Below are 141,847 nucleotides of genomic sequence, written 5' to 3'. Positions count from 1 at the left end.
TCTTGTTGCTGAGCATGGGCTCTAGACATGCGGGCTTCAGTAGTTGCGGCACGTGGGCTCAGTAGTTGTGGCTCGAGGGCTCTAGAGCGCAGGCTCAGTAGTTGTGGTGCACGGGCTTAGTTGCTCCGCGGCGTGTGGGATCTTCCCGGACCCGGGCTCGAACCCGTGTCCCCGGCATTGGCAGGCAGATTCTTAACCACTGCGCCACTAGGGAAGTCCCCTCCTTTTCTTGAAGATGTGAATTGTCTTAGCCAAAACTGTTAAGCCAAAATGGGATCATAGCATTTTCTCTTTCTCCTCCATGCATAAGGTAAAATTAAAATAAAAGGACTGTGGTAGATACTTTTAGCGCTCACCATTTTTTCCAGCTCTCTTCCTCTTCCTGACTACAGTCCCCAGGCACGTTCTACAGGTGGGCAGGGCTGTGTGACCGTTCTGGCCAATGGGCTGCAACTAGAGGTGACGGGCGTCACTTGCCGGCTGATGTCTTTAAGAGCTAGCACGTGTCTCTTTGTGCTCTTTTCCAGCCATGCGGACTAAGGATGCTGTGGGTCCAGGTGCAGCAACAGGAGAACAGTGTCCATCTGTCTAGATCTGCACTATCCAATAAGATAGCCACTAGCCACAGTTGCCATGAATTTGAATGTGTTTAAATAAAGTAAAATAAAAATTCAGTTCCTCAGTCACATCCACCACCTTTCAAGCTCTCGAAAGCACTATGTGGCATGTGCCCAGTGGCCATGGTGTTAGAGCAGATACAGAAAAATTCCATCACCACAGAAAATTCTATTGGACAGTACTTCTCTAGGCCACTGAATGGGTGCAGGGAGGACAGTTGCCCTGGAGAAGGCTTTGCATGTGTTGCATTAATCCATTGAGATTTGGGTTTGGTTTTGTGTATTTCCACTGAAGCATAACCCAGCCTAGCCTGACCCACCAGATTTCTTGCTTAAACAAAGGATTTGAGAGTCTTATGTCATCTACTTCCTTTTTTTTTTTTTGTGGTACGCGGGCCTCTCACTGTTGTGGCCTCTCCCGTTGCGGAGCACAGGATCCGGACGCGCAGGCTCAGCGGCCATGGCTCACGGGCCCAGCCGCTCCGTGGCACGTGGGATCCTCCCGGACCGGGGCACGAACCCGTGTCCCCTGCATCGGCGGGCGGACTCTCAACCACTGCGCCACCAGGGAAGCCCTGTCATTTAAATTATCAAATGGTGGCATAATGTGACTTGGCTAAACCAAATGGAGAGCTGAAGATAACACCATGCAGACTCCAGCGGGGTTAAGATCAAGCTCCATCGAGGCGTAGTTGCTCACCAGCCTCTCTCTGTGGTCTGTCTCCACCTACCCGGTTTAGATCTAAACCTCCAAAGAATAGTTTTACTACGAGAACTGTCAGAATCATTAGAAATGAAGACGTGTGGGGTCTTTGTTTCTTGTCGCTATTATTGATGGCTGTCATGGGAGTTTTCCCAGATGTCACTGGGAATGGACCCATGGAGTACAGGCACAGTCTCATGGGTCATCAGCATTTGTCTTAGGGGAGAAACAATTTCTGTCCTCGCAGAACGAGCGGCTCAAGGTTTGAGAGTTCATCGGGTTAGAATTGTATTATATTTGAGGTAAGTGTGGCCTTCATGACCATCAAAAGCATTAAGAGTTCCTCAATTCTGAGGGAATCTAACGGTCTTCATGTGACCTTCTGCCAGGAAGGTTATAAAAAAAATCATTGCTGTTGACCCAGCTGTTCCACTCCTAGGTGTATGCCCAAAGGAACTGAAAACTGGTGTTCAAACAAAAACTTGTACACGAACGTTCATAAAGGCACTATTCACAGTAGCTAAAAAGTAGAAACAACCTAAATGCCCATCAACTGATGAAATGATAAACAAAATGTGGTCTATCCATTCAGTGGAATATTATTCAGCCATAAAAAGGAATGAAGTTCTGATGCCAGCTACATCATCATGACATGGATGAACCTTGAAAACATTATGCCGAGTGAAAGAAGCCGGACACATAAGACCACATATTGTATGAATCCATTTTAACAGGGAAATCTATAGAAACAGAAAGTAGATTAGTGGTTGCTCGGGGCTGGGGATTGGAGGGGTGCTAAAGCATGCGGGGGTTTCTCTCTGAGGTAATGAAATGTTCTGAAGTTGACTGTGGTGATGGTTGCAAATATCTGTGAAAATACTAAAGAACATTGTATACTTTAAATGGGTAAATTGCATGGTATGTAATATCTCGGTAAAGCTATTTTTAAAGAAAAAAGTATTTCTGAGGCTGTGATTTTTTCTAATTTTCAGACACTTATCCTCTTATGTTTTGCCCAATGACTGGTCTCTTCCAGCTGTGGTTTCTTAGACGTCTCCAACTTAGAAACCTTCGAGATGGGACTTTTGCTTCCAGGTGCTTCTTTGTAGTGTCTAGTGGATTTCCTCACCTCACCCAGGCCACCCAACGGCCTGGCTCAGAGAGGGTGAACTGAGGCATAACCAGGCATGGTTCATTTGCTACAGTATTTTCCACAGTTTTTGTAGGAGAACTGTTAGAGCTCCCGATTTGTCAGCCCACAATGAAGGTGAGAGCCGTTAGAACAAAAATACCATCCTCCTGTTTGGGGCACCTTTTATAAATATTCTAGTGGATTTTATACAGACTAAATTTTGTTCGTATGTCCTAATGATTTGAATCAACTTTTCAGGATATGCAGATGCATGTAAGATATAATGGCCCTCAGTGAAAGGACTTCTGAAAGAACCTATTTTAAATTTTGAAACCTTTACTTATTAATACCCGCCAGGACGTACCCTTTACAAAATGGATCCTAAAGTTAGTTTTTAAAACCTCAGTGACTCGCACACATCTTCAGGCTCCGTAACTGTAACCAGCTGGGATAACGTCGAGATGGAGTTCTTAAAACATGAACTAACTGTGGTTTGTGCAAAAGTGGCCGGTCGCCCCTAACGCTTAGTCTTGTCACATGAAATACCAGGAAGTGGGCCCTTGAGACCTCCAGGCACTTCCCAGTGTTCTCAACACTGGCAGAACAAGGCATCTTGAGACCCAGGCTCAGACCTGAGCCCCGTTACTTCTGCCTCATTCCATTGGCCAAAGCAAGTCATGTGATCAAACCCAAAGTTAGGAGGTGAGGACGCACAGCTCATCTCTAGTGTGAGGACGGTAAAGGGGGTAAGGCATACACGCGAGGAGGGTATAAATACAGGGCCCCAAAACACAATCTATGACACCACCCAGCACCTTTTTTCCAATCACTGCCAGCTTTCTCCTGAACACAGCAACCGGGGACCCACTTCACCCTGGAGGACTCACACCAGTGATGGTTACACGCAACTCCAGGTGGCATCCAGAGACCACCGTAACCTTGGCTCTGGGGACCACTGAAAGTTCAACCCTGAAGTTAGTTACAGCTCTGTACATATCAAATCACTCATTTCCTGGACTGGAGACCAGGGGGAGGAGGTTCCAGGGTAAAATGGACACACGCAGACACAGGCACGTTTTGTTAACTTCATCAACATTTATTGAGCTGTGAACCGTTGCAATCACTGCTGAAATGTGAGACTCACCCATTCTGATCCGCTCTCAGCTTCCCCTTGAAAAGGAAGCCTGGAGCAGGACCGCCCCAAACACCAGAGGGTAGAAGGAAGACATGGTGGGGTGCAGGGAGATGAGGGACGGGGCGGGGGGAGGAAGAAGCAGGACCAGCGTGCAAAGTTAGACTCCTGGGGACACACGCACACTCCCACACACGCAGGCAAAGACCAGGGGTGTCCATCTCTACCCCAACCGGCAGCCGTGAGAACATCAGGGAAGGACCAGGCGTCCACGAGACATTTCAGTCCTTCCTGTCATGAAGCGTCTGCCGAGAGGGGCTGGGCCAAGGTCACTGGACTGCACAGAGAGAAGGGGGAGAGGGGGCTTCAGACTACAGGGAGAGAGGCCAGATTAAAGCGAGTCACTTCACTGACTTTAATCTCTAAGCTTTCGCTGTAATAAACTGCAACCATGAGTAAAACAGCTCTGCTGAGCTCTGTGAGTCCTTCAAGAGAATCGCTGAGCTTGACGGTGGTCTCGAGACTCCTGAAACTGCCCTCAAAAACCATGCGAACAAGAATCATTCTTCCCCCTTTCTTTTCTTACATAAATCCCATTTTTGCTTATTTTAGATGAAATCACCCATTGGTGGACTCCTCTGGAATCCAAGCAAACCTTGTGCTGATTTAAGCAAATGCCTTGAGTTACTGACAGTCTGGAGGCGGCAAATGGTGTGCTTATGCAAGGGATGTGCCGTTTGTCTTTAGGAGTTCAAACCCCACAAAGGTGGCACCCCCCCCCCACAGCAACAGCCCACACATCGCCAGCTCATGCAGCTTTGGAATTATGAAATTCTTGATTTTCTTTTTTTAATCTGGGGAGACTCACTTCTTTTCAGACCTGCACAGGAGGCAAGACATTCATATTTTTGTACTGCTTTAATTCAAATTTGCGGGTCCAAATTCCCACTGAAAGCAACCTCGCTCTGCTCTAGTGAGGACGATAAGAAATGGAACTTGAGTTCAAAGCGTTTGAGAACCAGGCTCCTGGTGCAAAGCATGCTGGGGGCAGGTACCTGGGTCCACAGTATCCTGGCACAGGACACTCAGTGCTAGCACACCGTGGGGTGGGAACTGGCACTCAAGCCTAGAGGGGGGCAGAAAGTGCTTCTAGGCTCTCAAAAGCCAGGAGCCAGAGCTTGGTTATGGCCTAGGTTAGTAACCAGGGCCCAGTTCCAGGACAGGTTGGGTTTGGGGCTCATCTAGAACGTACAGGCTTGAAAATTGAAAAGCAGGCTCAGAAAGTGCTGAAAAGCAGTTGTATGGTCCAGAGAACAACATGGAAACCGCTACTTGTTCTGGTATTGGGCTGGACACTAGTGCTCGGGTCTGGAGCACGTTAGGAACAGGAGTCGTCAATTGTCGTCTAGGCGCCGGGTCCCCCTCACCTCTGCCCTCAGGGCCCATTAGGCCTGAGCCAAAGCGGCTTTGATGGCAGCCACCAGCTTCAGAAACTTGCTCTCCGTGTCCACATAGCCATCGCCTCCCTGGAGAAGGGAGGAAGAGGCGAGGGATGAGCTGGGACCAAGATGCCAACCCCAGTCCCCAAACCCCACTAGCCCCAAATGGGGCAGAATGGACAGACAGACATACCTTCTTGGAGTGAACCAACTTCCCCGCTACCAACACTTCAAAGAAACCGGTGACCTGGGGCGTCCCCTCGCCGCACTGGGGAGAGGGAGAGGTGTTGGCAGGGCTGAGATGCCCTCTTGGGGACACCCGCCGTTGCCCAAGGAATGGAGAATGGGGGCGAAGGGTGGGGCTGACCCACACCACCCCCACTGCCATCCAGGGCTGAAGGACGGACATGACCCATGTTTGACTCCTTCCCCATCCCCAGGACCCACGATGTCCAGGCGTCCAGGAAACTCATCTTCTAACTTCTTCTTAAGCTGAAGATACTGCAAAAGGGGGTGGGAGGTCACAACAGGGGTCCACAGGAGCCACGCCAGCTAGCCCCCCTCCCCCATCTTCCAGGGGTGCCTCTTGGGACCACTCTGCTTACCTTGGACTTGTAGCCTCAAGCGCCACTGGTGGGAGAGTGTCCAAGAGAGTGGGTCCCGGGAGAGAGAGGGAGACGGTGGGGATCCAGGGAGAGGCAGGAGCAGAGATGGAGGGAAATGGGGGGGGGGCAGGAAGAGATGAAGAGGGACACAGATGACAAAACCAAGCAAGACACAGACACCCTCAAGAGAGAGGAGAGACACACCCGAGTGTTGGGGGGCAGCACACAGATGGGGAGGCAGGGGCACAGGAAGGAGAGAGCCACCCACGCGAGGAAATTCAAACAAGGGGTGACAAGGAGAGGCCACAGCATGAGGCAGAGCAGAGGCGGAGGCAATGGAGAGAACTGGGTTAGGACAACTGCTGAAATAACAGCTCCACCCCCGCCCGTCCAAGGGAAACCATTATTCCTGGATCCCCAAGGCCCTGCCAGGCCCGAGGATGAAATTTAAACGCCTCCCCAACCCCCCACGGGAGGCTAATTTGGAACTGGAGTCTGGTGCACAGGCCCCCCCACCCCCACCCCGGGCCTCAAAATTTCACTTCACCCCCTGCGTGACCGAGCGGCCAGGGACACCACTAATGCTGTGACAGATCTGAGCCTTTCATAACCCCCTCTGGACATCTCACAGACATGACAGCCAGTGGACCCAGATTCGGGTAATCTGTGATCTGCAGCCTGAACCTCGAGCTACCGACCTGCCACTGCCCCACTCCCAGCCTCAGTTTCCTCACCTGTAAAATGGAGCTAGATACACACCCTCCCCCACCCCCACTCAAGGGGTTTCCGGGAAAGGAAATTCACTTAACATGTATTTATTCAGCGCCTACAGGCCAGCATGCCTGTGCATGCCAGCACGGTCCTAGGGGCCAGGGCGATCAAGAAGCCTACAGGACAGAACATTCCCTGCCGACCTGGCACTTTTTCACTCTGAACGGAACAATCAGATCAAATGTTTAACACCCAACACACAGTATTCCATCCGCGGTAACGTTAAGATCACTCCCTCTACAGACGGGAAAAGCGAGGTCAGAAAAAGACTAGGGTTAGCAGCGAAAGGCATCCACTGTATGCATTCAAGTCCTTGCCAAACGCACGCCGGAAACTTCTCGAACCTTCTTGACTCTGGCCGGCCCCACCCCACGACTGTTCCAGGTACTGGGGGAGGGGAAACCGAGGCGCTGACGGAACCTCCTCTCCCATTACACACTGACCCCCACCTGCTCCCCACACTGAGTCCCGGAATCGGGGGGGTTAAAACAACACACACGTGTCGCAGTTCTACCTTTTGTGACCTGAGACATCTAGAATGTTACAAACTGGGGGCGGGGAGGGCAGAGAAATCAACGCCCTCTGTTTCCCAGTGGAAGGATCCCCATGGGTCCTGCCCCCGACGTCCCCAGCGCCCAGCTCCGCTAGGACAGGGCGGGGCCCGGGCGGGATTCGAAGAGGGGACCTCCGGCCCTCGTGCTCACCAATAAACGACTCGAACGGGAAGAGCCATGATTCCGGACCGGAGCATCCGCTTCAGTCCGAACACCCGATCAGCACTCCGGCGAGAAAAGGCGAGGTGGGAGCCCCGAGGCGGAGCATGCGCAGAGAGGCCTGGTACTGGGCGTTCCACAGAGCGGACCAACGCCGCGGGGGGGGGATGAGGGGAGAAAGGCCCCACAGCGGGGACGAAGGGGGCTCTACGGCCCACCACCACCCTGAGGGCCCCGACGCAAATCTCCCTCCTCTCGCCCTGTGAGGCCAGGGATCATACCGGCAGTGGGAGTCCCGGGAGAAGCCTTTGCGCGCCCCCTCCCGGATCTCCCCCTCCGGCCTGGAATGGTATGGCCTCGCGGGGCGGGGGTTCAGGGCCAACTGCTACTAGGAGTAAACGGAAGTACAAGCGAAGGTGGTGGTTTTGCCGCGAGGACCTGGGGGGCGGGGGCGGGGCCGGGGGGAGGCCGAGGGCGGCAGCGAGGCCGAGAGGGCTGAGTCCGAAAGGATTTGGGGTACTCAGGGCAGCCCCTGAAGCTGGGGTTTCCAGTGAGCGCTCCAGGGCCCCCGCTGCCTTATTAAAGCCTGGCATCCGCACCCGGGCGCCCTGATCAGCTTGGCAACCCCCCCTTTTGCGCCTTCCAGTCCTCTCTGTGGCAAGAGAGTGCTGGAAGCTGGAAGCTGGCAGCTGAGTTAAAGGCTTAGGGCGCGATGCCTTTCTCTGAGACTCAGTTTCCTCCTCCGGAAGATGGGTATAATCGCCTTCAGAGAATATTTACCCATCTAACAAATACGTACTGGGTACCTACCTGCAGTCATACGTTCTGAAGATACAGCAGTGAAAAAATAGACAAAGTCCCTGCTCTTAGCTCTGCCCGAGGTCTTCCCACCGCAGCTTCTGTCTTTGATCTGCTGGTTCTCACCTGCTGTGACCCTGACGTCTTGGGGCACTTGGCAGACATGGTTCAAGTTCCACCCCACCTCTTTTGCTGGCTGTGTGTCCTCTGATCTCAGTGGCCTTGGGAAGATACAATGAGCCTCTGATGTAGAGCAGATAACATGTGGCTGGGCTAGTCAGTGTCCCATAAATAGAGGTCTTTTTCAGGCTTCCAGGGTCCTCAGAACAAAAACCCAAGCCTTGGGAGTTCCCTGGTGGCCTAGTGGTTAGGATTCCGGGCTTTCACTACTGTGGCCGGGGTTCAGTCCCTGGTGGGGGAACTGAAATCTTGCAAGCTGCCCAGCTTGGCCAAGAAAACAAGCAAAAGAACCCCAAGCCTTAGCATGCTCTGCCCCTGACTGGTCCCATTGTTCCCTTCTTGCCCCTCTCTTAGTGCCTTAGCCACGTGGAATCAGGGACCTCACCCAATCACCTGCCTCTGGGACTTTACACATGCTCTTTCTACCCCGTCCTACTGCCTGACCCTGTTCATCCTCCAGAAATCAGCTCCAGCATATCGTAGGGAAAATTTTGTGTCGTGATAAACTATACCTTCTCCATATTACATCTGTATTAGTTTGCTAGGGCTGTCATCACAAAACACCACAAACTGAGTGGCTTAAACCCCAGAAATTTATTTCACGGTTCTAGAGGCCAGGAGGCAGAGATCAAGGTGTCAGCAGGGTTAGTTCCCTCTAAAGTCTGTGAGAACCTAGCTTCTGGTGTTTCACTGGCAACCTTTGGTGTTCCTTGGCTCCTAAGAGCACCACCCAACATCTGCCTTCAACTCCACGTGGCACTCTCCCTGTGTGCATGTCTGTGTCCAAATTTCCCTATTTACTTTATTTTCTTATTTTATCTTTATTTTATTTTATTTATTGGCCATGCCACGTCGCATATGGGATCTTAGTTCCCTGACCAGGGATCGAACCCATGCCCCCTCCAGGGGAAGTGCGGAGTCTTACCACCAGGGAATTGCCAGGACCCAGTCATTTTAGATTAGGGCCCACCCTAGGCCAGTATGACCTCATCTTAAGTAATTGCATCTGTAACAACCTTGTTTCCAAATAAGGTCACGTTATGAGGTACTGGGGTTAGGACTTCACGTATGAATCCTGGTGGGACATAATTCAGCCTGTAACAAGCCATTCAGAGTTATCTGATTCTGTGGGGTTCTGTTTTGCAACTCCATAAATTGTAGATAAGTGACATTACAAAATAATTCTTCTGTACAGGCGTGCAAATGAATTCTGTCTGGTGGAGGGACAACCCTCTCTCCCTTAGTCTGTTTGGGCTGCTATAACAAAATACTACAGTTTATAGCTTATACACAACGGAAATTTATTGCTCCCAGCTCTGGAGGCTTCAAAGTCCAAGATCAAGATGCCAGCATGGTTGAGTGAGGGCCTTCTTCCTGGTTCATAGCTGCCACCTTCTCGCTGTGTCCTCACCTGATGGAAGAGGCAGGGGATGTCTCTGGAGTCTCTTTTATAAGGGCACTAACCTCATTCACGAGAGCTCCACTCTCATGACCTGAGCACCTCCCAAAGGCCCCACCTCCTAATACCATCATCTTCGGGGGAACGCAAACATTCAGACCATAAGACCCCCCCAAATGTTTTGCCTCTATTTGCATTTTTGTTTCAATGTTCCTGATCTATAAATGCATCTGTTTGTTGATTTTCCTTTGAACCAGTTATAACACCTGTGTTAAGTGAAATCTTTAACATATTTTCGCTTTTAGATCTGTATGAGTCATGATTTTCCCTTTTTTCCCCAAAATTATCTTCTAACAATGCGGTCCTCAAGGAAGGCCACCCAAACCCCGCAGGCTGGCCAGGGTCCGCGTGGGGCTCCCCCATCACTGCCCCAACCACTCTGGTTGTCCCAGGTCTGACGTTTTCTCAGCACACCCAGCAAGTGGCTGGGCACAGGGCAGATGCTCAGAGGCTGTTTTGTTGACTGAACAAAACTGACTGGCCCCCCTTCTGCCACTGAGAACAAAGAGGTCTCTGTTGCCCAGGAGTGGAGGAGGCTGGAGGCAGTAGTCATGCTTCTGGGGTTGGGAATGCATCCCTTGCTCACTCTCTCTCTCTCACACACACACACACAAATGGTAACACACAGCTCTCCCCCTTACCTGGCTATACAATTGCACATCCAGACAAACCACAGCCCGGCCAGAGACACAACGCAACAGCACAAACCTCTATTCTGCTACACAATGACACAAAAACACACCAGGCTCTCCCTATACAACAGCCCAGCCCCTACCCAGCCAGGGTCACAACAACTATACCTCCAAATGCGCAACTCACGCACTATGGCTGCCGCCTCTACCCGGCCACGTGATAGAACACACAACTGTACCCTGGACAATAACACAACACACATGTATCCGGACAGAGACACAACAGCTCACCCAGAGATCCCGCTCACTGGGACACACAATTGTATACAGAGCACACACTGCTGAATTTGGCCACGGACATTGATACACAACCGCACAGCTGCACACAGAGACATGATCAGTAATGCCCACGGACACACACACACACACACACACACACACACACAACATTAACCTACCAATAACCCAGACAGACTCTCACTTGGATGCATCTGGGCATGAACACCATTGCACAACCACACACCACCCCAGGGACACACCCAGGCAGAGACACTGCAGCCCAATCACACAGCACATGCAGGCTCCCACTCACAGCCTCACAGTGACCCACGCCCAGGCTCGGGCACACGCAGTAAACAGACATGGTCCCTGCCTCCTGGGGCTCATGTTACGGTCAGGGAGACGGACACGGGAAATCATAAATAAATAAGGATTCCTATTTATTTACAGCATAGTGAGTGCTGGGAAGAAAAATAAAGCCAGGAAGGATGGCAGGGAGTGCTGGGCTGGGGAGTTTTGTAAATAGATCAGGGAAGGCAGCTCTGTTATTAAATACACAATGAAACAAAAGCTTCCTTCGGGCCTAAATGGCAGGAAATGTGTTATCCCATTTTACAGATGGGCAAACTGAGTTACTTGGATGAGGTCACACCAGGCACAGAGCATGGTTATGACCCCTCTGTCTGGCTGTGGAGCCTGTGCTCTGAACCACCTTCCTGTCGGCAAGACGGAGAAAAGGGGGGTGGGCAGGTGGGGTGGGCCAGGTGGGATGGGGAGTTGTCAGGGACCCTGAAAGCTCCAAGGGGTGAAGGAGGCCTGGACTTCCGAGAAGCCAGGAGGTCCAGCCTCTGCCCCACCCCTGCCCCAGGGAAGACGCTGCCCGAGACTCTGTGTCTAATCTGGTGGCCCTGGAGAGTGACCTGGAACCCCATCATGCTTTCAATGTCTTCAACACCTTGATGCAGGTAAGGCTAGCGGCGGGGCACCCCATCTGACTGTCGTTCTACACGGGGCCAGGGCCTCCCTGAGGCTGTTGGCTCCTCCTTGTGCGCCCCACCCCCACCCCAGGGACGACCACTGAGCCCTCCGCAGACCGGGCCTGTCTGGGGAGGACCCTGACTCCACCATTCATGGGACCAGCACGTGCAGAGGCCCCCGCCTGAGAGAGAGCCTGGAGCGTGTCCTGAAGCACTGACCTGACCTTGTCACTCCTCTCTGTGGGCCCCCCAGTGCCCTCTAGACAGGTCCAAACTGTTTAGTACTATTCACTCTTTCATTCATTCATTCAACAAACATTCACCGAGACCCTGATATATGTTGTCCCCAGACAGAGAAGACCCAGAGTGGGCGGGGCTAAGTTTGGAGGCATCCAAAGGGGGCATCTGACTAGCCTGGGAGGAGGTCAGGGAGGGCTTCCTGGAGGAGGGGACTTTGAGTTGATGAGGAGGAGGGAACTTGGCAGCAGGAAGAGCAGGTCCAAGGCCTCTGTCACCGGCGCCCACCTTCAGCTTCTCCAGATCTCCCACACCGAGACCAAGCAGGGTGCCGTGCTGCACCCCACCTGCATCTTCGCCAACAGCCCCAAGGTGCTGCACACGCAGGAGCAGGAGGCCGGGGCGGTGACGAACCGAGGTACCGTGAGCCCAGGCGGGGGTTGGGGGAAGCCCTACATCGGGGACGTGAGGAACAGGACAGTGACCTCAGGGTGCCCTTCGCCGTCTGGGGTTACCTCCTCGCTCCTCCCCACACTCTGCCTTCTCTGGGACTGCTGACGTGGGACCTGCAGGTCCCAAGAGCCAGACCTGGATGGGTGGCCTTGGCAAGTCCACCCCTTGCTGAGCCTCGCCCTCCCCATGAGGTGCTGGCTGCCCTGAGCCCCGAGCCCATCCCAAGGCCTGAGGTTTTAGCAATTAGAAGCAGCGCCTGCCGATAGACCCGTCGCGGGAGCCCCGTGAACTTCAGGGCTTGGTCCTACCTGGGGGGCTCCCTCAGCTTTTCACAAAGCTGCTCTGTACCTTCATGCACATACGTCTTTGCACGGCCACCTGCTTTCCTCTGTCTTGTAGATACCTAGGTGTAGAAGCCCTGGATCAGAGGGTGGGTGTATGGTTAACTTTTCAAGAAACTGCCGAACTGTTGTCCACAGTGGTTGTAACAGTTCATATTCCCACCAGCAGGGGCGCCAGAGTTCCAGTTGCTCCATCCTCATCCTCGCCAGCACTTGGGAGAATCAGTCTTTTTTTAAATTTATTTTAATTTATTATTTTTTTTGCGGTACGCGGGCCTCTCACTGTTGTGGCCTCTCCCGTTGCAGAGCAACAGGCTCCGGACGCGCAGGCCCAGCGGCCATGGCTCACGGGCGCAGCCGCTCCGCGGCATGTGGGATCCTCCTGGACCGGGGCACAAACCCGCGTCCCCTGCATCGGCAGGCGGACTCTCAACCACTGCGCCACCAGGGAAGCCCTAATGAAGTCTTTTCATGCCCTTATTTCCCAGTCCTATGTCTTCTCTGATGAAGTGTCTATTTCCTCAGATCTTTCGCCCATTTTTTATTGAGTTGTCTTCTTCTTATTACATTGTAAGAGCTCTTTATATATTCTAGATATGTCTTTTGTCAGATATCTGTTTTGCAAATGTTTTCCCAGTCTGTGGCTTGCCTTTTCCTTTCTGCAACTGTGTCTTTTGAAGAGCAAGACTTTCATTTTGATGAGTCCAGTGTATTTTTTCCTTTAATTATACTTCATGATTTTGGGTGTCACTAAAATTTCTTCCTCTATTTTCTTAGAGAAGTTGAAGGGTTTTATATCTTCTTTTAGAGCTTATGCTTTTTTTTTTTTTTCTTATCTGGCTTCTCATCTTGTTCAAATCCATCACTGCCACTTGGCCTCTTGGAGAGATAAAGATTCAAGCTGCAGGCATCAAGGGGGTGAGGGAGCTAGAGTGTCAGAAGCAGTTACTATAGCAGTCTTGGGTCTGCTAGCCTTAGAAAAGTCTGCATGCAAGGTTGGCCCTCGCCTAGCATTGGGGAAATTGGCTGATAAACATTTTCCTCCACGGATATGAAACTTTCCTAAAGATAAGAATGCTCAGTCTGCCTAGACTGTACGAAACAACATGGTTTATGTTGCTGATGTCTGCTTGCTTTCTGGAAGTCTGGAATTTGGGTACATGCTGGGTAGAGGGTACCTACGTGAATAGCCTCCCCAAAACGCTTGGGTCCTGAGTCTCTAATGGACTTCTTCTCTTTTTTTAAAAATATTTATTTAGTTGCACCGAGTCTTAGTTGCGGCACATGGGCTCCTTAGTTGTGGCATGCGAACTCTTTGTTGCGGCATGCATGTGGGATCTAATTCCCCAACCAGGGATAGAACCTGGGCCCCCTGCATTGGGAGCGCAGAGTGCTATCCGCTGTGCCACCAGGGAAGTCCCTCTAATGGGCTTCTCTGTGCAGAAACGTTGCATACACATTGCCGCATTTTCATTGCTGGGGAAACGTGCTCAGGATGAGCCCTCATGGGAGGGAGTGAACATAAGGAATCTTGCACGCGGATTTCTCCAGACTCTCCCATTATGATCTGCTGCGTGTCCTACTATGTCACTATAATAAATCAACTCTAGGGAGTTCCCTGGTGGCCTAGCAGTTAGGATTCCCGGCTTTCTCTGCTGTGGCCCGGGTTCAATCCCTGTCGGGGAACTGAGATCCCGCAAACCGCATGGCGCGGCCAAAAGAAATCAATCCATCAACTCTATATGGACTCCTCTAGGACCTTCTAGCAAATCCCTGAACACGGGGCTGGTTTGGGGACTCTGACACAACTGGTAACCCTGGTCAGACCCAGAGGGAGGAGGGTACGCAAAAGAAAAAGTCTAAAACACAAACCACGCCACGTTGTTCGCTGTCCCATTGTGTGTGGGCTTGAGGGGGCTGCCAGGAATCGCTTTATGAAATTTCTACTCTACTGCACTAGGTACGGAGAGAATGGGCATTTTTCATGGATTTGGGATATAATTAATGCAAATTCCAAATGCATACTTCCACTCCTGAATGCCAGGTTTTTACATCCAACTGCCTACTTGCCACCGACAATTGGGCGTCTAACGGGCACCAGCAACCTGAGGTCCTGATTCGCCCACCCCACCTCTGGGCCCCTCCTTCTCCGGTCTTCCCCATCTCGAAATGGCAACTCCAGACCAGGCAAAAAAAAACCTTGGAGTCCATTGGCTTCTTTCTTTGTAGATCAGTCAGTGATGGTGGATTTACTTTCACAATGTATCCCGGATGTACCCACCCCTCTGCACCTCCACCTGCGGGCGCTGTTGGAGACCCTACCACCTCCGGGAAGGACTCAGGGAGCTCCTGCCCTGCCCTACTTTCCCTCACAGTCTGTTCCCTATGCGGCCGCCAGGGGGCGCCGGTCCCCACCAGCGTCTGCTCACTCCCGGCTTCATCACCCAAAGTCACTGTGGACCACAGGCCCAGATGTTCTGACCCCCTCTTTACCTCTCTGATCTTATGCCCTCCTCACTACGCTCCAACTACTCTGGCCTCCTTGCTCTTCCCGGAACAAAACTGACACGCCTCTTCAGTGGTTTTTGGGGTTTTGTGGAGTTTTTTCCCTTTTTAAAAATTGAGGTTAAATTCACATCACATAAAATTAACCATCTTAGAATGTACGATTCAGTGGCATTTGGTACATTCACAGAGTACATCCTGTATTTTTAAAAAATGGTCTTGTGATCATTTCTTATAGGAAATGGTGGCGATGGGAGATGGGAGTTGTGTGTGTTTTAATTGTGGTAAAATACACCTAATCTAACACTTAACATTAGAAGCATTTGGTACACTCACAGTGTTGTGCAACCGGCACCTCTATCTAGTTCCAAGACATTTTCATCACCCCAAAAGGAGGCCTGTATCCATTAAGCAGTCACTGCCCACTCCCCCCCTCCCCCCAGCCACTGGAAACCACTAATTTACCTTCTGTCTCTATGGATTTGCCTGTTCTGGACATTTCGTGTCAATGGAATCATACAATACGTGATTTTTTTTTTTTGATGTGGACCATTTTTAAAGTCTTTATTGAATTTGTTACAATATTGTTTCTGCTTTATGCTTTTTTTTTTTTTTTTTTGTGGCCGCGAGGCATGTGGGATCATAGCTCCTTGACCAGGGAATGAACCTTCACCCTTTCACTGGAAGGCGAAGTCTTAACCACTGGACCTCCAGGGAAGTCCCTACATGGTCTTCTGTGTCTGACTTAGCATAACTTTTTCGAGGTTCGTCTGCATTTTAGCATGTATCCACCTCAGAGATTTTGGGTTTTGTTTGTTTGTTTGTTTTATCTTTTTATTTATTTAGCTGCGTTGGGTCTTAGTGGCGGCACGCAGGATCTTTGTTGCAGCGCGTGAGCTTCTCTGTAGTTGTGGTGCATGGGATCCAGAGCGCGCAGGCTCAGTACTTGCCGCACGCAGGCTTAGTTGCCCCACGGCATGTGGGGTCTTAGTTCCCCAACATTGGAAGGCGGATTCTTAACAACTGGCCCACCAGGGAAGTCCCCACCTCAGAGATTTTGCATTTACTGTTTCCACTGCCTAGAACACTTTTCCTTCAGACAGTCACAGGGCTATTTCCTTAATTCCTTCAGATCTTTGCTCGAATGTCATTTCTTCCCTGACACCCTCTTTAAAATTGCAACACCTCCTCCAGCCCTCTGTACCCCCTTTTCTCATGGCACTTACGCCCTTGACATTCTATGTATCTTACTTTAGTTTTTTGTTGTTTTTTTTTTAAGCTGTTAGCCGTCTCCTCCGCCTAGAATGTGCACTCCGTGTTTTTCTGTTTTTTCTTCCCTCCTGGTATGTGTCCAGCATCTAAAGTGGTGAGTGGCACATGGCAAGCACTTAGTAAATACTTGTCAGATAAACGTATCTTTAAGAAAATATTTAGTAAGATTATTAGAGAGTCTCTTATATTAATGGATAAAATTGAATGGTATAAAAAATGTAAGAATCCGCCTGCCAATGAAGGAGACACGGGTTCGAGCCCTGGTCCGGGAAGATCCCACATGACACGTGGCAACTAAGCCCGTGAGCCACAACTACTGAGCCTGCCTCTCTAGAGCCCACAAGCCACAACTACTGAGCCCACGCGCCGCATCTACTGAAGCCCGTGCGCTCTAGAGCCCGTGCTCTGCAACAAGAGAAGCCACCGCAATGAGAAGCCCGTGCACCGCAACGAAGAGTAGCCCCCTCTCACTGCAACTAGAGAAAGCCCGCGCGCAGCAACAAAGACCCAACACAGCCAAAAATAATAAATAAATTTATTATTTTTTTAATGTCTGTGAAACAGGAATGCAAACTAGGTCATTTGTTAACACCAGGAGAATTCTTATCTGACTCTCCCTGTGATAATTCTTATCTCTTTCTAGGCGAGTACCAGGCGCTTAGAATTCAGGCAAGTTGGAGGGGGGAGAGTGGGGGCAGGGGGTTCACTTCCTTGCAGACTGGACCTTGGCTGATCAGAAGCCAATTTACATCCTTAAAGGGAAAGGGCATATTTCCAATTTTAAATGTTGTAAAGTAGGGCTTATAGGCTCTTCTTCCGCTGGAGGCAGATTTGTCCAAAGTCCCACCGAGTTTTCATCAGGCCTCTTTCATTCACATGGGGCATACTGAGCCACCGACACAGGTGCAAACGGTAGGAGGCAGGAATTTCCTCGTGTGACATATTCTGGTGAATATGGTACCCAAAGGAACTAGGGCAAGTATTTTGGTGCGGGCTACACTGAGGAATACGGTACCTGCAGAAGCCTCGGAACTTTCCGTGGTGCTGGTGACAGGAGTGTTTATTCAAATGTCACCTCCTAGGCGAGGCCTTCCCTGACCATCCTCTTTTTTTTTTTTTTTTTTTTTTTGCGGTACGCGGGCCTCTCACTGCTGTGGCCTCTCCCGTTGCGGAGCACAGGCTCCGGACGCGCAGGCTCAGCGGCCATGGCTCACGGGCGCAGCCGCTCCGCGGCATGTGGGATCTTCCTGGACCGGGGCACGAACCCGCGTCCCCTGCATCGGCAGGCGGACTCTCAACCACTGCGCCACCAGGGAAGCCCCATCCTCTTTTTTTAAATTACCTTTTTAACACAGTATAGTGCACAAATATTAAAGTTACAGCTCAGGGTTTCCCTGGATCCCACATGCCGCGGAGCGACTGGGTCCGTGAGCCATGGCCGCTGAGCCTGCGCGTCCGGAGCCTGTGCTCCGCAATGGGAGAGGCCACAGCAGTGAGAGGCCCGCGTACCGCAAAAAACCAAACAAAACAAACAAAAAACACTAAAAAAAAAAAAAAAGTTACAGCTCAGTGTAATTTTCACATGTATAACACCATTTAACCACCTCCCATATCAAGATATAGGTCATTTCCGGTTCCCCAGGAAGTTTTCTCATGCATCTTCCCTGTCAGTTACCCAACAAGGGTCACCACAATCCTCTCTCACCATACATACGTGAGTTTGGCCTGTTCTAGAACTTCGTATAAATGAAACCATACAGCATGCACTCTTTTTTTCTGTTGTTGTTTTGTTTTGTTTGTTTTCATTTATTTAGTTTTTTACATCTTTATTGGAGTATAATTGCTTTACAATGGTGTGCTAGTTTCTGCTTTATAACAAAGTGTATCAGTTATACATATGTTCCCATATCTCTTCCCTCTTGCATCTCCCTCCCACCCTCCCTATCCCACCCCTCTAGGTGGTCACAAAGCACCGAGCTGATCTCCCTGTGTTATGCGGCTGCTTCCCACTAGCTATCTATTTTACGTTTGGTAGTGTATATATTTCCATGCCACTCTCTTGCTTTGTCACAGCTTACCCTTCCCCCTCCCCATATCCTCAAGTCCATTCTCTAGTAGGTCTGTGTCTTTATTCCTGTCTTACCCCTAGGTTCTTCATGACATTTTTTTTCTTAAATTCCATATATATGTGTTAGCATGCGGTATTTGTCTTTCTCCTTCTGACTTACTTCACTCTGTATGAAAGACTCTAGGTCCATCCACCTCATTACAAATAGCTCAATTTCGTTTCTTTTTATGGCTGAGTAATATTCCATTGTATATATGTGCCACATCTTCTTATCCATTCATCCGATGATGGACACTTAGGTTGTTTCCATCTCTTGGCTATTGTAAATAGAGCTGCAATGAACATTGTGGTACATGACTCTTTTTGAATTATGGTTTTCTCAGGATATATGCCCAGTAGTGGGATTTTGCTGGGTCATATGGTAGTTCTATTTGTAGTTTTTTAAGGAACCTCCATACTGTTCTCCATAGTGGCTGTACCAATTCACATTCCCACCAGCAGTGCAAGAGGGTTCCCCTTTCTCCACACCCTCTCCAGCATTTATTGTTTCTAGATTTTTTGATGATGGCCATTCTGACTGGTGTGAGGTGATATCTCATTGTAGTTTTGATTTGCATTTCTCTAATGATTAATGATGTTGAGCATTCTTTCATGTGTTTGTTGGCAGTCTGTATATCTTCTTTGGAGAAATGTCTATTTAGGTCTTCTGCCCATTTTTGGATTGGGTTGTTTGTTTTTTTGTTATTGAGCTGCATGAGCTGCTTGTAAATTTTGGAGATTAATTCTTTGTCAGTTGCTTCATTTGCAGTATTTTCTCCCATTCTGAGGGTTGTCTCTTGGTCTTGTTTATGGTTTCCTTTGCTGTGCAAAAGCTTTGAAGTTTCATTAGGTCCCATTTGTTTATTTTTGGTTTTATTTCCATTTCTCTGGGAGGTGGGTCAGAAAGGATCTTGCTGTGATTTGTGTCATAGAGTGTTCTGCCTATGTTTTCCTCTAAGAGTTTGATAGTTTCTGGCCTTACATTTAGGTCTTTAATCCATTTTGAGCTTATTTTTGTGTATAGTGTTAGGGAGTGATCTAATCTTATACTTTTACATGTACCTGTCCAGTTTTCCCAGCACCACTTATTGAAGAGGCTGTCCTTTCTCCACTGTACATTCCTGCCTCCTTTATCAAAGATAAGGTGACCATATGTGCGTGGGTTTATCTCTGGGCTTTCTATCCTGTTCCATTGATCTATCTTTCTGTTTTTGTGCCAGTACCATACTGTCTTGATTACTGTAGCTTTGTAGTAAAGTCTGAAGTCAGGGAGCCTGATTCCTCCAGCTCCGTTTTTCGTTCTCAAGATTGCTTTGGCTATTCGGGGTCTTTTGTGTTTCCATACAAATTGTGAAATTTTCTGTTTTAGTTCTGTGAAAAATGCCAGTGGTAGTTTGATAGGGATTGCATTGAATCTGTAGATTGCTTTGGGTAGTAGAATCACTTTCACAATGTTGATTCTTCCAATCCAAGAACATGGTATATCTCTCCATCTATTTGTATCATCTTTAATTTCTTTCATCAGTATCTTATAATTTTCTGCATACAGGTCTTTTGTCTCCTTAGGTAGGTTTATTCCTAGATATTTTATTCTTTTTGTTGCAATGGTAAATGGGAGTGTTTTCTTGATTTCACTTTCAGATTTTTCATCATTAGTGTATAGGAATGCCAGAAATTTCTGTGCATTAATTTTGTATCCTGCTACTTTACCAAATTCATTGATTAGCTCTAGTAGTTTTCTGGTAGCATCTTTAGGATTCTCTATGTATAGTATCATGTCATCTGCAAACAGTGACAGCTTTACTTCTTCTTTTCCGATTTGGATTCCTTTTATTTCCTTTTCTTCTCTGATTGCTGTGGCTAAAACTTCCAAAACTATGTTGAATAAGAGTGGTGAGAGTGGGCAACCTTGTCTTGTTCCTGATCTTAGTAGAAATGCTTTCAGTTTTTCACCATTGAGGATGATGTTGGCTGTGGGTTTGTCATATATGGCCTTTATTATGTTGAGGAAAGTTCCCTCTATGCCTACTTTCTGCAGGATTTTTATCATAAATGGGTGTTGAATTTTGTTGAAAGCTTTCTCTGCATCTATTGAGATGATCATATGGTTTTTCTCCTTAAATTTGTTAATATGGTGTATCACGTTGATTGATTTGCATATATTGAAGAATCCTTGCATTCCTGGAATAAACCCCACTTGATCATGGTGTATGATCCTTTTAAGGTGCTGTTGGATTCTGTTTGCTAGTATTTTGTTGAGGATTTTTGCATCTATGTTCATCAGTGATATTGGCCTGTAGTTTTCTTTCTTTGTGACATCCTTGTCTGGTTTTGGTATCAGGGTGATGGTGGCCTCGTAGAATGAGTTTGGGAGTGTTCCTCCCTCTGCTATATTTTGGAAGAGTTTGAGAAGGATAGGTGTTAGCTCTTCTCTAAATGTTTGATAGAATTCGCCTGTGAAGCCATCTGGTCCTGGGCTTTTGTTTGTTGGAAGATTTTTAATCACAGTTTCAATTTCAGTGCTTGTGATTGGTCTGTTCATATTTTCTATTTCTTCCTGATTCAGCCTTGGCAGGTTGTGCATTTCTAAGAATTTGTCCATTTCTTCCAGGTTGTCCATTTTATTGGCATAGAGTTGTTTGTAGTAATCTCTCATGATCTTTTGTATTTCTGCAGTGTCAGTTGTTACTTCTCCTTTTTCATTTCTAATTCTATTGATTTGAGACTTCTCCCTTTTTTTCTTTTTTTTTCCCCCTTTTTTTCTTGATGAGTCTGGCTAATGGTTTATCAATTTTGTTTATCTTCTCAAAGAACCAGCTTTTAGTTTTATTGATCTTTGCTATCGTTTCCTTCATTTCTTTTTCATTTATTTCTGATCTGATCTTTACGATTTCTTTCCTTCTGCTAACTTTGGGGGTTTTTTGTTCTTCTTTCTCTAATTGCTTTGGGTGCATGGTTAGGTTGTTTATTCGAGATGTTTCCTGTTTCTTAAGGTAGGATTGTATTGCTATAAACTTCCCTCTTAGAACTGCTTTTGCTGCATCCCATAGTTTTTGGGTCGTCGTGTCTCCATTGTCATTTGTTTCTAGGTATTTTTTGATTTCCTCTTTGATTTCTTCAGTGATCACTTCGTTATTAAGTAGTGTATTGTTTAGCCTCCATGTGTTTGTGTTTTTTACAGATCTTTTCCTGTAATTGATATCTAGTCTCATAGCGTTGTGGTCGGAAAAGATACTTGATACAATCTCAATTTTATTAAATTTACCAAGGCTTGATTTGTGACCCAAGATATGATCTATCCTGGAGAATGTTCCATGAGCACTTGAGAAAAATGTGTATTCTATTTTTTTTGGATGGAATGTCCTATAAATATCAATTAAGTCCATCTTGTTTAATGTATCATTTAAAGCTTGTGTTTCCTTATTTATTTTCATTTTGGATGATCTGTCCATTGGTGAAAGTGGGGTGTTGAAGTCCCCTACTATGAATGTGTTACTGTCGATCTCCCCTTTTATGGCTGTTAGTATTTGCCTTATGTATTGAGGTGCTCCTATGTTGGGTGCATAAATATTTACAATTGTTATACCTTCTTCTTGGATTGATCCCTTGATCATTATGTAGTGTCCTTCTTTGTCTCTTCTAATAGTCTTTATTTTAAAGTCTATTTTGTCTGATATGAGAATTGCTACTCCAGCTTTCTTTTGGTTTCCATTTGCATGGAATATCTTTTTCCATCCCCTCACTTTCAGTCTGTACGTGTCTCTAGGTCTGAAGTGGGTCTCTTGTAGACAGCATATATATGGGTCTTATTTTTGTATCCATTCAGCCAGTCTGTGTCTTTTGGTGGGAGCATTTAATTCATTTACATTTAAGGTAATTATCAATATGTATGTTCCTATTCCCATTTTCTTAATTGTTTTGGGTTTGTTATTGTAGGTCTTTTCCTTCTCTTGTGTTTCTTGCCTAGAGGAAGTCCTTTAGCATTTGTTGTAAAGCTGGTTTGGTGGTGCTGAACTCTCTCAGCTTTTGCTTGTCTGTAAAGGTTTTAATTTCTCCATCAAATCTGAATGAGATCCTTGCTGGGTAGAGTAATCTTGGTTGTAGGTTTTTCTCCTTCATCACTTTAAATATGTCCTACCAGTCCCTTTTGGCTTGCAGAGTTTCTGCTGAAAGATGAGCTGTTAACCTTATGGGGATTCCCTTGTGTGTTATTTGTTGTTTTTCCCTTGCTGCTTTTAATATGTTTTCTTTGTATTTAATTCTTGACAGTTTGATTAATATGTGTCTCGGCGTGTTTCTCCTTGGATTTACCCTGTATGGGATTCTCTGTGCTTCCTGGACTTGATTAACTATTTCCTTTCCCATATTAGGGAAGTTTTCAACTATAATCTCTTCAAATATTTTCTCAGTCCCTTTCTTTTTCTCTTCTTCTTCTGGAACCCCTATAATTCGAATGTTGGTGCATTTAATGTTGTCCCAGAGGTCTCTGAGACTGTCCTCAGTTCTTTTCATTCTTTTTTCTTTATTCTGCTCTGCAGTAGTTATGTCCACTATTTTATCTTCCAGGTCACTGATCCGTTCTTCTGCCTCAGTTATTCTGCTATTGATCCCTTCTAGAGTATTTTAAATTTCATTTATTGTGTTGTTCATCGTTGCTTGTTTCCTCTTTAGTTCTTCTAGGTCCTTGTTAAATGTTTCTTGCATTTTCTCTATTCTATTTCCAAGATTTTGGATCATCTTTACTATCATTATTCTGAATTCTTTTTCAGGTAGACTGCCTATTTCCTCTTCATTTGTTAGGTCTGGTGGGTTTTTATCTTGCTCCTTCATCTGCTGTGTGTTTTTCTGTCTTCTCATTTTGCTTATCTTACTGTGTTTGGGGTCCCCTTTCGCAGGCTGCAGGTTCTTAGTTCCCGTTGTTATTGGTGTCTGCCCCCAGTGGTTAAGGTTGGTTCAGTGGGTTGTGTAGGCTTCCTGGTGGAGGGGACTGGTGCCTGTGTTCTGGTGGATGAAGCTGGATCTTGTCTTTCTGGTGGGCAGGTCCACATCTGGTGGTGTGTTTTGGGGTGTCTGTGGCCTTATTATGATTTTAGGCAGCCCCTCTGCTAATGGACGGGTTGTGTTCCTGTCTTGCTAGTTGTTTGGCCTAGGGTGTCCAGCACTGTAGCTTGCTGGTCGTTGAGTGAAGCTGGGTGCTGGTGTTGAGATGGAGATCTCTGGGAGATTTTTGCCATTTGATATTACGTGGAGCTGGGAGGTCTCTTGTGGACCAGTGTCCTGAAGTTGGCTCTCCCACCTCAGAGGCTCAGCACTGACTCCTGGCTGCAGCACCTAGAGCCTTTTATCCACACGGCTGGCACAAGGTGGCCATCCCTGGTTTCACATCAACATGATCTCAGGCACAAACCTCCTTGTTTTTCCATTTTGTCTTTAAGTTACCTGTTGAAACAACCGGCCCGCCGTCTGCAGGACTGTCGCGGCTTCGGCCGCCGGGGCCCCTCCAGAGCCGGTAGCCTCAGTGAGGCCGCCCTCCCCTCGGGCTCCGGGGCAGTTCCCTGATGGCGGAGGGAAGAGACCCCGAGCCGGGAGTTCCAGCTCTGCGGAAACGCGGGCTCCGTTCAGCATGCACTCTTTATGTTTGGTTGCATGGATAAATGGATGGACCAATGGACAGATAAGTGGATGGAAATGGATGGATTGATAGATGGATAGATGGATCCAGTGATGGATGGATGGGCTGAAATGATGCCTGCCAGCCCCTAGGGGTTCTGGGTAAGGTCTCTGCCTGGCAAATGGGGAAGGTACAGGACAGGTGGGAAAGGGGAGTAGTCAGAGGTGAGGCCTGACACGCCTTGCCTACAGCAAAGTGACAAGAACCTTTGAGTAACTGTCTCCGCCCCTCCTGCCCTCGCCCCCACCGGGATCTACACACGCCCTTCATGGCAGGATCCCTGTCTCTCCTATGGTCCCTCTGGCCCTCGCCCTTCCATCACCTCTCCATGTCGAGGACCTCTGCCGACCCCCGCCTCCGATCTGCTCCACCCATTCAGAAAGCGTTGCCCCTCGCCTGGGGGGTGGGGTCTAGCTTTTATCCCGCCTGCTGCAATGTGGTCCTTGGCGGGGTCTTGAGTAAGGGTGAGGGGGAGTTAGGGTCGCCTGGGAACCTCCAGGCCAGCCGGTTCCGGGTGTGGGCTTTCGGCGCCCCCCTGGCGGCCACCGTCTCTCCAGCATCTCTACTCGCTAGGGTCTAGAACTTCCGAGATCCTGCATCTGACGGTCCGCACCCGACACTCTGGGAGAGGGGCACGTTAATGTTCACGTAGGACCACGCGCGGCGCCACAAGACCGCTCCAGGTATGGTCACCAGGGGCGTCTCTGCCCTGGATCCCCAGGACAGTTCTCAGCGATCCATCCCGGACCCGACCTCCTGGCCAACCCTCCTCCCTGCTGGGGCACGTCCAGCCTCGTGGGAGTGGTTCCTCTGCAGTCCAGATTCCCTCCCACCTCTCTGGCCGCTTTTGCTGGGTCCCTTTTGCGGATCCCCGCCCGCTTCCACGCCTCCCTCTCCCATCCCCCTCTCTCCTCTCCTCCTGCTTTTGTTTACTTAGCTCCCACTGCCTCAAATGCCACCAATACCCACTTGCTGACCGCCCCAGTCTCTCCCCGACCGGGCCTCTGAACTCCTGGGTCCGGCCACTTCCGCCACTTTGCCTTTTACAAGCCTGATAGGCAACTCAGGCTTGATCTGGTCAAAATTCAATACGAATTTCTCTGCCCCAAACCCCCTTTTACTTGAGTTGTCCCCATCTCAGTTATCCAGCTTTTTACTATTCCCCCTCCATTCGTTCAGTTCTCACTCATTCTCTGTCTCCCTCTGCCTCTCCTCACCAGCCAGGAACGGGTTAGTGCTTTACTTCCTGCAACCTGTGTTCCCCAAACCATCTATGTCCCATCTCCTCATCGAGCATCCCGCTCCATCCAAATGTTCCACCCAGAATATCCTCGGTGTCATCCTTGGTCTCTCAGCCAATCTGGGCGTGCAACCTCTCAGCCAATCTGGGCGTTCCACCTTCAAAATGGATCCAGAATCTGACTGCTTCTCCCCTCCACTGATTCCACCCTAGTCCAGCACCGTCATCTCCCACCTGGACTACTGCAGCTGCTTTCTCGCTTCATCTCTTGCCCCCAACAGTCTGTTCCCCAACCACGGCCAGAGGGACTCTCTCTCCTCACATGGTCTGAATGGCACTGCATGATGTCGTCTCAGGTTGCATCACGGGCCTCACATCCCACAGTCTCTCTTTGGTTCACTTGGTTGCAGGCGCCCAGGTCTCTTTGCCCTTCCTGAGGCTCCCAACCCCAGGGTCTTTGCACTGGCTGTTCTCTCCACCTGGAAACAATTTTTCCTGTCATATCTTCATTGCTGCCTCCCTTGTTTTATTCCAGTCTCTGCTCAAATGTCAATTACTAGGAGAGGACTCGGTATTTTGGAGTTAGTACCTGGGTTGGTAAGTGGGGGTGGGGACAAATGCAAGAGCTCTTTCAAAGGGAGAATGGACAAGACCCGGGTAGAATCTCAAATCTGGACAAGTCACTTCCCTTGTCTGTGCTTCAGATTCCTCAATGGTAAAGAAAAAATGAGGTGGGGGGAGCACAATAACGCCTGTCACACTGGGACCAGAACAAGGACATGGGACAGAGACAGCCTTCTAATTATGGAACAATTATAAATTGTTTAAATGACATTATCATTAAAGGAAAGGGAGGAATCCATGATGTTGCCAGGCTTTTGGCCTGGGGGACTTAATGTGTCACTCTAGAGTTTGGGTCACAGGAGGATTTTAGACCATAGGTCAATTCCCCCACTCCCCCCGCCATGAACTTGTGGGGCAGGTGAGCACAAAGGGTTGGAGGTGTCCTCAGCCATCTGTCTATCTGTGCTCCTGCCTCATTCATGGAAGGCTGGGCTCTCTAAGTGGAATGGACAAAGTTCTGCCTGGCCCCTGACTCTTAGCAACTGTGTGGTCTTGGGTAAGCCCCTTGCCCTCTCTGGGTCCACATCTCTTTGGATGGCAAATGAACACAGCAAAAACGTCACAGAAATGGTTTAGTTTCTTGCAGACCTCGGAAAGCTCTTAGAATTTTAAAAATTACTTTCCTGAGCGTAAAAACAATGCATCTTGGGCAGGGATTAGAGCCTAACTAGAAACCACTCCAGGTGTTTTAAACAGGAAGGGATTTAATACAGGGAATCAGGTGCTTACAAAACCAGGGGAGTCTGGGGCAGCAGGCTCTAGGCTGGGCCCTAGGCTGGGCTCTAGGGATAATGCCCAGGATGGCTGCACAGAACCCACCTGCTTCCAGGGAACCTCTGGGCTTCAAGAACGCTCGGTACTGGCTGTGACCCTGGGGTCACTTCTGCCGTCCATGTCTCTGGAGGGACTCTAACCGCTGGGGCCTGTTCTACACCTAGAATCCAGCTGCAAGGGCGTCTGGGAAATGCAGTTGCTGCCTCCAGCCCCTGCTGTAAGGAGGGTGGATGGAGGTTGGCAAAGCCCACCCAGGGTTTGCCCCAGTGAAGTGGAGAAGATACATAAAAGCAAATTTAAGAAGGAAGATACAAATCTAGCATCATTCACCATCCGAGCGTAGTCCCTGGTAACCCTGGTGTACATCTTCCGAAATGCCTTTCTCTGCCTATGTTTATTTACATTTTTAAACTAGTTAGAGTCATAATTCTTTCCCCATTTAACAGTTCTCTGAGACAGACCATAAGTATTTCCGCCGATCATTAAAAATTCCTCCCCGTCCCCCCAAAAAATATTCTCCCCAAAGCTGTTTTTTTCCTTAAATGGTGATGAAATATCCATTGTGTAGACGTCTCACTTATAAAAACCCATTTCCCACTGTCTATATTTGGACTGTTTCTGTTTCTAATCTTCCAAACAGCACATCAAGGCATCTATGTCCACATTTTGAATTCCTATTTTTAAAAAAGTTTGGAAAAGCTGGAAAAAGGCTGAAGATGGAAAAAGCATCCCCTGGAATCCCCCACCCAAGAGACTCTGGGCACAGGGTTAGTTCAATGAACCCCAGCATGGATGGGGGCAGATCCTGTTTGCTTTATTCCACAAAAGAGCAGAACATAAACACATTCCAGTTATTACACGTGCTTCCGACCCCTGGGTTAGTAGCCGCAGAGGCCTCCCTCCCCCGAGTGGCCAGGCCCAGTCCACGGCCATTACCACGCTTCCTTCCATTCTACACAGCACTCTGACCGACCTGCCTCTGCATTATGCTTTTCCCCAAGTTTCCGGCCATTTCCTTCAGGCATGTTCCCAAGAGTGCAATCAGTGGGTCAAAAGAGCATGTGTGAGGAGTCTTTGGCACAGATTGCAAGTTTCCACACTTTTTTTTTTCCCATTTTTGTTTTTCCCTAACATTGTAATACACTCATCTAGGGCTTACTCTGTGCCAGGACCCTGTCCTGAGCACTTCTGTGTGCAGAATCCACCCCCGGAATAACCCAATGAAGTAGGCACTATCATTATGTCCATTTTGCAGATGGGGACTCTGGGGCACAGAGAGGTAAAGTAACCTTCACGAGGTCACACAGCTAGTAATGTAACGGAGCTGGGATTTGAAATCAAGACTCTAGCTCCCAAGTCCACGCTCTTAACCACAATTTAAGGCTGCTGCCTACAGATGGCCTCCATCCTTTAAATAACCAACTCTAGCTCCCTCTGCAGTATAGATGCACTATCATTTATTCAGGCATCACTCAACTGGTGGGTAATCACTTTTTTTTAATACCACAATTGGGAAGATTCAGGTTTTGTGGTGTCTGAAGCTTTTACAATTTGGGGGACCCACTACAGGAGAAATTGTAAGTTACAAGTTCGAAAGGAGGTGTAGGACCTTGGAAGGAATCAGTGCAAGTTAATTGACTTTGAACCTTAAGCCTCCATCAGCATCACGCTAAATCCCAATGTGCTTTTTCCCAATAATTATTAGCAAGATTTTCAAACAGTAAAGGCAAGCGAGTTTTCCTGGGAGCACCCACATGCACCAGCACCCAGATTCTACCGTTAACATTTCCCTGAACTTGTTTGTTCGTTCATCCCCTTTATTTTATGCATTTCAAAAAGAAGTTGCCGACATCAGGGCACCACTGCAGCTTGCAAATCTTTACCTAGAGTTCAGCATTTTTAATTTTTTTCTTTTAATGTAAAAATCAGAAGTGAAATATAATTGACATGCAGGGAAACCCACACACCTGTCTTTGCTGCTACCCCGTGTTTTTTGCACACAGGGGAACAGACGCATTTCCCCAGGACATTAAACAGTGAGAACTTCCTGAGGACACTGCCTAATGCCCCGGCTGGCAGAATCTGCCCTCGGGTAGCTGGGACCACTCCATCCCCCGGGTATCCCAGCATTTGACAGATGCTCTGCTGGCCATCTCTGGACATTAAGAGTTTCCTCCCTTTTTCCAGCAGCTTCCTTCAGACTCCCTTTCCAGGATGAAGTTACTGGGTCAAAGGCTGGGGCTTAAGGCTTTAGCAGACACTAAATGGCTTCCATTTGTACCTCAACTTACCATCCTCTGCCCCCTCCCCTATACACACATGCACACTGCAGTTTTCTTGTCTGTACAACAGTCCTTTTTAAGATGGGAGAGGGGGAGGAACAGCAGGAACAGTCCCTTAAATTGTGATGTGGGGGGAAGGAGGAGGCTCTGACGTTAGTCTCTCCCTTCAGCCATTTGTTTTATAAATTGCCTGCTCCATTTTTATAAACATCTTGTCCTGGAGCAACCTGCCTAAAGGCCATGATAAAAAATAGATGAAGACTAACAGAAAACTAAAAGCAGTGGACACTCCTGACAAGATACCATGCACAAAGTCAAAGGAAGAGCCTGGAAGAAATGTCTGTGACATGTATGACAGTCTTCGGATCCATAATAAATAAAGAGCTACTATAAACAAACAAGAAAACAGCCCAGGAGGAAAATGGTCCAAAGGTTTGAACCAGCATGGAAAAAAACCACCAGTGATCATATGAAAAGGTGCTCAACCTTATTGGTAACCATGCACGATAAAATAAAAATAGTGAGACCATACCGTAGTAAAGCTATGAGCAAACAAGGGGTGGGGGGGCTCCTGTAAGCAGAGAGCATTTTGGCTGGATCCAAATGACCTTTTAGATACACTTTCCCTGTAGCCCAGAGATTCACTTGCAGGTACTTGTCCTACAGACACATGTGAAATGGCACAGGTACACAGGTATCCCCTCCAGCTTCACCAGGAGCAATATGGGCGTGGGTGAGTGGAATCACAGCACGGTCGTACAGTGGAATTCTCTGCAGCTGTGAAAAAGAATGAGGATGCACCCTAAACAGACATAAATTCCTCAACATGCACTAAATGGCAAGTTACAGAACCACATATGGTATGATCCTATCCCAGACACAGAAAAATTAAAACACTTCTATTTTCCAATGTATACGTATGTAATTTAACAGACTCACACGTGGAACATGACGGAACCCTTCAGAGCAAACTGCAGAGCCGGCTACCTCTGCAGAGGATTAGAATGGAGGGCAGGGCTTCCCTGGTGGCGCAGTGGTTAAGAATCCACCTGCCAATGCGGGGGACACGGGTTCGAGCCCTGGTCCAGGAAGATCCCACATGCCACAGAGCTACTAAGCCCATGCGCCACAACTACTGAGCCTGTGCTCTAGAGCCCGCGAGCCACAACTACTGAAGCTCGCACGCCTAGAGCTCGTGCTCCACAACAAAGAGCAGCCCCTGCTCAACGCAACTAGAGAAAGCCCACACGTGGCAACGAAGACCCAACGCAGCCAAAAATAAATAAATAAATTTATATTAGAAAACAAAACAAAAACCCAAACACCTCTCTCCCCTCTCTCTGCCCTGGGTCTCTCCTTCCTCCTGTAACACTGAGGAGCCTCAGTTTCCCCTTCTATAGAAGGGGGTGGGGAAAAGAGGGCAAAGGTCAAGGGTGATGTCGCGTTTGTTTGGCGGGTGTATGAACCGCGTCAATGACTTACAGCGGGACCAGTCCTTTATTACTTGCAGAATAAGTGTTAAAAGTCCTTTATAGTGGGGGGGGGGAATCAACCTTTCATGGACTCCAGTTTCCTCACCTTTAAAAAGGGGATAGGGACAGGGGACTTCCCTGGTGGCCCAGTGGTTAAGACTCTGCGCTTCCACTGCAGGGGGCGCAGGTTCAATCCCCGGTCAGGTAACAGATGCCACATGCCACATGGTGTGGCATAAGAAAAAGGGGGCGGGGCGGGGATAGGTAATTCCAGCCCTCCTAAACCGGCTGTCAGGGCTTGAATAGAAAGGATAGGCGGGCAGCGAACGTCAGCTACTGCTCTAAACAATGTGACATGCCTGTAGTCAAGGTGCCTGCGGTCAAGGTCCGCCTCCCTCGTCACTGCAGTGCAATGGGCCACCTCCCCCCACCAGAAACCCAAGTGCAGCCCTCCCCTCTCCCACACCCAACAGCAGCTGGCCCGTCCCCTCCGCCTACTTCTGTAAGACGCTGCTCGCTCCCGGGATGGCTGCCCCTGCCTCTGCCGGATAAGCCCTCTGCCACGCCCTGGCTTCCCACCAGCCTTTGGTGGAGACGAAGGTCCTGGTACCCACATCCCTGTGTGCTAGAGGGGAACAGGCAGAGCTGCCCTCAGGAGGGAGACAAGTCACACGCGAGGCCTGAGGTGTTGGTCAGAAGGTGCTTTATTGAAGGGCGGGGGCTCCAACATCTCGTGGCAGCTACAACCTGGGGACAGAGGGGAGGCTGAGGGTGGATGGGGGGGGCCACATCCTCCTCCACGTGACACCCCCTCTTCCGGTTTGGGCCCTTCCATTTCCCCTCGGGGACCCTCCCTGGCCTGACTCTGGGGTCAGGTGGCTCTGGCAGTCTGACCCTGTCCCAGGCCTGGCCGAGGGAGCATCGCTCCATCACTGGCTACAGCAACCGGGTCTGGGAGGGGCCCCGGGACCACTGGAGACCACTGGGGAGAAGGGGAGCGCCACTCACTGGATCTCGCGGAACGCCCGCTTCTCCACCAGCTTCACTTTGTACTTGCGCTTGAACCTGGGGGAGGGAGAAGAGAGCAGTCGGCGACCTCAAGCCCATCCGGCGCCCATCCGGTGGGGGAAGGTTCCCGATGCCCGCCCCACATGGCAGGCCCCGGCTCTCACTTGGCTCGCTCCCGAGGCTCGATCATGTTTCTTCTCTGGAAGCTCTTGAACCGGTCACGGAGGATGTTGCCCTCAGGCTGCGAGACACGGACAGGGAGACCTCAGCCGGTGCTAGGCAGAAACCCCAGGGCCCTGACCGCTCCACAGGGTCCAGTGGAGGGGGGGAGTCCGCCCCGCAGTCCCCCCATTAGCCAAGGCCCCGAGTCTGGCCTCACGTACACCAGGGGCTCAGCCTGGCCCTGAGCTCATGGGGTGATAGGTACTGACCCATGGGCCGGCCCTGAGCTGGGCTTGGAGGAAGCAACACGAAGGAGGCTGGAGAAGGGGGAATGGGTGTGGCCGGCAGGGGAGCGCAGGGGCAGAGGTGGGGTCAGAAGAAGGGTGCACGGTCGGCCCACTACAAGTACAGCTGGCTGGAGCCCCAAGGCGCGTCAGACCACACAGGGTCTGTGGCTGTGTGAGCTGGGCTTCTTCCCGGGGGCACTGGGGAGCCACAGCAGGCTCCGAGTGGGGGAGGAACAGGGTCTATTTTGAGCTTTAGAAAGACCCCTCTGGGACTGAAGACGCTGAGAGTGGGGCCCGCAGACCAGGGGCTACAATGGGACCTGGCCAGGAGGAACAGTCTTCTGAGGGCCCCAGGTTCCAACTATCCATCACTCGGCCCCTCACCCCCAGGGACCCCGTGCCCTCAGCCCCCAGGCATCAGCCCAACCAGCCCAGCCTGGGGGCAGCCATGATGTCGCCCATAGTCCCTGGGGGACACGGGGAGCAAGGATGGGTATCATCACCAGGCACGGGTGTCTCCCCTACAGCCCCCCAACCCCCCAGCCAGACAAGTACCTTCAGGGTCCTGAGTGAGTCAGACAGCTCCGAGCTGAGCTGCACGTCAATGTCGGGGTCCTGATACCTGGGGAATGCGGGGCGTCCGGTGGGGGGGGGGGATGAGGTGAGCCTGGCCCAGGACACAGGACCAAAGACCCCTCTTGGGAACAAGAGGCCGGGCAGTGGGGTTGAGAACACGGAACTCTGGGGGAAAGAGATGGTCTCCCCGGAGAGGCCCAGGCTGAGCAAAGATAGGAAGGCGCCAGATAGGGGATTTGGACCCCTCCCAGACTCCCAGGGAGCCCCCAGCCCAGGCCTCACTTGAGCCGCCCCAGCCGGCGGGGTCTGTCCGCCTCTGCCAGCCGCTGTGCCTGCCGCCGCTCCCGCTGTCGAGCCAGCTCCGCCAGCCGCTGCGCCACCTGCGCCTTGATCCCGCGCAGCCTGAAGACCTCCTGGTGCCGAAGCCGGGCGGCCCGCACCGCAGCCTGCTGCACCCTCTGCGGAGACGGGCAAGGTCAGGGGCCAGGTCGAACACCACCTCGCCCCGGGGGGGCCTTTCCTCCACCTGCTCCCAGGTCACAGCAGCTGTTTCTCCACAGCGCTTGCTTTCCTTTTTTAAAAATTTTATTTATTTGTTTTTGGCTGCATTGGGTCTTCACTGCCGTGCCTGGGCTTTCTCTAGTTGCCGCAAGTGGGGGCTACTCTTCACTGCAGTGTGTGGGCTTCTCGTGGTGGCTTCTCTTGTTGCAGAGTACGGGCTCAAGGCACGTGGGCTTCATTAGTTGTGGCACGCGGGCTCAGTAGTTGTGGCTCACGGGCTCTAGAGCACAGGCTCAGTAGTTGTGGCGCACGGGCTTAGTTGCTCTGTGGTATGTGGGATCTTCCCGGACCAGGGCTCGAACCCGTGTCCCCTGCACTGGCAGGCGGATTCTTAACTACTGCGCCACCAGGGAAGCCCAGTGCTTGTTTTGTGAACTGACCTTCCTTATCCGTTTTTCTCTGTCTGTGGTTCATAAACCCTCCCCAGCCCCCACCCCCGAACATCATCACCAGGGCAGCAGGGCCTGACCTGGCGTGTTCCCCGCTGCATCCTCTGAGCCCAGAGAGGCATCTGGAGGATGCCAGGAACCAGGTCTCAGCTGACAAAGGAGCTTCAAGGATCCCAAACAGCCCCAAAAAAGCAGGCTGCAGGCAGGAGAAACCAGGCTGTGGGACTGGGCAGAGCAGACTGGAGCCCAGGGTGCTCACCAGCATCCGGGCAGCCTTCTCCCGCCGCCGCTGCTGCTCCGTCTTCTTCTCCGCGGAGGCCGGGCGGATGGCTGTGGGAGAGGCCTCTGCTCCCGTGGCCTGGTCTCCTCCAACCTCGGGACCCTCGTCCTGGCCCTTGCCGGGCTCCCCTTCCCCATCCGACTCCTCCAGCAGCCCCTGGCACATCTCCTGGAAGGCAGACTCCTGGGGAGAGGGAGCAGGTCAGGCGCAAGGCAGGGAGCGGGCGGGAAGGGTGGGCAAGTGGGCCTGGGCTCACCTGGGTGGCGGCCTGCTCCGAGGCCGGCGGGGCCAGCTGCCGCTCCAGCTTCTCTGCTGCCTTCTGCCGCAGCAGCTCCACCTCATGAGCCGCCCGGAGCAGGGTCTGGGAGGGGGCGGGGATGCAGGTGAGGACCCAGGCCCTGGAGGCCTCTCCTGGGAGTTACAGACCCGGCCCTCTTACCTCCCACCTGCACCTCCACCCCAGGGCTCAGCCCACCCCCCTCGATGGCCCAGGCGCCCCCTCCTCTCCCTGGCCTCCCTGCACCGGCCAAAGGGGGCTTCTAATCCCTAATCTCACATCTGCTCTGCCCGTCCTCTTAAAGGACAGTCTGGTCTCTACACACTGCAGGGTTCCACTTCTAGGAAGTGCCCTGAACAGGCACACACACACAGACAGGAAGAAGTGGTGGCTGCCCGAGACCAGGGGAAATGGGGAACTGGGGGGTGACGGCTGATGGGCATTAGCTTTCTTTCTGGGGTGATGAAAATGTTCTAAATTTGACTGTAGTGATGGCCACACAACTCTGCATATACTAAACACCACTGAATTGTGTCCTGTAGGTGGGTGAATCACATGCATGAAAATTATATCCTGATAAAGCGATTATATTAAAAAAGAGAGAAAAAGAAAACGACAACATCTCCCCATGAGCGGCAGCCTCCTCTGCCTGTGGCCGACCTCATCCTCTCAACGTTTCGCGCGGCGCTGTTTGTTCCATAGATGCTGTTCCCCGGGAGAGGGACACGGCCCCCTGCCCCGGGTCAGCTAAGAGTCTGTCTCACGGGGAACAACGCTCAACAGCATTCACAGGAGCACCTGCGTCTACTCAGTGACCTCGATTTCTCTCCAGGAACCTGAGCTCCCAGAGGGCGGGGGTTTGTCCCCTCTCTGTTCGTGACACCTGTACCCGACAGATGTCTGTGAGATAAACACTGACTCTTGCCACCAGCTTTTCCTGTTGCTAAACTACCTTCACCCTTGCACAAAGCTTACTAGGTCACACGTTTTGTTGCCAACAGTTGAACGTCTTTTTTTTTTTTTTTTTTTTTTTTTAGCTGAAAGCCTTTTGCATTTATGTCCCACAGAGTTCCTGAAACGTGCCACAGTCTCACCCATCTCTGGGCCTTTGCACATGCTGTTCCCTCCGACTGGAACACCCCCATTCCTTCCTCTCTTACCATAACAAACTGCCCCCAGTCTCAGCTCTGATGCCCCATTCTCCAGCAAGCCCTCCCTGACTCCCAAGGCTGGGTCTGATGCCCCCCCGTGCCCTTCCATCCCAGCCCTGCCCACTCTGGGTCATCACTGTGCGGGAACAGGTCTGTCTCCCCGACTGGACCACGAGCCCTGGGAGGGCATGCTGACCAAATGGCCAAGCAGCGAGTGAGAGGCCTGGCGGGGCAGCGTACCTGGTGGTCCTCAAAGGTCGGGTTGTAGGAAGCTCCCGCGGGCATCACCTCCACGGCAGGCGCCTTGGAGGGCTTGGTGTGGAGACGCTGCGGCCGCTGGAGGAGGACAAGACCAAGGCAGGCTAAGGCCCGGGAGCGCCATGACTCAAGCTCCCACAAGTGCTGGGACCCGGGCCCGGGAGGCGGCAGAGGCCTCAGCACGGCGCACGGCCTTCAAGCTGGGAGGTGCCTGCGGCAGCTGGAACAATGGACAGCTGGTACCGCAGGCGCGGCAACCCCAGGACGAGCACGCAGGGACTCCGCTTGTCTTTCCTGAGTAGGGTTCCTGTCGCCAGAGCGGTGGGGAGGGGTGACACTTGCAAAACCGTATGGTACGGTCATCAGACCATCACTGAGATCGGCAGCTGTGCCTGGCAGAGGGGATGAGGTTCTATGTCTGTCAGTGCAGGACACCGCAGACAAGGGCTGACAGACACTTAAGAGTGTAGCCCTGCGCCCCCGGGAGCTTGGGAGAAACGCAGGGCCACGGGCTCACCTGAAACCAGCTAACCAGAACCTGCACTTTAACAAACCCCCAGGGGACCCGAGTGCACGCTCAGCTCTGAGCAGCATCTCCCTGTCTGGACTTGCCACGTCCCTGCTCGGCTGGCCTCCACCCCAGCAAAGGCTCCCCGTCTACAGCAGAAGCCTGGGGGTCGCCCCTGACGCCCCCTGCCCCTCCCCACAGCCAACTGCCCGCCAGGCTGGGTGCTTCTGCCCGAGGACTTGCCTTGGGTCACCCCCTTCACCCCCGCGCTGGGGTGCCCGGCCCCACCTGTCCCACCTCCTCAGAGCGTCCCACAATCCCACCGCTCCCGTGTGCAAAAGCACTTAGGATAAAAGCCCACAGCCCCAAGTGGGCTCCCGCAGCCTTCTCCCACCCCCGACCAGCGGGCCTCCGCACCCTACAGCCGCGCCCTCGCTGGAGGCTCCGCCCCCCCATCTCTGCAGGCTCACTCACTACACCAGGTCTCCTGCCCCTTAGTACCATCTTACTTTCCAGTGAAGGTTTCCCTCATCTCCCTGAAGCACGTCCCAGTGAAGGTTTCCCTCATCTCCCTGAAGCACGTCCCACCGACCTGCCACCACTCTGCTCTGTGCCCTGGAGGCGGCACTGCCTGCCTAGCTCCGGCAAGTGGGCTCCCGGTCACAGGACGGTCGGGCTCTGACGCTGAGGCTCTACGGCCTGAACGCTCCCCAACCCCGCGCTCTGACCCCTATCCCCCAGGACGCCCTTCTGACGAATTCTCACCTTCACACCTTTCTTCTTGGTCTGCTCCAGGAAAAAAGAGTCCTGGTGCTCCAATGGCCGGTCCAGAGGGTCTGCAGAGGCAGCAGGGGCGGCTGCTGGGGGAACATCGGGACCCCGAGGGGCTCCCTCCCAGCCCTCCTCCCTTAAGATGGCACCGAAGCACTGACTGCAAGATGGCCCGGGAAGGACTGACTCTCAGACCCCAGAGGGCTTCGAACGCCAAGCAAAAGAGCATGTGGACGGGGTCCAGAAAGCAGAGGAGACCCCAGGCGGAGGGGCAGGAGCCGGCCCACTTGCAAAAGGGGAGCACGAGCAGGAAAACGGTGCCACTTCAAGACTCCTGACTCTGCCAAAGACCCTCAAAGCGCCCCCCGCAGGGCACCCCCCCTTAGACACGGCGCGCCGCAGCTGGGACACTCACTGTCTTTGACCCAAAGGTCGTAGAAGGGCCGCTCAACCATGTCCTGTGGCCCCGGCTTGGCTTTGGCCACAGGAGGGTGGAGGAGCCGGGCCTGAGCCCTGCGCACCTCCCGGGGCAACTCGCCCTGCTCTGCCAGCCTCTCCCATAGCTGCTCCTTCCGCTTGAGCTTCCTGGCGTTGGGGACCTGGTGGGCGCGGATGCTGGGCCGGGGAGAAGCGGCACAGGCGCAGCGGGTGAGGCGGGCTCCCCCTGCCCCGGCCAGGCATCCCAGCACCTCCTCCCTCCACAGGGGGCCTCCTCACTCGATCCAGCAGCTTCAGAGACCACTGCCCCACGTCTGCCCCCAGCCCAGGCCTCTCTCCTGAGCCCCAGACCTAACAACACAACAGCCGCTGGGGCCCTTGCCCTGGATGTCTCCCAGGGACCTCACACACCATTTCACAACCAACCTCAGCATCGCTCCACTGTCCGCCCCATCAGCCATCCACGCCCCACCCCCACTTCAGGGGTCAGTCACTAAGCCCTGCCTAACCCATCCCCTGGCCATGGCTGCCCACCCAGCCCTCCCTTCCATCCCCAGAGCCCTCGGCCACGTCCAGGCCCATCCTCGCCTGCCCAGCCACAGCACCCTGGCCCCAGCCTCACTGCCTCCAATCCGCTCTCCAAAGCGCAAATCCGACCCCATCCTCCCCTCCAGTGCCCTTCACCTATCACCCTCCCTCCCCAGAATTCCTTTAGGGTCAGGAAGTGAACAGGGCCTGCACAGAAGGGCGTGAGGCCAGAACCAAAGGGGAAGGAGGGTCTGGGGCTGGTGGGACACTCACTCTTTGGGTGCAGGGACCTTGGACGTGTTCTCTAGAATGAGGTCGATCCGAAGGGGTTTCTTGAGAAGCAGCGACCTCTTCTGACCTTTGGTCCTCTTCTTGTTCGGCTCTGGGGGTGGAAGAAAGGAAAGAATTAAGGCCTCAGGCCTCCTCACTACCCAAGACCAACTTCCCACTCCCCTCATTCCGGCTCCCCTGGAGACCTGCATCCCAGTACAGACCTGGAGGGCCCAGGCTGACCCCAGGCTCCCACCTGAGGAAAGAGGCCCCCGCAAGGGCAGGGCCCAGGGTGCCCAAGCTGTGACTCCCCACACCACACCCATTTCCTGGGCCAGCTGGAGGCAGCCCTGTGCTGGGGACACAGAGGAGTCAGACCCACAGCCCTGCAGACAAGGGGCTTCCAGAGGCAACAGGGAAGAGGCCACAGAACCACTAACGCTAACAAGGAAGAAAGCAGGTGGTCAGGTGACATGAGGCCCAGGGAGCTGGACTCAGGACCCAAGACAGCAGATTCTCAGCACAACAGAATTTTCTGCTTTTACTTCTAAAGCCTAATAGTAAAAAGGACTCTAGAATAAAACATACTAGGATGGAATCCGCATCCTTCCATTTGCTAAGGAACCTCATGAAAGTGACTTTCCTCCTCTGTGCTGCCAAAATGAGGTTTAATGCCTACCTCACAGGATCAGGCAGAGATGTGCTGGGCTGACCAAAAACGTCGTTCGGGGTTTGCCATAACATCTTACGGAAAAACCCAAACAAACTTTTTGGCCAACCCAATAATTGCAGCTGACCACTGAACAACATGGGTTTGAACTGCGAGTCCACTTATACCAAGGTTTGTTTCAACAGCAAATACTGCAGGAACACACGATCTGCAGTTAGTTGAATCCACAGATGTGGAACCAAGGTACAGAGGGCCGACTACAAATTACACGTGGATTTTCGACCCCATGGAATGTCAGCACCCCTGACCCCTGCATCGTTCAAGGGTCCGCTGTGTTTCGACTCCACAGCACAGTGATCACCCGTGAAAGCGCGCAATCGCTATTATCCTTCTGCTTTTTTTTTTTTTTTAAATCTAAAGCAGAATCTGTAACTACTTCCTCACCTGTTCACCAGGGCAGCTCCCTGCCTTTACTCTTCTGTTCACAGAGCATATCTCCTCACTCCTGTGAAAGTCGACCTCTTTAATACCCCTTCCTTACCTGCTCACTCAAAGACCGCTCTCCCCCAAGAGGTCCTTTCACTTCCCTTAGACCAGACCCCTTGACTGATCTCATACGTGCTCATCAAGGCCATCCTGCTGCTACAGCAGCCTGACGTTTTGCTCATTAAAGCTATCGGCTTTCCCGTTCAAACGGACCCCTCAGCTTTTCTAGCCCCTCTTTAAAACAGGTCGCTTATCCTTCATCTGTTTCTCCAGGTATTGACAGTTAACCTTATTACTCACTAAAGCAAACCCTAACTTGCTTCTCCTCCACTTGTTTTAGAAGGTCCCGACCTGCATTTTGGCAAATTAAAGCAAGCGGGTCAAGACGGGTCTCTTATTCAAGTTGATCCTTTTGTTCTCATTAAAGGAAAAACAGGTACGATTCCTTACAGCAAGTCCCTGACTTGGTTTTCTGCAAATTAACGGAGACCTCCTGATTTATGATTATCTACTCAACAAGGCAGACCCCGACTGGATTCTCTGGGCATTGAGACGTCTCTGAAACCTCAGAAGAAAATGTGAGTTCTTTAGGTTAGTCCCTAACTTGCTTTCTGTTCATTCCAGGTCCTCTTGTTTATATAGTAAATACCTTTTTTTTGGCAGGCGTTTTCCACCCAAGCCACGTCATTAACACAGATCCTTTTACAGGCTGAGGGAGCCTCAATAAGGACTAATCATCGCCATACACCCGCCACAAAAACCCTTTCTCACCTTTTTTCTTGGAGCCAGTGTCCACGAAGAAGAGTTTTTCATCGGGGGCCTCTGATATCAAGCCACTGGAAGATAGAAATTCAGAATGTCAGCCATACACGTTGGAGAGAGGAGCACGAAGCTAAGAAAGGAACACGTTTAACCTCTCCGGGCTCAGCTTTCCTGTTATGCTCATTCAAGTACAAGCTTCCCGCCTGGGACCCCTCCAGGCCAGAGCTCCTCCCTCCAGTTTGCAGAATTTACTACGTAAAACGCACTCAACTAGGCTGGGTGCGTGGTACGTACTGATATCAGAAAAGTGTTTGTGGTTTACCTAGATTCTAATTTAACTGGGCGTCTTGTACCCGGTGACCCTATCAAGTCCCACAGGCCGTCACCCGGAGTTCCCAGTCTAACCCCTCGGCTTCCCCAGCGGTGCCAGACAGGGGCTCCCAGGCCCCCGGAAGTCCCCCCAGGCAGCTCGGCCTCGCACCCCGCCACAGAGAACTTGGCCCACCTGTCCGCAGTCCCGCCCCACTCACCCGCTCGTGCGCTCCTGCAGCCGCACGTCCTCCAGGAACTGATCGACCTCCAATCCCAGCGGCTCCTGAGCGAGCCGCCGCCAGCCCCGCTTCTTATTTCTTGGGCCTCGCCGCCGCCGCCTCAGCGCCGGGTCCACCGAAGTGGGCCGCAGCCCCAGGAAGCCGGAATTGGCCTCGCCTTTCGAGCACTGCCCACCACCACCACCACCACTTCCCACCGCCATCTTGTTAAAAGAAGAACTTTTTCTCTGGCGCCCGGAAATCCGGTTTGGGGCATGCGCGCGCCGAAATCCCGCCCCTTCCCGTGACCTACTTCCGGCGTCCGCCATCTTGGTAGGGTGGCTGGAGACGCAAAGGGGCGGGGAGGCTAGTATCTTGGTAAAGGATAAATGGCTCCTCCCTCTTCTGCAGATTCCGGTTCCCCCCAAGTTGTAGGTTTGGGGCTCTAGCCCTAGGCAAAATACCTTTCTTGGCCGCCTAGGAATTCTTTTAAAATCTGAGTATCATTTTTAATTTGTTGTATTTTTTAAAAATCTAGTTTTCTTAAAAAAGAAAAGTTATACCCGTCAGTGACAGATTCGGCACACAAGACTTTCCAATCTCAGAACGTTTGACCTGTCGATGTTCCAACCCTAGAATCTTGGAATTCAGAGTTTTCGGAATGTCGAGGTTGGCAGCACAGAACATTTACGTGCGAGAAATGTTAGAAACATACATTATTAGAACCCTAGAAGCACAGGCTCAGAATCATTAATCTTGGGTAAGCTACATAGTTGTGCCTCAGTTGCTTCATCCGTAAAATGGGGGCGATAATGGTTCATCTGCCTCATAGGTTATTCTGGAGATTAAACAAAGTAATATGTACAAAACCCTTAAGATTGTGCCGGGATCTAAATGTTAACTATTGTTATTACCTCGCCCCCGAGACTTTATCTTAGAACCAATTAATCTATGCTGTTTACAAACAAGGAAAGGAGCTCAGATGCCCTTGGGCCCTGGCAACCATCCGTAGGGATCCAGAGCCTCATAAGGCCGTTCTCCACTCGAAAAGAAAAAAGGCACAGAGAAGGAAGGCGCCACGCGGGGGGTTACACAGCGGAACTCGGCCTGGGGAAGGTGACAGGCCCGGGATTTGGCCCTGGAGACCTGATCACCCACCACCTGGGGCAGGGGGTTCAGCGACCGGCCAGCCTAGCTCTCGTGTGTCCACCAGGGGGCGCCAGGAGCCGCGCCACCGGGCGCGCGTGGGCGGGGAGGGCGCGAGGCCAGAGTGTCCCGGGGGCCGTGGGTGTGGCCTCGGGTGTGAGTCGGCGAGACCACGAGCGGGGTCCCCCCTGGGCGTGAGCGAGCGCGTGCGCACACTTTGGTGGTCCTAATGGGCAGCATCACCTCCTACACCTCCGGGAGCCCGCTTGTCCTCGGTGTTTCGTGTCAGAAGCTATGTACCCAGGTTGTGTGGGTGGACGTCGGCGGGCAGGGAGGAGGACGGGGGCACCTTGTAACCAAGTTGGCACACACACACATACACACAACCCCACGGCCCAGGGCTTGGTTCCCAGGCCCCCGCGGCAGGAGGTTTGAGGGAGGGATGTCCCGGAGGGAGGGCCTCAGAGTAACTTTTCTTCGGAAAATATGTCGGTCTGGTCCCCAGCCCAGGCCTGAGTCATCAGGCTCCCGCAGCATTGAGTCACGGCCTCCACCTCTGCCCCTGAGAGCTTGGAGGGTACCCCCCTGAAGTTCTGCCCAGGGCTCTCCTTCCCCAGAGGGTTTGGTGGGGAGAGCGATCCCCACCTCTAATCCGTCCCAAGACAGCCTGACTCCCATAGGGAAAGAAGCCACGGCTTTATTTGCACTGTGGGAACGCTATTACGTTCACAATCCCCTCCCAGGCACGGGGTGAGGGGTGATGGGCGTGGGAATCCCAGCAAACACCTTGGAGGGGGCATCGTCCCCATCTGTTTCGCGCTTCCCCATCTTTTCCGTGTGGTCCCCCACCAGGGTCAAGCACTAATACGTAGTGAAGGCAGGAAAAGGTGTGTGTGTAGGGGGGGTGAGAGTTCCCTTTAGGGGAGGGAAGGGAGGGTTGTAGCACCAAGAGCCCCTCCCCCCACGACGTCCCTGAAAAGGGGACTAAAATAACATCCTGGGGCCTATCTGGCAGGGGCTCCACTTAAATATGGACTGATGGTGGGCCGAGAGGCTGTGCCCCAGCAGTCTAAAATTCGGACCACCAGCTGTGGGGAGCCTGAGGTGGGGGGAGCAGGCTGGGCTTTCAATCCAGGGCAGGTGAGTGGAGGACAGAAAGGCCTCAGAGTGGACGCCTTCTGGGAGAAGCAGGGATGGAAGGCAGTTTTTGGTCTGCAGAGGATCCTTCTTAAAGAAAGGGGAGCGGCAGGAACTGGGGGGAGGGGCTGAGGGGTCCAGCTGAGGAAGTAGGAGGTGTGTCTCCCCCCTGAGCCCCCAGTGGTGCCAAGACCTGAGGACACCATGGGGTGGAGGGTCCCCGCCTGTCTGGGCAAGAGGAAGCAGGGCAAGGAAATGACTCTGTTAGTCATTTCAACCAAGTGGCCGCTCACTTATGAGGGGTCCTGCTCAGAATCACGGATCAGACGGGTTAGGCCTGGGGGTGTGTCTCTGTGTGTTTGAGTGATTCTGTAGGTGGTCTCTCCTGAGAATGTCAGCTCCATGAGGGCATATAGAGGTGTCTGTTTTGCTCTCTGCTGTAATCCCCAGTCCCTAGAAGGAGCCCTGAACATAGTAGGTGCTCAAACAAATTTTTGAATGAATGATGCATGGATGGATGCTTCTGTGTGTGTGTGTGTGTGTGTGTGTGTGTATGTGTGTGTGTGTGTATTAGTGTCGGAATGATGTGCTAAGTGTACGTGAGGGTAGAGGTGTGAAGGGTGGGCAGAGAAGCCTTGCCCCTCCCCTGGTCCCCACTGTCTGGCAGTGGGGGGCAGAGGGACCCCCATCCTTGCAGCTGGGAGAGTGGGCAGGCAGGGTGCACGTGGGCCAGGGTGGGAATGTGCGTGCAGCCATCCGGAGCTGGGGAGCCACAGCAGGGCAAGAGGGAGGAAGGACCGGCAGGCAGCGGCTGGCTCACTCAGCGGAGCCCTTGTGGCGCCGCTTGGAAGGTGGCACCAGGCGGCGGGGCAGGTTGGTGGGCAGCCCGTGGCCCTCGAGCTTGGCCTCGATGAGGTGGCTGGCCAGGGCGAACTCCTCGTCGTCCAGCATGCCATCTCGGTCAACATCGCTCAGCTTCCAGATGCGGCCCAGCACAGAGTTGGGGAGCTTGGTACCCACCATCCAGGTCTTGGCCTTGGTGCCGCTCAGCTTGCCATCGGACGGCGCCAGGTTGTAGAAGATCTCATCATATTTGGACTTGTCCTTGGTCACCACCCACTCAGCCTCATCATCCGAGCCCTCCTCGCCGTCCTCCAGGGCCTCGTCAGGCCCCCGCTCTATGAAGGGGCCCATGTGGGTGCCCTCGAAAGCGCCCCCCTGCACGCCCACATCCGTGCTTTCCAGCTCCTCCTGCCGGAGCAGGGGCATGAGCTTGGCGATGTTGTGGGTCAGCATCTCATCCAGCGCCTCCAGCAGCTTCGGCTTCAACGAGTGGAACTTGGTGAAGTCGTGAGCCATCAGCAACTCCTGTGGGGAGGGGAACACAGAGAAGTCAGGGGGCACCATCCCGAAGCCCCCCAACCCCGTGCTGGCTCCGGGCAGCTCTTGACAGAGAGGTGCAGAAGTATTTGATTATCTGAACACCCCAATCCACTTGGGTACCCACCACTCAGAAGAGACTTGGGCAGCAAGGTCCCACGGTGCCCCCCACCCCACCCAGTGCCGGGCATGACCCCAGAATCCCTGGACAGTAGGGAGAGCAGGGGCCTTTCACCAGCTGGTAGAGAAGGATTTCAACATTTTGACATCAGCCACGGCTTTACCAGAGCACACCCATCAGCCCTCAGTCCTGCCCACCCTCTACGGTACCCAGCTGCCCAGTCAGCATCCCCACCATTATGCAAGTTGAGAAAATGCAATTCCTGCCACCCTGCTGGCTCTGTTACCCCACCACACAGAAAGGGATAAGCGGCTTGCTCCATATTTGGAGGTTAGGTTTGGGATGGACAGGTCATCAGGAGATCCTGGGACTACCCCCCACCCCCGGGGCAAGAAGTCATCTGGTACTAGAGCCGCTGCAGGGCTGGGTTTGTGGTCACGCTGCTTCTCACACGTGCAGCTGTTAAAGCGATTGCCCCAGAAGAGTTGCAGCAAAGACCAATCCATATCGCAGCACCACATTAATTTCCAGAGCCAAGGCAGAGAGCTCCACTGATCATGACCATAAAGAGATGGGGGTGTGATTAATGGTGATGAGTAGGGAGGACTCCAGGGCCAGGCTGCCCAGGTTCCAGCCCAGCTCTGCCACTTGGGAGCTGTGTGTCCTCAGTCAAGTGACTTGACCTCTCTGGTTTCCCTGTCAGCTTCCAGCTGTGTAAAACAGGTTGAGAACTAGCACTCCCGTCACTGGGAGGTGGGAAAGGCGAAATGAATTCATCTGGATGAAGTGCTCAATAAATGTCAGTGTAATATTCACAGCTGCTCTTTATCTAGCTCAGCGGCTCTCAACCAGGGATGACGGTGTCCCCCAGGGGACAGTGGGCAATATCTGGAGACATTTTTTTTTTTTTTCTTTTTTGCGGTACGCGGGCCTCTCACTGTTGTGGCCTCTCCCGTTGCGGAGCACAGGCTCCGGACGCACAGGCTCAGCGGCCATGGCTCACGGGCCCAGCCGCTCCACGGCATGTGGAATCTTCCCGGACCGGGGCACGAACCCGTGTCCCCTGCATCGGCAGGCGGACTGTTAACCACTGCGCCACCAGGGAAGCCCCTGGAGACATTTTTGATTGTCACAACTCGGGGGTGCTACTGGCATCTAGTGAACAGAGGCCAGGGATACTGCTAAACAGCCTGCAATGCACAGGACACCCCCTACAAGGAAGAATTATCTGGGCCCAAATGTCAGGAGTGTGGAGGCTGAGAAACCTTGATTCGGCCCAAACTCTGTGCCAGACACTGTCTAAGGACGTCGCGAACACTGGCCAATTAAGCATCCAAGGTAGATACTATCAGGATGCCGATTTTCCAGCTGAAGAAACTGAGGCTCAGAAAAGTTAAGTGACTTGACCAGGTTCACAGAGCTAGTCAGTGACCAAGGGGAAATTCACTCTATTATAATTGTTCAGTATTGAACTAGAAATATCTAAGACCTAAAGGTCACAGGCTTTCAGTATCAGCCTAACACAACCTCAAAACAGAGCCTGGGCCAGGGGCGCTAGTCCTTGCCTCCATGCCTGAGCCTGGACCTCTGTCCCCACGTCCATTTGTCACTCCTGCCCTGCCCACCACCTGCGGCTCTTCATTTACCCCACACTGCCACACCCAGACTCAGTGCTTCCCCCAACACTGGTTAATCCTAGGCCTGGACATGTGAGGAGCCTCCGGTTATCCCCTAATATCCATCTTCCTTTCTTCCTCAGTATGAAATCCCTGAACGTTACCTGGGTATCTGGCCACCTAGAGAAAAGACTACACTTCCCAGCTTCCCTTGCAGCAGCTGTGTCCATGTGACTAAGTTCTAGCCAATTGGATGTCAGCACGAGTTGCACGTGCAACTCTAGAATTGCCCTGTTCAATGCAGTAGCCACATGTGGTTATTTAAATTTAAATTAGTTAAAACTAAAACCTAAACTTTCAGTTTTAATGTGGCTAATGGCTACCACATTGGACAGCATGGCATAGAAAGTCACCATAGAAAGTACTATTGGACAGCACTGTTCTAGTAAGTGTTTTTAAAGAGAGAGACTGTACCATTAGCTTCCCCTCCCGCACCGCTCCTCCCCCTCTTCTTTCTGGCTGGAATGCAGACACAATGGCTGGGGTTTCCACAGCCATTTTGTACCATGACGGGGTTCTTGGGACTGGAGGCCAGACTTGGAGGAGAATTAAGACAGAAGGAGACTGGGTCCCTGGCTCTGTAAAGCACCAAACCAGCCCTGGACCATATTCCAGGACATTTATGAAGGAGAGAAATAAACTTCTATCCTAACGAAGCCACAGTTGCTTTGGGTTTGCTGTTCACTCCCTTAATTCACAAAACCACGCTCCCACAGAATCATTTGCGGGAAGTGCTTTCAGGAACCTGCCATCCATCCCTCTAATTTTCAAGGTCCCATCCCGGAGCCCACGGAAGCCAACCTTCCCATCACATCACCCCTGATGCCTTGCTCCTGGGCGGCCTCCCACCTGCATCTTCTGGCAGTCCGGGAAGTCGCCGGGAGATATGTGATGCTCCAGCTGAATCTTGGCAAAGATGACGGGCAACTTGAGGATCAGCTGCTTCTTCTTGTTCTCCTTCCCAAACACAGAGGGCATCTCCTTCTTCAGGTAGCTGATGATGTAGGTGTGAACCTGGGGGGAGGAGAGTTCTCACCTAAGCCTGCCTCACGGTCACCTGCGGGGCTCGTTAAAACATGGGTTGCCCGGAGTTTCTGATTCACTAGGTCTGGGGTGGGGCCTGAGAATGTGCATTTCTAACAATTACAGGTGAGCTGCTGCTGCCGTGGGTACAAGGGCTTCCCATCTCTTCTAGGTACTCTCAGCCCCTCCCGTGGCATAAACATCCCTCCATGTCCACTGCCAAATCTACATACCAGCCCTGCCCTCTCCCTGGAGCTCAAGACTCAGAGCTGATTGCCTTGTCAACATTCCTGGACAGCTCCGTCTTAGGACGCCCGCAATGGAATTCAGGTCCAGCTCCCAGAGCTGTACCACTCTCAGCTGTGCCCATCTCGGGAGACAAACGGCACCTCCACCTCTCCCTACCCAGTGGAGCCCAGAAGGCTGGAAATCATTCCTGATTTGATTCTCTCTCCTCACTGGCCACATCTATTTCATCAGCGAGCCCTTTTAACTCCTAAATCTCTCTTCTCCTTTTCCATTTCTCTGCACCTCAGTTGCTGCACCCCCAATCCCAGCAATCCCATCTTTTGCCTGGGGGGACACACCAGTCACCCCACTGGACTCCTGGCTTTTCCTCTGGCCCCTCCAGCCCCTCCAATCCTTCCCCCATGAAGTAGCAGCTGGAGGGTCATTTTTGTTTTGTTTTGTTTTGCTTTTTTAAGGAACAAGTGCGGCACCATGAGACACTGCTACTATGTATCAATTTGTTTCTTATCCAAGTGCAAAATTCCTCCCACAGCTGATAAGGCCCTACTGCAGCAATTCTCAAAGCGTGGCCCGGGGGTCCCCGAGACCCTTTCAGGGGTTTTCAGACTCAAAACTATTTTCATAAGAATATTAAGGTGTTGTGTGTCTTTTTACTCTCATTTCCTCCCCAGTGGACAGTCGAGTTTTTAAAGGCTAAAAGATATCGCAATTGACTGCAGAAACAGATGCGCAAATCCAGAGGTCTCCTCTGAAGCCAGACATTAAGGAGATTTGCAAACATGTAAAACAGGGCCACTGTCCTCCCTAAGTTGGGTTTATTTGGGGGTTTGGAAAACAGTTAATTTTCATACAACATCTGTTACTTAGGTTAACAGGTAGTAGACTTTTTCTTGCTATTTTAAATGATCTTACAATGTTAATTATTATCAATATCTATTCATTAGTATACTTCGACATGATCAAAATGTATAGGTAACATATATAATAAGTGTTACTTATTAATAAGGATATAAGTATTGTTTGGGAATTCCCTGGCGGTACAGTGGTTAGGACTCTGTGCTCTCACTGCTGAGGGCACAGGTCTGATCCCTGGTCGGGGAACTAAGATCTCACAAGCCACGCGGCACGGCCGAAAAAAAAAATTATATAAGTATTGTTGGTTAATTAATATTATGAGAGAAATAAATATGAAACGTTTTCTCAGTATTAACTTACTGGGTTTTTTTGTTTTTTGTTTTTTGTTTTGGATGTAACGCGAAGCTTGTGGGATCTTAGTTCCCCGATAAGGGGTTGAATCCAGGCCATGGCAGTGAAAGTGCTGAGTCCTAGTCACTGGACCGCCAGGGAATACCCTCAGTTTTAACTTCTAATATGGTTAATATAGAAAGATTTAATCCGTGTACATACAAACTCTTGGGGGGCCTCAATAATTTTTAAGAGTGTAATGAAGGCCTGAAACTGCTCTACACGACTTGGCTCCTCCCACTTCATGCAACTTTATCTCCCTCCATCTGCTCCAGCTTCCTCACCTGCTGTCCTTTTTTTAATCAGCATGCCAACCACTTTCCTACCTCAGGGCCTTTGCACGTGCTACTCCCCACCTGGAACTCTGCCCTAGTCTCCCAACAACTGGCTCCTTCAGCTTCCTTTTGATGTCACCTCCTCACAGAGGCCATCCTATGGGAAGCAGGTGCCGCAAGCACCACCATCCAATTCCTTTCTACCTTTACTTTTATTGTTTCATTCACAGCACTTATCACAATTCATCATTATTTCATTTATCTGTGAGTTTACTTATTCTGTCTCCTTCCATCAGAATGTGAGCTTCAGGAGGGCTGGGACCTTGTCTGTTCGCTCTGTCCCCAGCGTCGGTACAGTGTGCAGAGAAAAGACTCAAGAAATATTTGTGGAATAAACCAATGAACTTGAGAACCTTTGAGCCACGATCTCATAAGTTATCGAAAAGCAAACAAGGAGGGGACTTCCCTGGTGGTCCAGGGGCTGAGACTCTGCACTCCCAGGGCAGGGTGCCCGGGTTCGATCCCTGGTCAGGGAACTAGATCCCACATGCTGCAACTAAAAGATCCCGCGCGCCGCAACTGAAGATCCCGCACGCCGCAATGAAGACCCGCCGCAGCCAAATAAATAAATAAATATTTTTATTAAAAAAAGAAAGGAGAGAAAAAAAAAGAGCATTCATATGTCCTATTTTTAATAAGAAGCTCAATAATTAAATGGATAGGCTTAAATAAAAATAGAATATATCTCGAAAAAGACACAAGAAACTACTCACGGGGGCTGCCTGCAAGGAAGAGGACCTGAGAGCCATTGGGGTCAGAGGTGGGAGGGGGCACGTTTGACAGAACATGAGTGCTTTCCCATGAGATGGTCTTAAATGTTCAATTAAAAGCACTCGTTAAAAAGTCCTTTTAGTGAAGAACCTAGATGCAGGACAGGAATAAAGACGCAGATATGAAGATGTAGGACTTGAGGACACGGGGAGGGGGAAAGGGTAAGCTGGGATGAAGTGAGACAGTGGCATGGACATATATACACTACCAAATGTAAAATAGAGAGCTAGTGGGGAGCGGCTGCATCGCACAGGGAGATCAGCTCGGTGCTGTGTGACCACCTAGAGGGGTGGGATAGGGAGGGTGGGAGGGAGACGCAAGAAGGATGAGATATGGGAACATATGTATATGTATAGCTGATTCACTTTGTTATAAAGCATAAACTAGCACGCCATTGTAAAGCAATTATACTCCAATAAAGATGTTAAAAAAAAAAGTCCTTTTAATGAGTCATAGGTTTAGAATGCTAAACATTTTGGTGGCACCTTGGCTGGCTCTGAATCCTCATCTCCCATCTCCACCACCCTGGGCTCCTTGTTCAAGCACGTCCCGGCCTCAGGGCCTTTGCGCTTGCTGTTCCCTCTGCCTGGGTATGGTCTCCCCCAGATCTCCACTCTGCTCACCCCTTCCCCTCCTTCAGGCCTCTGCTCAAATATCGCCTACTCCAGGAGACCCTCCCCAGTGACCCTAAAATAGCCTCCCACCATTCTCTCTGCTTCATTTTTCTTCATAATCCTTATTACATACAATATAATATTAGAGATTAATTTGTTTAACAACCACTTCCCAATTAAAAAGCAATTCTACAAGAAAAGAAACTTTATCTGGTTTTGTTCCCTGCTCTATCCCCAGGACCTAGAACAGTGCAGGAGCACATTGTAGGTGCTCAATAATTGTTTGTTGAATTAATGCTATCGAGTCACCTCAGCGAGCTCGGTATGAAGGTTCACGGCATCCTGGTCTCCTTAGAATCAGAACCTCCCAAGACCCTGGCCTCAAGTGTCACAGCACAGTGAAATTGCCCTTTCTAGCAGCGGCTACCACTTCAACCAAAGGGCAGAGCCAGAGGACTCATCCACATCGGACACTGGGACAGACAGGGAGACTGAGGCACAGAGGGGTAGTTACCAAGAGTGCGGAAAGGCCTTGTACTGTTGGGGGAGAGCATATGGGGAGGTAAACGGTGTGCTGTTGGACCAAGTGTGGCAGAATCACACGTGGGGGATGAGCGGGTGACACGGGGCAGGGGAGAAGCAACAAGGCTTGGTCATTGTAGACCCTGTGTCTTGATTGGCACTGGGGAGCCATAGATGGATTTGCAGGAGGAAGGGGAAGGAGTGGTCTGCAGGTCTGAGAAGGCCAATCAGGGCAGGGGTGTGGCCAGGCCGGTGGGTGGGGCCTGCGAGAGCGGGCCAACGGGGAGAGGGGACAGGGCCTAAGGGCGGCTCCTCGGGAACCCAGAAGACAGGAGGAGGCCAGGCACTAATGGCTTTTCCAGAGAGGAAGCCGCGGAAGGTGCCAGGAAGAGATAACGTGGGTGGGCGGGGTGGGCCGGGGCGCGGGTCCCGGACTCCGGGGTTTGTCTGGGTTTCCGGAGCCACCTCCTGCGTGGCGGGGGCACCAGGTGTCCGGCCCCACCCCACCCCTGGGTCCCACGGACCCTGGGCTCCCCCTCCCGCTGCTGTCTGCTTCCCCGAGGGACCTGGGGGACCGGGGTCCGTAGGGGAAGAGGGTGACCCAGGGGGAGACTGAGGGACGGAGGACTGAGAGAGGGAGAATGGAGAAAGAGAGAGAGAAAAGAGAATGAATGAGGGAAGAGAAGAGGAAAAAAAGAGAGACAATAAGGGAGAGAGAGAAACTGAGAAAGAGGTAGAAATGAGATGTAGAGAGAGACACACACAGAGAGACAGAAAGACAGACGGAAACAGTCCAGGGCCTGGGCAGAGGACGAGAGAAAGGTGGATTCTGGAGCCCTCAGGAGCCGACCACACTGGGCGGCTCCCTCCCAAGGAGGATTCCTGGGGTGGCGGTGGGGCTCTGACTCACCCCCTCTCTGCAGCTCCTTAAACCAACACCTCAGGCTCCTCCATCCCCCATAACCTTCCAGGCCTCCCTGCCTGCCCAGCTTCCTGCCCCACCTCCACCCTGGCAGGCAGCCTCCCCTGTGAATGTTCCATTCGTCCTCCAAAACGCTCTTAAACCAGTGCTCTGCCCTCCCAGTCCCGGAGGCCCTGTCCTGATCCAGGCTCCTCCTTGATCCTCAATCCCCAGCCTCCTCCCTGGTCTGGGAGCCGAGTCTCACTGCCCTTGAATCCACCCTCCAGAAGGCAGCTAGAGTTTGACCCTGTCCCTCTCCTGCTCTGAAACCTTCCATGGCTCCCCAGTGCCCTCAGGACAAAGCACAAGTTCCAGGCCACAGCCCTGGGTGATCTCTCACCCACCCCACCCCACCCCTGCCCCTAGCCTCAGATTCAGTTACTCCCACTGTCTACACTGGCTGCAACACTGACATTTTTTCCTCTTCCTTGAACTGGCCATGTTCTCATCTCCAGTCCACGCACTTGCTGGTCCTGCTTTCTAGAATCTCTTCCCCTCTTTGTCCTCCTCATCCTCCAGTTTGCAGCTCAGATGCCCTCTCCTCCAAGAAGCCCTCCTGGATTTCCCCTGGGCTCCCCAGTCTCAGCCCTGACCATGTTGGATGGTCACCGTCTGCGGATGGGGTGGTCTTCTCCCCTGGACTGCCTTGGTCACTGCTGTGTTCCCAGCACCACCCGGCACAGGGCCAGGCACAGCAGGAAAACTTTCTCAGATTAGAGAACTAATCAGAGAGTTGATGCCAGGGACCAGCAGTCACGTAGAGGAGGATCAGAGGAAAGGCAAGAGCTGCCGCTGCCTCCCCAGCCCCGGTTACTGCTCAGCCAGCCCCCCGTTACTGCTCACCCGCACCAGCCGGGCCCTCTTCACCAGATCGTTGAGCTTGCGCAGTGCGGCGTGGCGCGGCAGGCCCTGGATGTCGCGGAAGAGGTCCTGCTCCTCCAGCTCGAAGAGGCGCCGGTTGTCAGGTACCAGGAGGGGCTGGGACCAGAAGGAACCGATGTAGACGCGCAGCACCTCGGGCGTGCCCACCACCTTGCCCAGCGCCCACATGAGCGCCCCGTAGACGCGCATTAGCTGCCGTGTCTCCACCATGTCGGCCTTGTTGAGCACCACACGGATCTTGTCCTCATGGCCTCGCAGGGCGCCGATGGCCTCCGAGAACTCGTCTGAGATCTCCAGCTTGTGAGCATCGAAAAGTAGGATGATGAGGTCCACGCGCTCGGCGAACCAGCGCAGCACTGCCGGGAAGTCGTAGCCTAGGGGGAGGGGGTGGTACATGGGCGCCAGGGGCAGAGGTCAGCACCCGAGCCTCCAGCCACTGGGAAGCGGCCATTCCTTTGGACTCAAGTTAGACTGTACCGGATGTTCAGGTTGTTAACCTTCGAAATTTTTGTCTATGAGAAACGGCCGAGGCCCCAAGAGTGCCCCACAGCTCTGTCTCCACAGCCTTCAGAATTTCCCCCATCACTCTGGCCCCCGTCTCTCAAGCCATCTACTACAGGCGACAATCACACCCTCCCCTTTTTCATTCATTCTTTAGGCAGATATTAGCAGCGGGCATTGGCCCAGTTATTGAAACACTCAAGTGTTCCTAATAGACTCCCTGTGCTTCTATGGACAACCCACTGCCCCCACCCCCCGCAAGGCCCCCGAGTGCCTCCATCACCCCAGCCCCTCCCCAGGATCCGTCAGATCTCCCCACCATCCAGCAACTAAAGATTTCACTCGGGCCCTGGTTATGCTCTTGCCATAGCAGATGTTAAATATTTTTAATTTATTCACAACATTTACTGAGTCTTCTGTGTGCCAGGCCCTGTCCTGGGCACTGGGGGTCCCACAGAGAACACTCAGACAAGGTCCTTGCCTTCGTGGGGCACCCATCCCAACAGCTGGCTCCTGGGTCCATTCATTCATTCCTTTCACCTTTCATTTCCTCACTCATTCATTCATTCACGCTGTTTGCTTTTTTGCTTGTTCGCTCATTCATCCATCAACAAGTGACGCTTGGGAGAGAGGAGCAGTTGAGACCCCCCGACTTGGCAGTTGGGAAGACCCACGTTTGAATCCCGGCTCTGCCCCCATCAGCTAGGTGACCTTAAGCAAGCAGGTAACCTCTCTGAACCTCTGTTTCCTCCTCAGTAAAATGGAAATCATCATAGGACCTACCTCCTAGAACTGTGTGAAGATTAAAAGAACACACATGAGGGGACTTCCCTGGTGGCCCAGTGGTTAAGACTCCTTGCTTCCAATGCAGGCGGCGCGGGTTCGATCCCTGGTGGGGGAACTAAGATCCCACATGCCGCACGGCCAAATAAATAAGTAAAATTTAAAAAAAATTTTTAAGTAATACGCATGAGCTAAGATATATAAAGAGCTTAAACAGTGCCTGGCACTGAACTATACACTTAAAATGAGTGAGCTTTAGGCATGTAAATTATACCACAATAAAACTCTTATAAAAAAAATGGTGCTAGGCGCATGGTAAGCACTCAACAAACATTACTCGTGATACCTGTGAGACACCGCTGGGGGGGTCATCCAGGAGCCATGCCCAGAGCCGCCTGCTCTGTGCTGGGGACACAGTGTGGCTCAGGCAGCCCCAGGTCTGTCCTTACTGGGCTCACAGTCCAGAGTGGTCAGGCTGGGATGCAGCAGCCCAGAGGGGAGCGCCTGACCCAGCCTGGGTGGTCAGGGAGGGCTTCCAGGAGGAGGGAACAGAGTGGCAACCTGGGGGATGAGGAGTTAACTGGCAGAACAGGGAGCCATCGCTGATTCACCTGAAGTCACCTCATGCCCTTCCCAATTCAACTTATTGAATCTTCAAAACGACCCCAGGAGACAGGCACCCTTATGACCCCCATTTTCCAAAAGGGGAAACTGAGGAACGGAGAGGTTAAGGGATTTACTCCAGAAACGCAGGTAGGAAGCAACAGAGCAGCAGCCCCGTGGGCCTCCACGCTCTGCTGGGGAGCTGGTGCCAGGCCAATCCTGCATGGGAGGAAGCAGGCTCCTGCAGCCACTGGGGACTGGATGGGATGGGGTGGGCGTGGGTGACACTGTTTTGCGGGGAGAAAGGGCCAGGTCACCAGAGGGACAGCAGCTGGGGCCCCCCCTCCCTCCCCAACGTCTACACAAACACACACAGCGGCCCGGCTTTGGAAAGTGTGTCTCATGCAGGGAGGGACAGAGGGAGGGAGGTTGAGTCAGCGCGGGAACGGGAGACGTGGCAGAGAGGCACCCGGGGGCGCACAACGACAGCCTTGCAGAGGAAAAGCAGTCACCATGGGCACTTCCATAGCACCTAGTGTGTGCCAAATACTGCTCTAAGTGCTTCACACATTTCGACATTTAAATTGAACCCTCAGGGCAACCTATGAGGCTGATACTATCACGTTCCCGTTTTACAGATGAGAAAACTGAGGCATGAGAGGTTAAGTGGCTCAGCCAAGGTCCCACAGTTTAGAAGGAGCAGAGGCCAGATCTGAACCCCGCCAGAAGGCTCCACTATGCTACAATCACACACGTGTGGCCTTCACAGATATTCCAGGCAGAGGCCGCATGCTCCACCAGTGCACACACACATGCACACACACGTGCACACACACACTCGTGCACTCAGGAGCGTACACCTGGACACCATCAGAGCCGCACACTACAAGATGCACACTCCCAAACACACCCCCGCTCACAGTCTGGAACCTACACAGATATCCGTGGCCACGCAATTGCAAAGACGTTGTGAGACCCACACAGAGTAACAGCAGCAGGCACACACAAGCCCGTGCACACTCGCACATGCACCAAAGTAGAGACACAATCATATATAGTTACACAAAAGATACACTCGTGCACATACACACACACACACACTGTACACACAAGGGCGCAACTGCACACAGGTACCGTCCCAAGCACAGCCCTGACACCTCAGAGTCACACCCACAATTACACACTTTCCCAGACACACACTACATGATCCGCACAGTCACAGAAAAGTTCCCTTGCCCAACACGCTCACACGCACATTTCACAATACAACCACATATGGAGACACCACCAGTCACTGTCCCACACAATCCCACAAAGCCCCCCGGAGTCCCTCAGAGCTGCACACAAAGTCACACCCTGCCACAATCGCGGGCACAAACTCCCAGACACCCACGCACACGCACACACACACATCCTTACAGACAGATGGACGGACTCTCCTCTTCCCCTACCTCTGCTGAAAGGGAAGGAGACCCTGTTCTCTGCTCTTCCCCACTTCCTTTGGGCTCCCACCCTGCACCCCTGCCCTGGCTTGGAGGCCTCCCTCCCCTCCGACTCTCCCAGGCCCACGCCCCAAGCTCCCCCCCCCCCCCCCCTGCCTCCTGCAGCTGCCTCCTGCCCCTCTTCCGGGGAACAGGCGCCTCCTGGGCAGCGGCCAGGGCCTCCCGGAACCGTCCGCGCCCTCCCCCCGGGGCCCAGCCTCCTTGCCTCCCTGCAGTGGCCTCTCACTCCCCTCTGCCCCACACTGCAGCCTCCTTTGCCCCAGTTTCTGGCCTCCGAGGCCTTGTGGGACAGGGGTGGAAGGGGACAGAAATGCTGGGTGGAATGAGGGTGGGGGCCGGGCTCCCCCGGAGGCCCCGCTGGAATTCACCCCCTCCCCTCTACGCTCCCCCTGCACAGCTGTTTATAAATTCCAGGCCGCCCTTGGCGCCCGCCCAGATTCCCCTTCCCAGGTCCTCCTCAGCCCCATCTGGGGCCCAGACACAGAGCCAAGAGCTCACACGGGCCCAGGGCCTGCCTGCCCGGCTCGGCCTCCTCGCTGGGTCTCCTGTCTCTCTGCCTCGCCCTCTGAATCTCTGTCCATCTTTGACTTTGTGTATCTCTCTCTGTCTCTCTTGATCTCTCCCCCTCCATCCTCCAGACCCACCCAGATATGCAACTGCAGCCCGTTCGCACGTGTTCACCCACACGCCTCCCCCACCCTTCAACGTGTGCCAACATGGAGGAATCACAGCCTTCCACCAGCTCCCTTCTGCTACCCCACCAGCTCAGGGCCCGCGGACACAGGCCCAAGTCCTAGCAGAGACCCTGGGACCCTCCCCCCTCAGACCCAAAAGTCCAGGCCCCCAGCCCCTCCCCCCTCAGACCCAGAGATCCGGGCCTCACTCACCGCGGCTCACTCTCTGTTTGGCCCCAGACAGGATGCCTGGGGTGTCGATGATACTAATGCTCTCCAGGACCTGATTGGGGAGCTGGGCGCACATGAACCTGGGGTAGAGGGAAGGTCAGGGGTCAGTGCAGGGAGGGGCGGGAGGAGAGGACACATAAGAAGGGAACCCAGGACTGCACCGAGGAGAATCAGGTTCAGGGATGGTTATCCCCATTTTCCAGATGAGGATAGGAGAGAAACAGAGAGGTTAAGTCACTTGCCCAAGGCCACCCAGCTAGACAGCGGTTGAACCCATGCGTCCCTGGCTTAACTGCTCCCCTAGAGAAGGCAGGAAGAGGAAGGATCTAGTAGAGAGAAGGGAATTGGGGCTGAAAAGGAGAGAAACACAGGCAGGGATGGGGCAGGGTTGGGGGCCAGGGACAGGAAGATGCACTCCTGGCTCTTGGCTGCACACCTGTTGAGGAAGGTGTTCCCAAAGGGGTTGAGTTTGCGGAAGGGTTTGTCTGGGTCAACGACGAGGGCGTTGCCAGGCACGGTGCCCTCGGTGTCACCATGCATGACGGCCACGAAGCAGTCGGTGGTGGGCTCGGGCCCGACCCGGGAGCCGGGCACCTCCTGCTCCAGCAGGTACTGGATGAAGCTGGTCTTGCCTGTGCTGTACTGGCCGGCCACCAGCACCATGGGTTTGCCGTCAAAGTCAGCATCCTCCAGGGCTGGTGAATGGAAGGCCCCGAAGCGGTAGTGCTCCTCGAGAGGCAGCAGCTTTTCACGGTACAGCTCCTTGAGGGCTGAGGTCACCGTGCGGATGGCCTCGGGCTGCTGACCCCGAGCCCCGCCCCGCTTCAGCCAGCTGAACATGGTGGCTGCACACTGCCTGCTGAGCTCGCTGATGGAGATGCACAGGGGGAGAGCTACCTGTGGGAGGAGAGGATGTTGATGGGGGACTGCCTGGAGGAAGAGGTGGAGAAGAAAGGGAGCCAGGAGGTCGAATAGATGGAGAAAGACGGTGGTGGAATGGGTAGGGAAGAGGAGCTTCTTAGAGCACTGTTGGTGGATGGCAGGAGTTGATGGCTGAAGGAGGAAGAAGGTGATTATTCCAGCTGGAGGAAGAGAAACAGAGTAACAATGGCATGATTGAAGAAGGGGGATTGATGGTGGAAGACCAAGAGATAAACAAAGGGAACGATGCAGAAGCTGATTGGAAGAAGTGTATTCCTTCATCTTTTTCTTTCTCCTCCACCCCTCCCATTATTTTGCACATTTTCACTGAAATCACACCATGTGTCAAGAGCTATGGATGCAAAAATACTTCAGAGACCAGCCCCCCCCTCCCCCCACACAGTCAGAGCCTCCAGTGAGGACAGAACCTGGGCACCAAGCAGTCAATGATGCTTGGGAAATGCCGGGCAAGTGGACTCGTAGGCACCAGAGGGGGACGTGGTGAGCCAACCACAGGATTGGGAAAGCTCTGGCTGGGCTGACTTTTGAGCTGCTCCCTAAAGAGTGGGCATGACAAGGGCATTTAGGCAGAAAGGGTGGGGAATATCATGACCTGGAGCTGTGGAATGGATGGACAGAGTGGCTGGACACATGGGCACAAGGATGAGAAACGAGTCTGAACTACTGCCTGGGTCCCCCCAGATCATAATGGGGCTTGGGCATTCACAAGAATGTAACATTTATGATCACTGCATGCCAGACACTGCTCTAACTCATTTAATCTTCACAAAAACCTTGTCAGGTAGGGCTATTATTATCCCCACTTTTCTGACAAGGAAATGTAGGTTCAAGAAGATAGCAATAACTTGCCCAAGATCACTTTGCTAGAAAGTGCTCAAGCTGGGACTCCAGGCAACCTGACCGCAGATCCTGCACTCCTATCATAGGTCTAAGGAGTTAGGGAGAGAAATAATTACCAACCCAGCAGCAGTGAGCCCTTGCAGCACCCAGACCATGTTCTCTACATTTCCTTACTATCCTTTCATGCTCTGTAGGATCTGTAGTGATGTCCCCTCTTTCATTCCTGATATCAGTCGTTTGTGTCTGCTTTTTCTTTTTTTCCCCCCTTGATCAGTCTAATTGGATGTTTATAATTGCACTGATCTTTTCACAGAACCAACTTTTCGTCAGATTGGAGTCTCTAAATACCATTTTCCACTAAAAGAGAAACTGAGGCTTCTTGGAGAAATGGCTGATTCTGGGGCTGAGGTGGGGAAAGAACAAGTGAGCCTGGGTCAGACAGTGGGGAAGTGCTCAAACATAGGTGGGGCATGTCACAGGGACACAGACTCAGCTTGACAGGACTCCCACTGGCCAAAGATGGGACAATTTGAACATCAAAAATAACTGCAAATCAAATATGTTAAAATACATAAAATCATAATGATACTTAAAAAAAAAAAAAAAAAGGAAAAGAATTCGGGGAAGGTATGCCAGAGAGGTAAAGGAGAGGCTGGAGCCAGGACCTGGGATGTTGGCAGAGGGAGGGAGCCCTGGGTGGTGCCCTATGCAGGGAGGGACCTGGGGGACATCTTGGGGAGGACGCTTTGGGGTTGACCGGACAGGCGATCGGGTTGGTGAGATAAGAGAGGAGCTTGTGGGTGGGAGGAGGGACCAAATAGGACAGAGATGGATGAGGGCGGTGGAGGGAGACCCCAAGGAGGGGATCCCCTCTGGCTGAGAGGATGAGGGAGTGGGAGACACTGGGAGGGAGGAGGAGAGTGGGGGACACTGTTAAGACTGGAAGGGGCTGGGGGGAGTGGGGGAGACAGGGAGTGGGGAGACCCGGGAGACCGTTACACAGTGACTGGGGTGGGGACTGAGGGTCTTTGGCGAGCAGGGAAATAACTCAGAGCCAAGGCAGACTCGGGGGCTCCGCGGGCGGAGGCTGGGAGGCGACAGCTGCGGTCGGGGACCACTCACCGATGGGGCGCGCAGGCGGCTGGACCGGGCGGACGAGCTGGGCGGGGGTCCCGCGGGGATTCAAGGCGCCCGCGGATCGGCCTGTGCTCGCGGTCCAGTCCGGAGCCGTCTGAGCCGGGTGGGGCCGAGAGCAGGGAGGAGGGACGGGAGGGGCGGGGGGGGGGGGGGACAAGGCGCCCCCGCCACCCCCCCCCGCACCCCCCACGAAACCGGGCGCCGGGCCTCTGGCGCCCCCCGGTGGGGAGTGGCAGGGCGCCTTTGCGAGATGGGTGAGTGCGCGGGCTCCCGGTCCCGGGTTCAAACTCCATCCCTGTCTCCCTTCCTAACATGGGAATAGTAATAATAAAACAATAACACCAACACTACTAATAATTTATTATCAATAATAATAATTTTAAAACTTAAACGAGTTCATGAAACTCCTCTGCTCACAACTCTCCTTGGTTCTTCTCTCACTCCAAGTAGAAGCCAAAGCCCTCAGAGTGGCCCACAAGACCCTGAACGATCTGCGGTCTCCCTTTGCCCTCACCTCCTTCTCTCTCCCCTTCGCACACTCAGCTCCAGCCACACTGGCCTCTTCGCTGTTCCTCATACAACCTTCCAACTTCAGGGCCTTTGCACTTCTTGTTCCTCCATCTGGAATGCTGTCTCCCCCAGGGATCCAAGTGGCTCCCTCCCTCCCCTCCTTCAGGTCTCCACCCAAATGTCACCTCCTCTGGGAAGCCCTCCCTGATCTCCCACGATTTATCCATTATCGCTGCTTTATTCTTCTCTGCTATCTTTATCACCACTCTACATATTTTACATTTCTCTGCTTCAGCGACGATCTCCCTCACGAGAACATGAGCTCCATGAGAGCAGGGATTTTAGACTGTCAGCAAGAGGAATCGCTGATGTTCTCACACTTCGGTTGTTTTGGAATTTCTAGGGATTGTTCACTCATCGCTGATTAGACCCACAGCTAATCGTGAGCTGATACACCAGCCCCTATTACCATGTCACAAACTTGTGGATTAAAAAAAAAAAAAATTTTTTTATTTGGCCGTGCGGCATGTGGGATCTTAGTCCCCCAACCAGGGATCGAACCGGGGCCCCCTGCAGTGGAAGCGTGGAGTCTTAACCACTGGACCGCCAGGAAAGTACCAGACTTGTGGATTTTTCAAAATATACTGATGGGACTTCCCTGGTGGCACAGTGGTTAGGAATACGCCTTCAGGGACTTCCCTGGTGAAGCGGTAGTTAAGAATCCACCTGCCAATGCAGGGGACACGGGTTCGAGCCCTGGTCCGGGAAGATCCCACATGCCACAGAGCAACTCGGCCCCTGCGCCACAACTACTGAGCCTGCTGTACTCTAGCGCCCGTGAGCCACAACTACTGAAGCCCGTGCACCACAACTACTGAAGCCCGCACGTCACAACTACTGAAGCCCATGCACCACAACTACTGACGCCCGCACGCCTAGAGCCTGTGCTCCTCAACGAAGAGTAGCCCCTACTCACCGCAACTAGAGAAAGCCCGCGAGCAGCAATGAAGATCCAACGCAGCCCAAAATAAATAAATAAATATAAATAAATAAACTAAAGAAAAAAAGATGGAAGAAGGCAGCCAGTGAGCTTGTAGTTCGGGCACGGTCAATCTTGGGTTCCAATCCTGCTCTGTGTCCAGGTGATCTGGGCCCTGAGGTAGCCATTCCTGGCCTCTTTTTCCAGATGGCTCAGCTGTAGAAAAGGGACCCCCCAGATGCCCACTCTGCTGCTCCTAGCGTCTAAGAGCAAGTATCTAAGAAGTTTGGTCCCAGGACTTCCCTGGCGGTCCAGTGGTTAAGACTTCGCCTTCCAGTGTAAAGGGTGCAGGCCGGATCCCTGATGGGGGAGCTAAGATCCCACATTGCCTTGCGGCCAAAAAACCAAAACATAAAACAGAAGCAATATTGTAACAAATTCAATAAAGACTTTAAAAATGGTCCACATGGAAAAAAGAAGTTTGGTCCCAAGGACTAACCGTAGGAGTTGAGATCAGTTTTGGTCTCCTGCCCAGGGGCCCGGGAGGGGGAGCGTCTCTGGCTCCTGCACAGCGGGCCAAGGCTTGCTGTTATATACACCCCTCCCCCCAAGCTGGGTGTGCATAGGGGAAGGTCGCAGGCTCCCAGCCAGACCGCCGGGCTTGCAGCCCAGTCTGACACTTACTGCATCCCTCGGGGCCTCGGTTTCCTCACCTGCGAGGTGGGACTATCAATTCCCACACGGGGGCTTCTGTGAGATACCCCAAGTGAAGGGCTCGGAGCAGTGCCTTGGTAAGTGTTCTGAAAACGTTAGTCATCGTGTTCCTCTGCTCGGGCTGCATGCAGCCAGCCTTTCAGAACTGAGGCCGTGAGCAGGTGGAAATCACTGGCAAACTTCTTTACGCGGCCAGGCCACGTGAGGTCTTCCGGGAGCTTGCAGGGGATTACAGGATGTTAAGAACTGCCATTCTCCTTCAGTGCTTTATTACGTACGCGGGGGAAGTAGGTCTAGAGCTAGGAAGGGGGGGCGGTCCCTCTCCTGGAGATCCCATGTATATGCTCCTCCCCCTCAAACACCCCCAGGGGCCTGAAGAGGAACGGGGAGCATCATCCTAGTTCAGCCGCCGTCACTCCCACTGGCTATGCCAGTCGCCTCCTCGCCATGTCGGTTCCTCACACGGCCGCCAGAGGGCGCCTGGGAAACCTAAAACGGCTCAGCTCTCTGCTCGGGACCCTCCTGGGGCTCCCGCCTCACTCACGGTCAAAGCTGTCATCACCGTGGGGCTCAAGATCCTTCAGGATAGGCCCCGTTCGTTCTCTCTGACCTTACCTCTTGTCTGCAGCCCCTTCTTCCCTAGGTTCCAGTCACAGGGCCTCCTCGCTGTTTAACATTCCACCCACGCTCCTGCTTCAGGGCCTTTGCACTGCCTGTTCTCACTGCCTTGGGTGCTCTATCCGTAGATCTCCCCGTGGTTCCCTCCCTTATTTCATGCAGCTCTCTGCTCACATGTCACCTCCTCAAAGAAGTCTTCCGCTCCCACCTGATCCTGAGGGCCGTCATGTGCAGTTGGGCGGGTTGTTCACTACAAAAAGCACTCGCTTGTATGAAGGGGGCTGGACTCCAGGTCACATGCTGCTCTCCAAGCTCTAGGAGAAAGGGGTGCCGTTTTCTTGTTCACACAAAGGGGTTCTAGGGGATAGCAGCTGCTTTGTCCACTCCTTCACTGATCTTATTTGGAAATAGGGTCTTTGCAGATGGAATCAAGTTACGATGAGCTCATACTGGAGCAGGATAGGCTCTAATCCAGTATGACTGGTGTCCTTAAAAGACACACTGATGTACAGGGAAGGTGGCTTGGAAGGAGAGACTGGAGTGATGCGGACACAAACCAAGGAACACCTGGGAGGGCCAGAGACTGCAAAAGGTAAGGAAGGATCGATCCTCCCCTAGAGTCTCTAGAGGGACTGTGGCCCTGCTCACACTTTGATTTGAGACTTCTAGCCTCCGGAACTGAGAGAATACATTTCTTTCTTTTAAGCCACCCACCCAAATTGGTGGTACTTTGTTATGCCAGCCATGGGAAACTAACACACCCTGCTTGATTTTCCCCACATCTCTGACACTGTACACGTTTACAGTCAATGCTCACTGTGAGCAGGTGCCCTATTTGTGAGAGTCCACTTGTTAAAATGTCTGTGATGCCACAAACTCGCAGCACTTCCATGGACACGCACAGAGTGGCAAAAACGTTGAGTCGCTAAGGCTGCGCCCTCGTACTGGAAATGAAGTATCCTTTTGGGGGTCTATTTAGTGCCACGTGTCTCACATTTTTTGTGCTTTTGTTGATTTCACTGTTTTATTTTTCATATATATATTTTTTAATTTAATTTTTGGCTGTGTTGGGTCTTCCTTGCTGCGCGCGGGCTTTCTCTAGCTGTGGCGAGCTGGGGCTACTCTTCCTTGCAGTGCGCGGGCTTATTGCCATGGCTTCTCTTGTTGCGGAGCACGGGCTCTAGAGCGCAGGCTCAGTAGTTGTGGCGCATGGGCTTAGTCGCTCCGCGGCATGTGGGATCTTACCGAACCGTGTGCCCTGCATTGGCAGGTGGATTCTTAACCACTGCGCCACCAGGGAAGTCCTGATTTCTCTGTTTTAAGTGGCCCCCAGGTGTAGTGCTTTGTGCTGTCTCAAGTGCTTAAGCACAAGAAGGCTGGGATGTGCCTCACGGAGAAAACACGGGTTAGAGAAGTTTCACTCAGGCACGAGTTATAGTGCCGTTGGCCGTGAGTTCAATGTTAACGAATCAGCACTATACATTAAGTGAGGTGTCTTTAAACAGAAACACACACAAAACAAGGTGATGTCTTGACGGCTTGACAAAAACGTGACCAGAGGCTGGCAGGAAGCTAACCCTGTATTTCCCCCCAGGAGCGATGGTTCAGTATTTGCTAATTCCGTGTTCCCAGAGACCACAGAACCTTAGCAGGAATGATACGAATCGCCTGCGTTTGGCTGAACTTTTTCACTGTCTGCCTTCTCCACCACCAAGCTGGCCCTCCCAGGACAGGCACTTGTCTTGTTCAGCTGCACCCCTGTGCCTGGAACGGGGCCTGGCGCCCAGTAGGGGCTCACATGTGTATGTGGACTAAGCCCTCGCAATCCCCCTCTCCACCCACCTGTCGCCCCTACCCCCGGACTCCAAACAAGTCCCCAGAGACCCGAAAGCAAAGGGGGCCGGGGGGGGGGCGTCAGTACAGTTTTAAAAAAAAGGATCGATTTTTAATTTACAAGAGTTCTAAATGTACAGAATTCTCCTTTAAAAAAATCGTTATACACAATAAATACAGTACAAAAAAATTTATCTTACAGTACTAGTTTTGTCTCCAAGATTTTGAAATCTGGCGTGGGTCGCTGGCGGCAGGAAGAACAGAGGGAAGACTGGCTGGGGATGGGGTGGGAGGAAGACCCCGGTTTCCTGTTTTGGAGGTGCTCGGATTTCAGTCGAGGGACTGGAGGCTTCGCAATCTCTCGTTCTCATTCGAGCGCACACAGAGGGACATAGGACACGGAGCGGGACGCACACACATGGATGGGACACAGCTGCCCGCGGGCACAGCGCTCCCAGCTGGGGGTCCCGGCATGCAGGCTCACGCCGCCCCTCCCGTGCGTTTCCTTTCTCGGCCTGTGGGGGGCGGTGGGGAGAGGCTGAGCGCAGCTCGCAAGGACCTGCCGGCTCTGAGCGCCCTCCACGCAGGGATCCGTGAAGCCACACGGACAGGCCCGGTACCCGGAGACGCGTGAGCAGTGGGGACAGCCAGGAAGCCCTCATCCCTGGCAAAAGCGCACGTGTCCCCCGGTGGGGGGGCGGAGTGTGCAGGAAATGGGAAGAAATAGGAAATGACACACCAGGATTACCCCCTCCTTTGGCAGGGGGACAGTTTACATTACAGCCCCTCCTCGAAATCCACGACCCCCACCCAACAACCCAGCTGAAGCAGGAGGTGGGGGACGAGGCCTTTGTGACTCAAATAACTTAGGCAAGAAAAACTCAAGGGGTCCCCGGCTCGTGTCCCCCAGGAGGCTGAGGTCGGACGCCCGGCTGCCCCCCTCCCCCCTCCCCGCGGCGTCCCTGCGGAGCGAGGGGACAGGGAAGGGAAGACCAGCCCGGTGTTATCTGTTCAACGTCCTGGCGCCGAGGCCACCGTTGTGACTGGAGGGCGGGTAGGCCTCCGGCCTGTGCAGGGGCGTCGGGGAGGCAGGCGTGACCGCCGCCGGGGCGGCGTGTGGGTACGGGGGAGCGGGCGTCCGGCCGGGGGCCTGTTGGAGGTTCAGGATGCTGTCGATGGCGCTCTGGAGGTGTTCCGTGAGCGTGTCGTCCTGCGGGCTGTCGCTGGAGAAGCTGGCCTGGTCCACGTCGGGCGACTCGGACTTGCGCCGCTTGGCCGGGGGCAGCGGGGTCGTCTCCCAGCCGGGCTCCCGGCTGCCGCTGCCCTGCCCGGCGCCGGCCGCGGGTTCGGCCGGGGCGCCCTTCAGCATGCGCTGGTACAGCTCGTCCTCCACCGCCGCCAGCTCGCGGATGAGCCCGCTGGTGGCCTCGTCCACTTTGGTGGGCAGCGGGGCCGGGCTGCCACCCCGGGCTCTGCCCGCCGCCGCCCCCTCGGCCGCCCCGCCACCCGAGGCCTCCACGTTCTCGCGGTAGGTCTTGCGGAGGGGCAGGCGGGGGCAGTGGGGGGCCGGCGCCGGTGGCTTGCGGTCGGCAGCGGCCGGCGGCGGCGGGTGGTCCACTGTGCCGTTCATCTGGCCGGTGGCGGGGGGCGGCGGCGGGGGCCGGGGCGGGGGCTCGGCCGCCTTGAGGGCGGCGGGGGGCGGCGGCGGGGCCTGGTGCACCGGGTCCAGGGCTGTGTTGTGGACGACCTTGCTGAGTCCGGCTTCCTGTTTGATCTTGAGCTTGAGGCCAATGCGGCTCCGGGCCTCATAGGTCTTGATGGGCGGGCGGTTACGGGAGGGCATCGGGCCGTCCTCGTCGGCGTCCAGGGAGGAGGCAGCGGAGGACAATGCGGACGAGGACAGGGAGGAGGAGGATGCCCGGGCCCAGCTCACGGAAGGGGAGCCTCCCGCCCCACCATGCCGGATCACCAGCTTGGTGGGCAGGTGCAGAGGGGGTTGGGTCGGGGTCCCAGACGCTGAGGACGGTGATGGGCCGTGGCTGGGGAGCCGGTGTCCCTCGGAAGAGGCGGCGAGGGGGAGGCCGAGAGAGCGCGAGGAAGACACATACTCGTCTGCAGGAGAAGGGGGCCAAGAAAACCCAGGGGCTTAGGGAAAGCACGAGGCGCCTGCAGAGCAGAGCTGAGAGGAGCCGGCGTACGCTGAGCGCCTACTACCTGCCAGGCCCGGGGCTAAGCCCTTGACTCACCGAGTCCTGAGGACATACTGCTAGGTAGGACCCTTTCCCCAATTCCCAAGTCCCCCCAGTGTGCAAGCCCAGGTCAGCACCGGAGAGGGGACGCCCTCTTCACTTCTGCAGCCCAGGCACCTTGCTTGCTGCACCCCAGCCCTGGCTCTGCTCCCCTGCTTTTCTATCCCCTGGGGGTGGCAGAATGTTCCCTCCATCCAGGCCAGGATCGGGGAGGTGAAATGGACACTTGGTGATGGAGGAGGAGGAAGGTGAGCTCAGCTTTCTGTGGTTTCAGAGCCGGGAGCACGCGGCAGGAAGGCGGGGCTCGGGCGCCGCCCAGTGGTGGGGTGAGGTGAGGCCACGCACCCTGCTCCCGCCCCAAGTCTAATTCGGCGGCTCTGGCACTGGGCACTACGCGGGTAGGAGTGGGGGACTCCGCCTCTCTCCCCTCTCACCAGGCTTCTCCTTGGCCAGCTGCTTGTCCAAGGCCAGCGTGGTCTTTTCCTCCTGAATGAACATTCGGTCGATCATTACCATCTCCGCTGAGGGGCTCACCCTCTGAGGGGGAAGAGAAGAGAAGATGGGCAAGTGAAGAGGTGAGGTGGGGGAGGGGACGCGAGCAACCGGCATGGATGGGAACACATTCCAAACTGTCCTTGTGATCCCACCCAGCCCCCCTCCCTCCTTCTTGTCCAGAGGGGGTGAGGGGAAAGGGCAGGGTCCCCCGGGGAAGAAGGTGACGGCCACCCTACCCGGGACTCCTCCAAGAGCAGGAGGCGGTATTTATTGAGCATGGCCTGGGTGCGTTTCAGCAGCTGCGTGGAGACTGTCTCAAACTCCTCGTCCACTGTGGAGGAAGAGAAGGGGTCTGGAGGTCCAGATGTTGGGGACCTAGGGACCCGCAGATGCGCACGGAGCTGGGCACATCCTGACCCACAGTCAAGGGCGCGTGCAGAGTTGCACTAGCATCCGCTCCTCGCCACCCGCCTCCACACGCGGGGGACAGGGTGGGGAGAGTCCCAGGGGAGGCCTCACCTTTGTGGTAGTCGTTGGGGGAGGGGAGGGCACCCTGGTAGACGTGGTAGGGCAGGAGGCGATGCAGGGCGTCCTCAAAGGAGGGGAAGGCCGTCTTGTAGTCAGGGTGCAGGACAGAGCCCTGATGTTTGTGCAAATGCTCCAGGAAGCTGGGGGTTGGGGAGGATACCACACACCCACACCCACACACACACACACACACACGCGCACACACACACACACACACAGAGCTGGTGGTGAGGCCAGGAGACAGCAGATCCTGGACCCTGAGCCCCAGGCCACAAGACAGAAAACGACGGGACAGGGAAAGGAACGCTGGGGGAGTGTGTGTTAATGGGTGCTCATTATGCCCATTTTACAGATGAGGAAACGGGTCCACAAAGGTGAAGTCCCTGACCCAAAGCACCTACAGCGAGGAAGAGGCAGTGCTGGGAGTCAGAGGCCAGAGCTTGAGACTCAGCTTCCATGCAATACCGTCTCCTGCCACCTGGGGTCAGCATGTCCCCGCTCTGCCTCTGACCCAGCAGCAGGCTTGGGGAGGCGGGCAGGGAGGTTGGGCCCCTGGTTGGTTGGTTGATAAGATCCTGTTCTCTCAATGGGCTGTTTTCTAGCCCAGCACGTAAACATGTACGAATGTACACCATACACCAGACATAATGTCCCACCAGACATGCTTGGCTGTACCCTGTGCTCTAGACCAGCAGCCCCTACACATCACGGGGGCAGGACCTGGTCTGGCTGGTGTTTCCAGAATCTAGCACAGGACTGGGCACCGTATGAGGACACGACTAACACTCGAGGTGGAAGGAGGGCAGAAGAGAGGGACAGACCGCAGGCAAGCCGCCCATCCACCCAAACATCGGATCAGCCACGCACCAGTCTCATTACCATCCGTCCATCTATTCACCCAGGCCCCCATTCATCCTTCCACCCGCCCAAATGCTCATCGCCCATCCCCTGATATGAAGCACTGCCTGCCCCAGGCCTGTCTGAGATGCTGGGGGTGCAGAGGTGACCAAGCCATGCCAAATCCCTCCCTCTTGAAGCCAGCAGCCTAGCTGTCTCATGAATGCTCCTAATACAGCCTCACCGAATCCTCACCCATCACCCTATTATCACTACTATTCCCACCCCACTTTCTAGAGGGGGAAGCTGAGGGTCTTCAGGGAAATGGCACTGCCCAAACCACAGGGCTAATGAGAGGTGGAGGGAAGGCACGAGGACCGGGCACTGAACTCACCAGGCTTCTTTGCTGGGCTGAAGGGTAGGTGGCTTCTTCAGGCTGCTCAACTTGCACTCATACTGCGGGGTGGGGGGGTGGGGGGGTGAAGAGGCCAATGAGAGGTACTGCGACGGAGAAGCCTTCCCTTGGCAGCCTGACCCTCTCTACCCCCCAGCCCGGGACAAAGATGGGAGGGGGCCGACGTCGCCCGAGATGGGGTCCTGGTCCCAGCTGCGGGACGCTCTGCCCATCACATTCAACCTGCGGGGAAGACCCGGGCTGGACACAGTGAGGAGAGGGTGACAGGCAGGCTCGAGCCCTCGGCGCCCTCCGCCTGGGTCCCCTCCAGCCCCTTATCCGGCCTGGGTCTCTCGGCCTCCGCCTGCCCACCAAATGGCCCTTGAATCCCTCGTCCTTGTCCGGCATCTGATTTGCAGACTCTTCTCATTTTGCCTAAATCTCTCTCTTGACTTCCCTTGCTCATGCCCGGTCTTCCCTCTCAAGCTCTTTCGAATCTTGGTCTCCGCCTCCGTCTCCCCCAGACCCCGCACACTCCCTGTCTCGCCCCTCCAGCCTGGGTACCACTATCCTAGTTCTCCCCCCAACCTCCCCCCTCCATCTCCGCCGTCTCTGTTTGACTCAGTGTCTCACTGCCCACCCCGCCCTGCCCTTCCGTCTAGGGTCTCACCCCACCTGTCCCGAGCCCATGCAGCCCCTCCTCCTACAGTCAACCTCTCACCTGCTCCAGTCCCCAGTGACTGTCGGGGTTCTCACTCAAGCCAACTCTCCTACCATCACCCTGTCATTTTGGTGTCCAGGAGGGGTCTCTGTCCAACTATCTCGGTCTCCCGTGTGTCCCCCCCCGCCCCGCCCAGACCGTCCTGGTGTCTCACCCATCGCCAGGCTGTGTCTCATCTGCTCGTCTCTGTCTGCCGGTCAGCACCCCCTGCCCCCCTCCGGTCCCCGTCCCGGTTTCCCGGCGATGTCGCTCGGGCCCTAGCCCTCCCCTCTGGCGGCCCCTTACCTGCAGCCCGGAGGACTTCCCTGGCCCAGATGCAGCGGCCTTGGCCACAGTCAGGGTGGGGAGGTTGCTGGCAAAGGCTTTGCTCTCGGCGGGAAGCAGAGGAGGGAGGCCTGGGGGCGAGGTGGGGCAGACAGGACTCAGGGGTCACTGGCGCGAAGGTGCCTCCAAAGACGCGACCCTGCACCCCTCACTTCTCTGCTTCTTTGGCCTCAGTGGCCGTGTCAGCCCTGGAGGGAGTGCCCCCGGAGGGACATCTGGAGAGAAGGCCCTTCCTCCTCCACCTTCCCTGTCCTGGGTGGTCTGGGCGACCCCTTGGGCTCACGCCCCCAGGCTCTGCCCTAGCCCGTCCTCCCCGGCCCCCAGCCCCCCATCCACCCACCTTCAGGCCCCCCAGCCCTTGTGCGTGGGCCACCTCTCCCCTACCTGCAGTGGCCACGGGCGCCGGGGCCGGGGCATGGCTGGGGGCGGTGGAGGTCCCAGATGGGGCCTGCCCACTGACCAGCCCGGAGGCGGTGGGGCTGCCGAGGGGCCCCAGGCTGGCGGAGGTCTGCGGGGCGGCGGGGGCGCCCACAGCCTTGCTCTGGAGGATGATTCCGGACGGCACCTGAGGAGGGCAACAGGTGGCTGGGGGGCACACGCTAGGAGTGGGGGCGGCCAGGAACCAGGGCTGGGGGCGAAGACAAAGCCATGAAGTGCCAGGGGCTCCAATGGGACTGAAGGGGAGGGCAGGGCGGGCGGGGGGCCGGTCCCTGCCTCCGATTACCTGGTGAAATCTCTCGAGAAGAGCCTTCGGCTGGGGCAGCGCCGGGAAGGGGGTGGCCACCATCTGGAAGGTCCGAGGAGGCGGGGCGGGGGGCGCGGCGGGCTCGGGGACCAGGTGGAGGGTCGGAGGGGGCGTGGGGGACTTGTGGGGCCCCTGGCCAGGGGGGAACTGGAGCTGGAAGTCGGGCGGCGTGGGGGCTGGCAGCCTGGAGGACGTCTCGGAGGAGGAGGCCACGACAGAGGAGGTGGAGGCTGGGGCCAGTGGCCCCTCCAAGGGCTGGGAGGGGGGTCGCAGAGGGGGCTGCGGTGGGCCTGGGGCACTGGGGCCCGGCGTGCTCGCAGGTGGGGGGACGCCCAGCTGGTTCTGGATGACAAAGATGCTAGGCAGAGTGGGGGGGGGCCTGGGGCGGAGGGCAAGGGTGCAGGGCGGGCTCTGAGGGTGGCCGGGACAAGCTCTGGGGCTGCGAAGGTGGGCGGGAGTGGGGTCGGGAGGGCGGGCGGGAAGGGGGCCGCGGAGGGTGCGGGGAGGGCAGGTGAGGGCTGTCTCCCAGCGGGGCCTGGTGAGGTAGTGATGGGGATGACGAGGGGCCTGGGCCCTTCAGCGGAGCCGCCGCTGGGATCTGGGCAGGGGAGGGAGGGAGAGCGGAGGGGGCGGGGTCAGAACCAGCCTTGGCTCCCGTTGCCCCAAGACACTGGGGACCCCGGCCGCTCCCACCAGAAACCCCCGCTTCTTAGCCACCCCTTGTCCTGAAAGGACCCCACCACCCTTCCCGTCTCTCACTTCTGAACTCCCCACCTCACCGCTCCACCCGCCCCCCTCAAGCCCTGCACACGTCCACCTACCTCATTCCCTCAATCCGCCCCCCACCTTCCCCCACACTGTCTGTCCCCACCTCCGCCTTCCATCCATCCCCCCATCCCCCGACACCTCTGCCCTCCGATCTCACACCCCACCCCATGTGCCCCCCCAGTCCCCCCAGATGAAGGCGAGCTCTGCAGGCTTTGGGGGTAGCAGCGTAGGAAGCAGTGGCGGCGGCGGGGGCACTACGCCAGCTGCCCAGCGGATAGGCGGGGGGCCGGGGAGCACGAGCACAGCAGCAGGGGGGGGGAGGGAGGTGGCCAGGCGGGGGCAGCGTTCCAGCCGCCGGCCCTGGCCCGACCGTCCAGCTAACCCAGGAAAACAGATAGCAGCACAGACACTGTGGCTGCGTACTGGGGCGGGGGGTTGATGGCCGAGGAGCGCACGGCTGGGGACTAGGGGATCCAGGGAGGCAGGGGGTAAGGACTGAAACTGAGGGTCAGGGTCAGGCCCCTCTGGACACCAGCCCATGAGTTACGGGTCCCCTTCTAAGTGTCCGTGGCCGCTGCCTCCGTGTGCCTGTGTGGCCGTGGCTGCACGCCTACCTGGGAGTCACGTGAGCCTGCAGGTATGGGCGTGCATGTGTGTGTGCGCGCGTGTGCACACTCATGTGTCAGACTTGCACACGCAATCCGGGCACTCGTTCTGTAACGCGTACAGTGACCTCGCCTACAACACACCTCAGCCAGAGCGCCTTAGCCCTCTGCACTCTTTTCCCTCAGAGGTCACGTCCCCGAGAACCATAACCTCGGCAGCTGCTGTTGAAGCAGCGAGGACCACCGGGTACCTGACGCTGTGCTGGTGGCGCCCTTCTGCTCACCGTACCCCAGTGACGGTGCACACTGATCCAGCGCGTACGGCTGGGAACTTGTACCCACTCGTGTGGTCTCTCCACGGTCCCGAGAGCTGTGATGATATTGGACCCATTTCACAGATGAGAAATTGAGGCCAGGGAGCCAAAAGTACTGGTCGAGTCTTGGACAGGTGCTCATCATCTCCCTGGCTTATCTACACCACCCAGTGAGTGACTCCCAAGCTGAGCAAGGAGGACTCATGCTCAGAGGGCTCATGGGACTTGCCCAAGGCCACCCATGGCTGCCACGCTCCAAAGCTCGGGCTCTTTGCTTCAAGCCTCCAAAGTGGGCCAAATGACAATTCCGGAGTTATGGCTTGCTTTTTAAGCCTCCAAGCTTGGCCCTGAATAACTTCAAATTCAAAGTTAAAAAACCAACTAACCTATCAACCACTCTCTATGTCCCCAAAGGCTTGCCACCTCTAAGGAGGTATCCGAAGCTTGGACCTTGGCTCTCAAGGGGCTGGTGAGATTGTCACCTGGACAACCCTCTGGAAGGCGGTTTGATCTGGTGGTTTTGAAAGACCCTCGAGTTGACCTGGTAATCCCCCCTCCAGGAATCTGTGATAAGGGGCATTCAGGCGAATGTTCACAGGGCTGGCCACTGTGGGACTATTTACAATAGAGAAAATAGGAGAAGAAACCCAATGGCGGCAGCAGGTGAGTAGCTAAAGTGAGTAAGGGTGAAGGGAGCCGGCCCACTCGACACTTCCCCCCACCCCCCCAAGCACAGGCTTCCGAGGGCTTGGTGAAGTGGCAACACAGCCGTGCCAGATGCTAAGTGAGATAAGGAGAATGATCCATGACGCGATCACTGGACAACTGGCTAGACTGCATTATGGACAGTGGATTTGCTAACTGTATTGTCTCACGGCCAGATTTGCGGAATTTGATAACTCTGCTGTGATCGAATAAGAGAATGCTCTTATTCTCAAGGGCTGAAATACTATGCTAAAATATTAAGGGGTAAAGAAGCATGATGTCTGCAATTTACTCTCAAATGAGTCAGGGAAAAAAAAAAAAAAAGTATACATGCTGAGAGGGCTACAGCTAAAGCGAATGCAGCCAGACATTTACAGTGGGTAAACGTGGCGGGGCAGCCGGCTTCTGAGGCGGCCCCCAGCGACCCCCGCCTCCTCGTATCCAGTCTCCCACATGGTATCAGGGTTGGTCTCTGGTCAAAAGCGGCCAAGAGAACTCAGGAGAAGTGACCACACGTCACTTCCAAGATTAGGTTATACTATAAAAAAGACTGTGGCTGCTATCCTGGGTGCTCTCTTGCTCTCTTTCTGTTGGATCAGGCACTTGGGAGAAGCCAACTGTAGAGCACGTTATGAGCTGCCCTTCGGAGAGGCCTCAGCCTCAGTTCGTCTCTACATAGGCCCTCCCTCCTGCCAGCAGTTGCACGAGTGCACCATCTTGGAAGCAGATTCTCCAGCCGGGTCAAGCCTTCATATCACTGCAGTCCTGGTTGATACCTTGACTATAATCTCCTAAGAGATCACGAGCCAGAACCTTCCAGTTAATCTGCTTCCGATTCCTGATCCTTAGAAACCATGTGAGATAAGTTAATGTCTGTTGTTCCAAGCTGCTACATTTGGGGGGGGGTGGTAATTTGTTACACAGCGATAGACAACCAATACATCTGGTCAGAGAGTAAAGAACTCTCGTGAGTATTATTCCCATGTACTAGTCTTATAAATTTGCTGTATATTTGAAATGATTTTAAAATGAAAAGTTTAGTGAATTCCCTGGAGGTCCAGTGGTTAAGACTCCGTGCTTTCACTGCCAAGGGCATGGGTTCAATCCCTGGTCAGCAAACTAAGATCCCACAAGCCGCATGGTGCAGCCAAAAAAAAGAAAAAAAGAAAGAAAGTTAAAAAGTAACCAAAAAAGTTTAAAAATTAAAAAAAGAATCTCATCCTCATTAAAAATACAGAGATAAATACTCACACACTCCCCCCAAACCAAGTCAAAAACCAAATGACATACTGGGGGAAATAGTTGCAACTCACAGCCTAGACAAAGCTCATCTCCCTCATATACAAAGAGCCTCTAGAAATCACAAATAATAACAAGCAGTGAGAAAAAAGGAGATGATCAGACAGTGTGCAGAAAAAGAAACACAAAAGGCTGAAATATATCAAGAGATGTTCAACCTCACTTGTAATAAGAGAGACGCAAATCAAAACACCCTATGGAACCATGTTCAGGCATCGCATTAGGAATAAGCCGTATGTCTCATAAAGACACTCGTGCATTGCCTTTGGGGGTCTAAACTGGCACCATTTGCTACAGCCTCAGAGGAATGCAATTCAGCAGCAGCTGTGCAAATTCTAAGTGCACCTGTGCTTTGAACCAGCAAACAGGCTTCCAGGAAGTGACCAGAGAGATACGCCTGCACATGTGGGAAATGACAGGTGGATGAGTTGTTTACTGCAGCTCTGTGTGGAGGACCAAAGCCTGGACGTGGTCTGTCGTGCATCAGGACAGCACTTCGGGGGATGAATGCTCATCCATCCCCATCTGTACAGAGGAATACTTCTCCGCTGTAACAAAGGACCAAGGAAACTCCCCATGTGCTGCCCAAGTAAGTGGATAACGTGCTACCTGCTGGAGAGAGAGAAATGTAAACCCGTATTTGCACGAGGCTGTATATACACAGAGCTGGAAGGAGATACAAAAAGTGCTGAGGCTATGGGGAAGGGCCGGGGGCTGGGAATGCAGGCATGGAGTGGGATGCTTTTCCCCGTACTTTAAAAATGCTTTTTCATGATCGAACCATGTGACTATAATACCTAATGTCAAAAGGACAAATGTTTTAAATGGATGGGAAGAAAAAAAAGCAAGGCTGAAAGGAAACGTCATACCAAAAATGTTACCAGTGGCTTCTGCATGCTGGTATTATGGGTGATTTGTTTTTCTTCTTGTTTCTTTTCTGTATTTTCTAAATTCTCTAAAGAAGCATGAAATTATTTTTATAATCACTTTTTTTTAAGCTCCCACATGAGTGGACTGTTTACTGAGAGATTCCAACTGCCCGTGAGGAGACGGAAAGATGCTCGACTGACGCAGAGAATGAGAGAGAAGCGAAGGAGGAGGAGTGCATTTTTCCGCCTGGCCAGCAGTGAGTCGGCTGTTGATCTGGGGTTGAGGAAGCTGTGGGAGAAGGCCTTCACTGGCACAGACCTCACAAAGGAGCAACCGGTTTGGTCCATAACATGCTTGGGAAGCACTTACAGTCAAGCCTCTGTATCCACGGGGACTGATTCCAGGACTCCCTCGGATACCAAAATCCAAGGATGCTCAAGTCCCTTATATAAATGGCACAGTGTTTGCATATAACCTATGCACATCCTCTCGTATATTTTAAATCATCTCTAGATTGCTTATAATATCTAATATAATGTAAATGCTATGTAAATAGCTGTCTGAGCGCAGCAAATTCAATGTTGCTTTTTTCTGGAATATTTTTCCCCGAGTATTTCTGATCCGCAGTTGGCTGAATCCGGGGATGCAGAACCTGTGGGTATGGAGGGCCGACTGTATACCCTCTGGTCCAACAATTCTACTTCTAGAAATTTACCCCTACGGGTATTCTCATGCACGTGCAAAGCCTGATACAAGAATATGTAGGGGAGTGTGGTTTGTTACCAATTCCACGGGAAACCACCTTAAGTATTCATGAATAGGGGACTGAATAAATGAAGCCTTGAGTGTCTACGTAATGAAATAAAGACATCAAAAGGGTTGGCAAACTATGGCCCAGAGGCCAAATCTGGCCTGCCACCCGCTTAGCTGACCATTTTGTATGGCCCGCAAGCTAAGAATAGTTTTTATACATTTGTAAATGGTTGAAAAGAAGTCAAAAGAAGAAGAATATTTTCTGACTTGGGACGCCGACAGGGGATTCAAATTTCAGTGCCCATAAATAAGGTTTTATTGGAACACGCCCATGCTCATTCATTTATCTAGAATCTAGATCTAGAACTGCTGCTAGGCTATAATGACAGAGACCTGCAAAGCCTAAAATGTTTCCTATTGGCCCTTCATGGAAAATTCACCCGGCTTCTTTCACGCTTGCAGGACTTTCAACATGCCCGGCCCTGTTCAAGCACTTTACATACATTAACTTATTTATCCCTCACAACAACCTATGAAGTAGATGCCACTATCCTCCTCGTTTGACAGGTCAGGAAACTGAGGCACAGAGCGGTAAGGGACCTGGTGGAGGTCACAGAGCCTGTAAGTGGCAGGGTCGGGAGCAGAGTCCCTGTTCCTAACTTCCCCTAACAACAGTTCTCCGGGACCGTGGTTTTCAAGGCCCACCTAGTGCCCAGCGGTAACGGCTCTCCCTTTGCTCTTGCGGTGGGTTGCTCAGCGCCGGGCGGGTGCTCGTATGCGTGGCTGGGTCCCTTCCTCCACTCATTTATTCTACAAGTGCTCACCAAGCATCTGCTGTAGGCCAGGCACTGTTCTGGGCGCTGGGGAGACAGCAGGGCCTGAACGCACACAGCTCTCCGCCTCGCGGACTTTACGTTATAGTGAAGCGTATACGTTACGGAGAGGCATTTACGTTATAGTGAAGACAGTTAACAGGGAAAACAGGCAGCCTGGTCAGAGGGTGGTCAGTGCGACGGAGAAATGCAAAGCAGGGAAGGTGGCAAGGGAGGGCCGGGAGGGGTCAGGAAGGTGACCAACTGGTCCTGGTCTGTCTGGGACCGTCTCAGTTTTAAAACTGCAAGTCCCGTCTCCCGAGATCCTCCTCGGTACTGGGTAAACTGGGCTGGTTGGCCACCCAAGGAGCGAGTCTAGGCAAGTACCTGCAGGGTGTGTGCAACATTAAAGTGACAGAGTACACGTGTGCCCTGGCCTGGCTCTCAACCACAGCACCCAGAAAAAGGGCTCCTACCGGCCCCACGTTCCAGCTGAGGACGGGAGCTCGTGAGGCTCGGAGAGGGGACTGCCCTTGGCCCCAGGGATCCAGGCCTGGTCCGACCACTCTAGAGACAGTGCTTCCAACCTGAGTCTCTCATGGGCCAGGCGGCCCCTCGCCCCTCCCCTACTCCTGCCTGGTTTTCCTCTCTGGGTAGAGATGACCTGAGGACATCCTGGCCCCACGTCCCTCTGGACTGACCCATAAACACAATAGCTAAGATAATAATAATAATAGCAAATATTTATGGAGTGCTTACCCTGTGCAAAGCACATATTAACTGGTTTATTTGTCCTAACAGACCTATAAAGAAACTATTATTCCCATTTTCCAGATGAGGAAATCAAGGCTCGGCAGTTACAGGGACTCGCCCAGGGTTAGCACAAGGCCTGACACATACGTAGTGCACCCCTTTCCCTAAACAACTGTTGATGGAATGAAGAAACTAGTTGCTTCAAGTCACATGGTGAGTAGCAGAGCCTGAGAATGAAATCATGGCTGTTTAAGGCCAAGGCCCAGCTGATTTCTGCCTTCCTGGACCTCGCTTATGTTATTCCCTCCTCTTCCTGCCTACCCTAATCCACCTACCCACTGGTCCTTTTCAAAGGAGTACAACATCCATCCTCTCAAATGCTGATGTGCTAATGACTTACATGAGACAACGGCTAATTTCTCTAATATGTAAAGAGTTTCTACAAATCAACAAGAAAATGACCGTTACCCCAAATTTGAAAATGGCCAAGGATATGAACAGACAATTCCGTAGAAAGGAAAACACAAATAGCTCTAAATCTATAAAAACCTGCCCCGCCTCATTTACCGTAAAACAAAATGCATATTAAAATAAAACAAGATACTATTTTCACCTATCTGATCGGCCAAGTTCAATATTGCTGAGGGTGGGGGCAAAAAGGCACAGATCATATATTGCTGATAATCTGTTAAACCAATTTACACTCCAGAGCAATTTGGCAATATCTGTCAAAACTACAAATACATTTGCTCTTAGACCTAGCAATTTCCTTTTAAAGAACTTATCCTACAAAGAGACATATGTAGAGTTCTTCTTTGCAACCTTGCTCAACCACAGCTAAAGACCAAAAGTGATCTAAATTCCCAACAACAACCGATTAAATAAATAATAGTACCTCCACACAATGGAATACTATGCAAGAATGAAGTACAGTCTCCAAGATGAACTTTTAAATAATAAAAGGTGCAGAATGCATGCAGGGTACACTATCACTTTGGTAAAAGTGGAAGGGAAGGAATCCAGTTGTCATTTTGCTCGTCTATGCGTGGGAAAGGAGTGCAAGAAACTGCCTTGGGAGGGAAAGCAGGAGAGGGGGCTTTGATCTAGACCTCTTGGTATCTTCCTTAAAATGTGAGCTACCTGAATATTAGTTACCCAGATAGGAAAATGATCATTCGAGGACCTAATCCATTTCTGCTGTGTGGATCTTGCGTCCCTGACTAGAGTGGGGGCTCAAGCATCCATGACTGTCCGGAGACCCTCAGGAAACATCTGGGGAGCCAAGGAGAGCACCGTTTCCCAAGCCAGCGAGACAGAGAGGCAGGCAGGGCAGCCAGGGAGCGAGCGGAGGGAACGGGGAAGGGGGGCGAGGGGCAGGGCTGGTCTGCGCTGGGACAGAGGCTGCTGGGGTTCGTCTACCTGGGGGGCCGGCGCCGGGGAGGCCTGGCTGTCGGGGGCCTGAGGGCCAAGGCCAGCTCCTTTGGTGACGGGGGTGGTCAGGGCTGGGTCTTGGGCGGGAGGCGGGGCGCTGACTATGACCGAGGCGGGCACGGAGAGGTGGGGGCCCTCTGTGGAGAGGGGCTGCTGGCTCCTCTCCTGAAACAGGCAGCCCGCACAGGGTCAGAGGCCATCCCCGCGGACCCGCGGCCTCCCCACCCTGACACCCCGCCCCCACTGATGCACCAGGGAAGCGGGTGGTGGGAACCGGCTGGGGGGCACCAAGGCCGGGGCCTGGGAGGGAGCCCCAGGGTCCAGGAGGCCACAACCCGGGGCAGCTCCAAACCCTCAGCCCCGTGAGTCGTCTTCCAGCTCCACCCCAATGTGCATCTCTCCTGCCCCATCTGTCCGTCCATGTCTCAGCCACTCTCTGTGTGACCCCTCTCCAACCCTCCAGCAAGTGGGCAGTCTGTCAGCCAGTCACTCTCCTTGTCTGTCTGTCTCTGTGTCAGTCAGTTGGCCCTGTCACCCTCAGGCCTCCTCCTTGGGGACCTGGAGCAGGGGGGCCATGTCTGAGACGCTCTCCCTAACCCACAGGACCCTCCCACCCGCTGCTTCAACCACACCCGGTTCTAGCTCTTGGCCCCTCTCCACACAGACCCCCCGCCCCTGCCTTTGCCGTCCCCTCCCCTGCCCGGCAGCCCTGGTTACCTGGGGCAGGAACATCTGCAGGGAGTCCTGAGTGAGGATGGCCGTGGCGGCGGCAGAGGGCGGCTGCCCCAGGACAATCTTCTCCGGGCTGGACGCCAGGCCTGGACTGGGCTGGGGAGTGGAGGCCTGAGCCGGGGCGGCCTGCGGGGCGGGGCCCTGTGCGGGCTGCTGCTGTTGCTGTGCCTGTGGCTGCTGGAGGCCCAGAGGCAGCGGCGTGCTGACCGCGGGGGACGCCTGGGGCGCCGTCTGCACTGCGAGGACAGGCGCGGCCTCCCCAGTGGCAGCGGCGGCGGCAGGGGTGGCAGGCTGCACCAGACCGTCGGGGGCGTTGAGCATAGCCACAGCGCTGGGGGGCAGAGTGACCCCCTGGAGGACGGTAGTGGCGGCGGGGCCGGTGGGTGCCGGCTGGCTCTGTGTGGGCAGGCTGCCCGCGGCCAGCGACACGGGCATCTGGAAGAGCGCTGGCTGGCCCACCTGGATGGGGGCCGCCGAGAGGATGTGGGCTGCGCTGTGGGCCCCAGAGTGGGGGGCCAGCACAGGGCCCAGGCTCAGCGGGCCCGCCAGGTTCTGGTTGGTGAGGATGGGGTTGGCGATGAGCTGTCCGCCCGCGTGGGGGGCTGCGGCCGCCAGGATCTGCCCGCCCACGTTGGCCGGCAGGGCCGAGAGCGGCTGGGGGAGCTGGACTGCTGACGTGCCGGGCAGCAAGAACTGGTTCTGGCCCGGCAGCATGTGCTGGGCGGGGATGACGATGCTGCTGCCTTGATTCAGGAGGTGCACGCTCATGGGCTTGCTCAGGGCCCCGGGGGGTTGCGGCGGGGCCCCGCCCGTGGTGGTGGCGGGAGGCTGCTTGAAGACGTTCGCCTGCAGGGCGGGCGCCGGGAAGCCTGACAGCACCATGTTCTGGCCGGCCTTGCCCGCCGCCATGAAAGTCAGGTTCTGGGGGGCCTTGGGCTGCTGTGGGAGGCCCCCTGTCTCGCCCTGGATGGTGAGTGTGGCGCCCGCGGGGGCGAACGGCTTGGGTGTCAGCTGGTAGAGCTTGGGGGGCAGCACGCCGGCAGGCTTGGGCTGGATGGGTGTGGGCGTGCGGTGCAGGATCACGTTGGGCGCCGGAACCAGTGGCGACGTGCCGAGGCCCGGGGCCACCGCCAGCGGCTGTCCCGAGGGCGCCCCGCTGGCCGCGGCCGTGGCGGCTCCCGCCCCTCCGAACACCGAGTTCCCATTGAGCGTGGTGGCCACGGCGGCAGGGAGGTTCTTCTGGATGACCAGGCCAGGCCCCTGCGGCGAGACGCCGGCCGACGCCAGGGTCACTGGCTCTGAAGGGCCAGCTGCCGAGGCCAGATAACCGCTGACGGGCACCTGCTTGGCCAGGAGCTGGGAGGTGGGCGGGTTGAGTGCCATGACGGGCTGGCCCACCACCTGGATGGGAGCTAGGCCGAGAGTAGCCGCCGCGGCGCCCCCGGGGCTGCCGTTGGGCAGGCCCTGAAGGCCTGGGATGGGCTGCAGGGTCACGCTGCCCAGGCCCACGGGCTGCAGGAAGGGCTGGACACTGAGGGCTTTGCTGACCACGTCCTGGGGCGGCACCAGGGCCTGGTGGGTCAGCACGGTGGGCGGGGCCTGCAGCCCCAGCAGGTCAGCCCCACCCGGGAAGAGGGCCTGGGGCCCCGTGGCCACGGCGGCAGCCCCTCCGGTCCCCGCTGGGCCAGCCCCGCCATCCGCAGGCTGCAGCGTGGGCAGCTGGAAGGGGCCCAGGTCCAGCTCGGCCTCGGCTTCGAGTGTCTGCTCGGTGATGTTGGCCTCCTGGAGGCTCTGCTGGAGGATGTCACAGGGCTGGTCGGCGCCCCCGCCGCCCCCGCCCCCCGCCGCCGGTGAGCCCAGGATATCATCTTCCAGGAAGTCGAGGTCCACGCTGGGGGCCGGCTGGCTGGGCTCTGGGTTCAAGTGGTTGCCAGAAGCTTCTTGCACGTGGAGCTGGAGGCAGGTAAGGTGTGAAGGAGAGAGCCGAGGTTAGCAAGGGGCCGGGCTCGGCACCGCGGAAGCAAAGGGCACTCGGGAGTCAGGGCGGCAGGGATAGGAAGAACCTTCCACCTAGAAGTGGCTGGACCCGGGTTCAAATGCCAGCTTTGCCAGGGCTGGGCTGGGCAACCTGGTGCTTGCTTAATCCAGCCTGTTTCCCCATCTGCGCACGTCAGCAGAATGTAGTAAAAACCATTTTCTAAACAGCCATACAGGCCCGTAATACTTATCTGCAATTCCAAAACCCGAAAGGCTCTGAAAACCGCAAATGTTTTGCTAACTGTAGGCTGTAAATCCTGAACGGAACTCAGGTGATGCTCTGAGGGAAAGGCATAATTCATCCATGTAACGTGACTCGCCTTAAGTCTGACCACAGAAAAGCCAGTGTGTTATGTTACATGCAGCACACACATATTCTGCATCACCTTTCCATTATCTGAAAAACCCTGAATTCCAAAACAAGCCTGGCCCCAAAGGTTTCAGATAAAAGATCGTGCGGTTCTGTTAAAGGCAGCAGCGGCAGCAGCTACCGGACGGGAGCCTCACCTGGTGCCCAGCGCGATGTGAGCCTGACTGACTGACTGATTGACTGATTGATTGATTGCTTGCTTGCTGCGTTGGGTTTTTGTTGCAGTGCGCGGGCTTCTCATTGCAGTAGCTTCTCCTGTTGCGGAGCGCAGGCTCTAGATGGGCGGGCTCCAGCAGCTGTGGCACACAGGCTCAGCAGTTGTGGTGCACGGGCCCAGCCGCTCCACGGCACGTGGGATCTTCCCAGACCAGGGCCCGAACCTGTGTCCCCTGCATCGGCAGGCAGACTCCCAACCACTGCGCCACCAAGGAGGTCCCGAACCTGATGTTTCTTAAATGCTTTCTGGGATGGCAATCCAGGACACGAGTGTGTAATCGATACATGCATGCATTTTTGAGCAAATATTCCACAAGTAATAATCATGCCAACGGCATGGAAAACCCACTGATACTTGACCAGGTAATGGATCAAAACCTGTAGTTCGGGGGCTTCCCTGGTGGCGCAGTGGTTAAGAATCCGCCTGCCAATGCAGGGGACGCGGGTTCGAGCCCTGGTCCGGGAAGATCCCACATGCCGTGGAGCAACTAAGCCCATGCGCCACTAGTGAGCCTGCGCTCTAGACTCCGCAAGCCACAACTACTGAAGCCCACACGCCTAGAGCCCATGCTCTGCAACGAGAGAAGCCACTGCAATGAGAAGCCCGCACACCGCAACGAAGATTAGCCCCCGCTCGCCGCAACTAGAGAAAGCCCACGCACAGCAATGAAGACCCAACGCAGCCAAAAATAAATAAATAAAATTAAAAAAAAAGAACAACACCTGTAGTTTGAAAGATTCTGAGTTAATCCAAGTGGAGGGCTCAGAGCCGTACCTGGCTCTTGGCTGGCACGCGGGAAACATCTAGCGTTGTTACTGTCATTATTACTGTCCATGTTGTTGTTAATAACAGCCCAGTGAGGTGGGCACTGCTCCCTCCTTGCCTCCCAGACCGGGGAAAGGGGTCACCCTGCTGCTGAGTGGAGGGCAGTGCCTGGCAGGATGGGGCTCTGGCTCAGCCCCCAACCAAGGACCAGGCAGTTCTGAGTTCCTAACGGCTAAATGGCCATAACCAAACCCGCCTCCTAGGACAGTCGTGACATTCACTGACGTCACATACAGGAGGTACTGAGAACCTGACCAGGGACGTTATGGGTATTAAAAGAGGATGGCACGGGTAAGAATAATGCATATTGTTACCGTAATGTAATGTAAATAACATGTAAATGTAATAACGTGAACATAAGGTTTATTTGTTGGGTTCTGGATTTAGTCATTTATATTACGCCAGATAAATTAATCGGAGTTACTGTGGTTGTTGCGAGGACTAAATGAAAATTACTGTAAAGGGCCTGGTATATGATAGTTATGTTGATGAAGAGGGAGGAGGGGGGAGCAGGAGGAAGAGAGAAGAGGGGGGAGGAGGAAAAAGGAGGGGGAGGGATGGGGAGCGAAGCGGGGAGGGGAGAGGCCACAGAAGAGGAAGAGGAGGGAGGGACGGCTGGCACTGAGTAATGGGCCCGTCGCACAGTAGGTGCTCAATAGAAGTCCACTGTGTTCCCCGCTCGGGGCTTTGCTCATCACCCCCGCCTGCATCTTCCAGGTGGAGACTGAGATGCACAACAGTCGATCCCCTTCCCCCAGGTCACATACCCCACCCATGGCTGGGCCGGGACAGGACCCCCCCGCGCCCCCCCCCCCCCCCGCACTGCTCCTCAGGAGCACCACCCCGCCCTGCCCACTGTGAACTCCACAGCCAGCCTCTGCCTCTGTACCAGCTCTGTAGCAGCTGCCCTCCAAGGCCAGGGACTGAGGACCACACCTCCTTCTCTGAGGGGCCTGAGGGCACAGCTGGGGGTCCAGCAACTCCGGCCTCACCTCCACCCCACACTGCTTCTCAGTGACTGCCCCCTGACCCCCTCCCGGCAAAGTGCCTCAGGGGACGAGTGTGACCCCCTTCTCCCCTCCCCCACTGGCTGCCACCACAGGCCCCGTGCCCCCGGGCCACTTACCCCAGGACCTTCATAGAAGGCACTTTGGGCCTCCCCGGGATTATCCAGGAGGTCATCACTGTCAAGCTGCAACAAGACCCGCCCCCACCCAAGGTCAAAGGTCAGCTGGGCAGTGGGCCGGCCCACCTCTAGAACAAAAACCAATTTAGGGTTACATGGGACAAAAAGACAAAGACAAGGTGGGGGGGTTGAGGGGGAGATTCGAGGGGTACAGGAAACTCCGCCTCCAGAAAAGACGCCCCAAAGAAAGGGGCTTGGCTGCAAGATTAAAATGCGAGGCAACCCCAGCACTGAGTCCGAGCCTCTCCCGACACGCCTGCCTTGAACTCTAGAATCCTGCCTCCGTGGCTTTGCTCAAGCGTCTTTGGTAACACATCTGGCAGGGCCTGTCACCTTTGTCACGTCCTCCCGACAACTGTCAGTCCCTTCCTACTAAGTCACTCCTTCCACTGCCCAGCCCAAGCACCCGGCACGCCCTGCCACCCGGGCACCTAATGTGCGTGCTGTTCCCGTGTCTAGGAGCACAGGGACCTGTCTCGTTCCCGCAGACATGGGCAATGCCTAGAACAGGCCCTAAGCACCCAATGAATGTCTGTCCACAGCCAAGCCTCCCCAGTTTCTCTGTCCAGCTGATCTTCTTCCAGAACCCCAGACTGGTATATCCAATAGCCACCCTTGGACTTCTACAATCCACCTCGAACTCCCAGTCTCAGAGAACGGTACCACCACCCACTCAGCTGCTCAGGTCAAGTCCAAGAGGCATTCTGGATCTTCTTTCTTCCTCACCATCTAATCCACCAGCAAGTCTAGTGATTCTGCCTCCCAGACAGATCCCAGAGCCAGCACCTGGCACCTCCTCCTGTGCCTGCCCTGGGGCCCAGGCCACCAACCTCCACTCCACACTCGCCTCTGCTCCACAAATTATTTGATACATCCCCTCTCAAGGAGCAGAGCTCCGTTCCCTCCCTGTGAGTGTGGGCGGGCTTAGTGACTCGCTTCTAGTAAATGCAGTATGACGGAAGTGACAGTGTGTGACTTTGGAGACTAGGTCATAAAAGGCACTGAGCTTCCTCCTGGCTCTCTCCCTTGGGTCACTTGCTCTGGGGGAACCAGCTGCCATGCTGTGAGGACACTGAAGCAATCCTATGGGGACGCCCACATGGTGAGGAGCTGAGGCCTCCAGCCAACAGCCACGGCAGAGTCATTGTGGAAGCACATCCTCCAGCCCCAGACAAGCCCTCAGATGACAGCGGCTCCAGGCAACATCCTGACTGCTACTCAGGGTAGACACTGAGCTAGACACCCAGCTAAGCCACTCCCCAGTTCCTGACCCTCAGAAACTAAGAGCTCTAACAAATGTTGTTTTAAGTCACTAAGTGATGGGATAACTTGTTATGCAGCTGTAGGTGACTGATACAGCTCCTCATGGCTCAACAGACATCCACTCTCCCCCACTTTGTTCCATTCTCTGGAGTGCAAACAGAATGTGGCATTCTCCTGCTTAATAACCCGTCAGAACTGCCTGTCACATTCAGAATAAAGTCTGAACTCCTCAATCAAGGTCCTCCAAGCCCTTCATGACCTGCTGACTTTTGTCCACTCCAGTCTTACCACCTTCTAGTTTCCCCTTCATTCCGGCCCCACAGGCCTTCTTTCTCAAACTTTCCAACCTTCCTGCCTGTCCTTCCCCTGCCCAGAGTGCCATGGGCACCTCCCTTTGATCCCTCAGGTTTATACCAGCTAGAGAAGCCCCTGCTTCTGCCTCCCATTCATTTTCTTTTAAACCTCTTTTGTTGTGCAAGTGACATTATTATTTCTCATGCTGCTCTGCATGGTGCTTTCCACCATCACCTTTATTAGCTCTCTGGTTGCTTTGTTTACCAAGGAAATGTGTATGGAGTGAGGGCAGGGATTTGCCATCTCGTTCACTCTCTGCCATAACCCTGGGGCCTGGCTCATGGAAGGCAAGGGGCAGATGTCTACTGAATCAGGGGGGAGTTGTCTCTCAACTCCCAATTCCACAGGCCCCTGCCCTGGGGATGCTTCTCCCTGCCCCAGCACTCACCTTCTCAGATCCATGTAAGAAGTCATTGAGGGCCTGAGGGTCACTGAAAGAGAGAAGAGGAGAGACATTTGAGGAGATGAGGGACAGGGGAGGGGAGGGAGAGGGTGGGGGAGGGTGGGGTGGGGTGGGGAGCCCATTACTCACCAAATCACGTCTAGTAAGCATCTCCCATCCTCATCATCCATCGCCACTGGACAGGGCGGGAAGAGGGCAAGGGAGACAAGTTAGATGCCGGCAGCGTGCCAGGACCCTCCCTGCAAGGACCATTCCCTGGGGCCAAGACCCCTGGAGGGGTCAGGTTTCTGTCCCCTTAAGTCTAGGGGCATGGGTAGGGGTTGGGCAGGTGCCCTCTGTACCAGAACCTCCTGATCAGAGACAGACAGCTGCCTCTCCCTCCTCCCTCTCTCTCCCCCCAGCATCCGATGACGATGGTGATGACATCAACCCAGACTGAGTCCTGATCACATGCAGGCCCCGTGCTAAGTGCTTCACACACATGTAACTCATTTAATCCCCACAGTATCCCTCGAGGTGAGTCCTGCCACCCCCGCTTTGCAGATGAGTAAAAGGAAGAGCTGAGACCATGGTTCTCTGCCTCCCAGCTAGAAGGTGGCAGAGCCAGGCCTGAACCCAGAAGTCTGGCCCCAAGCCTGTGCTCCTGTCCTACATGTGACTGGGTGAAGGAGGGAGGGAGGGAGGGGAGGCGGCATGAAGGGGCCCGGGTTCTGGGTCCCCCCTGGAAGACACATGCAGCGTGGTTCTCAAGGAAGGGAAGAGAGAGGGAGAGGGACCAGGAGGGCGGGTGCTCTGAGGCAGAGGAACCGCCGGAGCCGGGCTGAGCCTGTCGGAATGATGAGGACGGCTAACATTTGTCTCCTGCTTACCAAATGCCAGGCACTGTCCCAAGCGTTTCACAAATGTTAGCTTGTTCAGCCCCCATGGGAAAGGGATGCCGTGTGCCCCATTTTACAAGTGAGAAAACAAGTTCTCTGTGTTTGCCCATCCACCCCTGCACCAACCATCACTGCTCCGGACATCCCACCAAGCTTCCACGCACCCATCTCTCCAAACTTCCACCCAACCACCCATCTTCCTTGTCTTCCAAACACACAAACGGACCCGTCCTTCCACCCACTCCTCCTTTTTACTTTTTTGGGCCACACTGAGAGGCTTGCGGGATCTCAGTTCTCCAATCAGGGACTGAACCCGGGCCCGGGCAGGGAAAGCACTGAGTCCTAACCCCTGGACCACCAGGGAAGTCCCCATCCGCCTATCCTTCCAGCCCACACATCCTTCCCTCCCAACCGCGCAGACAGAACGCGAGGAATCACACACAATCCCAGTCCAGGGCTGTGGGGTTCTTAGCCTCTCTTCTTCTTCTTGGTAGGGGGAGGGGGATGGTGAGGACAGGGTGACTGTCGTGCACCGCCCCCCTCTCCCCCGCCAAACACACACAAAATCTTACTTGTGCTCTCAGCTGGGTCACAACCCCTAACCCCCAATAGCATTCTCTGAACTTCCTGATCGCCACTACAGCCCCTATTACCCTCGACGGCTCTGTGACACAAAGAATCTCAGGGAGGGACCCCACATGGTTAGTTCAGGGTCTTCTCTGAACAGTACCTTGGAGAGTCTGATGAAAGCAAAAGACCCGCTTGCCAGAAACATGCATGTGGGCCAGAAATGTTACACGTTCTTTCCCAGGGGCAAGTGTGTCATGGGACACACACATACATATGCACACACATACACACTTCATGGGCCCTGGGTTAACAAGCCCAGTCTAGAACAGAAACACACGGCCCCGGAGCCTCACACACCAATCACCCTCGCCTCTAGAGCTGGCCCCGGGGACTGCCCCAGAGAGGCCCTTCCAAGGCTCTTGCTGCATCGGTGCAGCAAGATAACACACTCTCTCCGGCTTCATATCTCCGCCCGCACCCAGTCTTCCCATGTCACCAGCTCTGTGGCCTACGAGCCCCTGCCCTTCCCAACCAGCCTAAGGTGGGCAAGGCCTGGCTAGGGAATGACAAGGCAGGATCTGCAGAGAATCTGGAGAAGACGGAAAGCGGGGAGGGAGATCCTGGCTGCAGATGGCATAGAGGTTGGGGGAATGGCCCGAATGACCCAGGGGGCCCAGGCTGAAGAGGGCGGGGCTGAAGGATGTGGCTGAGCCAGGCTCTTCCAAGAAGGAACGTCCCTTACGGGGAGGTGGACAGGGGACCACGGCCCCTCTGGGAATGAGCGGGATGCTTGGCTGGTTACCTGCGCTACAAACGAATCATGAAGGGAAGGAGGGGGTGTCCACTCCAGGTCTACGCAGGGCCCCCAGCTGGGGACGTGGGGAGCGTCCTTTCGGGGGCCAGCTGTGGAGAGAGAATGAGAGAGAGGCTGTGAGTGGGACAGTCAGTGAAAAGGAGAAGGATGTAGCCAGAGAAACGAGAGGTCAAATACAAGTTTAAAACTACAGGAAACAACACTGTACATTATCACATATATATATGCAGACACACTGCACTATATCTACATATACTGTGTGTGTGTGTGTGTGTGTGTATATATATATATATATATATACACACACACACACACACACATCATGCAATAGTATATAACATATTTTTTTTGATATAATCCATCAGCACTTCAATCTAGCAAAATACAGTCAGGTCTTGTCATCTGAGGTGCTTATGTCCCATAAGGTCACTGTGAATTTGGGATTATGGCCACTGAGTTGCCGCCCCTGGGGAAAGACGGGGTTAGCTTCCTGCCAGCCTCTGGTCCCATTCTCATCAACCCATCAATATATCCCCTTGGTTTATGTGTGTTTCTGTTTAAAGACACCTTGTTTGGGACTTCCCTGGTGGCGCAGTGGTTAAGAATCCGCCTGCCAATGCAGGGGACACGGGTTTGAGCCCTGGTCCGGGAAGATCCCATATGCCGTGGAGCAACAGAGCCCGTGTGCTACAACTACTGAGCCCATGCGCCTAGAGCCCGTGCTCCGCAACAGGAGAAGCCACCACAATGAGAAGCCCGCACACCGCAATGAGAGTAGCCCCTACTCGCCGCAAATAGAGAAATCCCGCGCACAGCAACGAAGACCCAACTCAGCCATAAATAAATAAATAAATTTATTTTAAAAATAATAAAAACAATAAAGACACCTTATTTAATATAAATCGTTGATTCGCTCACACTGAGCTCAAGGCCAACAGCGCTATAACTCATGCCTGAGGGCAGGCCATCTCACACGCGCGATTTCTCCAGAGCACATCGCAGCCTTCCTGTGCTTACGAACACTGGGCGGCCCTTCAGCCCTACGCGGGAGGGGCCGTCTTTACCAACAGAAAACACAAAAGTGCAAAACAACAGGGCACTAAAGAGGATGCTTGTTTATAGCTCTCGAGCTGAACAGAGAGGCAGAGGGTCGCCGCGTTCAACCTCAGCTGGGAGCACGTGCATCGGGAGACTCAAATAGACTCATGGCTCTGCACACGTCTGCACGTGACCAGGAAAGCGCCGTGAGTATTGATTCGGGGGTTACCAATGTTAGCAAATCGGCAGATTCACAAATATGGAATCCACGAATAACAAGGATTGACCTGATGACAATAATGATGGTGGCTGTGATGATGATGGTGGTGGCTGCTGGTTTTAAGTACTCTGCACGTATTAGCCTGTTCACCATCTTTGAATCCCTATGAAGCAGGTGCTTTTCGCAGCCCCATTCCACAGATGAGGAAGGCGAGGCTCAGAACGGTGAGCCATATGCCCTAGATCCCTCCAGTGGTCAGTGGTCAGGCTGGGGTCTGAGCCAAGGTAGGCTGACTCCAGAGTCCCCACCCTTAACCACTATCCCACAGACGGTCCTCTCATCATATTGGGTTTTTTTGGTTTTTTTTTTTTTTTTTGCGGTACGCGGGCCTCTCACTGTTGTGGCCTCTCCCGTTGCGGAGCACAGGCTCCGGATGCGCAGGCTCAGTGGCCATGGCTCACGGGCCCAGCCGCTCCGCGGCACGTGGGATCCTCCCGGACCGGGGCACAAACCCGCGTCCCTTGCATCGGCAGGCGGACTCTCAACCACTGCGCCACCAGGGAAGCCCCATATTGTTTCTCTTTTAAATGTGAAGCCAACATGGCCACAGCGTCAAGATAAGACGAAGCTGGGTGACAGCCTTTGTTAGCATTTTGTGAATGCCTGGGATAGCTCAGATCCAAAAAAGCGATAAAGCGAGAGCAGATGGAAGAGAGAGGAGGAACGGGAGCTGCTTCTCCTTTTTATGGAGAGCCCCAGGCCCCAGAAAGATCTAGAAAGCATCTGTCACAAGACCCTGGAACACGGGATCCTGGCCCATCTAGATTCCAGGTGCACTGCCCGGGACCAGGGTGATCACAAGCGCTCAAGGCGGCTTTGTGAGAGCCGCCAGCTGCATGTGGGTTCTCCCCTCCTCCCTGCCCCAAGCTTTGGGTGTGGCCCAAGTTCTGTAAACGTCGTCGTCGGACCAGAAGTAGAGCCAGGAGGTGGGTGTCTCCTGAACAGGGCTCTCCAAACGGGATCTGCGGGTGAATGTCCAGTGGGAGGCTCCAGCCTGTGAGAATCTGTTATCCATGTGTTTTCATTCAGATGGTCACAGCAGAGCAATGGATGAGGGGGACTTTCCGGGGAGAGGGCAAGGCTCTGCATGGTGATGGGGTGTCCGTTACATGGGGGTTTAAAAATTCACAGCTCAGATTTGTGTATGTCAACACATGTCAATTCAACGCATGTTAATTTTACCTTTAAAAAACTGTACAAAATAAATAATTAGCAGAGTTGTAGTGGGGGAGGAGAGCTAACAGACATGGCAAATTTTGGTAACTGTGAGAGCTGGATGATGGCTACCTGGGGGCTTCAGTACACCATTCTAGTTAATTTACGTCTTCTTGAAAGTTTCCATAATAAAAAGAAAACCATTTGTCAATGATCAGCAGGTCCGGGGTTCCTCTGAGATGAGTCCCCCGTTCAGGTGCCAGGGTTGGCATCTATGTCGCTATCAGGTTGATGCCAAGAGGCCCAGCATGGGGTGACAGTCTGGGGTTGGAGTCAGCAGTTCAAATCCCCACTTCCCCACACATGGGCTGAAGTTGGGCAAGTGACTTCACCACTCTAGGCTTCAGTGTCCTCATCTGTAAAATGGGCACAATCACAGTCCTTATTTTCGCGTACGGCAGTGGAGAGGCTCTTAGGCCTTTAATCCTCAGGTGTAGTAGAGTATTTCGTAAGCGATAGATCCTGTTACACAATCATTTTAGCTGCCATGTGAATCTTACCTAGCGTGGCAACTCCCAAAGCTTTCTGGCCACAGCACAGTCAGGTTGGACAAAAGTCCCCAGGCCCCAGCTTTTCCACCTGGTGCCTTTTGCCACATTTGGCCCTTGAGCACATTTTGAAGGATTTACACCCAAGACAACAGAAATACAAGCAAAAATAAACAAATGGGACCTAATCAAACTTATACGCTTTTGCACAGTAAAGGAAACCATAAACAAAGGGAAAAGACAACCTATAGCCTGGGAGAAGATACTTGCAAATGATATGACTGACAAGGGCTTAATTTCCAAAATATACAAACAGCTCGTACAACTCAATAACAACAAAACAAACAACCCAATCAAAAAGTGGGCAGAACACCTAAATAGTCATTTCTCCAAAGAAGACATACAAATGGCCAACAGGCACATGAAAAGATGCTCAACACTGCTAATTATTAGAGAAATGCAAATCAAAACTACAATGAGGTATCACCTCACACCAGTCAGAATGGCCATCATTAAAAAGTCTACAAATAATAAATGCTGGAGACGGTGTGGAGAAAATGGAACCTTCCTACACTGTTGGTGGGAATGGACATTGGTGCAGCCACTATGGAGAACAGTATGGGGGCTCCTTAAAAAAACTAAAAATGGAGTTACCATATGGAAGGGTTTACATATCATTTGATTATGCACGTGGTCCGACTTAAACTGCCAGGTACCAGGTCTCCTTGGGTCCTTCCAAACCCCTGTCGTTACCCTATTTGTCAGGTGAGATAAACGAGGCTAAATAGAGTGTTGAATGGGAAACCATGGGCCACACACAACCAGTGATACGTGCCCCCTGCCCACTCATGCACAGGGCTACCCAGGATCCTGCAGCTCTCAACCTGGCAGACAGAGGGAGCCTTGAAAGACGCAAATGAACCCACTAAGAGTGGAAAGACAGAATTTGAATGCTGTCTGGATACTTGATGATACTAAGAAATTGTGATTAAGATTCTAGGTATAACAATGACATCGTGTTTTTGTTTTTCTGCTTTTTTTCCTTTAGAGTCCTTACCTTTTAGAAATACATCCTAAAATACGTAGGGGTGAAATGATAAAATGTCTGTGTTTTACTGCAAAATAATCCAGTTCTGGGAGTTCAGGGGCGTACTGACCTGCGCTGTCCAATACGGAAGCCACTAGCCATGTGTGACTACGCGCATTTAAGTTCAAGCTAATGAAATGAAATTAGGGCAAATGACTTGAGTAGTTATTTGTCCAGAGAAGATATACAAATGGCCATAAGCACAGGAAAAGATGATCAACACCACCAATCATTAGGGAAATGCAATCAAAACCACAGATGCTGCCTCACCCCCATTAGAATGGCTACTATCAAAAAACCAAAAATTAACAAGTCTTGCCGAGGACCTGGAGAAACTGGAACCCTGGTGCTCTGTTAGCGGGAACGTAAAATGCTGCAGCTGCTGTGAAAAACACTTTGGCGGTTCCTCAAAAAATTAAAAATAGAATTAGCATATGACCCAGCAAGTCCACTTCTGGATATATACACAAAAGAACTGAAAGCAGGGTCTTGAAGACATATTTATACACCCACGTTCACAGCAACACTATTCACGAGAGCCAAAAGGTAGAAACAACCCAAGTGTCCATCAACAGATGAATGGGTAAGCCAAATGTGGTGTCTATTTACAATGGACTATCATTCAGGGAGGAAATTCTGATACAGGCATGGATGACCTTAAGCTAGGTGAAGTGAGTCAGTGACAAAAAGACAAAGATACCATCTGATTCCACTTATGACGGAGAGACAGGAAGTAGAATGGCAGTTGCCAGGGACTGGGGGCAGGGGAGGAGAAACCGGGACTTATTGTTTAGTGGGTGCAGACTTTCAGTTCTGCAAGATGCTACAAGTTCTGGAGAAGGATGGGGGTGAAGGTTGCACAACTATGCAAACGCACTTAATGTCGCTGAATCGCACACTTCGAAATGGCTGAGATGGTAAGTTTTGTTATGTATATTTTACCGCAATAAACAAATGGGAAAAAAGGGTAACAATGAGGAATATGAACGTTTTAAATAAAAAAGATTTACCTTAAAAGTGTAAAGGAAATTAAACATTTAGTTCGTGGTCACGGTGGCGGCATTTTGTGGGCTTGACAGCCACACGTGGCTGGTGGCTACCACACAGGACACCGCAGATCTAGAACATTCCCATGGTGGCAGAAAGCTCTCTTGGACAGCGCTGGTCTGTCAGAGTGGCGGAAAACTGAAAATTGGCAAAGAGTTGGTTGATGGGGTCCATGTTTTACTTATTCTACTTTGTGCACATTTGCGGTTTTCCAAAATGAAAATTTTTTACTTTGAAAATACTTCAACATCAAAAAATCATACGTCTCTCTGAGTTTTTATTGTCTGTCTCCCCCACCAAAATGTCAACCCCCCCAAGGACAGGGATTTTTGTCTGTTTTATTCCCTGTGGGACACCCAGAGCCTGCACAGAGCATGGCACATGGTAGGGGGTCACTAAATATTTGTGGGGTGAACAAATGAATTTGCACAGGGGGTTAAACAAACCCAATCATTCGTTCAAAGAGCAGCCTGGTGAGAAAGGCATTTACTAATCTCTGGCTCTGTGTCCAGCATGGGGGAGAGCTGAGGATACCATAATGAACAAAAGCAGACCCAGTCCTTGACTTTGGGGAAGATCATGACTAGTGGTTCTCAACCAGGGGTGACATTAGACGTCCCTCTCCTTCCTCGACACACACATACTCAAAAAGCTTTTGAAAAAGTGACCAGGGCAGGCGGGGGACACACAATTAGCATGCAAAGCTGCAACCCCAAATTACGCACAGGGGAGTGGACGTCTTGCGTTCCTTCAGAGCAGAAGCTTTAAAAGCCATCGCATGGTTCTGCCCAAGTCCTGGCATGACATGGATACATGGACAGAGCCACAGCCAACGCACGAAGCTCGGACACATGAGCGAGAGAGGAGCCTTTGCTGTTGTCAGCCACTGAGATCTAGGGCTCACTCATTACTGCAAATCACTCAGCCGAAGCTGACTGATACATCTCGGAAGAGCCCACCCTGCCCCAGTGCTTCCTTGGTATCAGGCCCTGGGCTAACCCCACACCTATTGATTCCTCCCAGTCCCCGGGAAGGCAGGAGGAACGTTTCCCACAGCGCAGGAAACTGAGGCTCCCAGGGGTCAGGACACTTGCCCCAAACCACACTGTGAGGCCAGAATTTGAACTCAGACCCTGTGATTCTGAAGAACCTCATTCTCCACCACTGGGCTATAAAAAGCAGGAAAAGCTGGGCTTGCGAAACCACAACCAGCTCAAGAGAACAGCCATGATGCAACAATGACAAAGTGTCCTTCCAGAAAATCGTGTGAATTCCTCCGGCACTTGGAATGCCATTGGAGTTTTGCGTTGTCATCAAGAGTTGTGCAGAAGCCAGGCTGCTGAGCAGGATACAGAATTAAAAGTCCCCGCGAAGCTCCAGAAACAGGCTAATTTTAATTTAGATTTAATTTAATGCTAGTAACCCTTGGGTTATTTGCAAGTCATAAAAATGAAAGTCGACGGAACTCTACCATTTGCTGATGGGAAGTGATAGGTGGAGAAGAGGATGTGGCAAAGTCTAGCTGTTGCTTTTCCAAACACCATTTCCCCACCCCTCCTCGCCTTGCTCACAGAAGCCTGGTGCTGCTCGGGGTAACCCCTGCCAATTCCAAGATGTAAACAAACGCTGTTCTGAGTCAGTCAGTCTTTTTCAAACTATGGGTCATGCCTTTGAGGGTTGTGAAACCAAATTAGCAGGTTGCGACAAGGAATTTTTTTTTTAAGTTAAAGAGTATAGGGTCAAATGGAATGGGATAGAATAGAAAATACTAAAAAGCATCACACAGGGTAAGCAAAAGGATCAGTTTGTGATACTGGTTTCAATTATGTGTGTCTCTGTGTGTCCATATTTCCTACTGTGGGTTGTGGCCAAAATAGCTTTAAAATAATTGGACGAGGCCAGGGGCACTGCTATCCCCTTTATCAGCCATTCACTTTCCCAGGCTTCCTAGCAGCTAGGCTAGCCATCGTTTTGCAAATAAGTAAAAGCCAAAGTATACAGAGTTGGGTTCTGCTCAATGAATCTTCTGGGGAAGACAGAATTTGGGAAAGTTTTTCTTCCAGAATATAAAGACAGAGCTTCCCTAGGGAGAAAGTCTTTTGCTTCCTGCTTCCTGCTTCCAGCTTTGAATACAGTTGAGAAGACTGGAGCTGTGGCAGCTATTTTGCAATCATGAGGCAATAAATCTGAGGCTGATGAGCCTACCTACGGAGGATAACTGCTGAGAGGAGAGAAAAAGACTAGGTTCTTAACAACTCCTCATGGGTTGCCTGCCTCCAGACTTCTTAATCCTTACAGTTTAAGCCACTGTTAGGTTTTCCGTTATTTGTAGTCAAACACAACCTGACACAAATGAGTTGGCATTTCTAGACATCTTTGCAGCCCATCACAAGGGCTCTCAAAGCCTTCCATGGGTCAAGGACTGTACTCTGTGAATCCGCTGATTGAGAAGAGAGGCCCAGCAAAATGAGAGAGGGCTGATGGTAAGGGGATCTGAAAAAAAGACCACTGGGGCCAAAAACTCTTCTTCTCCCTAGTCCCACTGTTTAGAGCTCCTCCTATTTATTATCCAACCCTTGAACTTGGGCTGGCCTTTTGACTTGCCTTGGCCAACAGAATGTGGTGGAAGTGATGGCGTGTGTTTCTGAGCCTACTCTTTGCCCAGCTGCCATGTGACAAAGTCCAGGCTAGCCTTTTGGAGGACAAGAGACACATGCCCGTCACCTCTATCATCCCAGCTCACAGCCAGCCAAGCCCTAGAAGCAGAGCCGCCTAGCTGACCTACAGCTGTACACACCCAGGTAAGACAGAAGTAGCCAGAGGTACCCAAGGCCAAATTCCAACCATTAGAATCACCGTTTTGTTTTAATCCACTGTGGCGCATTGTGTTTTCCAAAGATGGCTGAAATAATGTCTCCAACCTCCCATGATCTACCAAAGTGCGATCTTGCCAGTCCTCTTGAATTGAGGAAAATTTGTGACTAATTCAACTAGGACAGTGCAACAGAAGTGCCACTATGTGACTTCTGAAGCTAGGTCATAAAAGTCAATTCAGTTTCTGCCATGTCCACCAGGACATTTACCCTAGAAGCCCTAAGCCGCCTTAATAGAATTCTGACCGCTCTGAGGCCACCATGCTATGGTGAAACCTAAGCTAGACACATGGAGAGACCATGAGTAGATGCTCTTATCTTCAAGTCATCCCAGCCCAGGTGCCATGCATGGCATATGAACAAGCCCTCAGCCCCCAGCCTGCAAATCTTCCCAGCCAAGACAGCAGACATCATGGAGCAGAGACCCACTGTGTCAAATTCCATGTCAAATTCTTGGCCCATAAAACCTGTGAGCATAATTAAGCTGCTACATTTTGGGGTAATTTGTTAAACAGCAACAGTAACCAGAACAGCCTCTAAAGTTGGGGGTTATTTGTTATGTGGCAGCAGCTAGCTGATACAGCCCTCTCTAGAGACTAAGTACCAACTTTGACCTCACACCTCTGACTCACCCAACTTTCTTTTTTTTTTAAATTAATTCATTTATTTTTGGCTGCATTGGGTCTTCATTGCTGCATGCAGGCTTTCTCTAGTTGCAGCGACAGGGGCTATTCTTCATTGTGGTGCACGTGCTTCTCACTGAGGTGGCTTCTCTTGTTGCGGGGCACGGGCTCTAGGTGCACAGGCTTCAGTAGTTGTGGCACGCGGGCTCAGTAGTTGTGGCTCACGGGCTGTAGAGCGCAGGCTCATTAGTTGTGGTGCACGGGTTTAGCTGCTCCGCAGCATGTGGGATCTTCCCGGACCAGGGATTGAACCCATGTTCCCTGCATTGGCAGGTGGATTCTTAACCACTGTGCCACCAGGGAAGTCCCTCACCCAAGTCTTACCCATTCCACCTCCCAAATCTCTCCACTTTATCTCCTCCTCTCCATGACCACTATTCCTGCCCAGATCCAGGCCTCACCATCTCTCTTTTCATCTATCCAGCCAGCCAGACTTTTGGGGAGAGAGAAAGAAAGAGCTATTTGGAGAGCAATTAAAATCGACACCACCTTTATGTTCAGTGACCTTTAGAGTTCTAAAATCACTGAATTAGTTTAACAACATAAAAGCGTGCCCTATAAAACCTGGATTGCTCATAAAGCAACTGGTGTCTAGCTCCTAAAAGCCTTGTTTACACAGGTAGTCACACACTAGAAATGTTTGGTATGTTCTCTCTTTTCCCTTTTTGCCATTCGCCGCTCTCCTAAGTGAAGCTATAAAGCCACAGACTTGCCAAGAAAATCAGGCATCTGAAAAGGTTTTTGAATTTTTTCTTAATACTAGTGTATAAAAAACAGGGGGAAATTCTGAGGAGTGAAACAGGTAACGGGGTGGGGTGAAGGGAACAAAAGCAGGGATTACACTGACCGGACACAGGGCTGCCCAGGGCATCAAGCAAAAGAGAACACTTCAAGTTCAGGAAAAAATGGAGTTAAGAGAAGTGAAGGGGAAAGAAAAGCCCCTACAACATTCCACACATGCTTTAGACCACTTGTTCCTAAACATGGGCAGGCAGAATCACCTGGAAGGCTTTTAAAATAAAGAATGAAAAGAATGGATTTCAGAATCAGCAGGTTGGGGGCAGGGGCGGCGGGTCGGGGGTGCTGAAAATTTGCATTTCTAACAAGTTCCCAGGTGATGCTGATGCTTCTGGTCCAAGGACCACTGCTCTAGAAGCTTTTGTCTCTTTAGTTTTCCTTCTGGGGCTCTTGCTCTTGTATAGAACACAAGCCACCAGTTCCCAGCCAGTGTCCAGGCCCCTGACAATGTGGCCTCACAGGGTCCTCTCCGAGGCTCAGGAGGGTCCAACATCCAGTCTCAGTCTGATATCCTTTTAAACAGAACTTGGATTTGGTTCCATTCAGCAATGTACCCTCCTAAGAGGATGACTCACGGTGAGTATAGGCCTTTTGCCCCTTTGCCAGAAACTTCCTTTCTCAGCCTCCTTTGCAGCCAAGTGTGGACACGGGAAGGTTTTTACATTTGGATAAAAAAGACAGAGCCTTACATTGGGAAGATTATTTGCCCCTACTCTTTCCTGCTCGAGAGAATGATGTGAAGCATGGTGACAATGGCCAGTGCTACAGCAGCCGTTTTGCACTCCTGAGGGGGAAGGCTCAGTGGATCAGAGACAGACCCAGCGTCCTAGAAACACTGAGCTGCCAAATATCCCTGGAATGGCCTTCAACTAGATGTTTTGTTCCAGAAGAGAACTAAAAGCCTGAATTAACTAAGGTTAAACATATACCTACTCTATGACCCAGAAATTCCACTCCAAGGTATTGACTTAACGGATGTGAAAAGTATGTCTACAGAAACATTTGTACAGAAATTTTCATAGCAGCATTATTCACAAAAGCCCCAAATTGGAAACAGCACAGTGTCCATCGACTGGTAGATGGAGAAACAAACTACGTTATATCCACGCGCTTGAATACAGCTTAATAATGAAAGGGAATAAACGACTGATACAGGCAAGGTCATGGATGAATCTCAAATCCACCATGCTGAGGAAAGGAAGCCAGACACAGAAGACCATTCACTGTGCGATCCCCTTGAAGTAAAGTTCTAGTGAAACTGATGGGGAAAAAAATCGGAGGTGTGATTGCCTTAAGGGGGCAGCAGGAGGGGGAGAGGGCTAAGTACTGACTAGGAAGGTCCACGAGGAAATCTTCTGTGATGATGGAAATGGTCTGTAGCTAGATCTGGGTGATGGTTACATAGGTAATATTTGCCAAAATTCATCAAGCAGCGCACTTAAGGTTTGTGCCTTTTATTATACTTAATTTGTATCCCGGTAAAGCACAGCTTAAAAAAACAAAAAACAAAAAAAACCTACACAACCTATTCTTGTGATTCGTGGTAGTTATGTTCTACAAAGTTGCCACAAACACTGCATTAGAGAATACGGAACTATTGCTCCTGGGGGAAATACAGCTTCTCATGAGCCTCTGGTCCCAACATTTTCATCAACCGATCAATACATAACCTTGTTTTTAACGTGTGTTTCTGTTTAAAGACACCTGATTTAATATATACGGCTGATTCATTCGCAGCGAACCCATAACCAACGGCGCTGTAACTCACACCTGAACGAAGCTCATCTGAGACACATCACAGCCTTCTGGAGCTTAGGAACACTAGCCAACACTTCAGCACAATGTTTGGGGGGCATTTTAAACAGCTAAATCAGCAACAAAAAGCCCCAAAATGTGAAAAACGTGGCACTAAACAGACCAAGAAAAAGCCACTTGGCTACAGTGTAAGAGCTGAAACAAGAAGACAGAGGGTCGCCCTGGTCGATCTCAGCTGGGAACAGGCACACAGGACAACTCAAATTTTTCACTTGCTCTGCACATGTCTGTAAATGACTGGGAAAGCACCCGGTGTGCTGATCTGGGGGTTACAAAGAAATTTTAGCAGGTAGATGAATTCACAAATATGGCATGTGGGAACGAGAATCAACTGTACAGGGAAAAATTGGTCAAGGTTATAGCACATTTAGTTACCCTTTACCCGGAGATTTCACTCATGGGCCTGATCCTACAGGTACAACCTGACATATCCAAAATTATACATTTAGGAGGTTTTTAGGGCAAAGTGTGTGTCTACCAGCGAGATATTGGAAGTAATCCACTGGCCATCAGTGGAAAACAGGTTAAATAAACTGGGTCCATCTAAATGGGAATACTACGCAGCTGTAAAAAAGAATGAAGAATGCAAATGGCCACCTATATGGGAAAAGAACCTGAAAAAGAATAGACATATGTATATCTATAACTGAGTCACTTTGCTGTATACCTGAAATTAACACAACATTGCAAATCAACTATACTCCAACGTAAAATTTTTAAAAAAATTTTTTTAAAGAATACAAATAGCCAACAAGCCCATGAAGAGATGCTCAACATCATTAGCCACCAGGGAAATGCAAATCAAAACCACAAGTGGAGACTGCTTCACCCACTAGGATGGCTACAGTCAAAAAGACAGACAATAATGAGTGCTGGTGAGGATGTGTAGAAAGCAGAACCCTCAGACACTGCTGGTGGGAATGGAAAATGGCAGGGCCTCAGTGGAAAGTAGTCTGGGAAACTCCCCAAACAGTTAAACACCGTTACCATGTGACCCAGCAATTTCACTCCTACATATATACCCAAGAGAAATGAATACATGCATTCACACAAAAACTTGTACACAAATGTCCATAGCAGCATTATTCATAATAGCCAAAAGGTTGAAATAACCCAGATGTCCACCAATGGATGCATGGATCCACAAAACGTGGTCTCTCGGTATGGTGGGATATTACTCAGACATCAAAAGGAATGAGGTACTGATATACCACAGTACAACATGGACGATCCTTGAAAGCATCATGCTGAGTGGAAGAAGCCAGACACAAAGGACCATATATTGTATGATCCCATTTTATGAACTGTTCAGAATAGACAAATCCACAGAGACAGAAAGATTAGTGGTTGCCAGAGGCTGTGGAGAGAGAGGAATTTGAAGTGGCTGTTCTTGGACACAAAATTTTTTTTTGGGGGGGGGTGATAAAAATGTTCTGAAACTAGATAGTGGTGATGGTTGCACATTATATAATCTTGAATATATAACCTGTGAATATACTAGAAAGTGCTGAATTGTATAGTTTAGATAGGTGAATTTCATAGTATGTGAATTATATGTTAATAAAGACGTTATTTTTATTTTTATTTTTTTGCAGTATGCGGGCCTCTCACTGTTGTGGCCTCTCCCGTTGCAGAGCACAGGCTCCGGACGCGCAGGCTCAACGGCCATGCATGGCTCACGGGCCCAGCCGCTCCGCGGCATGTGGGATCTTCCCGGACCAGGGCACGAACCCGTGTCCCCTGCGTCGGCAGGCGGACTCTCAACCACTGCGCCACCAGGGAAGCCCCAAAGACGTTATTTTTAAAAAAGGAACAAGGATGTTCTCCATATACTGACAGAGAAAGTTCTCCACGACTATTGTTCTGTGTGGAAAGTAAAATGCAGAAGTGTGTATAAAACGTTACCATCTGCTTAAAGACAGTGGGGAGGAGATACAAGAATATATATTCTAGTAAATCAACTACATATCCACTTAAAAAAAAAAAAAGACTATATATCCTAAATGCCTTTCTAGGTCTAAAGAACTTCCAGAAGGATCTCTACAGCACTAAACCCACTTATGAACTAGGAGGGGGACCCAGCAGATGGGACAAAGATGGGACGGAGACACTCCACTGCAAATTTTTCAAAAATAGTTTTTGGTTTTTCAGCCAATGTCCTAACCATTCCAAAAAGCAAAAGTTTTTTTTTAATTTGTTTTTTTTTTTTTTTGGCCATGCCCCGAGGCTTGCAGGATCTTTGTTCCCTGACCAGGGATTGAACACGGGCCACAGCAGTGAAGGCTCCAAGTCCTAACCACTGGACCACCAGGGAATTCCCCAAAAAGTACATTTTATAAAATGTGTTAAAAAAAATAAGAGGACAGTTTCCGCCATCACTCATCAGCGTAAACTGTTACTTGCAGCCGAACGCACACAAACTAAAAAGCTATTCAGTGGTAAAAGGAAGCACTGGGATTTGAACCCAGACTTCGGGACACCAAATCCTTGGACTGCCTTCCAGGACACCCCACTGCCTCATTTCCAGTGTCCAGGAAAATGCTGCGAAACTGGGCATCTGCTGGCACGACCTCCCTTCCCTCTACCCTTCCCCGGCGGAAATTCAGGAGCCTTCCCTAGTCATGGCCCGATTTCTCTCACATGATGCTTGAGGCAGAACCACTGGGGAGTCCTGAGAAGTGGGAGCCTGAGGTCTACCCCACGAGGGCCAGGGAGGTGGGTGGGCAGGTCCTGAGCCAGCCATGGGTTTGTGGTCCTGGTTTCAAGATGCCACACTTCATCCTGTTTCTTAACAGATGCCCCCCACCCTCCTCCAGGGCTTACTTACAAGCAGCATCGTCCGTCTAACCCTGTCTGTGCTCACCGCCTGGAGGGCTGCAGGGGAGTCGCTAACCAGCCTCCGGCTTCCTCTCGGGTCCCTTCTAAACTCAGCTCCCCACTCGGGCCAAAGAGATCCATTTGATTTGAGGTCACGTGGTTTCCCCTCCCCAGGACTCTCCACTGCCCCACTCAACAAAACACTGCTGGGGAGACAGCGGCAAGGACAACAGACATCCCTACTCTCCTGATGACGTTCTAGGACAGGAGTCAGACCACGAACAAAGACATGGTGCTGAGAGGAGGAAAGCAAGGAGGCGGGAGAAAGGTGCTGTGGGGAGGGGGCGGGGAGGGCTGCGGGTGCATTTTTAGCGAAAGTGGTTGGGGTGGCCTCACAGAGAAAGGGGAGTCTGAGCTGATGTGCAGGAGGGAAGGGAAGGAGCGATTCAGACACCCAGGGAAGGGTGGTCCAGGAAGAAGGAACAGCAGATGCAAAGGTCCTGTGGCAGAAACATGCTGGGGATGCTTGAGCAACAGCAAGGAGGTGAAGCGGGGTTGAGGAGACGATGAGGGTCAGCCACAGAGGGCCTGGTGGGCCGTGGTGAGGACTCGGGCTTTTATTCTGGGTGAGTCCAGGGACGTGACCTGACTTGGGTTTTCACAGGATCCCTCCGGCTGCTGAGTGGAGAACGAATTGCAGGAGGCGAGGATGGGAGCAGGGAGCCCAGAGAGGAGGCAATGGTGGCAGAGGAAGAGGCGAAAAGTGGTTGGAGTCTGGATTTGATGGCAAAGCAACAGGGTCTGCAGACGGACTGACCAGGAGGTGTAGGGGAAAGAGCAGAGTCAAGGGCCCGCTGGAATCTGAGCCGGACAGCAGGGCAGAGCAGCTAAAAGTGGGTGGCCAGGCAGGATGTGAAGTGCACACGCACCCTTACACCAGCTCTCCTGGTTGATCAAGCAGCTGCTCCAGCTAAGGCCATTCCTCGCTAAGGTATTCCGACGGTCCCAAAGCTACTAATTATCTTATTAGGAGAGGGGTTGGCCTCCCGCCCAGGACCATGCCAGGAGGGCTGCTGCTCAGAGACAGAGAAAAATAGCTGAGATATGCAAGGCCTTCAAATCTTCCTCACCCAGCAGCTCTTTGTGTGTCTTGTTTCAGAACCTGGCCTTTCCCCGAAGTCTAAACTGAGATTGGCGGTTTACATCTGACTTTGAATCCTTAAACCATCTGGGGGTATATGGTGTAAGGTAGGGATCCCATTTCATCTCTTTCCAAATGAATGACTAGTTTTTGGTCCCCAGCTTGGTTTATTAAGTCTCTCCCTTCCCCATCAAGGTGACCACTGGCCACTCTGGCCTCAGACCAGATGTCCATACTCATCCTGGGCTCTCTGTTAGTTTCCATTGGTAAAATGTCAATTTCTATTAATTCCCTAATCTCCGAGATAAAACATATTCAGCTGGACAGGTAATCAATAGATGGATTGATGCTGGGCAGAAGGTGATGGACAGTCCAGGCAGCAAGGTGCCTCAGAAGGGTACAAGGTCCCCAAAGCAGAGACCGTGATGTCCCTTTGCTTGACAATACATTCTCAAATAACTTGACTTATAGATCACGTTATCAACTTTTAATGAAACCATCCTCACAAAAAGAGACAGAGGGCATAAGAAAGGACTCACAAAGAAACCAAAAGATTAAAAACCATAAGCTACAGACACAAAAGGTCACCTATCGTATGATTCCATTTCTAAGAAATGTCCAGAAAAGGTAAATCCATAGAGACAGAAAGCAAATTAGGGGTTGCCAGGGGCTGGGGGAGGGGAAACGAAGAGAAACTGCTTAATGGGTACAGGGTTTCCTTTTGGGCAAACGAAATTATCCTAGATAGGTGGGTTGGCAGGAAACTAGACAGAGGTGATGGTTGCATACCGTTATTAGCGTACTAAAAGCCACTGAACTGTGCACTTTAAAATGGTTAACTTTTTAAAATTGAAGTAGAGTTGATTTACAATGTTGTGTTAGTTTCAGGTGTACAGCAAAGTGATTCAGATATATATATATAAATTTTCAGTTGCTCTTTCCCTTATAGGTTATTACAAAATATTGAGTAGAGTTCCCTATGCTACACAGCAGGTCCTTGTTGTTTATCTCTTTTATGTATAGCAGTGTGTATCTGTTAATCCCAAACTCCTAATTTATCCCTTCCCCCTCAAAATGGTTAATTTTTATGCTATGTGAATGTTATCTCAAAAAAAGAAAACACAGGGCTTCCCTGGTGGCACAGTGGTTGACAGTCCACCTGCCGATGCAGGGGACACGGGTTCGTGCCCCGGTTCGGGAGGATCCCACATGCCACAGAGCAGCTAGGCCCGTGAGCCACGGCCGCTGAGCCTGCGCGTCCAGAGCCTGTTCTCCGGGAGAGGCCACAACAGTGAGAGGCCCGTGTACCGCAAAAAAAAAAAAAAAAAGAAAAGAAAACACAGTTAATGTAAGCAGAAAATAAAGACGATGGTCCCATTCCTATTGTAAGCTGTTCCTATTGTAAGCTCTTTTTAAGCCACATTAAAAAGTAAAATCAGGGACTTCCCTGGTGGCGCAGTGGTTAAGAATCTGCCTGCCAATGTAGGGGACTCGGGTTTGAGCCCTGGTCTGGGAAGATCCCACGTGCCATGGAGCAACTAAGCCTGTGTGCCACAACTACTGAGCCTGCGATCTAGAGCCTGCGAGCCGCAACTACTGAGCCCATGTGCCACAACTACTGAAGCCCGGGTGCCTAGAGCCCGTGCTCCAGAGCAAGATAAGCCACTGCAATGAGAAGCCCGCGCACCGCAAGGAAGAGTAGCCCCCGCTCGCCACAACTAGAGAAAGCCCGCGCAGCAACAAAGACCCAACGCAGCCAAAAAAAAAAAAAAGTAAAATCAGTGATGTTTTCAGCAGAACTGGCAAAAAGTTGACTGAAACTTTAATTATCAAGAACATCATTCAAAATAGAGACTTTAGGTTTTATCATTAGTAATGACTATTGATAAATATAATGCTATTTAAAATGTTTGATTTTTAAAATCTTCCTCACCTGTTTTTAATGTACATTTTTATGTATTTTTTTAATAATGTACCAAAGTGGAGTCATGTACGTATACAGTTTATAAAAAACAGGTGACGGTTAAGGCCTGGACTTTGGAACCAGACCTCTGGGCTCAAATGCCACTTAACTGATGTGTGACCTCAGGCGAGTCACTTCAGCCTCCCTTTTCCTACAGTTTCTTTATAAAATGGGATTAAAAGTAGCGCCCACCTCAGAGGGTAGTGAGGATTAAAATGAATGGATGCATGTAAATAGATATGCATTAGGCACACGCTTACCATTTTTACTGCCAGGAGTGTAGAATCAAAAGTATTGTGGCCTCCGCCAGGCGATCAAGGTCAGCGTCAGCCATCATAAGTCAAGTGGATAGTATGTACCTTTGATGTGATAAGATGGGAAGGGCACTTTATCTCTGTGGTCTTCCTCCCAAACCCCTAACCCCTTGTCTAATCACGAGAAAGACATCAGACAAATCCCGAGAGAGGCACATTCTCCAAATTCCCTGGCCAGTAGTCCCTCAAAATGTCGAGGTCATCAAAAGTAAGGAAAGTCTGAGAAACTGTCACAGCCAAGAGAGGTCTAAGGAGACATGACGATGCAACGTATAAGGTGGTGTGCTAGGTGGAGTCCTGGAACAGAAAAAGGACATTAGAGGGAAACTAAGGAAATCTGAATCAATTCTGGAGTTGGGTTCATAGTGATGTTGGTTTTTGGCTGTGACAAACATCAACCAGGTTCTGTCCCCTCTGTCCCCCTGATTCTGCCCTGGTTCTCCTACAATCTCATCCCCACATGGTGACCAAAGGGATCATGTTAGAATGCAAGTCCGCTCACGTCCCTCCTCTGCTCGGAGCTCTCCCATGGCTCCTGCCTCACTCAGAATCAAAGTCCAAGTTCTTACTGTGACCATCTGCCCCCATCCCACCTCTGTCCTCACCTCTCACCCTCTCTCCCTCCTTCACTCCCCTCCACCCACACCAGCCTGCTCCATATTCCTCCAATGCCCCAGGCACACACCTGCCTCAGGACCTTTGCACCAGATCGGTGAGGCTCAACCTGATTCTGCTGGCAGTCACGATCCCCACCCCCTCACCCAGCACTTCCTCCTCCCTCTCCTGCTTTGCTTTACTTCAAAGGTCTGATTACTATCTCACGCGTGACTCTGATTTATCTTATCTATTGCCTGACTCTGCAAGGAGGAGCGGGTGAGCCCAGGTTTTGGTCTGTTGTGTTCCCTCTGTGTAAACATGGACTGAATGACAGAAGGGCACCATTCTCAGTGGTCACAGCTGATTCCGAACAGAGTAGGTGTGTGACCAGGTTTGGGGGAGGGCATGGTGGGCAGGGCGGACACATCACAGGCTGACCAGGGACCCACAGGGCAGGGCTCACAACGGGGGACCGGCCACTGGGATGAGAGCAAGGCCCAGGGGCCCAGAGGGAACCTGTCAGGGGCAGATGGGAGAGGAGGTGAAAGGTCACAGGTGGGGGAGGGGTGAAATTGGGCCTCACCACAGAAAGCTGCTCAGAGAAGGGAGAACTGAGCAGAGGTGCTGATGGGGCCGATGCCATAGAGAACGTCTCAGAGACAGACACGGAGAGAGAGAGGAGGTGGGCGCATCTTCCCAGGACAGTGGGGGGATGCTCCACAGGACTTACCACCCGCCCCACCCTGCACACCAACCCAGGAGGCAAATTAATCCAATCAGTCTACACCAGTGGCTCCTGCCCCAAATGCCAGGAGCCACCCCAATATAGAAGACAATAAAAACTCCAAGCAAGTGTGCAGAATGTGTACAGACACCACCCCGATGAACCCTGTCAAGCTGATTAGGAACCCTCCACAGGGGCAGGACCCCCAGACAACGCCCGCATCCCCACTGACATTGTGGACGGCTTGTTCACAGGCGCTGTGGAAGACGACATCTCTGAAGTCCACAGAGCAAGAGTTAAATAACCAACACCAGCAGCAGGGACTGCCATGATGGCTTTCATCCCTCACTCAGAAAGGAGGGTTCTAGAACATGCGATTGGGGGCACACCTCCGTCAAGAAGGGAGGGGAGCCTACAGATAATTTCTACCTGGCATCACACAGAGCCTGGGCCTACTCTAATTCCACCCTTATGAATAATGGGGCAGATGTAGAACCTTCTAGAATGTTCACAGCACCCTTGAACTGGAAACAACCCAGATGCCCATCAACGGAAGAATGCATGAATACGCTGCGGTCCATCACATAATGGAATACTACACAGCAATGAAAAAGGAAAAACCTACTGGTATATACAACATGGAATCATCTCACAAACATCATGTTGAGTGAAAGAAAACACCACTGTATGGTTTCCTGTGTAAAGTACACACCCACTTTTAACTATGGAGTTAGAATCAGGATGGTGGTTCCCTGGGGGTTGGAGGGGTGGGGGGCATATGGAGGGGCCAGAAAGGGTTGGGGCATCTTTTGGGAGGGGGTCATGTTCTGGGGGCTTTTTGTGTGTTTTGTTTTTAAATCTGGGAGCCAGTTACATGGGTGTGTCCAATGTGCAAAAAATTCATCCAACTGGACATTTATGATGTGTGCTCTTTTCTCCATGTTGTAATTCAACAGAAAGTTCCCCCAAAGGGGGAGAAGACAGAAGAATACAAAAGAATAACTGTCTCCCTCATCTACTACTGGTAGAATGTAACATGGTGTGATCACGTGGGAAACAGTCTGGCAGCTCCTCGAAGGATTAAACAGAGTTACCCTATGACCCAACAATTCCACTCCTGGCTACATTACCCAGGAAACATGAAAATATGTATGCACTGAAAAACATGTACACAAATGTTCACTAGCAGCATTATTCATAATGGCCAAAATGTAAAAGCAATCCAAATGCCCATTAACTGATGGATGGAGAAACAAAATGTGGTCCATCCATACAATGGAATATTACTCAGTCATGAAAAGGAATGAAGCACTGACACATGCTACAGCATGGATGAACAGAGAAACCCATCATGCCAAGTGAAAGAAGCCAGGCACAAAAGACCACATATTATATGATTCTGTTTATATGAAATGTCCAGAATAGACAAATCCATAGAGACAGAAAGTAGATCAGTGGCTGCCAGGCCTGGGATGGATGGGAGTGGCGGGGGAGGGTGATGGCTCAGGGGCACAGTGTTTATTTTGGGGGTGATGAAAATGTTTTAAATTGGAATGGTGATGGTTACACATCTCTGCGAATGGGTATGATATGTGAATTGAATGTGTATGATATGTGAATTGAAGCTCAATAAAGCTGTTTTTAAAAAAAAGTAACTGTGAGAGTGTTAGTTGATCATTGCTAGGTGGAAGACACGTTTTCTACTCTTCTGTACGAACACTCTATTTCAAAATTAAAAAGAAAAGAAAACTACCAAACATGTACTAACCACACCCAGGCACTTGATTATTCCCATTTTACAGAATGAAAATTGAGGCAACACCCCCCTGAGCGTGCCCCAGGTCACAAAGTAGGTCTGCCTGGAAGCCGGGCTTTTGGTTGTTAAGTGGCTGGGTCCTCCCGATACCCTGCTTGTTCTAGGGGGCAGAAGCATGAGAGGCTGGTTTTGGAGTGTGGCTGGGACTGACCTTCTAGCCCTCTTCCCTGCACATTTGCTTCAGCAAATGCCTCCTACTGCTTTGCTGAAATCATTCCTTCATTCAATTCAAAAATCAATAAATATTTCCCGAACCCACATTATGCCTGAATTTCTTCAGCAGCCTCAACAGTCTCCCCACCCCCACTCCCAGTTTAGGGATCTCCCCACCCCCACTCCCAGTCTAGGGATCTGGTTTGACCCTGAGTCACCTCCTGTCCCTCCTTTGCCCCGAATCTGAGCAGAGTTCTTGTCTCACTCGGAGTCAAAGCAAAGTCCTCACTGAGGCCCACCAGGCCACATAGGAACTGGCCCTGTTCCCACTGCCCTCATTCCCTGCCCTCCTCCCTCCCTCCTTTTTCCACTCAGCTCCAGTGACATGGGCCTCCTCAACCTTCTTCTCCCTTGCCTGTCTGTCCAGGGCCACCTGGCAGGGGACTGTTCCCAGTTTCTTTTAGGGGGGAATGAAAATGTTCAAAAATTGATTGTGGTGATGGTTGTACAACTCTGTGAATATACGAAGAGCCACTGGTGAATTGGAGGGTATGCGAATTACATCCCATAAAGCCATTTAAAGAGAAGCACCAGAGGAGGCATCAGGTGGGAACAGGGATGCCAGGGCGCTTGCAGAAGAGACAGGGTGGTCTTGAGAGGTATCTGGATTGGGATGTAAGCTGGTGGGGGGAATCACCACAGCGGCACATCAGCTGGGGCCTCAGTTAGCTACCTGCCACTTGGAAAGCCAGCAGGATCTCTGACAAGACCCCAATGTGGTGACTTTGTCAACTTTACAGAACACACCTACTGCAAATAACAAGAATGGACTCACATGTTGTGAGAAAATGTTCACAACACATATATCAGACCAGGACATATATTCAGAATATATAAAGAAATACTACAACACAATAAGAAGACCAACAACCCAATTTTAAAACGAGCGAAAGGAGACCTACAAATGGCGCATAAGCCAATGAGATATTCGACATCTTTAGTCATGAGGGAAATTTCAATTAAGACCATAATGAGACACCACTACATACCCATTTGAAAATTTATAAGACTGATAACAGCAAGTGGTGGTGAGGATGTGGAGCAACTGGAACTCTTATGCACGGATGGGGTAATGTTAAATGTTCCGGCCACTTTGTAAAATGGCTTGACAGTTTCTAATAAAGTTAAACATATCCTCATCCAACCCAGCCATTCCATGCCTAGGTATTTACCCAAGAGAAAGGATGGCATATGTCACACAATGATTAGTACCCAAATGTTCACAGCAGCTTCGTGTGTAATGGCCAAACACTGGCAACAGCCCAAAGGTGCACCCACAGCCGAAGGGATAAACAGATCGCAATGTATTATATCTGCACAATGGAATTACTGCACAGCAACAAAAGGAAACGAACCACTAAGATGCGCAACATAGATGAACCTCAAAATCACTGTGCTGGGTGGCAGGAGCCAGACACCAAAGAATACAGGCTGTGTGATTCTACTTACATCAAATGCTAGCAAATGTTCTGTGCCTTGACTGGGAAGGCGGTTACACAATAGTACTGATTTGTCAAAATGCATCCAATAAGTACCCTTAAAATGGATGTATCACTTGGAGGGAGGGATAAATTAGAAATTTGGGATTAACAGATACACACTACTATATATAAAATAGATACACAAGAAGGACCTACCGTATAGCACAGGGAACTACACTCAATATCTTGTAATAATCTATAATGGAAAAGAATCTGAAAAAGAATATATATATGGGGCTTCCCTGGTGGCGCAGTGGTTAAGAATCCGCCTGCCAATGCAGGGGACACAGGTCGAGCCCTGGTCTGGGAAGATCCCACATGCCACGAAGCAACTAAGCCTGTGTGGCACAACTTCTGAGCCTGTGGTCTAGAGCCTGCAAGGCACAACTACTGAAGCCAGTGAGCCACAACTACTGAAGCCCATGCACCTAGAGCCTGTGCTCCGCAACAAGAGAAGTCACCACAATGAGAAGCCCGCACGCAGCAACGAAGACCTAATGCAGCCAAAAATAAATAAATAAAAGAATATATATATGTATAATTGAATCACTTTGCTGTACACCTGAAACATGGTAAATCAACTACACTTCAATTAAAAAAATTAAATTAAAAACATTTTTAAACGGATGTATTACATTAAATATAAATTATACCTTAATGAAGTTCATTACAAAACAAAAACAAACTCTAACTCCAGACTGCCTGGTTCAAACTGTGACTCCACAAGTTACCAGCTGTGAATTGGGGCAAGTATCTTCACTTCCCTGCCTCAGGACCTTTGCACTTGCTGTTCTCTGTTAGGAACACCCTTCCTGCAGATAGCTACAGGGCTTCCACCTCACCTTCTTCAGGTCTTTGCTCAAATGTTACATTTTCAGTGAGGGCAGGTTAAAACGACCACTCGCACCACCAGCCCTCTCCACCCACTTTCCCTTTTTCTCCACTGCATTCAGTACCTTCTGATGAGTCCTATCATGGGTCTCCCCCACCAGCCAGTCAGTCCCCAGACAGCGGGGATTTTTGTCTTGTTCATGCTATATCCCCCCTCCTAGAATAGTGCCTGGCACACAATAGGCACTTAGTAAATAACTGCTGAATAAGTGAGCTAAGGGATACATGTTACTCCCATTTGGGGATGTGAATTGCAAAATGCTCAATAAGTATCTAGTAAAGAAAAGAAGGAGAAAGCACAAGGGAAGATGGAAAGAAATGGGCTTCACCACTAACCTCAAGGATCTGAAGCTCAGAGAGGCAAAGGCACTGGCCCCAAGTCACACAGCAAGTAAGGGGTGGAGCTTGGGTCCCCACTGGGCAGGCTGACACCACCAACCACCTACACTGCACACTGCATGCTGCCCCAGAGAAGGGCATGAGCCCAGGCCACCATGAAGCCCAGATTTCATCCCCTGAATGACAGGCAGCAAGAAGGATTGGAGGTCTCTGTACACAAAGACTACTCAGTCAAGACACAGAAAGCAGGGGCAGAGAAAACAGGCAGGGAAGAGGGAAGGAGAGTGTTTGGGGGAAAATGAAAGACAAGGCAGTGAAAAACAGTGGTCCCATCCGCCAACTGGAAACAGAGATGAGAATTTAGATGCACACCCCCACCCCATTTAAAGATGTTCAACATCATTAGCCATTAGAAAAATGCAAGTCAAAACCATAATGGGGGGCTTCCCTGGTGGCGCGGTGGTTAAGAATCTGCCTGCCAATGCAGGGGACATGGGTTCGAGCCCTGGTCCGGGAAGATCTCACATGCCACGGAGCTACTGAGCCTGTGCGCCACAACTACTGAGTTTGCGCTCTAGAGCCCACGTGCCACAACTACTGAAGCCCACGCGCCTAGAGCCCGTGCTCTGCAACAATAGAAGCCACGGCAATGAGAAGCCTGTGCACCGCGACGAAGAGTAGCCCCCGCTCGCTGCAACTAGAGAAAGCCCACGTGCAGCGACAAAGACCCAATGCAGCCAAAAATAAATAAAAAATTTTTAAAAAAACAAAACATAATGGGATACCGCCTCACACCCAGTAGGATAGTTATGTTAGAAGAGAGAAATTGAAATCCTCATGCATTACTGGTGGGAAAGTAAACTGGTGCAGCCGCTGGGGGAAAAGGTCTGGCAGTACCTCGATAACTGAACACGGAGTTATCATTTAACCCAGGAATTCCACTCCTAGGTATAGACCCAAGAGAATTAACATACAACCACACAAAGACTTGTGCACAAACGCCCATACCAGCATATTCACAAGAGACAAAAAAGTGGCAACAACCCAAATGTCTATCAGTGGATAAATAAAACCTGATATATTCATATAATAGAACATTAATCAGCCAGAAAAAAGAATGAAGCACTGATCCATGCTACGACATGGACGAACCTTGAAAACATTATACTCAGTGAAAGATGCCAAGTACAAAAGACCACACACATACTGTATGATTCCATTCATGTGAAATGTCCAAACAGGCAAATCTATAGAAACAGAAAGTAGATTAATGGTGATCACGGGCTTGTAATGGGGAAGGAGGGCTGGGGGAAATGAGGAGACTTCTCATGGAAATGGGATTTCTTTTGAGGGTGATGAAAATATTCCAGAATCAGAAAACGGTGATGGTTGTACAACCTTGTAAATATACTAAAACCCACTGAACTGTGTACTTTCAAACAGTAAATTTTATGGTATGTGAATCACATCTCCATAAAAAAAAGTAATTAAAAAAAGCACATCCCGGGGCTTCCCTGGTGGCGCAGTGGTTGAGAGTCCGCCTGCCGATGCAGGGGACGCGGGTTCATTCCCCGGTCTGGGAAGATCCCACATGCCGTGGAGCGGCTGGGCCCGTGAGCCATGGCCGCTGGGCCTGTGCATCCGGAGCCTGTGCTCCGCAACGGGAGAGGCCACAACAGTGAGAGGCCCGCGTACCGCCAAAAAAAAAAAAGCACATCCCTTGATGATACCAAGTGACCATAATTTTTACTAGGTTTGACAATGTCATTGTGGCTATGTAAGAAAATGCCTAGTTTTGCTTTTTAAATACACACTTGAGTTTGTAGAATTAAAATGACAGGAGATCTGGGATTTGCTTTAAAATATTGATACTTCAACAGCAACAAAAAAGATATCGATACAAGCAAGTGTGGCCAGATCTCGATCTATGGAACCTGGGGATAAGTAAGGAGGGTTCATTATGCAGTTCTCTCTAATTTTGTATACAGTTGGAAATTTTCATTAATAAAATTTTTTTTTCTTCTGCACACCCTTTGTCCCAGCAATTCCACCTCTGGGCTTTTTAACTTACACGGTACTCACATTACTCACATTCATGCAAATCAACAGGTGTACACACGGTACCTCACTGTGGTCTTGTTTGTGATAGCCTAGAACTAACCTAAGTTTCCAGCAGATGGGGGCTGGTTCAGCAAGTTAGGGCCCTCCAATGGAATAAATACCGTGCAGCTGAGAAAGGCACAGAACTTGACAAGTTAGAACCCCCAGGATATATCATTAAAAGCTAAAGGCAAAGGGTAGAACAGTGTTAGAATAACTTGTCATTAGTGCCTTAAAAAATGGGGGGGTGGGGCATGAAGAGAGAGGGAGGGAAGGAAGGAGGGAGAAGGAGAAGAGAGAGAGAGAGAGGGAGAGATGCTTACACATGCACAAAATGTCTGTTTGAAAAGAGGGCCCCAAACTATAACCATTTACCTCTGGGAAGAGGATGTGGGTACCGATAGCTGGGAGCTGGGAGAGGGAGACTTTTCACTAGAAATCTCTGATATTATTCGAGTTTTCTACTTGGGTGCGTTGTTCCTATTTAAAAAAAAGAAAAAAAAATTTTTTTAAGCCCCAAAGAAGAGCTGTTTCCTACATGTGGCCCCGTCCCCACACATCTCCCCTGGGGCTGGATTAGAAGGATCTGGTTGTCCCCTCTGTTCCCTCCCAGGGGTGGGAGGCCAGGCAGGGCTGAGGCTTCCCTGCTGGGAGAGCAGAACCGCCCTGTGGGACTGCCCAGGGCTCCCTGGAAATGATTTCCAGACTCCTAAGCCCTCGGCTGAGGCTGGGGGAGGGGGAGATACAACACAGGAAGAACAGGAAGACGAGGAAGAGAAAAGAAAAGAGGAAGGGCGGGGAGGGAGAGAGGGAAGGGGAAGCCTGTGTACCTGTCAGCACGCAAAGGAAGCACAGGCCTGGGCAGGGGGTGGCTGGAAATGCCATCTTCCACCTCAGCTGAAGAAATAGCCACCAAGTAGCTTTATTCACAGTTGACAAAAAGTGGAAACAACCCAAATGTCCACCAATTGACAAGTGGATAAACCAGATGTGGTACATTTGTACAACAGAATATTATTCAGCCATAAAAAGGAATGAAGCACTGATCCATGCTACAACGTGGATGAACCTTGGAAACAATATGTGAAATGAAAGCAGCCAGACAGAAAAGACCACATCTTGCACGATTCCATTTGTACGAATGTTCAGAAAAGGTAAATCCCCAAAGATAAAGTAAATGAATGGTTGCCAGGGATTAGGGGAAAATATACAGGGTTTCCTTTTGGGTGATGAAATTGTTCTAGAACTAGATTGTGAGCATGGTTGCAACTCTGTAAATGTACTAAAACCCACTGAATTGTACACTTAAAGGGGAGAAATTCATGGTATGCAAATATCTCAATGTTTAAAAAGAAAAAAAACAAAAGGAATGAAGCACTGATCCATGCTACAACGTGGATGAACCTTGAAAACACACTGCATGAAAGCCAGACCCAAAAGGTCGCATAGTGTAGGGTTCTATTTATAGAAAATGTCCAGAACAGGCAAATTCATGAGACAGAAAGCAGGTTAGGGCTTGCCAGGGGCTGGATGGAAGGGGGAATGGGGAGCAATTGTTAAGGATACGGGGTTTCCGTTTGGGGGGATGAAAATGTTCTGGAACTAGGTTGTGGGGATGGCTGCACAACTCTGGGAATGTACCAGAAAACCACTGAACTGTATGCTTTAAATGGGGGAATTATGGTTATGTGAATTATATCTCAATAAAGCTGCTCAAAATTTTAAGCAAGGAAAAACCAGAAGGAAGGGAGGAAGGGAGGGAGGGAGAGAGGGAGAGAGGGAGGGAGGGAGGGAGAGAGGGAGAGAGGGAGGAAGGAACCGGTCACATGGCCCATCCCCACCCCCACCCCCACCCGGACCATGACTCCCAACCTGCACTTACCAGGCTGCACATCCTCCCAGAACCTGTTCCCTCAGCACGGCCCCCGCCCCCCAAACGCACGTGGCAGCGCCCGGACCCCCGCCTCCAGCCCTAGCTGAATTTCCTGGGTGCCCTCCATGACCCAGGTGGGACACCCCCAGCACGTCCCTGGGTCACTTCCCTCTGTACCCACTACTGGCCCTGGGATGGGGGCACCACGTGTGAGAGGTGAGTATGAAGCTTTAGCCTCTCATTCCATCCACCACACCCCACCCCCCAACCCCACCAAAGCCAAAAATGGGCAAGAAAACACAGAAACCACAAAGGCATGTGAAATGTGCTGGGTTTGTAGAATTTTCTAAGTGTGTAAAGTGCTGATTTCAGAGGCAGAAATACCTTTATACTTCAAAACACAAAACCAAGCAAACCTTTAGACTTCAACAAAAAGTGAAAACACACACACACAGAGCAAATCAGGCCAGAGGGACCTAAGGGAACCCCCCTCTGCCCCGCCACGCTCTGCAGTGCCTTGGGAGGTTAAGCTGGTTAGGAGGTGAGATTTAGGACTGTTATTTCAGCAGGGGGGACAGAAAAACACACACAGTTCCTAAGCGATTCTTTTATGAAATAATAATCTATAGACATATGTTCTCACGTCAAGCAACCAAGCTATTGGTTCCACAGAATTCCTGGGAACAGCTTTCCCAGCTTGGTTCTCTCCCTCTCACCCGACCCCCACCCAGACCCTCTCTTACAACACCCTGTGGACAATTCACCTTCCCAAAATGCTGATGAGAGGAAGCTGCTTTCCCACTGGGCAGGGAGAAAAAACACAAAACCAAAACATTTGCATTCATTCACTCAACAAATATTCAGTGAACACCTAGTATGCCCCAGGCCCTGGGAGACCCCTCATAGAGCTAAATTCTCCTGGAAGAAGCAAACCATAAATTGGTAAAAAAAAAAAAAGTCATCTACGTGATATTGGCTAGTCGCAAGTGGCCAGGAGGAGCTCAAAAGGCAGGATAAGGGAATGATGGGGAAGGGGAGGCTTTAGTTTTAAAACAGGGTGGTCAATACATGTGACACTGAAGCAGAGACTGAAATGAAGGGAGCCATGCAAATAGATGGGGGCAAAGCATCCCAGGCTGAGGGAACAGTGAGTGCAAAGGCCCTAAGGCAGGAATGTGCCTGATAGGCACCAAGAACAACTAGATCATTGTGAGGTGGGTGGAGGGCACTGGAAAGGATGTCAGAGAAGTAGCTGGGGTGGGGGGGCAGTAAGCATGGGAAGCGAGTAGATTTTGTTCTAAGTGTTCTAACCTTCCAGAATTGCCCCAATGCCTCCAACGCGCTTCTGGAACTGGGCTTGGGACACATGGGGAATTGAGGTGGTACTCTCTCAGGAGTGTAGAAGTTGCCCATACGGTTCCTCACATTTCTACTTTCATTTTCAGTGCTTTTCAAATTGTGAGTTGGAAAATTTGAGCAATGATGAAATCAGTATAGTGAGTCTCAACCATCACTGAAACAAATGAAGGAAAATTGAGAAAACATATTGAATGACTCAAAGGTGGTTCAGCTAAGTGTTCCACAAAACTTTGTTTCAGGTGTGTGTGTGTGTATCCCTCCTGGATCATGGTGTGAAATATATGTCTTATCAGAGACTGCAGGTCCAAAGGTCAGGAAAACAGCTAATCCAGATGCCCCCTCCCATTGACTGAGACCTTCCCACTCATTCCACTGGCCACCCAGGCATCTACAAATACACACCCACTATGGTGAAGACTGCTGTATGTTTCCCCCAACCATTTTCTTTCCCTGGACTACATTTCCCAGCATCCCTTGTAGCTGGGTGTGGTCACACGACTGAATTCTGGCCTACAGAACATAAGTGAAAGTGACATTCGTACTTTCCAGGCCTGCCACAAAAGACATCCCTCCACACTTCTTCATCTACAGTGGACTCCACAGGCTTAGGGGAGGGCAAAGCCACTCTAGGGAAGGAGTCTGGTTCTCTCAATGAGTTCACATGAGGCTGCCCCACCAGAAACACCCTCACTGGTCTGTAACATGTGTGAGAAGAATGCTTTGAAGCCACTTAGTACACTGAAGCCACTGAGAATAAAGGTCTTATTTGTTACAGCAGCTAGCATGACCTGTGCTAACTTACACACCCCCCAAATGAAGTCTGGTTAACTCAGCAGCCTGCTGAACGAAGAATCTTTTGCTGAAGTTCCAGAAAGGAGAGGAGAGGAAACTGAGTCTCTGGACGCCTCACAGTACAACAGGTGTGCCCAACTCAGAAAAGCCTAGTGAAGCATCAAGGCCACATCCAAGGCCAGAGATTTAGCATCCACAAAATGCGTTCTAAGCCACGTCAAGTTCATATTTTGAAAAGAAACATAAGCTCCATGGGAATTCCCTGGCGGTCCAGTGGTTAGGACTCAGCGCTTTCACTACCTGGGGGGCCCAGGTTCAACCCCTGGTCGGGGAACTAAAATCCCGCAAGCTGCGTGGTGTGGTCAAAAAAAAAAAAAAAAAGAAAGAAAAGAAACATAAGCTCAATGATGAAGGGTCCAAGTTGCATCTCGAGCCCAAGACCACACCAATAACAAAGCCCCCATTTAGAAATCGCCATTACCATAAACGGGGTACCGGGCTTCCATGACAACCATGCACGGTGGGTACCTCTATCCCTACCTTACCGATGAGGAAAGCTGAAGCCTACAGCTAACCTGACGACAGGAACTGCGGTTCACCACAGGCCACCACAGTGCTTAATTCTACATGACCCTGGAGGTGGGGGCCTGGAATAGATCAATGAGGGTGAGGACGCTGCCTGCCTCATCTACCACAGTGCCCGGCACATGGCAGAAATGCAGAAAATATGTATGTTCATGTTGCATTCACGAACAAACAGCTGCTCTTCTCACTTTTTACAGATGAAGCAATGAGGCCCAGAGAGGGCAAGTCACTGACTCAAGGTTACCCAGCAAATGACGGAACCACATTTCAGGTAAAGTTCAGACCCCCACCCCCGCAAAGCACTCACTGTGTCTCTTCTGCCAGCCTGTTCCCTAGTGTCCCTCACACTCACCCAGGGCCTGATCACACCAGCTTTTAAGTCTCGGGGCCCTTTTTCTGCTCTTCCCAACTTCCTCTCCTCTCCCCAATTAACACACTTTCTTTTGGCTCATTCACATCCTCCCAGGTTCCTCATTCACGAAATATTCATCCATTCAGCAATTAAGGCGTGGGATATGTGCTGTGTGCCAGGCTCTGTCTAGAAGCTGGAGGGACGGCTGTGAACAAAACAAAGATCCCTGTTCACGTGGAGCTTACATTTTTGAGGAGGGTAAGGAGGGAAACAAAGAAAGAACAATATAACAGATTATACTAAGTATTTACAAATATTTAATTTACATGTATTTAGCTTTTATTTATTGAATAAATATTTAATAGATATTAGAATATATATGTCATGTATAGAATTATTTATCAATATTTAAAATACAAATGTTACAAAAGATTATGACATGTAAAATCAATATAAATGTAAAATAAATATTATGTCAGAAGTTGCTAAGTGCTGTGGAGGAAAAGCAATGAAAAAGAAGGACAAGGTATTTGTAATTGTAACTAGAGTAATAAAGGCAGGCTTGATTGAGGAGGGGAGGGAGGGAATCATGGAGCAGAGGAATAGCAAGCGCAAAGGCCCTGAGGTGGATGCGTGTCTGAGTCAAGGAAGGAGGCTAGTGAGGCTGAAGTGGAGTAAGTAAGGGGGAGAGTAGTTAGTGGGAGATGAGGTTAGATAGATAGATAGAAAGCCAGGGGTCAGATCATGAACTAAAAATAATATCAGCTAAAAGGCAGAAACAACCCACGTGCCCATCACCTGAGGGATGTAGATAGAAACAAAATGCGGTACAGCCACACACTGGAATATTATTCAGTCTTGGAAAGGAATGAAATTCTGATACATGCTACATTATCGATGAACCTTGGCAACATTATGCTAAGTGAAATAACTCAGACTCAAAAGGACAAATATGGTATGATTCCATTTAAATGAGACCATATGGGACCTCCCTGGCGGTCCAGTGGATAAGACTCTGCGCTTCCACTGCAGGGGGCACAGGTTCCATCCCTGGTCGGGGAGCTAAGATCCCACAAGCCGCAGGGCGCAGCCAAAAGATAAAAAAATAAAATAAATTTTAAAATGAGATGCATAAAATAGGCAAATTCATGGAAACAGAAAGTAGATGAGAGGTTACGAGGGGCTGGTGGGAGGGGAGAACAGGGAGTCATTGTTTAATGGGTACTGAGTTTCTGTTTGGAATGACGAAAAAGTTCTGGAAATGGATACAGGTGATGGTTGCATAACACCATAAATGTACTTAGTGCCACTGAACTGGACACTTAAAAATGGTGAAAATGGTAAATTTTATGGTATGCACATTTTCCCACAATTAAAAAGCAATAACAGCTAACATGCTGCATTAGATGTATCAGGCACTGCCCTCAAAGCTTTACTATGTTCATTCATTCACCCCTCCGACAACCCAATAGGGGAGGTGCCTTCTAAAGCAGCGCTGCCCCCCAGAAAGGCGATGCAGGCCACATATGTGATTCTAAATTTTCTAGTGGAAAGAAGAGGTGAATTTAACGTATGTTAATTTCAAGAATACATTTTATGTAATATGATATATACAAACATGATCATTTCAACGTGTCATCAATATAAAAACAGTATTAATGGGGAACTGACTTTTTTCTCCCTTCCTTCGAAGTCTTTGAAATTTTTAACACTCACAGCTCACCCAGTGGTTAGTGCATTGGTGAGCAGAGTTCTTGGGCGAGCTCGGGAGGGCTCTGGGCAGAGAAGGGCCGTGAGCTGACTCAGGTTACAACGGGGTCCGGTTGGCTGAGTGAGGGAAATAGCCGGTGGGGGGCAGGGGATGGAGGGAGCCCCAGGAGTAGGAGACTGCGATGGTCCAGGCGGGAGGTGATGGTGGCTAGACCGGGGTGGGCGCAGCGGGGGTGGGGAGACAGGCCAGACCGTGGAGATCTTCCACAGGCAGAGCTCACAGGCTACACTGCTGGGCTGACGGGGTGCAGAAGACAGAAGGATAAGGGGCATCCACACAACAGTGTGTCTAAAAAGGGCTTAAGATGGTAAGTTTTATGTCATGCGTTGTTTATCACAATAAGAAAAATTAAACTTGGGAGTTCCCTGGCGGTCCAGTGGTCAGGACTCAGCGTTTTCACTGCTGCAGCCTGGGTCTGATCCCAGGTTGGGGAACTAAGAGCCCGCAAGCCGAGCAGCAGCCATAAATAAATAAATAAATAAATAAAATTTAAAAAGAGAGAGAAAAAAAAGAGTCAAGGATGGTGCCAAAGTACCTGACCCAGGCCACTGGGAGGATGGACCGAGATGGTGACGAACTGGAGGGGGCAGACTTTACTTTTGTTCATTTGCTTGGGGGGTGGGGGTGAGGGGTCCGACGTGTTAAGTTTGAGGTGCCTCTGAGACAACCCAGTGGAGGGCTTGGCAGAGCGGGACGGGCTGGAGACAGAAGTGAATAAAATCTGCCCTTAATTCCTCTCCTGCCCATTTCCAGGGCCTGGCTTCTGTCTTGGTTCCCTTGACACCATGTCCAGCCGCGCAAGGAGCATCCTATCACAGGGCAGGCCCCAGTCTGGCCCATCATCACGTTCCCCCTTCCTCCCTCATCACCAGTCACAGCCCAACACAGCCTCCAGGCTCCCAGCTTTCGGGGAACAGGCTTCCAGAAGCCTCCCTGCCCACTCCTACCACCCACCCGGCTTCCTCGCCTTTGGAGCCCATCAAGGCTCGATGTGGCTGCTCATTCTGCGTCGTCTAGCGAGGAGCGCGGAATCTGAATAGTAAACACCATCCAACATCGCCAAACAGTACAGGCAACGTGCACCCTGGGGGGTGGGCAAGCGCGAGACAGAATATATATTCTAAGAGGTCCAAGAGCCTTTATTCAAAACCTTTGAGGGGAGATGCTTTCCGAAAAGCAGATTCTTTCTCAGACTTTGCCAGGTGCTGGGATGCGCACCTGTCTATGACGGAACACCCACAACCAGCTCTGAGATGCCACCCAGTAATCAAACACTAATATTTCTGCAGCCAAATGTATGAATATTCACATGGAGAGCAAAGACAGACCACAAATAGCTTGGCTTTGGGTCAGGTCCTGCTGCCTGTTGAGTCACTGCAGGCGAGCTGCCGTTATCATTACTGATGGAGGTGGTGTTACTGTGAAAGCACGCCTTGCTCGCTGGTTGATCTAAGAAGGGAAGAGTCTTTGTGCTAAGCCCAAGGCTCTCCCAAGGCCTGGAAGCGGGGAGCCCCTGAGCTCAGGTCAGACAAACCTGGCTTCAAATCCCTGCTCTGCAATTTCCTGACCCTGAGCAACCGACCTCATTTCTCCAGGGGTCTCCGTCCTGGGGGGGCGGGTCTGGAAGGATCTGGCTGTTGCCCATAAGCCTTAAATCGACAACAATGACAACAGCAGCAGCAATAATAATAATAGTGGCTGACCTTTATGGAACCCTACTCTGGTCCAGGAGGGCCCTGAGCTCCATGTGGCCACCGTCTCATTGCCTGACCCTCATCCCTCTTCTGAGAAGCAGCTTCTACTGTTATTTATCCTCTTTTAACAGAGGCCTGGCACAGCTGGCCTGAAGAAGGAGACAGCTGGGGCTCCAAGTCCAAGTCTATCTGCCACAGGGCCTAAGCATGTCCAAAGCATGGATCACACCTGTCCCTAGGTCAGGCCGCCCCGTCCCTGATGCTGATCCCCTCCCAGTGGGGATAAGTTAGCCAAACAACCACCCGTGTGCTGTCTGCTTCCTGCTGAACCCTCCCAAACAAGCCCCAAGGGGGAGGTAGGTACTATTACTTTACTCCTTAGCTGTACCTCGATATGTCCCACATGCATGGAGTGCCCACACATGCAGTCTCCAGGCCAATACAGTCCACTTCTTGGTCCAGCCAGAGCTCACACCAGGGCTGTGCCAGGCCTCCTTCTGGCACCTAGAATAGCCTCTGGCCTCTCCTTTTTTGGTTCCTCTGAAAGCTTCACCTTCCTTTGAGCTCAGAGGCCGCTCCAGAGGCTGCCCAGCGTTTCCAGGACCAAGAGTTATTTAAGTAGCAGGACTTGGGCCGATTCTCGCCAGCATCTCTAGGGCCTGGCACGAAGCAGTCACTCAGTAAATTCTGGTTGCTGTTTGCAAGGGATGAGAATAGTGAGGCCTTTCTGGAAGGCCGTTTGCCAGGGCCTCCTCAAACCTCAGCACACGCTTCCCTTTGCCTTAGCAAGTCCTCTTCCAGGAATCTGGCCAGTAGAAACGCTCTTGCACAAGCAACTGCAGGTGTGGATACAAAAATGTCAGGTCGGGTCACTCCCCTGCTCAAAAGCCTGCCATGGCTCCCATCTCACTCAGGATCAGAGCCCAGGTCCTGGTCAAAGACGCAGAATGGAAACTCTAAGGTAATAAAGAGGTAGCATGAATCAGCTCCTAATGGAGATAAGATGGAAGGCCACGTTACTCAGTTAATCTAAAGGAGGCAGGAAACGAGAGAATAAGGAACAAAGAACACCAGAGATAAACCAAAAATGAATAGTAAGATAGAAGATTTCAACGCAGCCGCATCAGTAATGAGGGCAAATACGAACGGTCTAACCCTGCACTGTCCACTCAGAGAGGCCTCATGTGACTGCCCAGCCCTGGGAACAGAGCTAGTCCAACAAGATGTTCTGAGTGGAAAATGCACACTGGATTTCAAAAACTCAGTGCGGGGCGGAAGGGGGGAAACACTGTACAACACGTGTTGGCGAGGATGTGGAGAAATCGGAACCGTTGTGCGTTACTGGCGGGAATGTGAAATGGTGCAGCCACCGTGGGCAACAGTGATTCCTCAAAAAGTTAAAAAGAGAATTACCAGATGACCAAGCGACTCCATTCCTAGGTATATATCCAAAAGCATTGAAGGCAGACTCAGATACTTGTATGCCAATGTTTATAGCAGCGCTATTCGCAATATCCAAAAGGTGGAAGTAACCCAAGTGTCTGTCTATTATTGGATGGATAAACACAGCGTGGTCTATTCAGACAATGGAATAGTATTCGGCCTGAAAAAGGAAGGAAATTCTGATAGATGCTACGAATGTGATGACTATCCTTGAAGACATCATGGTAAGTGAAATAAGCCAGACACAGAAGGATAAATACTGTATGATTCCGCTTATATGAGGAAGAAGTGGTCAAATTCATAGAGAAAGAAAGTAGAATGGAGGTTACCAGTAGGTGGTGGGAGAGGGGGATGGGGAATTATTGTTTAAGGGGCACAGAGTTTCTGTTTGGAAGGATGAACAAGTTCTGGAAATGGATAGCGGTGATGGTTACACAACATTGCAAACACACTTAATGCCACTGAATTGTGCACTTAAAAATGGTGAAAATGGGAAATTTTATGTCACGTGCATTTTACCACAATAAAAAAGACTGTAAAATGTCTCATTAGTGACTTCTAGACTGATTACATGTTGAAATAATAGTATTCTGTATATAACAGGTTGCATAAAATATATTCACATTGCCATGGCTGCTGAGCCTGCACGTCCGGAGCCTGTGCTCTGCAACGGGAGAGGCCACAGCAGTGAGAGGCCCGTGAACCGCAAAAAAAAAAACAAAACAAACAAACAAACAAAAAAATATATATATATATTCACATTAATTTTCCCTATTTCTTTCTCCTGTGGCTACTAGAAAATTTTAAGTAACGTATAAGTGGCTAGGATTTTCTTACTGGACAGCACTGGTCTCGACATTCCAGTCATCAAAAGGATATAGACTATTTGCTGTCTGCAAGAGACACCCTTTAAATGTAAGCACACTTTAAATATAAAGACATATATAGGCTCACAGTAAAAATTGGAACCAAAAAAAAAACAAATCCATAGGGTAGAGGTTAAATAAATTACGGAATACTACTCCTTTAGTTTGCTAAAAGAATGGGTTATGGGGGGAGGGGTGGGGGACGGATGAATTGAGAGTCTGGGATTAGCAGATGCAAACTATTATATACAGAATGGATAAACAACAAGGTCCTGGGACTTCCCCGGCGGTGCAGTGGTTAAGACTCTGCGCTTCCAATGCAGGGTTTGATCCTGGGTTGGGGAACTAAGATCCCACATGCAACACAGTGCAGCCAAAAAAAACCTTAAAAAACAAACGAACAAACAAACAGAAACAACAACAACAAAAAAAACAAGGTCTTGGGGACTTCCCTAGTGGTCCAGTGGTTAAGAATCTGCCGTCCAATGCAGAGGACGTGGGTTTGATCGCTGGTCAGGGAGCTAGGATCCCACACGCCTTGGGGCAACTAAGCCCTCACACCACAACTAAGCCCGCGCACGCCCCAACTACTGAACCCACGTGCTCTGGAGCCCACATGCCACAACTGGAGAGAGAAGCCCATGCACCGCAGTGAAGATCCCGTGTGCCACAACTAAGATCCGACAAAGCCAAAAATAAATAAATTAATTAAATAAATATTTAAAAAAAAAACAAGGTCCTACTGTATAGCACAGGGAACTGTATTCAATGTTCTGTAATAAACCACAATGGAAAAGACTATGAAAAAGAACGTAAATATATATGTATAACTGAATCGCTTTGCTGTACAGCAGAAATTAACACAACATTGTAAATCAACTATACTTCAATTAAAAAGAGTGGAGCTCTAGATTGCTGCCATGGAAATAATTCTAAGACATTTGTTCAAGTTAAAAAGCAAGGTGTAGAATAATTCATATGGTACGTGTGACCAAGAGGAAAAAAATGTATGCACAGAATAGAGGGGTAGAAAGAATGCACCCTCTCCTCTGGAGACGGCAGGACAAGGGGACAGTGAAAAGACTTTCATAGTGTTATATATGACTTTTTTCCGTGTCTAATTAATTCATACAGATCTGCCCTCAAATTGGCAAACCCCAAAGAGTTAAGGAATCTGATCTTAGCCTCGGCATCCAGTGCAGGGCCCTTGAAGCAAGTCGGAAATCATCCGGAAACCACTCTACCCCTTGCTACTCAAAGGAGCAGCCTCAGTGTCCCCTGGGAGCCTGCTAGAAATGCAGAGTCTCAGGCCCACCACAGACCCGCTGAATCAGACCCCCCATTTGAACAGGCTCCCCAAGGGATTCGTGTGCATGTTTAAGTTTGAGAAACTGTTGATCTGCAACACAGCCCAATCTGTCTGCACAGATTTAGTAGGTACAGACTAAAGGCTGGTCAGTGATAATAATAGCAACCACTGTACTAGTAATAGCAACCAGCACTTTCAACGGGCTTATTAAGTGCCAGGCGGTACCTTATCTCAATGAAACTCCACAGACATCCCATCATGTCGCAGATCATCTCGATCTACAACCCCATATCTGCAATTCCAACCTCCAAAAATCTCTAAAAGCCATCCTTTTGTTTTCCCCTTTACTCATTGTGGGGCAAAAGCTAACCTGCAATGACTATCCTTATGTATCCTTCTTAGTGTAAAACAGCCACAGATATATTAGCAGCAGGAATAGTATTTGCTGCAGAAATCTTTAGCCTATCTGGGGAAGGGGAGCTGCCCTGCCTGGCTGAGGGCTGTTTCACCTCATTCCAGCCTGCGCTGTGGTCTGAAATATTCTGAATGTTGACACACCTCGGAAGCTGGTTACTGCCATAAATTTGCAGCACATCTGTTGACATGTGACATCACCTATGAAAACTCCGAGAAGAAGGCATCAGGCCCCCCCTCGCTGATGGGGAAACTGAGGCTGCGAGAGGTGGTGGGTCCCTGCTCCAAGTCCCGCAGCTGCCTCCAGGCCAGATCTGCCTCCAAGGTCCTGACCCCTTCCTTGCAGGTCTCACCATCAGTCACCCACCCGGGCTCACAAACTCACAAACACATCCGAGGAAGCTGGGGGCGCCACAGTTATGTTAATGAAGACACCACAGAGGGTAAAAAGGGAAAGAGGAGGGTGGGACGGCACCCTGCTGAGCCAGGGCCTCCACTGGCTAAGCTGAGACCCAAGCTGGATCCCAGGGCAAAAAGTGGAGTGGAGGGGGGCGGGGCAAAGGCAACTTGCTGACTGTGGGCTTTCAGTCCTGGTCCCTGTAACAAGCAAACAGTGAGGCTTTATGGCTAAATGCCTGGGCTTTGGGGCCAGACTGCGCCCCCCGGGGTGGGGTGGGGGATCCCCAGTCTACCCTTTAGCAGATGTGTGACGCTGGGCAAGTCACTTAACCGCCCAGTGCCTCAGTTTCCTCATCTGTAAAATGGGGATGCTCACTGCACCTACCTCCTAAGGTCCTAACGTGAGTAACTGAGTCAGGACTTGTGAGGGCCCTAGACTGGTGCCCATGGCCGTGTGGGCTGTTATTATTATTGTTGCTACAGTCATGAGCTGTGGAAAGCTCCTAACTGGATCCACAACACCCCTGAAATCCTCCACCAAAGGCTGCGATGTAGAGTCAAGCATGCGTTTCTCTGGGGGAAACGTCAGAGGCCTCCGAGCAGGTTCCCCAAAGGACCTGAGCCCTCCTTCCCCCACACTAAGGACTACCTCGTGCTCTTAAGACCTTGCCCTGGAAAAGATAAAAGGCGGCTGCCTCTCCCAGCTGGGGCAGGACGGCCAAAGCTCTCGCCCTCCCAACAGCTGGCAATACCACCGGCCTCCCCCTCTCCTGCCCCCCAGCTCCTGCCCCCCTCTCCTGTCTCCAAGCAGGTTTGCACTGGCCTCCTGAACTCCTTCCCAACTGCACAAACATCTTTCTTCTGCCTTCACACCCCTCTCTTCCTCACCTCCTGACCTGTAAGGAAGCTTCACTCTTGAGCCCAACCCAGCACCGCCCCTCCTCCCTCTTCTCCTAGAATCTTCCTTCGCTCCTTTCCTTTTCTCTAAGCCTGCTCAGATCCTAAAACTCTCTAAGCCTGGTCCCTCATTCATGCAGTGAATACTGAGTCTGGACGCATTCCCAGTCAGGTCCGGGGGAAGAATCCTCATACAGAAATAAACCGTGTGACATGGAGGAATTTGGACAGGGTAGTCCAGGAAGGCTTCCCAGAGGAGGCGGTATTTAAGCAGAGGCCTGCAGGACAGCACGAGGAGCCCAGAGACAGGAAGGAATGGGAGAAGATCACGGCAAGTAGAGGCAAGGGCAAAGGTGGGGAGGCAGGAACAAGCTGGGTGCGGGAAGAAAGCAAGGTGAAAGGGCAGGAGATGAGGTCAGGGAGATAAGCCCAGGCCAGACTAATGGGGCTCTGTGGGGGGGAGGTGAGGGTTAGACTTTCACCTGAGGGCACTAGGGAGCCATAAAGGGTAGCAAGATTTTTTTTTTCAATCTCTGGCTGCCAAGAGCTCCATCTGCCTGCCTGCCTTCCGTCCGTCCATCCATCCATCCATCCATCCATCCATCCACGAAGCCATCCTTCTCTCATGACTTCTCACCATATTCCAGTCTGGCTTCCGCCCCTACATACCCATCAAACCCAGGAAATCTTTGCTTCCAGAACAGCTTCATCCAACCCAGGAGGCCTGTCCTCAGGTCCATGGAAGTTAAACCTCTCTAAAAACTCTCCCACTTTGTTCCTAAGACACTGATTGTGCCTTATCCTGCTCCTCCCTTTCTCTGTTTTGGCCAAAGAAGCTCCCACCCCTCCCTACATGTGGGTGGCCGCCTAAGTTGATTCTCCACCCTCTCCTGTCCTCTCTCTGGGGAATCATCCCCATCCCTGGGACTTCAGTGATCACTCCGTGTCACCCTCTCCCACTCATGACGCCTCCAATTCATTCATTCATTCCGTCTGCGCCTCACCACCAGCCGAGAGGGTGCTGGAGCTTTACTCTCTGGGGTCTGTGTTCCCCAAACTATAGACACCACTACAGCATCTCAAGAAAGGGCACCTGCATCCACTTAGTTGCTCAGGCCAGTGACTTTGGATCATCCTGGACTCCCTCTTTCTCTTACCTGCCATCAACAAAACCAAAGCACCCCAGATCTCAGCCCCAGTGTCCTGGGCCCTCTTTCCCCGTGAAGCTTCAACTGGCCTTTGTGCAAAGCATGCCAGGTTTCTCTCTGCTAGAAATGGCGTGGAGCCCAAAGCCTGCCCCCAGAAGCCCTCTCCTCCAGGAAGCCTGCCCTGATGCATCAACATACCCCAGAAGCAATGCCTCCTCCTGGCCTCCACCAGCCCAGCTGACACTCCTGAGACACTGATCTCACCTTGCAGGGAGGATGGGTGTGTTTTGGGCTTACCCCACTCCCCTGTCCCGAGTGCAGAGCTCTGAGGCCCGGCACAAGGGAGGCCTGCTATGTGGGTCGGAATTAACCAGTACAATGCGCCTGGATTCAAATCCCTGCTCTGCCAGCAGCTAGCTGTGTAACCTTGGACAAGGCACTTCACCTCTCGCTGTAACAGGGAGAGGAAGGCAACCCGGGGGTCTGGCCCTGGGGAGAATTCTAAGCAAACCATGAAAACTGCACCGCACGGAGTCCCACAGCCAGGAGAAGCAACAGACAAGATGGACAAGTAACAACACAGGAGGCCTGAAAGTGGGTGCTGGGCGAAAAAGACTCAGAAGGAGAAATACAGCAGGATCCTCTGTAGAAAGCAAAAATCCACCACACAAAGCAAACAATTCGCCAGGGCACAGAACAATTTGCCAGGGCATTGGGCCAGGGAAGGGAACGGGAATACAAGGGAATCTTATACAGATATATATATATATGCACTTGCATACATGTGTATACAATATATACATTTACTATATGCCTATTATACTGCTAAGTTTAAATTTACCACTAAATTATTACATAAAGTATAATAATATGTAACATATATTAATGTATGTGTGTGGGTATATATATTTTACCGTTCATTTGCTTAAAGCAGACTTCCATCAGGAACTCCCTTAAATAAATCTCCCTATTCTGCTACAGAGTCTGGCCGGGGGCTCTTCAGGCCCAGAAGTTGGCTCAGTGTTCCCTGTGACCAATGCAGACACGGCTCCCTGCCCCTTAAAGGTCGCAAAGAAAAAATAGGACTGTGGAAGGGGGACGGGCTCGGGGAGGGGCAAGGGCTGGGCAGATGTCAGGGAATTCTGCTGGTCCAGCTAAGGAGACAGAAATCTGACAAAGAAAAACAGCTCCTCACGAAACAGCTTTGAGACTTTAGGTGGCAAAGCACAGGCAGCCCGGAAGGGCCCCAGAAACCAGAAGGCAAAGACGGAGGCAGAAGTTTCCCGGACATTTTTATCAACTTCGAGACCTGAGTCTTTCCCCATTTTAGCATCTCTGTAAAAGGCGGCGTAACTTAAAACAAATGGCTCGTGTGAACACAGCATGTGTGGCTTCCAGTCCTGGTTGAACTGAGGAGGGCAGCACCTGAGTGCCCCCCTCCAGCCTCAGTCTCCCTGCTGAGCAGTGGGCAGTCCTGACCTGCCCCCTGGGCCCTGATTCACTCCCTCTCTGAAGACACTTAGGGAGCGAGTACTGGGCAGTGGGGAGGTGGCTAGGGTAGGATGGGCAATGTCCATGGACCAAGTGTCAAGTGCAGTTGGGAGACCCATGGCTGCCTGTCCTGGGTGAGGGGCCTGCCGGTGGAGCTTTGCCACTGCAGGCAGAGCCCTGCAGCTTTGAGGGCTGGGCTTCCTGAGCCAAGGAACCATGCAGGGGCCAGGCTTGATAAAAGTGGTGGGGGGATGGGAGGGGGGGGCAATGAAGGCAGCTGAGCCTGGCTGGGGGCCTCTCGGGCCCCACCCACCAGGACTCCCAGGAGATGCGTGGCACCCCGAGATTGGCATTTTTGGTGCTTTGGAAGCAGGTGGGTCACACTTTTTAAGAAACACAATAGCGACTGCAAGCACAGGCTCTCTGCTCCCTTTCTCCATGCCTGTGACATGTCCATCCTTCAGTCAGTCAGTGAGTCAGTCAACAAACATTACAGGATTCCTACTGCACACCAGGAGCTGAGAACACGGGGCACATCATTTCCCTCCTGTAGTTTATAGAATCTAGTGAGAAAGCCAGGCCTGAAGAAAAGCTCATGGGATACCTACATCCCAATGGGGCTACGAGGGGTGGAACAGTGAAATGGGAGAGCATCCCTAGGCCAGAGGCTGAGGCTGGGAAGGGCACCCAGGGGAGGGGTGAATGGGATGATGAGACTTCAAGGCGGGGCTGGGGGGGCAGATTTCTCTCTCCCGAGAGAAAGGAGGTAAAGCCTTCCCAAGGACTCCTGCTCAGTGATAAAAAGGCTAAATCTCAAAACAGTGATGCTGAGCTGAGGTGCTCAACCCAAAGGACCACACAAGTCTGCAAGATTCAAGAAGAGGCAAGGCAGATCCACAACAGGATAAACGAGCAGCGGGCCAGTGACCCGCTGCTCTGGGAGGGGGTGTTGACTGTGAAGGGGCACAAAGCAACTTTTTGGCTGCGATGTAAACGCTCTGGATCTCGATGGGGTGCGGATTACACAGGCTGCTAGGGTTTGGCAAGACTCATGGAGAAGCACCCTTAACCTCTGTGTATTTCATTGTATGCCAATTACTCAATGAGAGGATGGGGGAGAAATACATACATACATACATACATACATACACACACACACACACACACACACACACACACACAACTTTCTGTGAAAGGGGGTGCATGGGGGCTTCCCTGGTGGCGCAGTGGTTGAGAGTCCGCCTGCCGATGCAGGGGACGTGAGTTCGTGCCCCGGTCCGCGAGGATCCCACGTGCTGTGGAGCGGCTGGGCCTGTGAGCGATGGCCGCTGAGCCTGCGCGTCCGCAACGGGAGAGGCCACAGCAGTGAGAGGCCTGAGTACCGCCAAAAAAAAAAAAGGGGGATGCATGTCCACAAAAGCGGGAGGGCACTGGGCATGCTGTGGGGACAGAAGTGAGGTCACCGTGGCCAGAGCCTGCTAGGCCGAGGGGGGCCTGGCCTGACCCCGTCACCTAGCCTGGAGGGCTTGGTGCTCGAAGATGGGTGAGGTGCCTTGAAGGACAGGAGGGAGGTTACAGTCTAGCCAACTGCCACAATCATCCCGTGAGCATCTGTGAGCAACAGCCTGCCCAGTACCACATAGTGGACGAGAGGCAGGGAGGCATCCATCCTCTGGAAAGGGGGCTCCAGGGACCTTCGATCTGCAGGTGTCCTGGAGGAACGGACCGCTTTTACCTCCAAGCTGCGGAGGCCGCCGGGGCTCCCTCCAGGGCCCCAGGGGTCATTAACGAGGGTCCCACAGCCATAGCGATGCTCCTCCCTCACTCCGCACCCAAGGCTGCCAGGATGGGACATAGGGGACACAGGAGGCTGGGGGGGGTGGTTACCTAGAAGTCAACAGCCCCTCCAGCCCCTCGAAGGACAAGAAACACTTTGAAGGAGAATTATAGAGGATGGAGTGAGCAAAAGGAGGGGATTAAGGCAGCCAGGACTGGTCAGGGGCTCCAGGGATATAACCCTTCCTCTGACCCTCTTAACCCTGGAAGGAGCGTTTGGTTACAGCCTCCACGGAAGTGATAACTAACTACAGTGACAATGGTGACTGCTACCTTCTGCAGATCGCTTACTCTGAGCCAGGCACTTGCAAAACACTTTTCCACTCAGGACCTGATTTAACTGATGCAAAAGCTCTTGAAAGAAGCATCGATTTATTATTCCTATACTTCTGGTTCTCTAATCTGGAATTAGAGAAAGGAAGTAACTTGCCGCCAAGTCACAAGGTTAGAAGGGGCAGAAAGAGGACTCGAACCTGGGCAGCTGACCTAGTAACCCCTCATTGCCGGGGTCATCTGTCCATCCCCCTGCCACTGGCCCACCTTCTCTGACTGTGATTTCTGCCCAGAATATCAGAACCCACTTCCAGGCATAAATCCCTAAGCCCGTGTGATCAGAAACAGCCACCAAGGTGCAAAGCCTGGGGTGGCCAAGACAGGATGGGAACACAGATCAAGGACAACCTGACCAAAGTTTACTACCCTCAGCCTCGATTTCCCCAATCTATGAAATGGGCCTAATGTCTCTTCCATCACAGAACAGGATAGAACCCGGAGGTGATGAAACAGATTCTGGATACCAAAAATAATAACACCATTAGTAACGATAATGATACAGTTGAACTGATATGATATCTGGAATCTGCTTAAATGTACTCCAGTAGAAAAGGAAAAAGAAAGCACAGGGTGGCGCGGAGGGTGGGGGTGGGGTGGGAGGAGGGATCAGTAGAAAATTGGTGAAGCTGGCGATGGGTACACAGGGGTTGATTATTTTATTCTCTCAACTCTTTAAAATTTCCATGATAAAAAATTAAAATAATAACAAGCAAAGTGAATTTTCACCACACTCCTGCAAGCCAGGGCCTGTCTTAAAAGCTTTCTACATCTTCACTCATTTAAGCTTCACAAAGACCCGATGAGTTCTGTTACAGATGAGGAAACTGAGGCCCAAAGGGTATTTGATTGCCTTGGAACCTTCCCTCTGATTAAAATGCCAACATTGACTGCCCGGGGTTTTAGGGGAAGGAGGCAAGGACGCAGGTATCTAATTCCACGGGAGATTTCTCTCCATCATCACCACCAACACCATCACAGCCACTGACATTTTCTGAGCACTTGTGATATGCAGGTAGGTCTCCCATCACAGCCGTTCTTCCAGATGAGGAAAGCGAGACCCACAGCAGGACAGCCCTGTCTGTCCCCAGGGCCAGGCCGCCGCAGCAGCCTGCCCTGTGCCCTCCGCTGCTGTGCGGTTTAGAATGCCAACAATGTTCCCTATGTGCCTTTCAGAAAGACAATGGAGAGCTTTCAGAGTGGCGAAGTCAGCGTGGGGCCCACAGGAGAACAGTAATCATAGTGAAGATAACAGTAACATCAGATGCTCCTTCCTGAACGGCCACTGCACGCCCGGCTGGGGAAGGCAGTGCCTCCTTCGGTCCTCACAGCCCACCTGCCAGGGAGCCATCATGGGCCCATTTTACAGACAAGGAAATCGAGACCCAGAAAAGGATCGCTTGCCCAAGGTCACGCTGCAGGTAAGTGGAAAAGCCAGCATTCCCTCCCCTGCCTGCCAGTAAGGGGGCTCACAGCCCAGAATTAAGGGGTTCCTGACCCCAGGAGACAGAACTGCCATAGAATGACAGATGACACCTCCACTGAATGGCTCAGCTAGGCTACCCATGCACCTTGATGGGTATTATTTAATCCTCACGACAACCTTTCCAAAAGTAGCTACTGAGGTGAACCCATTTAACAGAGGGGACAACTGAGGCCCAGAGCCAGCAAGCCCCCTGCCTGCATCCATTCAGCCAGCAAGCGGCAGAGCCGGGATTCGAATCAACAGCGCCCCCATCCTTGACCTCTACACCAAGTGGCAAGCTCAGGGTGCAGGCCACAGGCAGGAAGGAAGGGGCAAGGAGGTCACAAGAGGCAAAGACAATGGATGGATGGGTGGGATGACTTGAACAGGAGCGGAAACGATTTCCTTCAAGATACAGCTCCACAGGTGCCTCCTAAGAGTGACCGAATGACAAATCGCAGGCTCTTGACCCAGCAACCCCGCCTCCAGGAGCTTATCCCACTGGCATGCCCACTTCCCAGTAAGACAAATGGATGCATGCCCTCTGGCTCTGCACGCTGAAACTTTAGGAAACACCTCCATATCCGTGCTGAGTCTAGGAGGATTTGCCCACACTGAGGAATACAACGCAGCTGAGAAAAAGCCAAAGAAACCCCTCCATGTATTGTGCACATCTCCCAGGGAGATGAAGTGAAAAAAGCAACGTGCAGAACGATGGGAAGAGGGTGCTACCATCTGTGCAAAATAAATATTTTTTAAGACATACACATGTATATAAATGTGTGTGCACAGAACATCAGGATTGAGGCGGTGCTCTGGGGAGGCGAGTTGGGGGACCAGGGATGCCCCAGAGGGTAAAGGGGGAGACTTACTATGTTTGAGATTTTGAATTTGTCCCACGTGGATGTATCAGTTAGAAAAAAAGAGAAAGAGAGAAAGAAGCTGCTTCCCCCTTGGAGCCTTTGCAAACCACCCAGATAAAAGGCATCAAAGTCCCCCAGCGGCCTTGAAGACAACACTTCTCTCTAGCCTCCTCCCGGATTGGGTCCCAATATCATAACTGGGCCCCAGGGTCGTGGCACACAGTAGGCCCTCAGGAAGTTTAATCGGGAACAATTAAAGACAGACAGGCCCTCTCTCCAGCTTCTCCTGCCAACAGATCCCCCGCCACCGTGAATACCTGCAAACTCAGGACACAAAAACTGTCGCCAAACTAGAAATGTCTCAGAAAACCTTCTCTTTTCCCGTCGGGGGCTCTTGCATGCCACTGAGACACAAAGGCTTCGGTCAATGGGGATAAAACTCTATTGGTGGTACCCCAGGCAGGGGAGAAGTCTAGGGAAGGAAGGAGGAGGGAATCCTTGGGGACCAGTCAACCAAACATTTCCCATGTGTCTCTAGTGTGACACATCCTACGCTGGGGAGCCAACTGAGACAGGCCCTCCACCCTCAGAGAACGGGGACAAACTTGGATATGACCCGGTGAAAAAGGGGGGCAAGTCATTCAGATTGGGGGGGAGAGCATTTTATATCATGGATGTAAAACAGGCAACTTGCTGTTTCCACTAAGAGTCAGGGAGCCTGGCGGGGGAAAGACCCCGAAGAGACAGAGGCAAGAGAACCATGCCCCCCCAACCTCTCCCCTGCAGGGCGGGAGAGGGAGAAAGGCAGCCCCTCACTGCTTTCCAGGCCCAGGCCGGCTAGAAAGGAATGCCATGTTTTCCTGTTTCCAATTAACTTCCCCCCACCAGCAGCCCTCTGCATTCTTCAGACCAGGAGTCAAGACAGCCACGGGGGAGAGCTGGGAGGGCGGGAGGGAACTCTGATGGTGGCTGGGCCTGGAGCTCAAAGGTGACCCCCCCAGGACCCCGGGGTACCCACACACACCCCAGGACCCTCCTGCCAGGCCCCCTGGGCTTGGTGCTGACCCCTGGACCCTTTCACAGACTCTCACAGGGGAGAGGGGGAAGACCCCACATCCCCAGGGAAGGTTGGGGAAGGCCCCTGAGGCCTCTGGGAAGGAAGCGGGCCAAAAAGGGGGGCGGGGCATAGGCCCGTCACTCTTGGGCCTCACACTTCCCCCCTTGTCCACCGCCACCCTGCCCCCCCAAAAATCAGTTCCAACTTTCAGGAAGCGCTCACCCTAGAGAGACCTACAGCCCCTCCCCTCGTGCCCCGCCCACAGGAATTATGATTACTTATGATGTCTGTGACCTCAGGAAGGCACTTGCAGGGTGTCCCTCAAAGTGTTAGCCCCTCTCCGATCACACCCCCGTCCCTGAAGTCTGGGCTGGAGTTCCCTCTCAGCCATGGAACAGGTTTCCGCTGGACTCGGTTTCCTCATCTGTAAAATGGCAAGATCGCCCCGTATTGCCCCCCTCACTGGGTAAGCTGGGCCCTCCCCAGCCCTTCCCCTTCCTCCCCCCCCCCCACAGCCCACCGGCCAAATGTGTATTCGGCACCAGTAAGTGCTGAAGGGGTGGGGTCCCAGAGAGAGGGCTGGAGATGGAGAGTCACCAAAGTGGAACTCCTTACTGCCTGCCCTCACCCACCACCACAGGGAATTCCTCCAGGGTAGATGCCTTTTGCCATTCACCCTAAAATACCCAGCACCCAACTTTCCTCCCCACTCCTACAGGCCTGCCATATCCCCGTATGCTGAAGGACAAATAAAAATAACGTTTGGATAAAACTTTCAGTCACCGCAAGGTCAGTTAAGGAAGCTCTACTGATCCCCACCTGCAGATAGGACCAGAGACTGAGGTTACAGAGTGGGACAGGGAGTCTGCCACCCAGGCTGAGAGGAGAACGGGCAGGGGAGTTCTCTGCCAGCTACATCACGGAGCCACGGAGGGTCACAGAGCAGAGTGACGACGAAGGTCCCCGGCAGCTCAGATTCCCTCCCAGCGGGGCCGAGTCCCAGCTCAGGTGGAACAGGAAGAGGATGACAGAGGGGCCACCAACCAAGTGCCCCCCAAACCCCAGCCAGCGAGGCCCAGGGCCCCCCCTTCTCCTGACTCCACACCTCCAATCCTCAGATCCTGCAGGCAAACACTCTGCTCCAGCCACAGGTGAAGGCATCCTGCCCTCAGCCCAGCTTCCAGATACTCCTTACCCCTTCCCCAAACGAGCACTCGGTGGGGGGGTGGGGGGGGGCGGGGTGAATTCGGCCGCTCCTTCCTGGTATTATCTACATTTGAGACTCAACTGAAGTCAAAGGGACAAATTGCCAAAGAGGGGTACAGGAGAACCTAAGAGTTTTGAGCTGAGTTGGAAAAACCTGAGACGGTTACAGATTGGGGCTGTGTGACCCCGGGCAAGTCACTTAGCTTCTCTGAGCCTCCATTAGCCTGTCTGCAAAATGGGAATCACATAACTGACCCAAATTCCTCCTCGGGTGGTGGCCAGTGGGTAGCGCACCTAACAGTAGCCAATCCCTAATGCTCTCTGGGTAGGAGATGTTATTTCCGCCTTCCAGGAGTGGGGGAGCTCTGGGGGAGGGGGGTGTAGCTAAGCACACCCCTTAAGTCTCACTGGACGCTGGCACATGGGAAGGGGGTGGCTCCTCAGCTGTCCTCCTCCCCTGTTCTCCCACCACCCTAGCAGGTCGGCGTTGACTGAGGCCCCCATCCCCACCCCAGGTGAAGGGAGAGGTGTGAAAGCACAGAGCACTTCTCAGAAGTCTCAGGCCGTGAGGGTGGGGGTGTTTCTAAAAACTGTTTCCCTGACAAGCGCCCCGGGAAAGCAGGTGTGAGGGAAAAGCAAACCTTCAATACATCCTCAGATCTATACTATCGGAGGGCTGTGTGACAAAAGGGGCTGCCTGTCCGGACAGAAGGCCGAGCACGGGCAGGAGCCCCGGTCCAGGTACACCAGAGGGCTGGGACCTGTCACCCTGGCCTCCGGGGAGAGCTGACACAGCGGCCTCTGACCCCACCTCCCGGGAAGTTCAGCTGCTCAGAACCACAAAGCAAAACAAAGGGGTGCGGAGAGGAAGAAGCCGCCGTGCCTTCCAATCACCGCTGCCTCCCGAGCCCGCCCGCGGCTGCTCGCCCCGCTCGCCGCTGGCCGCGGACCAAGGCCTGGGCAGCCCGCGGTCCCTGGTCTCCCCGCGGCCGCCCGTGACAGGAGCAGCCGAGGGGCAGTGAGGGATGGGAAAACCAGATGGCTCCATCCCTCCCTCCGGGTGCCCGCGGCCCGGCCGCCCTCCGCAGGGGCTAGGGGAGGCCTCGGGCCCGGCTCGTCCGGGCTCACCACAGGGAAAGGGCTGCCTTTGTCTAAAGGTCACCACCCGAGCGCGGTGCCCGGGCTGGGCCTGGTGTCTCCCATTGCTAGGCCGAGGGGGTGGAGATGGGGGGCCGCCCCAAATCTCGGAGGTGACAGGGGTAAGGCTCACCTCCCTCCTCCCCCCACCCCCCGTAACGGCCCCCTCCGGGAACAACCAGCTAGCGGGGGCGGGGGTCAACTCCTTTCATTGCTGGGGGGTGGGGGACCAAGTCAACTCCTTTCATTGTTTCGGGGCGGTGGGGAGGAGGAGACCCAGTGGCTTCCTTCCGCATCCATCCCTCCCCAGCATGCCGGAGGCCCCGTTTCTCTCCGGCACCCCCGGAGGGATCTGAGGAGGGAGCGCAGGGGACGGGCGAGAGGGGGAGATGAAGGCTCGCCAGCTCCGGCCGGGAAACCACCATCCGCTGCCCCCGTTGCCCTCTTCTTCCCCAAAAGGCAGGGAGCAGGGTGAGGGGAGGGGGGGCCCCCGGGCCGGGGGAGGGGGTCTCCCCACCCCTCCCCCCGTGGAACGTTAGGTCTCGTTTTTCCGCCGCTCCATTGTATCCCCGGCAGCCGGCGGGAGGGCCGGGGAGGCACCGGGCGCCGGGTTTGGGCAGGGGAGCCCAGGGTGGGTGGAGGGGGGGTCCCCGCAGAATCGGGGCGGCGGTGATGGAGAGACGCGGGGGGTGAGGGGGGGCTGCCGGGGGCGGTGGGCGCCGAACAGAAAAAGAGGCAGCGGGCGATGCGCCCCGGTTGGGGGGCTAAGTGTGTGAGTGTCGGGGGGGTGGGTTCGGCCCCGGCTCCGGCTCCCCCCACACACACCCTCGCCGCCAACCCCCACTCCCCCCTCGCTTTTGCGCCCTGTCACAGCCCCGACTCGCAGGTAGAGAGAGTTAAGAGATTTAAAGAGAAATTGCTACATTGTGAGAAACTCACCCTGATGTTTGAGCAGCCGTCGGCGCGGGGTCTCCGAGACGGCCCCGCACGGGCTGCAAAGGGAGGACCCAGAAGGGGCCGACCGGCCGGGCCGGTCAGCGCACTGCCTGATCGCATGGCGGCCGCCCGGCAGCCTCCGCCAGGCCCCTGCCGCCGCCCCGCGCCGCGGCCCGGGCACCCCGGACCCGCGCCCGCTCCGGGCGGGACCCCTCGGGTTTGCAAAAAAAAAAAAAAAAAAAAAATTATTTTTTAATTACATGCAAAAGAAAAAAAAACCTTGCAGGTTTTGTGTTCCGCCCCCCCCTTTCCTCCTCCTCCTCCTCCTCCTCCTCCCTCCGCCCTCGCCGAGGGACGGGCTTGGGGGAGGCCCCGCCCCGCGACTCAGCAAACCAGCTTCGGCTCTGGGCGCCGAGCTGCGGGCCCGCGAACGAATGGGAGGCTGCGAACGCCCCGGGAGGGCGACCTCCGCACCGGCGCCGCCCCTTCCCCAGCCCTAGTCCCGGGGGTTCAGGGGCGCGCCTTCCCAGGCTACGGTGGAGTCCGCCGACTGCATCGAGCGATGCTCCGGATTAGGGGAAAAGGCTAAAGGGATTCGCCCTCCCGTGTCCCGGGCGCCCAGCCCGTCTGGGGAGCGGGCGCGGTGCGCCCTGGGCGCGCCCCGACGCGGGGGATGGTCGCCGGGCGGGAGGACGCGATCTGGGGGAGCGCCGAAGGTTCGAAAAGGTAGCGGGAGTCGCGGCTGGAGGAGAGGGGAGGCCCCGCAGGTGGAATCGCGAAGGAGCCGGGAGTCGGAGCCAAAAGGGTGGAAGGCGCGGGGGCGGGGGGTGCTTTGGGGCTACTGGCCGGGACCCCGAACGCGGCTTGCTCACTCACCTCAATCGGTCTTTTGAGCTGCTACGCCCCGGGGAGGGCGCCGGGGACGTGGGTCCGACCTGTCTTAGAGTCTCCTCGAGGCCTCTCGGGCCGCGCAGATGGGACTCCCAGAAGCCCCGGGACGCCTCGGTGGTGTTGGGTCTGTTTCCGCCCCGCGGGGCCGTGTACGCCTTGCGGGCGTGACACTTCGATTCGCGCGTTCGTTCAGGGAACGCTTGCTGAGCGCCTGCTGTGTGCCCTGCGCCTTGCTCGGGGCCCATCGAGCGCCCAGACAGCTCGGAGCTACCCTGCCGGGGCGCACAGGCCAACGGGACTTATATTCTGGTCTCTTCTTACCTTCTGTTTCCCCGATGCCCTGGAAAAGCCATGTGTATACCGAAGCAGTTCAATAAATGTGTGTTGAATAAATGAGTGATTGAGACCAATGTTTTAAGCTTTAGAATTGATCCTGGCATCTTGGTGGCACTACGCGTATTATTTAAGAGACCACGGAGGTTAAGCGCGCTGACTCAAACCAGTGAGCCTGTGCTTCACATCCTGCCGCTTCCTTTGCTGTGTGACCTTGGACAAATTACTTCACCTCCGTGCCTCCATTTCCAAGAGGAAATAATTAATAGGCCTCATTTCATAAGGTCATTAGAAGAAAATGTTCTCATGGAGAGCAGCATCTGACAGGAAGTGCCAGATAAGTGCTGTTATTATTTACTATTATAGTAAAAGGAAACTTTATCAATTCTAGAAGTGAACACGTGTTGCCTCAAATATAAGACAGTGGTCAATCTATAACTCATATAGTTATAGTAATCCATGGCCCACTGAGGTATGTGACCCTTCCAGGAACAGCAACATACAAGGACATTATTTTTGTGCAGGTTGCCCTTCCATTTGCTAAGATTGAGCCACTGGGCTACACCTTGAGTATTCATTTACCTGGGTGCCATTTTTCCAGTCTTCACCAAGAAGAGATCTCCAGGAACTCCCATCTAGAGACCTTTAGTTATTCCCACCTTGCAGTGTAGAAAACTAAATTGGCTCAGAGAGGTGAAGCGTTTTGCCCAAGGTCACACAACCGGGAAGTGGGACCTGATCTGAGCTGGGTGGCACTGGTGTCTCTTGTTATAGCTGCCAACCCTGGGGGCCTCGGAACTCGGGAACTGACTGGGGTTCAAAGGTAGCAGACCTGAGGCATTGCGGGGGGTGGCTATCCAAGTTTATTCATTCATACAGGAAGTATTGTTTATGGGTATCTAGTGTGTACCAGGAATATAGCAGTGACCAAGAACACCCTGGTTCCTGCCCCATCGCTACCCCCTACCCCCATTCTGCAGCTCACAGTCTATTAGGGGACACAGACAATGAGCAAGTAAGCAAATAAGTCACTTAGCCTCAGTTTCTCCTGCCCTCTGTAGCAGGTTCCAGGCTTCTTAGGTGCATTATGGTATCTACCACCCCCCCAACACACACCCCAGAACAGTGCCTGGCACTTAATAAGTGCTCAAGGAAGATCTGCTGAGCAATGA

The 141,847-nt window shown here is 52.2% G+C and overlaps 3 protein-coding genes, 1 long non-coding RNA gene and 1 other non-coding gene across 6 annotated transcripts; all 5 read right to left on the bottom strand.

Annotated features, from left to right (window-relative positions):
• Positions 1 to 3,527: 3,527 nt before the first annotated feature.
• On the bottom strand, positions 3,528 to 7,318 carry LOC114889689. Its single transcript, XR_003792076.1, has 6 exons — positions 7,104 to 7,318; positions 5,629 to 5,653; positions 5,471 to 5,524; positions 5,217 to 5,291; positions 5,012 to 5,110; positions 3,528 to 3,921 (listed from the first exon to the last, which is right to left on the bottom strand). It is a non-coding gene; the product is annotated as an uncharacterized LOC114889689 (long non-coding RNA).
• Positions 7,319 to 31,103: 23,785 nt separating this feature from the next.
• On the bottom strand, positions 31,104 to 40,566 carry NOP53 (NOP53 ribosome biogenesis factor). The gene is made up of 13 exons (XM_029210128.1): positions 40,328 to 40,566; positions 39,807 to 39,871; positions 37,883 to 37,991; positions 37,059 to 37,258; positions 36,638 to 36,708; positions 35,347 to 35,442; positions 33,935 to 34,039; positions 33,658 to 33,861; positions 32,731 to 32,906; positions 32,428 to 32,494; positions 31,588 to 31,664; positions 31,424 to 31,480; positions 31,104 to 31,162 (listed from the first exon to the last, which is right to left on the bottom strand). The coding sequence occupies exons 1-13, from the start codon at positions 40,549 to 40,551 to the stop codon at positions 31,156 to 31,158; spliced, it is 1,458 nt and encodes a 485-aa protein (XP_029065961.1). The 5' UTR covers positions 40,552 to 40,566; the 3' UTR covers positions 31,104 to 31,155.
• LOC114890067 lies at positions 32,271 to 32,381 on the bottom strand. The gene has a single exon (XR_003792207.1). It is a non-coding gene; the product is annotated as a small nucleolar RNA SNORD23 (small nucleolar RNA).
• Positions 40,567 to 42,070: 1,504 nt separating the features above from the next.
• On the bottom strand, positions 42,071 to 59,700 carry EHD2 (EH domain containing 2). Of its 2 annotated transcripts, XM_029210487.1 has the most exons (6): positions 59,588 to 59,700; positions 57,120 to 57,580; positions 56,666 to 56,763; positions 52,351 to 52,763; positions 46,637 to 46,801; positions 42,071 to 43,978 (listed from the first exon to the last, which is right to left on the bottom strand). In XM_029210487.1, the coding sequence occupies exons 2-6, from the start codon at positions 57,521 to 57,523 to the stop codon at positions 43,427 to 43,429; spliced, it is 1,632 nt and encodes a 543-aa protein (XP_029066320.1). In that variant the 5' UTR covers positions 57,524 to 57,580; positions 59,588 to 59,700; the 3' UTR covers positions 42,071 to 43,426. The 2 variants fall into 2 exon arrangements, with proteins under 2 accessions (XP_029066320.1, XP_029066319.1); XM_029210486.1 differs by lacking the exon at positions 59,588 to 59,700 and having other exon boundaries at positions 57,120 to 57,975.
• Positions 59,701 to 64,341: 4,641 nt separating this feature from the next.
• BICRA (BRD4 interacting chromatin remodeling complex associated protein) lies at positions 64,342 to 139,494 on the bottom strand. Its single transcript, XM_029242040.1, is given in 17 exon segments — positions 64,342 to 66,368; positions 66,940 to 67,042; positions 67,237 to 67,331; positions 67,520 to 67,668; positions 68,760 to 68,821; positions 69,766 to 69,875; positions 70,189 to 70,369; positions 70,529 to 70,924; positions 70,926 to 71,147; positions 78,848 to 79,024; positions 79,577 to 81,544; positions 84,167 to 84,232; positions 86,232 to 86,274; positions 86,376 to 86,421; positions 88,497 to 88,597; positions 114,604 to 114,708; positions 139,455 to 139,494. Coding segments are annotated over 14 exon segments (4,722 nt in total). The 5' UTR covers positions 86,417 to 86,421; positions 88,497 to 88,597; positions 114,604 to 114,708; positions 139,455 to 139,494; the 3' UTR covers positions 64,342 to 65,259.
• Positions 139,495 to 141,847: the final 2,353 nt, after the last annotated feature.

The sequence above is a fragment of the Monodon monoceros genome, unplaced genomic scaffold (genome assembly GCF_005190385.1).
Source record: "Monodon monoceros isolate NGI ecotype Baffin Bay Population unplaced genomic scaffold, NGI_Narwhal_1 Super_Scaffold_10, whole genome shotgun sequence".
Classification (NCBI taxonomy): Eukaryota; Metazoa; Chordata; class Mammalia; order Artiodactyla; family Monodontidae; genus Monodon; species Monodon monoceros.
This window is presented reverse-complemented; position numbering and strand designations above follow the sequence as displayed.

Coding starts and splice junctions, on each gene's coding strand:
- EHD2 (XM_029210486.1), bottom strand. CDS start 57,886: ATGAAGGAATACACTTCTTCCAATCAGCTTCTGCATCGTTCCCTTTGT. Junction 56,764..57,119: donor GGGAACACCTTCCTCAACAG/GTGTGCAGCCAA, acceptor CCTCTACCCCAG/GTTCATGTGCGCCCAGCTCC. Junction 43,979..46,636: donor CGGACTGCCAGAAGATGCAG/GTGGGAGGCCGC, acceptor CCCTCCCCACAG/GAGTTGCTGATGGCTCACGA.
- NOP53 (XM_029210128.1), bottom strand. CDS start 40,551: ATGGCGGTGGGAAGTGGTGGTGGTGGTGGTGGGCAGTGCTCGAAAGGC. Junction 35,443..36,637: donor CCAAGAAGAAAGGTGTGAAG/GTGAGAATTCGT, acceptor GTCCTCCTCCAG/CGGCCGCAGCGTCTCCACAC. Junction 32,907..33,657: donor AGAAGGCTGCCCGGATGCTG/GTGAGCACCCTG, acceptor CCGTCTCCGCAG/AGGGTGCAGCAGGCTGCGGT.